Genomic DNA, 123,239 nt, shown 5'->3' with positions numbered 1-123,239 from the left:
TGTTAATATGGTGGAATGTACTGATTGGTTTTTGGGGGTGCTGCAGTGATAATTTCACAGGTTTTAAGGATTCCGGGGCTGTTTTCTTTTCCTGATGTCTTCTCTGATTTGTGATTGATGGTTGAATGTGGACTGAATTACAGCAATGGTGTAATAGCTGCTGTTTAAAAACAAAAAGAGGCTGCTTCTGCTTTCCTGCTAGGATACCAGCTAAGGAGTTAATAGAAATCCTCTGAAGATGTGTTGGTATATCTATAAACATCCGTTAGTTTGTTTTTTCTTTTATAAAAGTAGACTAGAATGTACTTAGTGGAGATCGGAGGAATGTTAGCAGGCCCTTGTCCTCAAATGCCTCAATTGTGAAGCCAGGGTTATGGTGTCATTGGGGTGTCACAGGCTGTAATCTGCACTTAACCAGCACTTAAACAACTAATGCCCCCTTCAAGTCCCCCGTTGTTAAAACGTTTTCTCTTCTGTGCCCCCAGAATTGTCCGTAGCTGTTTGCTGAATGTACCACAGCTGGTTATGTAGGGTTTATTATTTGTTTCTTTTCAAGAATCATCTCAGCAGGTAAAGGAAATTGGCATGCACTCAGTGAAAAATCATGTTTGCGTCTCAGCCTTTTAACAATGTGCCAAAATCATTCCACAGTATTTACAGTTTACAGAGATGATGCAAGAGTTTCCCCAGGAGGACACGGTGTCTCTTAAGGTTCTGAAATAAAGGGGAAATATAAGTGAGGTTTGTCTTTTCTCTGTCATCTCTCTTCTTATGTATTTTTTTTCTCTTTGTTAAACAAAAGATGTCTTATTTTGGAATCTATATTGGATAGATTTTATTTAAGGAAAAACTAATTTTGTAAAGTGGGCCTTATTACTGAAATATATAAAGTATTTGTCCATCTTGATTTAAAGACTTTTTGTTTTTCGAGGTAATGTATCTCCTTTTTCTCTGTCACACTCCTGGAGAGTTCTTCTTCATGTATTTTGTGCTTGGTAGTTTTAATGCAAGACGTTTCTCACAACTTGGAGACATGATGACGCACCGTGGATGAGGAAAAAGAGAAAGAGAGAAGCCAGCGTCGAGCGATGGTCTTTGAAGAGTGAGAGTCACGTGCGTTTTATCAGAGCTGAGCAGGTCTCCGGTGTTGAGCGGTTCAACACGTGTCAACCCCTTTTCCCTTTTTTTGTTTCGTGTTTTCTTTTTAAATCGGGGACCATTCACTGCTCCAGCCTCTCGCTCATAAATTCAGGGTTTGTACATCTTCTGTGCTGTATGTTTGAAGGTGCTGCCAAAGAAAGAAGGGTGCAGGTCCCCAGACATGTGTATATATTGAAAACACACAATCTTAACAGGAACAATCGGATAACGAATTAAAAGAATACATTTTTGTTTAACTGGATGTTCTCACTCTCTTAACGCTGATTCATCCACATCTAAGAATTTCTGAACTGTACAAATGAGGCATTTATTTGTTTGTTTATTTGGGTTTTATTAATAGATGAGTGTATATAAATGTGTGTGCAGAACAAGGAGACTGACAGACAGAGGTGTCAAACACAGACGTATATGTAATTAAAATCAGATCAAAATTGTTTTATGATTGATTACTGCTTCTCTGTGTCAGCAATGCCAGGCGTACTGTGTGGGGAGGCTTTTTTTTTTTTTTTTTTTTCGATTTAAACTTAATACATTGTGCATGTTTTAACCTTTCTGTGGCTGGCGCACTCTGCATGTAGGTCTCTTGAAGCTGTACAGCAGACCATATGTATTCCAATAAAAATAAAAACCGACCTGTTTGTAAAGCGTCTCCGTGTTGGAACCTGTGTAAAAATGCAAACGTGTATGTTAATCTCGTTTTATGTTCTTTGTCCAACAAGCTCAGCAAGTTTTGATTTCATAGCGGTACACCCATTTTCTGCGTGCGTGGTGCGTGTGTGTGTGTGTGTGTGTGTGTGTGTGTGCAAGAGAGAATCCTGGTTTAGACGGAGTGGAGAGAACAGCAGCTGATGGTATGCAAAATAAGCAGGGAGACAAATGAGGCAAAATTGGTCAGGTACAAAGGGGGGAAAAACCGCAGGCTGCTGTGGAATGCAAAGTCAGCACACACATCTTTCTCTTAAACAGCTACGCCTTGCTTTGTGAAAGCCAGCATTTCTTTTCCTGCAGCTGTAGGTTACTTTGAAATAGCCCCGTCTTACTCAGTAAGTCACTCTTTTTATGATGATTACCATAAAAAGACCGAGTCTCAGTTATTTTGGAAATCATGGGTAACACTGGCTGAATCCCAGAGGAGTTGTAATTCCTATTCCTTTTCCAGCTTGAGCTGCATGATGCCAGTTTTGTGCACCTCCAGAGTACAAGCCTCAACACGTTCTGTCGAGCTGCCAGGCTTTCAGGTGCAGGACTGAACTAAAGATGTCTCATATAATGTACCATAGACCAGGGATATCAAACTCCTTTTACATCACAGGACACATATAGCCCACTTCAGATAAATGAAATTCCCATTTCTGTCAATGTAAAGAAGTGTGACTACACATTTAATCCCTGCATAAGAATATATGTTAGCAAAAGAAAAAAAAAGTGTGATTTCAACAATTATCTCAGTTTTTCTACCTGACAATGATATGCTGCTGTATTAAAGAATTAATATTATATATAATTCAATAAAAAAAATACACTTTTATCGTAGATAGTGAAAACTTTTTCTCTCTTATAATTGCTTATTTATTCATTATGCTCATTAGTGTAGTATGAATGTGTATGGGGCATCCCTTTAATTGGGAGGAAAAGCTGTGAAAGTTTATGAAAGTGCAGTTAAGTTCCAAATTTATGCCCTCCTTCACATTTTCCAAAGCCATCGAGTGTGCGGGGCCATTTCTGGCCCCCTGGCCTTATGTTTGACATCCCATAAATTTGTATAGATGGTGATTATGTAATATTGCTTTAAGGTTCAATTGTTCCGTCAGCCACATCATTGGGTTTAGTTGCTTATTAATGCAAGCATCAGCTGACATGGCAGCATCACATGACACAGGAGGGTTGTTAAACATCTTTGAGCTGATGGGAAAGCAACAGTAACTCTACAGACACTCGTTACAACAAGGGCATGCAGAGGACCACACTGGTTACTATTCCTGTCAGCTAACAATAAAAAAACTGAGGTTACAGTTTACATGGAAAAATCGATGATAGGATCGGAATCTGCCCTACCAGCTCTGACCAGAGTGCACACATCTTCTGATGACTGCTTCCAACAGGATAATGTACCATGAAGGTGTTGATGAGTTCACTGTACTCAGATGCACCTTTGGGATGTGGTGACTGCATCCAGTAAATCAAAAAGGGGGACCAGTTAAGTACTGGTGAGATGTACCTTACGTGTCCAATGAGTAGGTGTTAATCGTGAAGATATTTTAAAATGTTTGACATGTCACAGTTGAAAAAATATAGTAACAATTGCTTATTTCCATTCAGTTTTATAGTCCTAGTGTTAAAGAGTCACTGCTATTGTCAGTCACACCTGTGGTTTTGCTTCTGCAATGTAAATAAAGACACAAATAGTCACATCTAGCAAACCCGCAGGAATCAAACTCGTTGAAAGTCATGGGTTAACCTGCTGTTGTGGTTTTAATCTGCCCCACATTCAGATGGATGGGAGGAGGTGCCTGTTTGGACCCTGGTACTTCTGAGCCTCAGCTCTGATGGCTGACCTGAATTAGTGCTGTGAAGTCAGCCGTAGAAATGACTCAGTGGCTCTTCAGGCGAGCGGAGGAGTGAAGCAGGATAGAGATCACACATTACAGCAGGTGTGAAAAGAAAACCGAGTGGGATGTTTACTGAGTGAACATGCAAAGGGTCAGAGGTCAATTGTGCAGAATTATATAAGTTTTAGAAGTGGCACTAGAGTGATTTTTATTTTATTTTTTTTGTACTTAATTTAGACAACCATGAGTGATGGGAAGATAATTCGTTGTATTGGTATTTAGTCATAAAGGTATACTAAAGGAGAGATGTGATGAACAACACATGGGAGGTTTTGTACCTACATTAGCACACATTCCACCCAACGGCTATGGAGCTGTAGTTACTTGCAGACTTTTATAATACTTTCTGCCTCTCTATAAACCAATCAGTTGATGTGGGCTACAGGCTATTATAAAAAATAACCTCACCAGTCAACAGTTACACACTGCTCTGAGTCTATGGTTTACCAGGGAGGTGAAAATATCTGAGTGCAGCAGTCCAAAACCCCAGCTCAAATTACTGTTGTTACATCAAACATCTCCTTTGGTCACGATAATAATAACCACAGCTCTGAGGAGGGGGGAAAAAAGGCCCATGACGCTCAAGAGTGCATGGAAACAGAGGGGCACCGAGCCCTGAAACTTCAGAAAAAAACCTCATAGCTCAAGGCTGACCATTTTAATCTCCCCCTTCATTCATCAGATCCCCCACTATGTGGAGCTGCTGCCAGGGACCCTCATCTCTCTCTCAAAAACACAAACAGTACCACAGACCCTGTGAGGCAGCCAGACCTGCAATGGAGGAGGGTCACTGAAGGGTCAAAGCAGATGCAGCCATGTTACATGCAAATGAATGTAAAAGCGCAATCACGACACAGATGCAGGTAGTAGCAGCTCAAGAAAAGGGGGGATGAATCCTGAAATCTGACAATCTACACATTTAAATCTCAGATTTTCCCAAAAAAGAGGCTTTAATATACGTCTTTTCTTCTTTTAATAAAAGAAACTGACAATACAAAAAAGTGTTGATCACAATAAACAAAAAAGTTAATTCTTTGAATAGCTCTCTTTAACTTGTAATACAAGTCTTTTTCAATACACTTTCCAGCCTAAACAAATGAAATTTAACAGGCACACAGTTACAGTATATAGTAACATGTTAAGCTTTAAGACGACAAGACAAAAACAAAAGTCTTCTGGAGGAACAAAAGAACACATAAATAAGACATTCGGCTCTGATAGCTCCACATCGAATCACTCCAAGTACCGAAAGTAATTCCATGCCGGCAAATCTAAAACAACAACAACAAAAAAGATTTTTCCCTCACGGTTCCCTAGCAACCCAGTCTATGTAGTAGGTCATGTCCTATTCTGGTAGTAGTTTGTAGTTGTACTATCTGCATATTTTCACATTTTTCTGGGACCTCTTAAGAGCCAAACTATGTCTGAAGAAATGCTCTAAGGCAAAAAAATCTTAATTAAAACGCATGTCCAGAAAACTCTAGAAGTCTCATTATTTTATTCTAATAGCAAAAATTATTGGGAGATTTAATTTTTTTTCATGAGCCCCCTTTTATTTTATCCACTACTTTCTATCAATCTGATGGCATCTGCACATGTCTGGTCACTTTTCTGTAAAACTCTGTCATAGTCATCTATCTCACTAAGTCTGAAAGATTATTATGATAGATCCTTACTGGGAAAGTGTCTCCTGCATCTTTGTGATTTTATCAGCTCAGTGGAGACTATCCCACAAAGAAATAGCATGTACATAATGACCATGTACCTAACGCCGTTTCTAATGCAATTGAATGAATTTCACAATTTCCAAATACAGAAGAGACATTTCTGTCTGTGTGGACAGGCACAGACACAAATCACCATCACTCTGATAGGTTTTGCCTGAATGAAGCTGTGAGGAACATTAAGGTTTGCCCTAAGTTTGAATGCCATCGTTATTCATCTATCCATGTCTAAAAGGGACTTTAGACCTTACAGAGCTTTGACCAAGAGATTTATCTAGAGTGTGAAGGGAGAATTCACAGCAGGTGGGTGTCACCTGTCCTGCCTGCTGGATGCTCTACCCAGACACCACCCCTCACCAAAACCAACATTTCCTGTAGTGAGAATGCATCCGTCCCTGCTGTGTGTGACTAGATGCTGTCCAGAGTTTGTGTGTAAAAAGACCAATCCAGAAATGTCACCAGTTTATGGGTTAAACCCTGTTTTGTTTTTACATTTTAATCACCAATTGTCTCAGTAGATCCAGTCCTGAGTAGGGAGGAACTCAAGAGAAGTTTTTCAAACGGTGGCGGTGGGCGGAGTTTGCTGAGGGTTGCTGGTGCCAGTGGGAGTGGCTTGTCTGGGAAGTGTGTACATGGCACCGAGGAACTGATCTGCGATGCGGCCGGCCTCTCGAAGACCACTGAGGAGTGCCCCGTGAACTGTAGCAGGATAGTTTCTGATGGTGTGCTCACCAGCAAAGAAGAGACGAGGGACAGGCTGCAAAAGGAAAAAAAAAAACGCTTTGAGATAAGCTTTAAAATGTTCCACCGTTAGAGTCGGTTAAAAGTAGACGGGACTGGGAGGGTGGGGGTGGTAGTAAATTGTTGTGGCTCATCAGTCAACACATACATGCGACTTGTTCACATCAAATCAGCACGCCAACATCAAAACAGCCCAAAAACATCTGTGCTGGGAATAAACCGCTCCACTTTGGTTTGGTTGAATATTGTGGGCAACTTTTCCTCATTACTTTCTCGCTCTCACTCACACACACACACACACACACACACACACTCCTGAATAATAAGCAGCCGTCTGCTGAGCACTTACCTGGGAGGCTCCTGGTATTGCTGGGCCAGGCGTGATGGGCTGCGCCATCAGGTCATAGTCATTGCCTGAAGAACCTGCTGCTACATACGAGTAGGATCCTCTCGCCCAGGGGTCAGCACGCCAGCGGGTGACCACAGTTTCCTTCGGCTGCCATGACAACACACAACAAAAACAGCACACGCTTTGTAAGAATTTTCCATGATGATATTAGAGGGACCTGTAAACAGCTGGATGGTGCACAGCTCCAACGCTGGCATGCATGCATGTGATTTTATCCCATTTGAAACCATAAGCAAATGATTTATAATGAAGGGTGGTTTGGATGCGACTCCCCCCCATTGCGGGCGCTTTCACATATGCTCGCTCTGTTAAGTTTTGCTGGTTATGGGGGTCAATTCAGGAATGAATTTGACATTCCACTTAAAGTATTGGAAAACTGAGAAAACCCCAATGTTTGAGCTTGAAAATAGCCCCAACCACTACTTCACTGGAGGCTTCAAACATAATATTAAGATGTGTCTGATCAAAACTAGGGGACAGAACACAAGACGACACACAAAACGCTCTACCTGTGGCACAGCGCTACTTCCAAATATTCCTTTAAGGATGGCCAGGCAACGTCCGACTATAACGTCATCACTGATGTTCTCCATAATGCCAGCAGCCTCGCCAGCCATCAGAGCGAGCAGGATCGGGGCTAAAAGAAAGAGTCACAATTCATTATTTAGACCAAAATATGGTTGGGGTTTTTTGGTTTGTTTTTAAAGAAACAAATTACTCATATGTCAGCTCTTAAGTAAAAGTAAAAGCCCTTAAGAAAGTACTGAAGCAGTAATAGCATCAACGGCTAGAAATATGTGATGTGTACACCACCTTTGTAGAGGTTCCAGAAAAGGAATAGTTCGCCCCGACTTGCAGTGGTGGAGCCGACGTGACCGAACAGGTTAACGCTCGGATCCCAGAACACGCGGTCAAAACACAGCACCACCTTCAGAAACAGGGAGGGTGATAAATTAAGAACAGTCACCTAACAATCAGGCAGCTTATTTAAGACAAAACTCAATAATTTGTGAAGTACATCTAATGCTCAGCACATTGACAGCTCAGAATAGGTAGGGCCATGTGAATGGTAGAGCTCCTCCTGCTGGAGTAACTGCGCTAGTAGCAGCTCAGATTGCATAATAATGCAGTACTCTCCTCTGTGATGCAGCAGAATTAGAAAATAAAGTACTCTGCTGCGGATGATGCACGACAACAGAGGGAGAAGAGGAGCTGGTGGGGGTCAGGAGTGACGCAGAATGAGCACTGATCGGATTACTAACACGGGGCAAAAAGCATCTTTGGTGTGCACGCCATCCAGCTTTGTTCCACCTACACATACATGGCTCTCCTCTAGTCACCACTCGTCATCTTCCAAACTAACATGAGGAATAGAACAACAATAGCATAGACATGTATAGAGAAAATTGGAATCCTAGACTGATTTATGAAATAAAAAAATAAATAAAAAATACACAAATGAAATCAGCTCAATACAGCAGAAGTGCAAGCTTAGCAATTTGAGCGCAGAATAGCAAACCCCTCGGGACTACAATCAATAAATCCTGAATAATGATTTTGCTTTAAATGCAATATCCCTCCAGCAGCTGAAGGTCAGGTTCTCAGCATAATTATGCTGCAGCAAAAACAGAGGGTCATCTTCCTGAGAAACAAGCTCCTCAGTCCTGCTGAAAACACGCTACATGATTTAAAATAGCTTGAGCGCTGAAGCTGAACATGACAACATGTGTTAGGAGTCAGGCAAAAGTTGGGCACATCACTTCCATGTGTTACCCCGCTGTGAATAAGTTTAAAATTAAAATCTTTGGACTCCAGCATAAAAATCTGACTCCGTTTTTATGAGTAGAACCTAAACAATGCAGAGTTTATCCTTTTCACTTAAAAAAAAAATGCTTATCCATATATTTCAATCCAACCTTGTTGAGGTTGCCGAAACCCATCCTCTGTATAGCTGATGTCTTCCACTCTGGCAGTGGGGGAACAAATTGGACTGCAGGGGGCTGCTGCTTCAGCACCCCGAGGGGTAGCGTGCACAGCACAGCGTCACACTTGTAGATGAACGTCTGAGTCGTGGAGCGAGTGTTCACAGCTATAACCTCACAGCCTGCAGAATCAACAAGAGGGCTCCTTAAACATTCTGCATTTATATGAACTGCAATACTGAGTTTCGTCAGTTCCACTTTTGCCAAATGACATAAGACACATACCAGATGCTGTATATCGGACCTGCCGCACCGCTGTGTTTAGTTTGATGTCCAGGCCCTCAGCCAAGGCCACAGGAACACACGAGTAACCATTTCTTACTGTTAAGTGACTGCCAGTGAACTCAAAATCATCATCCTGTGGAAACATTAATTTAACATTTTATCTCAGCACAATAATAAACTTCCCCAAAAGTATTTCAAAGCAACAATAGCTTATTGAGCATATGAAAAAGCCAAGAACCTCGACTGTCTTCATTAAAACCAACCGCTGTCTTGCATTGCACAGTTAAGTCTTTTCAAAATGTGTTCGTGTACATACCTGATCCCAGTGCTTGAGAGAAAGGGTGGAGAGGGGTGTAGCGTTGGCAAACTCCAAGTTGGCAAAGTGCCAGTCTAGGATCTGCCGATCCCTGGATGACAGGTAAACATCACTGTGGGAAAGAAGGGGAAGGCAACGAGAAGTGAAGTACACTGACAGCTCCCGCTAACTCAACTCGGGCTGCTCTTTCAAATGAAATTCTGAAAGAAACTAAACACAAAAATATAACTAAAAACACAAACCCGTTATCTGATAAACTGATAACAGATAGAGCCCTTTCTACCACCGTGTCCATTGATTTTTGGGCTTGTCCCATGCGTGCAGACAAGTTTTGGAAACTGCTGAACCTTGTGGTGCTCATTTTTACTTTTCTAACTCTGCCTCTTTAAAAAGCTCTTTTTATACCCAGTCATGTTACTGACCCGTCGCCAGGTAACCCAATTCGTTTTCATTTTAGTAACACTTACTTTTCCTTTTGTTGCCCTTTCTCTTATAAATACTGCTTCATAAAATGCAAATCAGTGTAATCGCTTTTTATTTATGTCTTTGAAAGCATCCCATAATTTTTTGTGACTGGGTTTGTATTTTAAAAATATTTCTTTAAAAACACAGTCAGTGTTGTTTATTTAACCAACAAATTTCACTCAACCCATATTTAGCAAATGATGCTTCAACATAATCAGTCCAGTATTTTTACCTGTGAAAGCCCCTGAAGATTTACATCAGTAAGGACATCACAGGTTAGTGTTGCAAACCCAACTGTGACTTTCATTAAAGGACCAAAAAACAATTGCTTAATAATAAATCACCACTGTAAACCTGGAAACAGGATTTACTTTGCCACTAAACACCAAAGTGGTACAAAGTACAGCCAACTCTGGGTATTTGTTCTAGCTCAGAACTCAAATGTAAAAACAACATCTCAGTGAAAAAGTAAGATTTCTTTAGAATCGTTTTTATAACCCCCCAAAAAAACTAAATCCTGTTGGGGTTCTTTGGGATGGAGGGTGGGGTCTTACCTGGGTGGATTTGCTTCCAGCTCTTGGAGTTTCTCTTCAAGTTTGACCTGCATCTCCACCAACTCATCATACTCCTACAAACAAACAGCACAGTCATGTAATGTAGATTTCATTCAGTGTACATACAGCCTAGACATTTAGCAGTGTCACAAGGGATCACAATCACAGTGTAGGAAACTTCTTATGCTTCCAGATACTGGGAATATTATCACAAATACATGATTTTTAAAAGTGTTTTATAGTCTGGCCTCGATCACTATCTTAATAATTTTTTACTTCAGCTTGCATTTAGTATGCACTTCAGGACCCAAAATTAGCAATACACCAGTACTTATGTCAAACAACAGACTTTTGGAGATTGAGTTTCACATGCATGTACATGTGTGTACATGGTACACACCCTGAGGGTTTCAGGTCATGCAGAAAGGACACGCAGCTTTGACAGAAAGAGCTGACTTAACCTGTTCAGTTCACCACAAGAGAAAAAACTAGGACAGTGCAAAGTCTGGTATTACCACGTAGCAGTCGAAGCTCCAGGCAAAGCTACATTAAGTCTTAAGGATCCCTCGCCTCTAAACTAGCTGACCTGAGGAAACACAAAAAGTGGCAAGACTACCACAGAATCTCTCAACAAAAATAATTTCACTGGCTTTAAAATCTTGTTCTACAGTGCAGTCATAAAAGAATAGAATGTGCATAAACACACACACACACACACACACACACACACTCTCTTAAAAGCCAAGTTTGTCTTGCTAAAAGTGTATGTATACACATGTGCAGACAGAAAGACTGTAAGACAGTGATTCAAACCCTTGAAGTGGTCTCTCAGACAGCGGATGGGTCGCAGACAAATCCAGTTCAGATACCAGCTGTGTTTAAACTAAATCTTCCCCTTTAAATACACACACAGCAGTAGTGGAGGTGATTTATCCTCACCAAAAATAAAACAGCGGCACTCACTCTAATATTACGTCCAACTGAGGCATTAAACCACTTAAACACAGCCTGTCTGGTTTACTTAGACAGCACAGCATTAAAATTCTGCGAGGCATCCACCGTGAACTAGTGGTCCATAAAATATCCCCTTCAGATGATAGTACTTCTTTAGCACTATAATACTCTTAAAATCACTTGTTAAATATTGAAAGTTCCTACACACTGTGGTGGGTCAACTTCCCGACCAATGAATGAACCTTATAATAAACCTAGAATGTCTAATACTGCCTCATAGTAGCTCAACCTACAGCAAATAAAAACAAAACACAGACACTATGTGACACTAACAAAAGTGTAGGATAGTGTAAGGAGTTGTAGCTATAATGCTCTTCTATGACACTGATTAGTGATTTTTGGATCATATCCAACTGTCCATCCTCTTCCCCTTATCCCATGTGAAATACATTTGCTTTTGATCTAAAATAGTGTTAGACCGGCGATCTGTCCAGTGTCTATTTTCCATTTCTCAAAAAATACATCGAACTTACTTTGCAGAGTGCGGTGAGGTCTCTGTGCTTGCTCTTCACCAGGAATTCAGCTGTGATATCTCTGGGGGGTTTTACTTCACTTGCTTCTTTATACTGCTGATGGAGCTCCTTAACACGTTCCTTAGTGGATACCATCTGAAAGGTGGAGAAAAGAGTTGAGGTAGGTAAGCAGAGCGAGGGGAAGAAAGTGGCAGCTAAGAAAATTCATAAAGTAATTTATGCTCACCTTATTAAGAAGATCCCTGAGCTCTTCCTGAGTCTTCACAATCTTCTTCCAGTGTTCTATCTGCTCATCTTTTACATGCTTCTCCTGCAGCCTACACACATACAGACACATTAGAGGTGTATTCAAGTACCTATAAGCATCTTTGATACTGATACCAGATTCTTTTACTCACTGTATGACCACCTCCAAAGCCTGACCCAGAGACACTGGTTTGTTATTGAGGAAGTTAAAGTCCAGCTGGTGGCTGAGGTAAGAGGTGGCCTCCAGCAGTCGGTTGAACTCTTGCTCCACCATCTCATCTTTTTCTTTTGGTACCTGGACACCCAAGCAATCGCATGAGGAAAATTTCTCATTGGTGGCATTTAAAAGACAGCATAATAAAACTACAGGCACACGAGACATGGCACTAGTCAAATAAACAAAACTACACTTAACTCTTTTGATGTTTAGGGATAATGGAATCAATACTGACAAAAAAAACAACTTTGATTCACTAATAAAAGTTATTCATGTCTCCTTAAAAAATACTTAGAAATATTACAGTATTTAATGCCTTGATAAACATGCAGAAAGAGATTTATGACGTGTTTCAAAATCACAGAACACAGACAATGCAAGAAAAGAGTTAGCTCTATGGCTAAGCATTAGTAGAACACATTACGCATTATGATTGGGGTGAAACACATGAGGATGCTGTACATTTATCAAAGAATGGAGCTTTCTTTATTTTTATTTGTCATTGAATATTTTTCACAGCCAGCCTCGTCTACTGCAATTTAGTAGAAATATAGCCAATGATATAACTAGATTTTCTGCATAGCATTGCTATTAAAATGAGCTAAAATATTGTGTTTGTAATGCGTTTTTTGCTTTAACCAAAGTTACTTTTTCACAAATTGAAACCAGAAACATTTAAACTGATTTCTTATCAACTCACTACTTTAAAAAAAAAGCTAAATATAGTGTTTTGTCATTTTTTTATCCAAACACAAAAGTTAATGACACTTTGCTTATTTGCTGTTCTCTTTAACTACTACAGGGATTTAAAAAGGTTACATGATATGAAGTTCAAATGGATGAGCAGCAATATTTAGTTCTAAAACTGGTTAAAAAGGAAGTAAGAGAAATAGTATGCAAATAAACAGATACATACACTTGTGCACCGTTCACCCTTTAGTAGTTCACCAAAAAGATGAACATGGCAGGGGTTGAAAAGACAAAAGGGGAGAGGGGAAGAGAGAGACAACATATTAAGTAAACATTTTCAAAGTCAAACAGTTTTGCACAAAAGTAAACCATGTACACTTAATTTGCCTTTTCCTGCAGGGGGGTGAATTAGTTACACCTAATGTGGCTGCTTCAAAAGATTTCAAAATAGAGCCTTGAAAAGGATCCTAAACATCCTACTAATGTTGCTGCAGTTTAATGGGCAGAACACAAACTAAAGGGGGAAAAAACAATTTAATGACATTAGGCTATATCCGTTTCTAGGCTGTTCAGTTCCTAGAGGAACTAGAGCTGTTGTTGATCAGACGCAACAGTATGTAGTTAAGAACTCTACCACCATGTTTCGGTGAATCTTTGAAAGCCATAAAAAGGACAAGTACCAGCTAGGAACACAAACACAGCACTTTAATGCCAAGAGTTCACCTTTTCTGCAAGCATCAAAAAAAGAAAAGAAAAGAAAATCCTAACAGAATGTTGTGGTTTACACATATGTACATGTTAAAAGCAGACTCTGTGGCGCTTCTGACATTTATGCATGAATGTGTCTAAAAGCATGGCCATACCCTCGTTTAAGTTACAAGCGCAAACACACAATCAATTTCAACAAACTCAGAAACCACTGACTTGTTGTTGGACATAATAAAAAGACTCATTCAAACATTCACAGTAACAGAAAAACCATGTGAACCACCAGACCCACAATCAGGAACAGAAATCAAATAAATAAACCAGCATAGAGGTGGGTTTTGAGCAGTGGTTATCAAACTGTGGGGGATGATGGGGAACAGCCAGGTGAGAAAAAAACATAATAAATTGACCCTGTGATGTTATGGTGAAGCTACTTTGCGATTTGAACCTTTTTGTTAGTAACTGATAAACATGATGGCTTCCCACGTGTTTTCTTTTCACGAGACACATTTGCCAACTTTAACCACTTTTCCACATCAATTACTAAATGATTAAAGCTACAAACGATTACAAAATCATCTCTATCAGAAATCATGTGAAATGACCCCAAGAAAGGCATTCATTGGAAACATCTTCACAAGACAGCTGAGCTGAAGCAGAAAACACAGACTTTAACATGTCTACTGAACATTGTGTGGGTCTGGTCTGGAGCTAGGGCAAACATAAGTTGTGCATGGAGGTTATCTGCGTTATTAAATCAAATGGTTCACATAGTTCTGTTACCATCACTGGGAATGTTTAATGGGTGTGTCAGTATGAACAGCAGCATGGTTGAAGCAAGCAGACATTTTTCACACATCAGCATGCATGCCTCTATTGCTGTTTTGTAACAAAATTTGGATTTTTACAAAAGAAAAAAAACAACAAACACACACAAAAAGTTTGTCATTAAAATTAAATCAAATATATATTTACAAATATCTTAGGAGCCCAATTGAATTTTGCTGCAACAGGATAATAGACAAGAGGCACCTCAGTATTATTAAGATCATTCATTGTACTTACAGCCTGTCCATTGGCTTCATATAGTGGACACTTCTGTTTGATCTTGGCTAGCTCCATGTTAACCTGCTTACTGACAACTGCCATAGGATTTCCTCCTGAACATGTGCACACACAGACCCAAAATACAATGACATTACACAGGCTGTTATCACCCTCTACAGGTTAATCAAAATAAAACTAAACCAATATAAAACTATAATTAAAAAATAGCTCTCTTAACACTGTGATCTCAGATCATGTGACACTAAAAATTATTTGCATCTTGAACACATGACACTTCTGAGTTTTGGAGTATTAGGAATTGTATACTAAAATATATGCACCTCTACAGCACACAGATGCTAAAAACTTACTAAATTCTAAAAATGATTAACTTCAGCATCTCAACAAAACGAATCTGATTCTTACCCAGCCCCGTCACTACCATGGCTCCAAGATCTGCAACATAGTTGCCCTTCCTGAATGTGGCCACTCTGCCTCCAACACGGTCCTGCATGGAAAGATTAACATTTCAAAAAGCAATTTAAAAGTATACATGAATAGAATTTAGAGGCTTATTATAGTGAGCATTTTACAATCTCAAATGACTTATACCAACATCTGATTAACAGAAATACTGTTAGTAATGTACCCTAGCTTCCAGCACAGTAACATCCATCCCAAAGCTCTGCAGCTGCCGGGCTGCGGCCAGGCCAGACACACCTCCACCAATGACTATCACCTTCCCAGTCTTCTTTGCTGCAGGACAAGGCAGTATTTTGTTTTTCAACTCAAAGTCATGTAGAAAACATAAAACGTACCAAATTTAGGTTAATTGCTAGTGCTATTTCAGCAGTAGAATAACTGGATGAACTTACTGGGTAAAGGCTTGACCCTCTTGTAAATACCAAAGTTAATGAGACCATGCCTTTCCAAGTAACTGTGTATCCTGTGGACCAACACAGCATCACCTACAAAGAGAACAAATGGACATCAAATTTCTCTTTCTGTATGAGGACAAAAATAAAAATAATGGGGAAAAAAATGTTTTATTTAATTCCTCACTGTTATATGGAGCTTCAAGCTGCTGCGCTGTGGCCTCAAAGGTCAGCTGTATTTTAGGGTTGTCTAGCCACAGTTGGAGCTGGATGAGAATAACATGAATTACAGTACTGCCCTTTATCTAGAAACTCAATTTAATCCATTTATATGAATACATACCGTGCGGTTGCGAATGTACAGAAAGACCTTCTGAGTCTGTTGGGGACCGCTGATGATATCAGGGAAGCAGGCTGCTTCCTGGGATGTCATACGGTCATGAGGAAGACGGCTCTGGAAAGCAGCACCTTCCAAACCTAAAAATAAACACGCATATTTCTTTTCTGTTGAAATGAAGTCTAAGATCAGTTTAACACGCCACTGAGTTAAGAATTGCAACCAATTAGCAGGTAAATGATTATACACAATGTTCAATAAGAACATGTCTTCTTTTACTGCTCTAACATGCAAGTGTTTCACACACCAGACGGTTCATCTGGTTCACTGTCATTCTCTTCCTCCACTGGTGGGGGTGGAGGAGGGATGACCTGCTTCCTTTCTTTCTCTGCTTTGGCATTCCTCTCCTCCTCTGAGTAGTATTCATCCTCCGAAAGATTAGCCAGGCTTTCGTCCATCTCGCGGTACTCCACCTGCAACAGTAGGCACAATAAAAGCATCATTAAAACCGGCGTTCGCGTAAATCGTTCATTTACTCCCACTTCTCTTAGAAGTGCTGAAACATTTCTCAGGCATAACCAACAACTGCCAGAAATATCACACTGTAAACACTGGGAAACAACTGCCACTTCTAACTTTTCACGGAGGTGCAGACGCAGAAAAATACCTGTGTCTTGGGATAATGAACACTCCTCAGCTAATGAATGCTCCTGAAGCACAGAATATAATCAATTCTCATGATGCCACAATAAACTTATTTCCTTTCCTTCCCTCGTGAGCATCTATAAACCTTAAATATTTACTTTTGCTCGCTTGCGTCGACTCGTCCTACGGACTTCAGCAGAGTCCTGATCTGCCCCTCCGGGGCCTGACTGGTGTGACAAAGAGGCTCCTCCATGTTCCCCACTAGGGGAAGACCTGTCCTTTTTCTTTGAATCCATAGCTCCAGCCACTGAGGCTGCAGATCCCGTCTGGATGTCAGAACCCGGGGCCCTATCACCTCCTGCTGCAGAAGACGAAGAAGAGGAGGAGGAACCCGCATCTGATTTCTTGCTAGACAGCATTATGGAGGATGTTGGAGGCCTCTCCTAAACAAAAAAGGGAACAGGAATGAGATGTACTCCTTAATGATGATGCTTACAACAACAAAAAGTGAAATGGTTGAAATTTAGATGTTCGCAACAGTGTAACCAATAATAATAATAATATTTTTAAAAAAAATATTGGATGAACATGATGATGTGGTTTTGAGCACTGGGTAAATAACTGTGTGCACACATTACTGCACTTTAAGGTGCAAAATATATGAAAATTAAAGATTTACTTTACAGCAACATATAAAAAGTACAAAATCCATAGGGATAAGAAACAATGCAGAAGGGCCTGCAAGCCTTTGCACTGTCAGTCCAAAAGCCCTTGTAAGTGTAATTCTCAGTAATTGAAGGTTTGGTTAACAATTACTTTTCATCATAAACATTTGAACATCCTCCTGCCATTTGAAGCAAGAACTGCAAAATACTGCCTGGTGTTTGAAAATACATCATCCCAAAATAAAGACATTAATTCGTTTTTAAATCTCTATAACTGGATGATTTAAACAATGTTGCGTGTACATGGATGTCATGACTTTATGAAATGAGGGCACCAAGGTACAGTAACCTTGTCTTGTTTTACCCATTTCTCCGTGCACCTGGTAATATCCATTCAAACACTAAGAAATAAAGACAGAACCAGAAATATGGTTACGAACAGGACTGTTTGATATCGGCCTTTTGTGCAATTTTGAATGGATTTTAACTAGCTAAATTACTTCGTAAAATACTGAGACCCTGCGTGGGACGAAGGTCTTTCACAATGTCTGTCGATCAAGTCGAGATATCTTCTGAAGAAAACAGGAAATGGCTTGCCGTTTGCCCATCTGTATCCTACTTTCTGATTAAATATGCCCAATCCCGTTAGTCAGGAACCGTCTTTCTCTGAATTGTTTCAGCTAGCAAGCTAACGACAAAACTAGCTTAGCAATCATTTGCCAACAGCAGGTTTTCTTCTGTCTAGAGCCTTAAATGCACCACATGAATTTCATATCGTAACCATTTAACGCTACTGCTAAACACGCAATGTACTGCAGCCATATAGATTTAACTGAATTGAATATATTCCTTTCTAATTTCTCATTGGCGACCATGCTAGGTTAGCCAATGCTAACAATAAGCTCCGGCTAGCACCAATGGTAGCATAAGAAGCACGTACGCCGGTTTGTTTGGAAATTAATGCGTATTGATACACTGTTCGCGAAATCGTTTGCAAACGTTCTCACACTACTCTGCACTACACTGCTACTGTTTTAAGGTAACCGGAAATTATAAAATACTGGAAATATTAATAATACCTCTCAATCCCCCAGAAGATGTCAACACAAAGACTCCACACTATTAGACCTTGCACAACGAACTTCTCTGTGATTGGTGAATGGAAAACGTTACGCAATTGCCTCCCTGTGTAGTTAATGGTTGAGATAACTGCCAATCTAAAACAATGCCGAGCCTTTGAATAGCTCCTACTGTTACTGCCATTACTCGAGGGCGCTTTTCGTGGTTAAATGGCTCATAACTACTGCAATGGATGAAATATTGTTTACCTTTAGATATGAACACTAGATATGGTGCTCTGGAACAGCTTCTGAATCCAGCACGGAAAGAGCGTTTTAAAGAAAAAAAATAATTTATTACTAAATTACAGCATATGTTATACTGAGTCAAAATTACAAGTCAATTTATCAAATTTTTTAAATTAAGTTTGCCTTGTAAAGCCTGATTCAAAAAAATATATTTATTGACTAAAAGTAAATTCATATCAGTTTGCCCATTTCGGTTTTAATTTGCATAATTTTTGTTACTTCCGGCATTTTTTGTGGAGTTTATTCGGGGGGATAAAATCACAAATCTCAAATATGATACCCTTGGAGTTTCAAATTTGAATAGGCCTAGGTGACATAGTTCAACCCAGTATCACGGCTTTTTATTTATTTTTTTAGTGGCCGAAAAAGCCTGCATGTTCCGCGTTTCCGTCCTACTTTCTGTCCGCAAAACCCCGACCCCGCAAACAACTGACGTCATCCCAAGAAAAGAAAAGAGCAGGTGTGGCAGAGTAGGCGGGGTAAGCAGTAAGCAGGTAAAGGTGTTCCGCTCCGTCGGGCTCACGACTCAGGGAAGCATATCGATGTTCTGTTTTTGAGGCTTTTGTGTCTTCGTTTTAGAGCTGATTGCACGTAAGTGGCTAAACATATAATACCCAAGTGTTAGGCGTGAATATAATGATAAAGCATTTTGTTTGGGGTAAACTATGTATCTGAACAAACCCATTTAAAAGTGAGCGAAAACTCAGTGGTGTACTTTTAACAATCTGTATACCGCTGCGGTCGGGGTTTTAGATTTCGTGTGTACAGTATTACAAAGGTTTTCGCTGTGCTACAGTGTTTTGTGACGCCAGTTGTCAACACACCTGTATAAATCTTTGGTGAACAAATAAACTAGTATACTTTTAGTAGGGGGTTCATACATTGCCGTGGATGTAATAGACACATTTGCAATGCTATAAACTGGATCATACTTGTAAACCTATAATGATTCAATCCAACAGAAGCGAGAAAATGGTGAAACAAGAGTCAGAGTCAGCCAACCGGCCAGACAACACCGCCTTCACCCAGCAAAGGCTTCCGGCATGGCAGCCTATACTTTCTGCTGGAATTGTAATCCCAGGATTTGTCCTCATTGGGCTGGCCTTCATCGGCATTGGAGTCGCTCTCTTTGTCACTTCCAAGAGCATCCAGGAGTTAGAGGTATGACCTCCACACTGAAAGCATATGCCTAGGATGAACAATCAAATGACAACTGCATGCAGCCAGTATTTTCTTTCTTTTTTTTAAATAATTATAATTATTAAACAGGGGCGGATATAGAATGGTGGCATGTGCCACCCTAAAATGATCTCTTGCCACCCCAAGTGTCACCCTAGTTTTGCATATGACAGTGTTGTTTATTAAAATAAGATACCATTAACTTTGAGTGCAGTTATGGTTAACAATGAATATAAATTCTACAAATGAATTTATTGTATAGTGTTAGCTCCCTACACCAGCGGTCCCCAACCTTTTTTGCGCCACGGACCGGTTTATGCCCAACAATATTTTCACGGACCGGCCATTAAGGTGTGAGCAGCATGACATGCAGATAAATACAACAAAATAAAACTAGTACCGGTACAGAAAAAAAGAAGATAACACACGTGAAAAGACCCAGGAAAACTGAGTTAACGTTAAAAAACGATAACAAAATAACGCTGAAAACCCATAAAAACCCTGAAAACCATACATTTCACACCTTAGCCTCAACTCTCGCGGCCTGGTACCAAACAACTCACGGACCGGTACAGGTCCGATGCCCGGGGGTTGGGGACCGCTGCCCTACACCATTAACAAATGGTCCTGCCCATAGCAGGACCAGCTTTTTTTCTTGTTTTCAGCAGCAAGCCATGCCTATGATTGTGCCAGAGCACATTTCGAACAACACCGCTCCATGTTGTGTAGCTTTCTGAATTTTATACATATTGTGCTATATATTTATTTATTAAACTGGCTATAGAGTACATAGAATCAAAATTCACGTGTTTTATGTGGATTTTATGTGAAACTAACATGTTTAATTATGTGGGCTACAGAAAATAATTAAGTTATAGACAATATTTACATGAAAAGCATGTATATTTACTGTATTTGAATCATTTTAACCATATGTCATCACCTGCATATGTGTTTGAAAAAAAAAGGCTTTGATTTTGCCACCCCATTTGATTTCTCTGCCACCCTCATTCCACCCTAAGAAAATTTCTTTAGTACCGCCCCTGTTATTAAACAGTCTTTAAACATTAAAATTTATATATGGGATCATTCTTATAAACAGTTACTGACCATGCTGTCTTTTTACAGACTTGAATACAATGAAAATAGGTGTTTTTGAGAAGTAAGAATTCATACTTTGATGTTCTTTCCCACACAGTTTGACTACACTGGGTATAACAACACATCACCATGTTCTAGCTGCGCCCAGTCAGTTGTAGCAAACTGCAAGTGTTCACTGAACTTCACCCTCGCTACTCTGCTTCAGGTTGGGATGGATCCTTATTTTATATAATTTATGCCAGCATAACTGTACTCCTGCCTCTCAATCCAGTGGGGTTTTTTGGTTATTGCCTTTTTTTATGTGGGTTTTGTTTTCCTTAATCCAGGGCCCTGTGTTCTTTTATTACGGATTGTCAAACTACTTCCAAAACTACAGAAGATATGGGGCATCCAAAGACGATAACCAGCTATATGGAGACCTGAGTTACTTTACAGTGAGTGAAGAACACACAGTATTTCACAGACATGCACAGACTTGGATGTGTAAAAATGTGCAGTTTCTAAAGCTGTGCTGAATTTACTTTTACAGTTCTGTAATTCATGTAAATCTTACAGACCATGAATTTAAAAAAAATGTCTGTATCTCTTGAAGAGCCCCAGTAGTTCCTGTTCCCCCTATGACTACGACAGCAGCAAAAAACCAATTGTGCCATGTGGATCGATAGCAAACAGCATGTTCAATGGTTTGTATGGGATCTCTAGTAATTGTGGAGATTAAAGTATCTTCTATAAAAGGAAGTGTTAATTTTTTTTTCTTTTAAAGACACTTTCACGCTGACTTGGACCGTCAATGGGAAAACAAATAACGTGCCCTTGGATGGAAAAGGAATAGCATGGTGGACAGACTACAACGTCAAATACAGAAATCCAAGCGTTACACCTCTGAAGAATGCCTTCAATGGTAGTACCTTTAGTCTAATTTTATCTTAAGTTGTGTTTAATAGAGGGTAATAAAGTGCACATTCCAGGAACTTAACATACTTTGGTAAATGTTGGCCTTCTTTGACTTGCAGGTACTGTGAAACCCATAAATTGGGCCAAGCCTGCTTATGAGTTGGATGCATCAGACCCTAGTAACAACGGGTTTGTGAATCAAGATTTCCTGGTGTGGATGAGGAGGGCAGCACTGCCAAATTTCAGAAAGCTGTATCGACGAATCGATGCAAGCGGGGATTATAAAAACGGTCTCCCAGCTGGAAACTACACGGTTGACATCACCTACAGTATCCTTGTACTCATTACACAATATACAATGATTTAAAGGATGATGCATATTTATAATATATGTATTTATACACATGTATAAATGATGCTATGAAACCAATGATATTTAACACTTACAAAATAGCCTGCTGTTTAAAAAAAAAAAAAAATTCCACCGATTTAAAGATTTACGAGGCTCCAGTGTCGTGTTACAGCCACAGCAGTGTATTCGTAACCTGTTCAACAGGTTGGGTGTGTCTCTGTTCACCAGAGCACTGGCTTGAGCACAATGACTCAGGAGTTCTTTAAGGTGACCAAAAAACAGGCAAATTTTCTGACATAGGTAAACAAGCTAGGCAAATAGCTTTTGATTGTCGTGTACCAAGGCAGGACTTATGTAACGCTCTCCATATCGCCCACTTTAGAAAACAGGGCTGTAAGTTTGAATACTTTCAATACAACATTTAAATATATTTGTTTGTTTGCAATGCAAGCAAGACAGATTTTTATGGAATGAAAAATGAAAAATGTACTTTTTGATATAACCTATGTCTTTTCTGCTTTAGTGTTATTGTTTTCCACAACTGGTATTCATTTGTATCTATTCTCAGTGTATATCCTTAACACTTGTGCCCCAGACTATCCTGTTCGGGCTTTTAATGGGGCGAAGAAGATTGTGTTCAGCAATGTGTCCTGGATGGGTGGAAGCAATGAATTCCTCGGCATTGCCTACCTCGTGATTGGTTCCCTGTGTGTCGTGATGTCCGTGGTTATGCTCATCGTCTATGCTAAATTCAAGTTCCCCGATGAGGAATGAGCATCCTGTCATGGACTTCAGCGGATGTATCGACTTGATCGACGTTTTCAATTATCTTTTCCGTCTTTTTGGCCTTCGTTCGATGAGGTGATCAAGGTGCGGTTTAATCCTCATGTGAAATGCTCAAATTACATATTTTATCCTGGGTATGAAGATTTATCTCCGGAGGTGCAGACAAAGTCTGTTTTTAACTTTCAAAGGACTTGATGCTGATGTTACTGTATTGATTCCATGCAACTAGTGAGCTAGCATAATTTATTTTCTTGTTTTTAAATGTTGGTATATATAGTTGTCCACCGGCACATCTGCAAACTAATCCTTTACTTGTCTAGCCAACAAATAGTCATTGCCAGCACACTTCTTAAAAACATGCTTTTGTCATCAAAAACTGAGCTGCATTCTCACTTTAACTCAGTAACAATATTAAAGCCATAAATCATTGAAAAGCTATTTAATCTGTGGGGTGTGTAATAGAAGTTGCAAATGTTGCTGTTACTCAGGGATGCGGTGTATAGGCTAAGCCCCTAATTATATTTTCTCTTAACTTGTTCCAGTTTGAACTGTTTACTCTTTGAAACTGATGCTTTACTTTATGTTGGTATTTATTTAAATAAACATGACCAGAACGATTGTGTCCTACTTCTTATTCTGCATATATAATCATACTCAAAAAGCTCAATTTAGTACATGACATTTTATTTTATTATCAAATGTGTAATATCGAGTGCTGGTGGGTCTGCCTTCTTGATGAAATGCAACATCCATTAACACTTTTATTGATCAACCTTTGGCTATATATACTTTTTTTTTTAAATGTAAGTAATAAGTACTATTTGAAAAATTCATGCCTTTATGTATACAAAGCAGCTCTGATCCATTGGGGCATTGACAGATGATTTCTAATAATATCCTGGCAAAGGGAGATTGAGATGTGATCTTTTTTTTGTCCTGTGGTTTTGTGGGTGGGGTCTCTGTAGAAGCGACTTGTTCCGGCTCTTTGTCCTGTTCTTCCAGCAGTTTCTGAAAACTTTTTGGGGCGATACTTCTCACATTGTCCTGCCGGGGTGGGGCCCACTCATGACACTTGATTTAAATGCGATCCCATGGAGTACCGATAGAGCACATGTCCAGAGGCCCCATTCCCACCATGCCACTATTACTGTCTAACAATGGGATGGAAAGGGTACTTTACTCAAACACACTTTTCATATAGTTAAAAATATGCTAGGCTACTTTCTTTTTCTGCTCCATTTTGAATGCACATGCTGTACCTTGTACTCCATAACATTTATTTTAAAGCTTTAGTTATTATTTTACAGAACTTTAGATACAAATCTACACACAAAAGGAAAGAAAGTTTAGCCAACTTGTATCTGCAGTTAAAAAAGTATATAAAGTTATAATCTATCAACAGGGGCACACACACACACACACACACACACACAATTTTAATCACATATATACAGAATTACATAAAAAATTAAGCAGTCATAATGAAATTAATGCTCACAAGACCTCAAAATCATTTTTTAAATATATATCATGACTAAAGATCGAAATCTATACAAGTTTTCAAATTTTGGGGAAATATATTCCAGTCATTAATTGCTTATTAGGAGAGAGCTGACTGCGCAAAAATGATGCATTGCTTAGGCACGCCTACATGGCAGACCTTGTTGCTCTACTCATTTGCCCAGAACAGGCTGGATAAATCTCGTATTGTATTCAGATGTATATCTGAATACAATAGTAGTTAGAATGTGTTTGTAAAGTGATCTGATGAACTTTAAGTTAGTCTTATTCACCTGTGAGCAGCATGACATGCAGAAATGAGAGTAAGAAAGATTCATTGCATTCAGATTTCCTGTCTGTCACCTTATTTATGGAATTACCACAACAACTTTCATGTGCCAGGGAATATATTTTTCTCGCTTTTGAGTTTGATAGTGTTGAGAGAATCTGATTCATTTTCACATCATCTGTGTGCTTAAAAGTCAAAATATTTGTGCTAGTTAAAACCAATCTGGGACTGCATTTCTGGAGGACTAGCACTAAGCTCTAAAAACAAATTAATATGAGGTTATATATACTTTTTTACATTTATAACATTTTGTATTGTCCCATTTATGGGTACACTTTTCAGTTCTCTTTTCCTAAGAGTTAATAGGTCCTTTTATAGGTCTGTTTAATATTTTTGTTCGTCTGTGTTATGATCTCAAGGAACAAATTTGCTTTGGCCTTCCAGAGTGCCAAAGGGAATTAAATAAATGCATAATTAAATTAATATTAAAGTGTGTAATTAAAATAGGAAATAGTTAATCAACTAAATGAGTAAATAATGAATTAATGTCAATTAATTTCTTTAAAACATTCCATAAATTTATTTATTTTGTTTATTTATTTACTTTTTCCAATTATAATTTATTAATGGTACATTTAATTCATTAATTATCTATTTATCAAATTTATTTTGGTACTCGTAGTCCCCAATAGCACATGGGCCTCAACATGCTTAATGCCTTTGATTTCTTAAAATTACATTATTATTAAATTAACAATAGCACAAATCAAAGTTTGTATTTTAATGCAAGCTATTTCAGCTGCATCATTCTAGACAACTCCCTTGCTCCCCCTATTTGTCGCACATGGTACTAACAAAAGGACAGAAAAAAACTGATTAATTCAACTGCATTATGGGTATTGTAGTCTTTGACGACCACAGCTCGGTGAACTCCCCATATAAGGAACGACAAATACCAGAATCATTTGCGCATATAAAACAGATTGCGTCGGTTGCGACGTTTTGACAGCGGCAGTCAGTCAACCTATGACCCGCTGGTAGAAGCTGCAGTCAGCTTGTTACCGTCATCCTTTTTTCTTTGTTCACTTTCACGCAACAACTATTCGTCGTTGACGCTCTTAGAAGGATGTCCGACGGCGGGGGGACGGAGGAAAACTCCGGCACTATGGAGGTGTCGGCCGTTCAGACGGTGGCTGATACCTCGGTGCTGCAGAAGCACATTCGGAAGCTGGTACCGCTGCTCTTGGAAGATGGCGGAGAGGCCCCGGCCTCGCTGGAAACCGCCCTGGAAGAGAAAAGCTCCGTGGAGCAGATGAGAAAATTCCTGGCCGATCCCCAGATTCACACCATCCTGGTCGAGAGAAGCGCTCTGAAAGGTACGTCAGAGAACTCGACTAGCTCATAAATATGATTTTAATAGCAACACTGTTTGTTCACCCAGTTACTTTAGAATAAAGTCGGCGTCTTTGCAAATTAGCTTTTCTTGTTAACCATCTGCCAAATCGTTTGGAAACTCATCGTTAACTGCTGCTTTTACAACGATATTAACCGATGTCGCTAAAGCTGTCCATCTACTTACTAAGATAACTGCGCCACACTGGGTGGGGACGATAAAACAATCTATTACAACAATAAAAAAAATGGAGCTGTATGTTGACGTAACTCCGTTATTTTTGTGTTCCTTCTGCATCTATATAATGCTATTATATATGCATATCACGTTGAGGCCTGGTGCACAAATAACGAGACAGATACACAGTTATAATAAAAACATGAAGCATATTTATAGGAATTCAAAGAGAATGGCTCCTTTGTCATAGCTGCAAGTCATTTTATCATGTGAACCAGATTGTGTCAATAAACACTATCTTAAGTTTCCCTAGGCAAATTAATCCTCAGCTTCTGAGCTGCTTTCCTACTATATCTGTGCTGAATCTTGATCCTTTGATACCACACATGACCAGTCTTAGCCTGGAGGTTTTGGATTCCCAGCCCAAAGAGTCACTTCCCCGGCCTATTCGCGGTTTTGCATTAATAATACTGATACTGCAATGCAGCCCACTCATCACTTGTAAGGGAGGGTGTGGACATGAATAGCTGCACTATCATCTGCTGCAGCATTTCTCATTGTGCACATCTATCTAGAGTCCAAATAGTTTAATTCTTTTTTAGCTGCATTGCAACTTCACTGGCCTTAAGGAGTCAATCATGCATGTCTTTAAATAGTTTGAAATAATGTAAAAATACAAGCAGTCACATGCCCTACCTTATTGTACATGAGGCAAATGGAAATGTAATAAAGCAAGACTATTTGCACTGTGGTGTCCTCATATTGACATTGACAAGGTATTAATGTGCTACTTTGACCTTGTTTAACACCTAGTATAAAGAACCTGATGCACATATTCAATGATGGGTCATCTGTTTAGTTATTAAATTAATATATGTATTTGGTTCCTCACAGAGGAGGTCGGAGATGAAAGTGAGGAGGAGAAAGAGTGCATCACTTATAATGTTAGCATTGACATCCACTATGGGATCAAGTCCAACAGGTAAATAATGCACTAGAAAAAGTAATACTGCATATGATCCTTCAGTTATTTAAATTCTGGCTATTCTGGATGAATACATTCACCTTTTCTTTACCCTGTAGCTTGGCTTTGATCAAGAGGACGGGCGTCATTGATGCAGACAAACCGATATCAACCCAGGTGCGAGTGCTGACTTTGAGCGAGGATTCTCCCTACGAGACGCTTCACTCTTTCATCAGTAATGCTGTCGCGCCTTTCTTCAAGTCCTACATTCGTGAGTCTGGAAAAGCCGACAGGTAATGTTACTTTGCGAAGCCTTCCTTAAATAAACTAAATCCTGAACTTGGCATTGAATTACAAATGTAATGGAAGGAAAAAAAACATTGCAACACTGTTATCTGTTACAACTTTCTAGAGATGGGGATAAAATGGCCCCATCTGTTGAGAAGAAGATTGCTGAGCTGGAGATGGGCCTTCTCCACCTACAGCAAAATATTGAGATTCCTGAAATCAGCCTGCTCATCCACCCCATCATCACAAATATCGCCAAGCAGTGCTATGAGCGTGGGGAGAAGCCCAAAGTCACTGACTTTGGCGACAAGGTGGAAGATCCTACTTTCCTGAACCAGCTGCAATCTGGAGTTAACCGCTGGATCAGGGAGATCCAAAAGGTAAGAGGAATTTCTATATATTTGTCCCAATTTAAAAGTCCACGATGGAAGTATATAACAAAGCAAAACCAGTCTTTGGAAAAAAACCTCTCTAATAAAAAACACTTGATTTATGGTTGCTATCATCATTGCTCGCGCCCTTCTAGGTGACTAAGCTCGATCGTGACCCGGCCTCGGGCACAGCCTTGCAGGAAATTAGTTTCTGGCTGAATCTGGAGAGAGCCCTTAACAGGATCCAAGAGAAGAGAGAGAGCCCAGAGGTTCTTCTCACTCTGGACATCCTGAAACACGGGAAACGTTTCCATGCTACTGTCAGTTTTGATACAGACACCGGTAAGTGACACAAGTTATAACTTTGCTGTTTTTACTTGGCTGGCTCAACACATGTTTGCATTTAGAGAAGCGCGAGTAAATGTTCACTTCTCCTCTACTTCTTCCTGCAGGTTTGAAACAGGCAGTGGAAACCGTCAATGACTACAATCCTCTGATGAAAGACTTCCCTCTTAATGACCTGCTTTCTGCCTCAGAGCTTGATAAGATCCGCCAGGCTCTAATGGCCATATTTACTCACCTGAAAAAGATCAGGAACACAAAGTATCCCATCCAGAGAGCACTACGCCTAGTAGAGGCCATCTCCAGGGACCTGAGCTCCCAGCTGCTCAAGGTGTTGGGTACCAGGAAGCTCATGCATGTAGCCTATGAGGAATTTGAAAAGGTTGGTGTGTTTTTTTTGTTTGTTTGTTTGTTTTTTTGGTCTCCAGCATAAAATAACACCCACAATTACACACAAACACACACACCTTAGCCACTCACAGTATTATACATTTTCCTGAATGCCCTTATGCTTGTCTGTGCAGGTGATGGTGGCTTGCTTCGAGGTGTTCCAGACTTGGGAGGATGAGTATGAGAAACTGCAGGTGCTTCTGAGGGACATTGTGAAGAGGAAGAGGGAGGAGAACCTGAAGATGGTGTGGCGTTTGAGCCCTGCTCATAGGAAACTTCAGTCCCGACTGGACCACATGAGGCGTTTCAGAAGGCAGCATGAGCAGCTGAGGGCTGTCATCGTCCGTGTGCTAAGGCCTCAGGTAAACCTTTAAATGGTGTTTTGTTTTTGTTTTAAATCACATCTTGACTAAGAGATTTAATGTTATTCTTCTGTTGTTGTTTTTTTTGTTTTTTAAGGTATCTGCAGTGCCTCAGCATGCCCCTGGAGAGACAGTTGAGCCTCAAGATATGAAGGTGGCTGGAGTTCTCTTCGATGCTGCTGATGCCAATGCTATTGAGGAGGTCAACCTGGCATATGAGAATGTGAAAGAGGTTGATGGCCTGGATGTGTCCAAGGAGGGCACGGAGGCCTGGGAAGCCGCCATGAAACGTTATGATGAGCGCATTGACCGTGTGGAGACCCGTATCACGGCCCGCCTGCGTGATCAGCTGGGTACTGCCAAGAATGCCAATGAGATGTTCCGCATCTTCTCCCGCTTCAATGCTCTCTTCGTGCGCCCCCACATCCGTGGTGCCATCCGGGAGTATCAGACACAGCTCATCCAGCGTGTGAAAGATGACATCGAATCGCTGCACGACAAGTTCAAAGTGCAGTATCCTCAGAGCCAGGCCTGTAAGATGAGTCATGTCCGGGACCTGCCTCCGGTGTCTGGCTCCATCATCTGGGCCAAGCAGATAGACCGTCAGCTGACTGCGTACATGAAGAGGGTTGAGGATGTTCTGGGAAAAGGCTGGGAGAACCATGTGGAAGGGCTGAAGCTGAAGCAGGATGGAGATAGTTTCCGGGCTAAACTCAACACTCAAGAGATATTTGATGACTGGGCCCGGAAGGTATTTTATTCAACACCGGTTCAGACATTTGGAAGAATATTATAGATTGTAATTCTTACATATTGCTTCCTTTGTTTTGGGCTAATTGCAAATTCAAAATATTTGTTATCCCTTTCTTTTCTAAATCAGGTTCAGCAGCGTAACCTTGGTGTGTCTGGTCGGATCTTCACCATTGAAAGTACCCGGGCCCGTGGAAGGGGAGGAAACATGCTTAAGCTTAAAGTCAACTTTCTTCCTGAGATCATCACCCTCTCCAAAGAGGTCCGCAACCTCAAGTGGCTGAGTTTCCGTGTTCCTTTGGCCATTGTCAACAAGGCCCACCAAGCTAATCAGCTGTACCCATTTGCCATCTCTTTGATCGAGAGTGTTCGCACCTACGAGCGTACTTGTGAGAAAGTAGAGGAGCGGTCCTCCATCTCCCTGCTGGTTGCTGGGCTTAAGAAAGAGGTTCAGGTTCTCATAACTGAGGGCATTACTCTCGTCTGGGAGTCTTACAAGCTGGATCCCTATGTTCAGAGACTAGCTGAGACGGTCTTCAACTTCCAGGAGAAGGTCTGTGTGAAGTAGATGTTACAGATATGCATGAACACAGACTCCAAAATGTCATTTAACTTTTAAATGACAAGTTGTATCAAACAATTTTGTCCTATTGTTTTTCAGGTGGACGACCTCTTACTGATTGAAGAGAAGATTGACTTGGAGGTTCGTTCTCTGGAGACCTGTATGTTTGACCACAAGACCTTCTCCGACATCCTGAACCGTGTGCAGAAAGCCGTGGATGACCTTAACCTCCATTCTTATTCCAATTTGCCCATCTGGGTCAACAAGCTTGACATTGAGGTCTGTACTGAAAGTTACATATTGTTCTGTAACTGATATAAAGTAATAGAAATACTTGGAATGTTTTGGTGTATAGTTGAACCTTTGTTTTGTTTTATAGGGTGCTTGTTGCTATGTTATTAAAATGAATGTTCTTTTAGATTGAGCGTATCCTGGGAGTGCGTCTTCAGGCTGGTCTTAAGGCTTGGACTCAGGTCCTCCGTGGCCAGGTAGAAGACAAAGCTGATGTGGACATGGACACAGAGGCTCCACAAGTCAGCCACAAACCAGGAGGGGAGCCCAAAATCAAGGTGAGAGTTGTGAAGTGGTACTGTGTTGCTTTGTCACGCTTTTCAAATGTTGATACACTTCTTTTAACATCTTGGAAAACCATGAATATCTAAGCACAGCTTGCTGTTTTATTATTATTTCTTTATTCTTAGAATGTGGTCCATGAGCTGAGGATCACTAACCAGGTGATCTACTTGAACCCACCAATTGAAGACTGTCGCTACAAGCTCTACCAGGAGATGTTTGCTTGGAAGATGGTTATACTTTCTCTGCCCAGGATCCAGAGTCAGAGATACCAGGTAGCCATCTTAAAACAGTTGTTGTTTGCACTGGTGAATATCTGGTGTAGGTGATCATGTAATGTAAAACCACTTTTTAGACAAAATGTCTTTATTTTACTCATGCAGGAATGATATTTGATGGTTTGGCCTATTGTACTTTGTACTGTTTTTATTTAAGCCACTCTGTCCCTCCTTGTTAGGTGGGTGTTCACTACGAGCTTTCAGAGGAGGAAAAGTTCTACCGTAATGCCCTCACACGGATGCCTGATGGACCTGCGGCCTTAGAGGAGGCCTACAATGCTGTGGAAGACATCGTCAATGAGGTGGAGCAGTATGTTAAGGTAAGGGGCACCTATTTTAAAATAAAACATTACCTTACAAATTGATTGCTATTGATTATTTATTTTTTATTGTTTGTCTTTAGCTTTTATGACTCTTCGGACATACAGGATATACATGGTTATTTGACTGTTTATATGCTTTATTTTTGTTACTGCTGTTCAGGTTTGGCTGCAGTACCAGTGCTTGTGGGACATGCAAGCTGAAAACATTTACAACCGTCTTGGTGAAGACCTCACAAAGTGGCAAGCCCTGCTGGTCCAGATCCGCAAAGCTAGGGGAACCTTTGACAATGCTGAGACTCGAAAAGAGTTTGGACCAGTGGTCATCGACTATGGCAAGGTAGTAATGACTGATGGTTCGTGGTGTTGTGTTCAAGTAGGAGGAGGAGAAATACATTTCCACATTAAAACTTCCCTTATTTGTTTTGTGCAGTTGTATTTTTGACAATCCAGAACCCCCATGTGTTCGTATACATTAAATTTTCATATTTCTATCTGATAACAGGTCCAGTCTAAGGTGAACTTGAAGTATGACTCCTGGCACAAGGAGGTTCTCAGCAAGTTTGGTCAGATGCTGGGACAGAACATGCAGGACTTCCATGCTCAGATCTCCAAGGTAACGTATGGTTTTACCAACATAGTTGCATGGATCACTTACACACAGGGTAATAGTTATTCAGGACAGATGACTCATGCTTTGCTGTTCCTCATCAGTCCCGTCAAGATCTCGAACAACATTCTGTGGACACGGCTAGTACTTCAGATGCTGTCAACTTCATAACATATGTCCAGACTCTGAAGCGAAAGATCAAACAGTTTGAGAAAAATGTGGATGTAAGTACTCCAAACTATGTTTTTTGTTTTTAAAATCAGTTAAATTAAAATCATTTTCTAATCACAATCTCCCTCCTTTTTACCCGTAGTTATTCCGTAACGGACAGCGTTTGCTGGAGAAGCAGAGATTTCAGTTCCCTCCTTCTTGGCTCTACATTGACAACATTGAAGGCGAATGGGGTGCGTTCAGTGACATAATGAAGCGCAAGGACACCGCTATCCAGCAGCAAGTGGCCAACCTGCAGATGAAGATTGTCCAAGAGGACAAAGCTGTGGAAAACCGCACCACTGACTTGCTTAATGACTGGGAGAAGACCAAACCAGTTGCTGTAAGAAATATTTATCTTAATAAATTTAGTTTTCTATTTATAGCACATTTAATGCTAGATGTGGTTAATATTTTTAGATGCATAACGTTGGGTTACTTAACGTAATCCCTGGTTCTTTGATAACAGAGTGAGGTGTTTCACTATGGGAATCGCCTCGGCGTGACCAACTACGGAAGCTCCAATGACACCACGTCTGTCTATGACAGACCTGTCGAGCCGTGCTCAGGGCTCCGCCCCCTCATACTAACACGGCCGACCAGCTCCTCCTAACTCATTCTAAGCAGATTTCTTTCCGTGCCTAAGCAAGGAGGGAAGTGTTGGTGAAACACCTCACTCTGTTATCAAAGAACCAGGGATTACGTTAAGTAACCCAACGTTCTTTTTCTAACTTCGCTCGGTGTTTCACTATGGGAGATATGGCCCACTCCCGGATTGCGCCAGCTCCCGAAGCTACTCTCCAGTGCTACTCCAGGATCTCAGGTCGAACCTGAGGCACCAGAATCCAGCACTGTCTGAGCCAGGGATGACTGTGCAACGTCCAGCCGATAAAACCGGACAAACGTGTGCGGCGTAGCCCAGCTTGCTGCCGCACAAATATCCTGGACTGATACACCTCTGAACAACGCCCAGGATGTGGCCACACCCCTAGTGGAGTGTGCTCGGAGCCCCGGAGGGGCCTGCAAGCCCTTACAGTTATAAGCCAGAGCTAAGGCCTCTACAATCCAATGAGCTAGCCTCTGGCGTGACACGGGCCTGCCCTTGTGAGGGGAGGCCCAGGAAACAAACAGCTGATCCGACTTCCTGAATCCAGCTGTTCTGTCAACATAAGTCCCCAAGGCCCGGACAGGGCACAAAGTGTTCAACCTCTGCTCCCTCTCTGAAGAGAATGGAGGGGGGTGAAAAGCTAGGAGCTCTACTGTAGAGCACCTGTATGACGTTTCCAATACTTTAGGGACAAAGGCTGGGTTAGGCCTCAGGAGTGCTTTAGTGAGTCCCGGGGCCAGCTGTAGACAAGAGGGGTGAATAGACAGAGCCTGTAATTCACTAACTCGCTTGGCTGTGGTTAGAGCCAACAGCAGAGTGGTTTTAAGAGAGAGAAACTTCAACCCCACTGCCCCAATAGGCTCAAAGGGGTGGTGGGAGAGGGCGTCTAAAACGACTGACAGATCCCATAAAGGGACCAGTGGTCTAGAAACTGGGAGCGTTCGACGCGCCCCTCTCATGAAGCGACATACAAGGGGGTGCTGCCCGGCAGGTTTATCACCAAACCCCACGTGGCAGGCTGAAATAGCTGCTAAATAGACCTTTATAGTGGAAAAAGCCTTCCTTTTGTCCAGCAAGTCTTGAAGAAAGCACAACAGCTCCACCACTGAACACTGAAAAGGGATAATCTGCTTTTCATGGCACCACTCTTCAAAAACACGCCATTTACTGCTGTAAACGGAACGAGTGGAGGAGGCTCTGGCATTCTGAATGGTTTCAATAACCTTCGGAGGCATGCCTGCTGCCTTCAAATTCCACCTTTCACGGGCCAGGCCCAGAGAGCAACCTGGTCTGGATGGGGATGGTATATCTCCCCCCGTGCCTGAGACAGAAGGTCCCTGCGGATGGGGAGTGGCCATGGCTCGTCCACCAGAAGCTGGACGATTTCTGCTATCCAGTGTTTGGATGGCCACCGTGGAGCTATTAAAATCAGTGACAGCCCCTGATCCCTCACTCTGATCAGTGTTGGGGAGATCAGGCTGAGGGGAGGGAAAGCATACAGCAGAGTTTTTGGCCATGGATGGGCCAGCGCATCCACGCCCAGTGGTGCATGTGCGTCTGACAGGGAGAAAAACAGAGGGCACTGTGTGTTTTCTCGCGAGGCGAAGAGATCTACGGCAGCCCGGCCGTATCTCTGCCAAATCTGCTCCACCACCTGTGGGTGAAGCCTCCATTCTCCGAACAGTGGATTTCCTCTGGACAGGAGGTCCGCCCCCCTGTTCAGAATCCCTGGCACGTGAGTTGCCCGAAGGGAGAGGAGCCGAGTGCTGCTCCACATAATTATTTCCCTGGCTAGCCTGTGTAGCTGCCGGGAACGGGTGCCGCCCTGGCGGTTGATATAAGCAACTACAGTGGAGTTGTCTGTTTTCACTAAAACATGTTGACCCCGGAGATACGGCAGAAAATGCCGCAAGGCTAGGAGCACCGCGCGGAGCTCCAGCACATTTATGTGATTCAGAGCGAGTCTCTGTGACCAAACGCCATTCACTGCTCTGCCCATCATAGTTGCACCCCAACCTGACAGGGATGCATCTGTGGTCAGGGTCACCCTGGATGATACTGCCCCGAGAGGTACCCCCGCCGCGAGAGCTGTCGGGCTCCTCCACGGCCGGAGAGCCGCGATACACGGCTGCGTTATTTTTACACCACGATTGAGATGTCGGCGAGGGCACAGCTGCAGAGAAGCGACCCACCGCTGAAAATCTCTCATCATAAGCAGCCCCAAATGTACCACCGATATCACCGAGGCCATGAGGCCGAGGAGGCGGAGACAGAGTCGGAACCGCACGACTTTCCCCAGCTGAAAACGGGAAAGACAGTGAGTGAAGGATGCGATCCTCCGCTCTGAAAGTGCGATACGATAAGAGACTGAGTCTATTCTGAGCCCCAGATACTCTGAAAACTGTGCGGGTTCCAAGTGGCTCTTTTCCAGGTTGATTGTGAACCCAAGCTCCGTGAGGTGCTTCACTACCACCTCGGAGTCTTTGATCGCCTGCTCGCGCGATCGTGAGCATATTAGATAATCGTCTATGTAAGAGAATATTCTGATGCCGCTGTTCCTTAACGGAGACAGCGCTGCCTCCACACATTTGCTGAACACCCTTGGAGCTAAGGATAGCCCGAATGGGATAGTTTGAAACTCGTACGCTACGCTCTGATAAGCGAACCTGAGATATTTCCTGTGTGGAGGATAAATGGCGATGTGGAAATATGCGTCTGATAGGTCGATTGTAACAAACCAATCGCCTGTGTGAATTGAGCGACAAAGCGTCTTGTGTGTGAGCATTCTGAACGTGTACTTTCTCAAATGCTTGTTTAACACACGTAGATCCAGAATAGGACGGAGCGACGTTCCGTCCTTTTTTGGGATGAGGAAATAGCGGGAGTAAAAACCCTGCTGAACTTCTTCGCTCGGAACCGCTCCGATCGCCTGTTTGTGTAACAGGGAGGATATTTCCTCCTCCAGCACATTCGCTGAATCGCGACTGGCCACAGAAGCTAACACTCCGCCGAATCTCGGTGGTTTTGCCGCAAACTGTAGTCTGTAACCATGGGAAATGGTTGACAAGACCCAGGGATGAACTGCGCATGCGCGCCACCGCTCCAGCCGCGCTGCGAGCGGGCCTTTGAAGACGCGGTAGCGTGACGTCACCCCTGTCTCCCGGAAGGAGTTGGGGCTCTCCCCCTCGGGAAGAGCGTGAGCTCCCCCCGCTGGGAACAAAGACAAACTGCAGTAGTTTTCTTTTGTTTTTATTTTGAAACTGGGGGGACATTCTGCCCTTGGCAAACTGCCTGGCTGCAGAAATGCACGTTTTATTTCTTTTGTTACCCCCAAACCACAGTGAAGTGTCTGATGACTCTGGGCAGTGCTTGGTGACACAGACAGAGTGCTTAGAAGTGTTTGGTGACACTGCGCCATTTGTCCACAAGTCTGTCCTCCCTGAACTGGAGGAGGAGACTGAAAGGGTGCTCCTGGTGAACTGGAAACTTCCAGAGACCCTGAACTTTGGAGTGATTTGGTTACCCCTTCTAACACCTTCCTTCTCTTTGGGGAAGAAAAGAGGGGAGACACAGAATGCTGCAGGTGTGCTAGGCTGACCGCTTCTTTTTCCCTTCTCCGGGGTGTGACGGCTTGTTCTTTGCAGCAACTGCTGCAAAGGAATGCTTGCCCCAAGGTCTTCGGTTCTCTACCTTGGCCTGGTGGGCACCCTGCTGGCCTCCTGCTCCTCTCTGCATTCTGACCCCACTCTGTCTCCCTCTCACAGCTGCCGCCGTTGCTGCAAAGCCAGCTCTTGGCACCTGCTGGGGCTGAGAGTTAGGTTTTCTGGGTAAGCAGAGGTTGAATGCTTCTCCCTCCTGCTTTCTGCGGGTGCTTGTTTCTCTCATTCTCTCCAGGGCTGGGCCAAAGAGACCCTTGGTTGGGTCATAGGCTGCATCCATGACCTCAACCTTCTGAGCATCACCTAGGCCTGACAGGTTTAGCCACAAGGCTCTCTCACCCGAGACTGCAAGGCCCATAACGCGGCCACACCCTTGGACTGCTCCCCTGGAGGAGCGAAGAATGAGATCATTAACCACGCAGATTTCATCCCAGAGGGCTGGGTTCGGGGAACCCGAGTCAAGCTGACGGCCCATGTCTTCCAGAATTTCTGCCTGATATGCTGATAGCAGTGTGACTGCATTAAGCGAGCATACTGACTGTGCAGCATATTTGTACGTCCTTTGATAAATAGATGCCGTGAGGCGATCTATCTTGTTGGGCAAAGAAATGCTAGAAGAAGCTGAGATTGCCCTGCGGTTAGGGTGAAGGTGATAAGCCACTGAAGGCTCCACTGCTGGGGGTTCGGTCAGCCCCAGTTCACCCATCCCCTGGATCTCAAGCTTAGAGCAGCCCTTGGTCGGAAGCTTGCTTTTAAAAGGGCTTGACCAATACCGACTCATTTCCTTCATGCAGGCCGGGACTGCTGGCAGAAGCTGCTTCGATGGCGGCAAGGCTGGTGGGAGCCTCTTGCCGTCATACAGGTCGCGTTCTGCCCCTTCGGCATCCTGGGCGGCTGGCCATGGGATGCCTAGCTTGGCAGCAGCCCGTTTGCAGACCTCGTACAAATTGCTGTCCACCAGGGGTGCAACTTCAGCCCCACTCGGTGGCCTGGACTGCTGGGGAGGAAAGGTAGAGTCATCCTCCTGTTCCTCATCCATGTCCTCCAGGTCGAGGAGGTCGGAGTCGGCATCGCCCTCCGCGTCCTCGCCACCCGGCTCGCCCACGTTTTGATCGAGGAGGTCCTCGAACGATGGGGGCATGAGCGGGGACTCTTCTTCCATCATGTCCGCCCAGCTTGTGGAGGCTCGCGGATGACAGATATCGCTCGTAGCAGTAGCCGCCGACAGGCAGGGGTCCTGACTGTTTGTTACTGCTACTCTCAGCCTCCTTTCCAGGACTTTCTCTGGCATCAAAGCACAGTGTGGGCATCCCTGAGGGTCCGCCAGTGAAGCCTGAGCATGCTTGGCACCCATACAGACGATGCACATTGGATGAGGGTCCCTGCCCGAGATGGTGGCACCGCATGATGCGGGGCACGGGCGGGATGCAGCCTCTTTAGCCTTCGGCTCCGACCTTTTGGCGGGAGTAGGAGCCGTAGACATGGTTAGCGGAAAGGGGTGAGACTAGGCTACACCAGGCTCGTCTCGACACGTTAGCCCACAAGTAGCTAGGACTAGCAGCGGGTGTTAAATCCGATCTAGTCGCGGCGGGAGTCAGCTCGTCGTGACACGTTAGCTGTACTCCGCTAGCCAATATCGTTAGCAACTTAATGCTAACCGAACCCTAGGTCGACCAACAAGCTAATGCTAGTGAGACGCTAATGCGGTTCGTGGCCTGCTAACAAGTTAATGCTAGCCGGACACTGAACGAACAGCTCGCCGTAACGCGTTAGCCCGAGTCACACAACGTCGGCTACCTCGCTAACTAAAACCAGGAACCGCTGGGACAGCTCGCCTGACGCGGTTGCTGTTCCACAGTGCAACTCTAAGTACACTTCTTTCGAAGGACTTACTCAGCACGATCCAAACTGGAACCGGAAAACTGCGTTCGGCGACGTACTCCTACACGGGACGCCTGAGAACTGTTAAGCAGCTAATCAAGTTAGCCTGGATGCGCTGAGGGAGCTCAAAGTAGTTTCTCACGGGAAGAAAGCGAGAATGAGTTAGGAGGAGCTGGTCGGCCGTGTTAGTATGAGGGGGCGGAGCCCTGAGCACGGCTCGACAGGTCTGTCATAGACAGACGTGGTGTCATTGGAGCTTCCGTAGTTGGTCACGCCGAGGCGATTCCCATAGTGAAACACCGAGCGAAGTTAGAAAAAGAACTTAATGATACCTTAAGTTATAAAGAAATGGCAGATAAATCTGACTTTATTTTTTTTTATTTTTTTAAAAATGTCTGATCTGTTCCCTTAGGGTAACCTGCGTCCTGAAGAGGCCCTTCAGTCTCTGACCATCTATGAAGGCAACTTTGGTCGTCTGAAGGTTGAAAGGGAGAAGTGTGCCCGTGCCAAAGAGGCCCTGGAGCTTACTGATACTGGTCTGCTCAGTGGCAGTGAGGAGAGAGTGCAGGTAATGCCAGCGCACATTTACATAAATGGTTAAATTACAAAATGATAAATGTAAAATTCATTCATACTGTTTTCTGGCTGTATTTCATTATCCATAAACTAAAAATTAAACCATTAACTGAACATTTTGAACCATTTCTGTCTTTGTGGTGACCTGTAGGTGGCGCTGGAGGAGCTGCATGACCTGAAAGAGGTGTGGTCTGAACTGTCGAAGATCTGGGAGCAGATTGACCAAATGAAAGAGCAGCCATGGGTTTCTGTACAACCACGCAAGGTACCAAAAGCAGCGCAAACATTTAGATTAAATCCCTGTGCCATTCTGTATGATCCTTAAATTCTTCACAGAATATAACATTAGTTTATTTATTTGTACATGTAGCTCCGTCAGAGTCTTGATGCACTTCTGAACCAGCTGAAGAACTTCCAAGCAAGGCTGAGGCAGTATGCTTCATACGAGTACGTACAGAGGATGCTTAAAGGTTACTTGAAGGTCAGTAAACTAGTTTCACTCAAACTAATCAAATGTTCTAACTTACACGACAAATTTGCATTTTACATTTCCTGTGGTTTCCTTTTCACTGCAGGTCAACATGTTGGTGATTGAGCTTAAATCAGAGGCTCTGAAGGACCGCCACTGGAAGCAGCTGATGAAGCGCTTGCATGTGAACTGGGTCCTGTCAGAGCTGACTCTTGGACAGATTTGGGATGTGGATTTGCAGAAGAATGAGATGGTGGTGAAGGATGTTCTTCTGGTAGCCCAGGGAGAAATGGCTTTGGAGGAGTTCCTGAAACAGGTAAAGAAGATTTGCGAGAGATGGGCAGTTATAGCCTACATCATTAGAAATAGCTCTGTGGTTTGTTATGCTATAATTGTACTTATGCTTCTTTTGGTTTTCAGATCCGTGAAGTGTGGAACTCCTACGAGCTTGACCTGGTGAACTACCAGAACAAGTGCCGTCTGATTAGAGGTTGGGATGACCTCTTCAACAAGGTCAAAGAACATATCAACAGTGTGTCCGCCATGAAGTTGTCTCCTTACTACAAGGTAAACAGAACTATACGTTTAGTTTATTAAGGTGGCAGTTGAGCTTTTTTTTTTTTTTTCCTCTATATTTCAGCCAGTCAGGATGGCATACATCAGTACCATGTTTTTCTTTCCGTTTTCTCCCAGGTGTTTGAAGAAGATGCCCTGAGCTGGGAAGACAAGCTGAATCGAATCATGGCTCTGTTTGATGTCTGGATTGATGTGCAGCGACGCTGGGTCTATCTGGAAGGTATCTTTACAGGCAGTGCTGACATCAAACATCTTCTGCCTGTAGAAACCCAGAGATTCCAGAGGTAAGTCCTTCTAAATGCTGCCAAATCGTGTCAGCATTTTAAAAATATTAAAAAAATAAAAAAAAATAAAATATATATATATATATATATATATATATATAAAAATAAATATAAGTAAGCTTTAAGAATCATAACCTGATTTATTTGGCGCACTCATGTTTAGTCCCCATTTCCTTCCTTAAAAATATTTTCTACTAACTTCTTGTGTAATCTGTCTCTGTCTTTTTCCAGTATCAGCACTGAGTTCTTGGCACTGATGAAGAAGGTGACAAAGTCTCCTCTGGTGATGGATGTCCTGAACATACAGGGAGTGCAGAGGTCCCTGGAGCGACTGGCTGATCTTCTTGGAAAAATCCAGAAAGCCCTTGGCGAATACCTGGAGAGAGAAAGATCCTCATTCCCCAGGTATGAAGGGCATACTAAAGCTGAGCTAACAGAAGGAGGAATGTGTAACATGTCTTCAAATGCATTTTAAAAGTGAAAGAGTGTATTGGATATTTTGAATGCATTTATTAATACAATGATTTGATCAATTACTTTCGTGTTGTTGGCAGGTTCTACTTTGTGGGAGACGAGGACCTGCTTGAGATAATTGGCAACAGCAAGAACGTGGCCAAACTCCAGAAGCACTTCAAAAAGATGTTTGCTGGTGTCTCTAGCATCCTCCTCAATGAGGACAACACTGAGGTGCTGGGAATCTCATCACGTGAGGGTGAAGAGATTATCTACAAGACACCAGTCTCCATCACAGAGCACCCGAAGATAAATGAGTGGCTGACACTGGTGGAGAAGGAGATGAGGGTGACCTTGGCCAAACTGCTGGCAGAGTCTGTCACAGAGGTCACTACTTTTAACAAGGGCACAGCCATTGACCTGAGCCAATACATCAACTGGATTGATCGCTACCAGGTTGGGATTTAAATAATTAATTCCATACTGTTTTAATTTCGAAACACTCTTGAAATCTGGAACTGTGTTAATGTCGCCTTATCTTTATTCTCGTTTCACAGGCCCAGCTGGTGGTCCTGTCCGCCCAGATTGCCTGGTCTGAGAACATCGAGTCTGCCTTGACCACCATCTCTGGTGGTGGGGACATGACGCCGCTGCAGGGAGTTCTGTCGAATGTGGAAGCCACACTCAACGTGTTGGCTGACACTGTGCTGATGGAGCAGCCTCCAATCCGCAGGAGGAAACTGGAGCACCTGGTGAGTTTGGACATTTTTTTTTTTTTTTTTTAGATATTTGTGAAAAATTGTTGTTGGATAAAAATTGTCTAAAATCCATTTCACTCTCCATTCTTAGATCACAGAGCTGGTGCACCAGCGTGATGTGACCAGGACTCTGATCAAGAACAAGATCGACAACCCCAAGTCCTTTGAGTGGCTCAGCCAGATGCGCTTCTACTTTGATCCCAAGCAGACAGATGTCCTGCAGCAGCTGTCCATTCAGATGGCTAATGCCAAGTTCAACTATGGCTTTGAGTACCTGGGTGTCCAGGACAAACTTGTTCAGACCCCACTGACTGACCGTTGCTATCTCACCATGACCCAGGCCCTGGAGGCTCGCCTTGGTGGATCTCCATTTGGTATGGAACTACTATTTAACTTTTTGTTTTACAACATGGCAAAGAGGGAAACAACCCCCCAACCTTGACTGAATTTGCCCTTTATCTAGGTCCTGCTGGCACTGGGAAGACTGAATCAGTGAAAGCCCTCGGTCACCAGCTTGGACGTTTTGTCCTGGTCTTCAACTGTGACGAGACTTTTGACTTCCAGGTAAATTTATCATTTTAGCAATTTTATGACAGGACACCAGCATACCATCAGAGATTAAACACTGTGCTCTGTTATTGCTTATTAATTCAGTGATCATTTTTCGTTTTCTTCTTCAGGCCATGGGCCGTATCTTCGTGGGTCTGTGCCAGGTAGGAGCCTGGGGCTGCTTCGATGAGTTCAACCGTCTGGAAGAGAGAATGCTGTCGGCCGTCTCCCAGCAGGTCCAATACATCCAGGTCGCCTTGAGGGAGCACAGCAACCCCAACAGAGACAGAAGTATGCATAATATTTGTGAAAGATGGCTGTCCTTTTAATGAGAAATATCCAGACTTAGACATTTGTGAGAATAAAACGCAGCAAAACAAATATTCTTCAACACTTCATGCTGCTGAGGAAAAATATCACCAGAATATGCCACTATATTCATCACCAGTGATTAGGTTTTTCCAGGGGAGTGTATTATAAGTAAGTCTTTTTTCCTTCTTTTTCCTTTTGGTCACTTTCCTAGGCGTACCTGTCACTACAGAGCTCCTGAACAAGCAGGTCAAGGTGAGCCCAGACATGGCCATCTTCATCACCATGAACCCTGGCTATGCTGGCCGTTCCAACCTGCCTGACAATCTGAAGAAGCTCTTCCGTAGCTTGGCCATGACCAAGCCTGACCGCCAGCTCATTGCACAGGTCATGCTCTACTCTCAAGGTTTCCGAACAGCTGAGACCCTTGCCAAGAAGATTGTGCCCTTCTTCAAGTATGTATTGTTTTAGTTAGTAACTTTGACAGGACTTTAAGTCAGAGGTATGACAACTTAATCTTTTGCTTCTTTAAAGACTGTGCGACGAGCAGCTCTCCTCCCAGAGCCATTACGACTTCGGTCTCCGAGCACTCAAGAGCGTGCTGATCAGTGCTGGCAATGTCAAGCGTGAGCGAATCCAGAAAATCAAGAGAGAGAAGCTTGAGCGTGGAGAGGTTGTTGATGAGAATGAGATTGCAGAGAACCTTCCAGAACAGGAGGTATGTAAAGGAGATTCTTGGACATGGAGGTCACGTTTATTCAGGGCAGAGTTTTTGCAAGTATAACAAACTTATTTTAGAAAATGAGTTGTTTTACTCAGTCTGTCTCTCATTTTTTTTTTTTTTTTTTTTTTTTTTTTAGATCCTGATCCAGAGTGTGTGTGAGACCATGGTTCCCAAGCTGGTGGCAGAAGACATCCCTCTGCTGTTCAGCCTGCTGTCGGACGTCTTCCCTGGAGTTCAGTACCATAGGGGAGAGATGACTGCTCTGAGGGAGGAGCTGAAGAAGGTCTGCGGAGAGATGTACCTCACTTATGGAGATGGGGACGATGTAGGCAGCATGTGGGTAGAGAAGGTATGGAACTGATATACTTTAGTTCAATGGGCTTTAAACATTTTCCTGTTATAAGATTCACATATACTGACATTTAACTTGTCGTTCAACCTTTTCCAGGTGCTCCAGCTGTACCAGATCACACAGATCAACCACGGTTTGATGATGGTGGGACCTTCAGGAAGTGGGAAGACCATGGCATGGAGAGTGCTGCTCAAGGCCCTGGAAAGGTTGGAGGGTGTGGAGGGCGTGGCCCACATTATCGATCCCAAGGCCATCAGCAAAGACCACCTGTACGGAACCCTGGACCCCAACACTCGTGAATGGACTGATGGCTTGTTCACACACATCCTCAGGAAGTGAGTTCTGTAATAATTGAGTAATTACACATCTTCCAAGCCAGTCTAATTGTTGTAATTAATTTCTTTTAATCTTTAAATGAACGATTTCTTTCAATTTCAGGATCATTGACAATGTCCGAGGTGAACTACAGAAGCGTCAGTGGATCATCTTTGATGGCGACGTTGACCCAGAGTGGGTTGAAAATCTGAACTCTGTTCTGGATGACAACAAGCTGCTCACCCTGCCCAATGGAGAGCGTCTCAGCTTGCCACCAAATGTAAGAGCATGGCAGTTTATACACAAATGTCTTTTTCTCTTTTCTTAATGAAGTCTGTCCTGGAGACTTCATTAAGTATTCAACCCAAATTATTCTTTTTCTGTCCAGGTGCGTGTGATGTTCGAAGTGCAGGATCTGAAGTATGCCACCCTAGCCACTGTGTCCCGGTGTGGTATGGTCTGGTTCAGTGAGGATGTTCTCAGCACTGACATGATCTTCAACAACTTCCTGGCTCGCATTCGCAGCATCCCATTGGATGAGGGAGAGGATGAAGCTCAGCGGAAGAGGATAGGCACAGAGGATGAGGACGAGGCTGCTTCACCAATGCTGCAGGTAAATCTAGAGAAGAACACATGCTGTATTTAAAAACAAACAAAAAAAACCCACTCTAATGCTGTCCCCACTTTCTGCTTTAAACTAGATCCAGAGAGATGCTGCATCGGTCCTTCAGCCGTACTTTACCTCCACTGGCCTCGTGATCAAGGCCTTGGAGCATGCCTCGAAGATGGAACACATCATGGATTTCACCCGCATGCGATGTTTGGGCTCACTGTTCTCAATGTTGCACCAGGCCTGCCGTAATGTGGCTCTGTACAACAACAACCACCCTGACTTCCCCATGCCCATTGATCAGCTGGAGAAGTACATGCAGGTAATGTTCTCCTTATTCTTGCTCTGTAATGAAAGAAGTATAAATGCTGAGGTGTTGCATCAACATGATTACTGTGCTTTCCTAAAACTAATTGTTTTCATGGAATTTCTTTGCAGAGGTATTTGATCTACGCTGTGCTCTGGTCCTTCTCTGGTGATGGAAGGTTGAAGATGAGGGCAGAGCTTGGGGAGTATATCCGTCGCATCACTACTGTGCCACTACCCACTGCACCCAATGTTCCCATCATTGATTATGAGGTACATCCTTTCTTTGTCAAAGAGTTGCTGCTGCTATTAATTCCCTATATCCACTTTTTAAAAGATTAATTATTATGTTTTTATTTGTGTTTAGGTGTGCATCTCAGGGGAGTGGCAATCCTGGCAGGGCAAAGTGCCCCAGATTGAAGTGGAAACCCACAAGGTGGCATCCCCAGATGTTGTTGTTCCTACCCTGGACACTGTTCGCCATGAAGCTTTGCTTTACACATGGCTGGCCGAGCACAAACCACTGGTGCTGTGTGGACCACCTGGCTCTGGAAAGACCATGACCCTGTTCAGTGCCCTCAGGGCTTTGCCTGATATGGAGGTACTGGGCTATGAAATCATTTTCACATTAATTGTCTGATCTTTGAAATATTCACAATCGGTTCTAATCAGATATTGGCATTATTGTTGTAACTAAGCTGTTCCCCTCTAATAGCCAAAATGTCTACTGCTGCTTTCTACCAGGTTGTTGGTTTGAACTTCTCCAGTGCCACCACCCCAGAACTGCTGCTGAAGACGTTTGACCACTACTGCGAGTACCGGCGGACTCCAAATGGTGTGGTCCTCGCCCCTGTCCAGCTGGGGAAGTGGCTGGTGTTGTTCTGCGACGAGATCAATCTGCCAGACATGGACAAGTACGGCACACAGAGAGTTATCTCTTTCATCAGACAGGTATGACAAAATGAATTCTGTGTTAAGCCCTTAGTATTTTTAAGTATGTCTAAGCACTTTATTTAAGTCATTGCTGCATCAAATTGGGATCCTATGTCTGTGCAGATGGTGGAACATGGAGGCTTCTACCGCACCTCAGACCAGACTTGGGTCAAACTGGAGAGGATTCAATTTGTTGGAGCCTGTAATCCTCCCACTGACCCTGGCAGAAAGCCTCTCACACACAGGTACAGCACTCAGACTGAACATCTGATTAGAACTGTAGTATAATTAATGTTTAATGCAAAAGGCAGGCTCTAACAGTGGTCATATTACCACATAATCTTTCTAGGTTCCTGCGCCATGTCCCTGTGGTGTATGTGGACTATCCAGGCCCAGCCTCCCTTACCCAGATTTATGGAACCTTTAACCGTGCCATGCTGCGCCTTATCCCCTCTCTGCGAACCTACGCTGAACCTCTTACAGCCGCTATGGTTGAGTTCTACACCATGTCTCAGGTAAAGATAATTACATTTCTCTTAATATGCATGTTTTATTGGAGACTTTTTTTCATATAAATAAAATATTGAATATTATTCTTTTTTCCACTTCAGGAGCGCTTCACCCAGGACACACAACCCCACTACATCTACTCTCCCAGAGAGATGACCCGCTGGGTAAGGGGTATCTTCGAGGCCCTGCGGCCACTTGAGACTCTTCCTGTAGAAGGGCTCATCCGCATCTGGGCCCACGAAGCCCTTCGTCTCTTCCAGGATAGGTGGGTGCTCACTGATGTGAGGCTAATTGTGCTTGCTCTGCATCAGCTATAAAGTGTAACATTTTTGATAGTAACATTTAAAATGTGATCATATCTGATTGTGTCATTCAGGCTTGTAGGTGATGAAGAGAGAAGGTGGACAGATGAAAACATTGACACGGTCGCTCTCAAACACTTCCCCAACATTGATAAGGAGAAGGCTCTCAACAGGCCTATCCTCTACAGTAACTGGCTCTCCAAGGTACATTAGAAATATGATGGCCAAACTCTGATCCTGCTGCTGTTAAATTACTAAAGAGTTGTAAGAATTGACTTCATCATTAATGGCTCTAGTAAGAATTTTACTGAGTTGTTTGTGTTTTTGTGTATGTAGGATTACATCCCAGTGGAACAGGAGGAACTGAGAGACTACGTGAAGGCCCGTCTGAAGGTCTTCTATGAGGAGGAGCTGGATGTTCCTCTGGTGCTCTTTAATGAGGTTCTGGACCACGTCCTCAGAATTGACCGGTGAGTAAAGGCTTCTGAGCGTTGTCATTTCAGTGTTACTTTAATTATAAAAAATGACAAAAATAAATATTAATTTTGGATTACATTTTTAAAATCTTTATCCTTTGTTAGAATCTTCCGTCAGCCTCAGGGACATCTACTGTTAATTGGTGTGAGTGGAGCAGGAAAGACCACGCTGTCCCGCTTTGTAGCCTGGATGAACGGATTGAGCGTCTACCAGATTAAGGTAGATACAAGTAATTTGTAGTCATAGAACATTTCCCTGCCTTTTACATGGATTGTTGAGCGTGTTTTTGTGTTTTCAGGTACACAGGAAATACACTGGGGAGGACTTTGATGAAGACCTGCGTACTGTGCTGCGTCGCTCAGGTTGTAAGAACGAGAAGATCGCCTTCATCATGGATGAGTCCAATGTGCTGGATTCTGGTTTCCTTGAGAGAATGAACACACTTCTGGCCAATGGAGAGGTAACTTATAGCTAGTTTCCTATTTGTGGTGCTTTGCTCATTTGAGTGTAAAAAAGACAACACCGCCTCTAGTTTTCTGAGGGTAATGTATGTCCATTGTTTTCTGGCTTTTATTGTGTTAATGTTGTCCTTCTTTCTTTTTTTTAAATAGGTTCCTGGGCTGTTTGAGGGAGATGAGTATGCCACCTTGATGACTCAGTGTAAGGAAGGAGCCCAGAAAGAGGGTCTGATGCTTGACACACATGAGGAGCTGTACAAGTGGTTCACCAGCCAGGTTATCAGAAACCTTCACGTGGTTTTCACCATGAACCCCTCATCAGAGGGCCTGAAGGACAGAGCTGCCACATCTCCTGCCCTGTTCAACAGGTACAGACACTTAGAGTGGATGATTGTAATAAATGTGAGGAAAAAGAAAACTGCACTGAGTTTCCGTGTTCACTGAAAACATTCCTGTGTCAGGTGTGTGTTGAACTGGTTTGGAGACTGGTCCACAGAGGCCCTATATCAGGTGGGTAAGGAGTTCACCAGCAAAATGGATCTGGAGAAGCCCAACTACAAAGTGCCAGACTACATGCCCATCGTCTACGACAAACTGCCCCAGCCACCATCTCACCGAGAAGCTATCGTCAATGGCTGTGTGTTTGTACATCAGACTCTTCATCAGGTAGAGCTGTTTCCAGCAAATGAGCTACTTTATTGTTATTTTAACAGCAGTTGCAAATTTGCAAACGTTCTTAAATACAAATGATTGTAAAATTTTCTGAGACGTACATAAATAATACTTTTAACTTCTTTCAGGCAAACAACCGTCTGGCCAAGCGTGGCGGTCACACAATGGCCATTACTCCTCGTCACTACCTTGACTTCATCAATCAGTATGCCAACCTGTTCAATGAGAAACGCAGCGAGTTGGAGGAGCAGCAGATGCACCTCAACGTTGGTCTCCGCAAGATCAAGGAGACTGTGGATCAGGTGAAGTAGCCTTTTCGTTTCATGAAATCTTAAAAAGCCATCAGATTAGTTTCCCCAATGAAAATTTTGTCAGCTTGTTAGAAGTGCTTGTGTTTGTCTCCTTTCACAGGTGGAGGAACTTCGTCGTGACCTGAGAATTAAGAGCCAGGAGTTGGAGGCAAAGAATGCTGCTGCCAATGACAAGCTGAAGAAGATGGTGAAAGACCAGCAGGAGGCCGAGAAGAAAAAGGTAGGAAGGCTGAACTTTGAAATGACTAGTTTTTAAAGGCTTTAGACATTGTTGCTTAGGCCTGAAATTACGTGTTTAAGTGTTTAAGATTTTAATTTATTTACTCTGTCATTGTGATTCAAGGTGATGAGCCAGGAGATTCAGGAAGCTGTGTACAAGCAGCAGGAGGTGATTAAGGACAAACAGCTGAGTGTCAAACAGGATTTGGACCAAGTGGAGCCAGCTGTTATTGAGGCTCAGAATGGTACAGTGATTCTTGTTCATTTATTCATCAGTGTCTTTTAAAAAAAAATTACATTTAAGATTATTCTTTCAGTCATTTGATGTCATAAAACCAGCAGAGCCAGTGCAGCAGCACTTGGATTGTTATCTAGACTTTGTTAACATCTTCTGCTTACATCCTCCCATCATCATGCCCCCTTCCCTCATCATAAAACCTCATCCTTGCTCACCTGATGTTGATAGCTGTTAAGTCCATTAAGAAGCAGCACCTGGTGGAGGTGCGTTCCATGGCCAATCCACCCGCAGCGGTGAAGCTTGCTCTGGAGTCTATTTGTTTGCTCCTGGGAGAGAGCACAACGGACTGGAAGCAGATCCGTTCCATCATCATGAGGGAGAACTTCATCCCCACCATTGTTAACTTCTCTGCTGAAGAGATCAGGTGACATGAGAGAATCTTTGTTTGTAATTGTTTACTAAAAATTTCCCCTTCTGTCTCCCTCTCTCCCCCTCCTTCATGTTTTTCTGTCTTTGCCCCCCTGAACCTCTTTCCAAATTCTTCCCCCCAAACACTACTATTTGTATCTTGCAAACACATTCCTCCTTTCACTTAACTAGCCGTGAGTTCTATTAAGCGGCAGCACCTAGTAGAAGTACGGGCTATGACCAACCCCCCAGCTGCAGTCAAACTGGCCCTGGAGTCTATCTGCCTTATGCTGGGCGAGGAAAACCAATTGACTGGAAAAAAATCAGACAAGTTATTATCAGGGATAATTTCATCAGCAGCATAGTCAACTTTTCCTCTGAGGAAATGAGGTATATGTGTCAGTGTGTTTTGTTTTTGTTTTCTAATGGAAGCACAAATGCCATTTAATCAGTACAAGTGGCACCTGTGATTAGCAATCAGTGTTAATCTACTGGAACAACGTGTAATTGGCTGGTTTTAAATCTAAGAATAAGCTGATGGTAAAAACTACTGTGCTTGTGATTTCTTGCAGCCACAAATTGGTAGAAATTGTTCCCATCCCCAACTCCAAACCCAATTCAAAATAATCCTCCACACTGTTCCACAAGTTTGATTTTCTCAATGATTATTGACTGCAGAGTGCTGCTGTATTGTAAACTCCTTGGACTATTTCAACTATTTCCAGCGACTCCATCCGTGAGAAGATGAAGAAGAACTATCTCTCCAACCCAAGCTACAACTATGACCAAGTGAATAGGGCATCATTGGCCTGTGGACCCATGGTGAAATGGGCGATTGCTCAGGTAGAGAAGCCTGAACAATATGAAAATAAGGACTATAACTGGGTAATGAGGGTTTTCGTCTAATGTACACTTCTACCACTCTAGCTTAATTATGCTGACATGCTGAAGCGAGTGGAGCCTCTGCGTAATGAGCTGCAGAAGCTTGAGGATGATGCCACGGACAATAAGACGAAGGCAGAAGAGGTGGAGCAGATGATCAGAGACTTGGAGGCCAGCATTGCTCGGTACAAGGAGGAATACGCTGTCCTCATCTCTGAGGCCCAGGCCATCAAGGCTGATCTGGCAGCAGTCGAGGCAAAGGTAATTGTCCATAAAACATGCCTGGCTCTGTTCAGATCATCTGTTCAGGACTAAACGGAAGTTTCTTGGAGGAAAAAAAAAAACTCATTTATTATGTTCTTTACTCCAAGGTGAACCGCAGCACAAGCCCTGCTGAAGAGTCTGTCAGCAGAGAGAGACCGCTGGGGAGAAGACCAGTGAGACGTTCAAGAACCAGATGTCCACCATCGCAGGTGACTGTCTGCTTCTGCAGCATTCATCACGTATGCCGCTACTTTGAACAACAGATGAGGCAGAAACCTGTTCACTACATGGTCTCATCACCTGCAGCAGGCCAACATTCAGGTATTTCCTACTCCAATCCACATGTCCAGTCATTTTTGATCAACACGTCTCCAAAATGTCAGCCTCATTGTGATTACTAATATAACCATAGTCACCAGCAAGAGTGCTGTCAATAGATCAAATTTCAAGGTGCTCACTGACTTGATTTTCTCCCACAGTTCCGCACAGATATTGCTAGAACTGAGTACCTGTCCAATGCAGATGAGAGGCTCCGCTGGCAAGCAAACTCTCTCCCAGCTGATGACCTCTGTACTGAAAATGCCATCATGCTCAAACGGTTCAACAGGTCCGCAAACCTCACCTATCTCCTTTAGGCTGTGTGTTCAGTTGAACTTACTTCTAAACATCTTTGATCTTTCTTTATCTCTTATTAGGTACCCACTAATAATCGATCCATCAGGCCAAGCCACAGAGTTCATCATGAATGAGTACAAAGACCGCAAGATCACAAGAACCAGCTTCCTGGATGATGCCTTTAGGAAGAACTTGGAGAGTGCTCTGCGTTTTGGAAACCCACTGCTGGTTCAGGTAAGAGCTACCTTCTCTAACTGCCAGTGTTTTCCTTGTGTGCTTGCTGCTTGATAATTTTCTAAAAGCTGCCATAATCAAAGGACTAGTTTGTTTAGAGTTGGGGGGGGGGGGGTAATAAAAAAACAACTTGGAAAATAGATTTTAATCTCAAGGGAGATTAAATTTGAAATATTTATTTCCAAAGGACGTAGAAAGCTACGACCCCATCCTAAACCCAGTGCTGAACAGAGAGGTCCGCAGGACTGGAGGGCGTGTTCTCATCACCCTTGGAGACCAGGACATTGATCTGTCACCTTCGTTTGTCATCTTCCTCTCCACCCGAGACCCAACGGTAAGGGCACTGTTTATTGTATCAGTATTGATCAACTAACATTGTTATTTGCTTTGTTTAAAAAGTACAAAACAAAACAGTTATACAAAAGAGTTTATCTGCATTGTTATGGTCTCTTGTGTCTGCAGGTTGAGTTCCCACCAGACTTGTGCTCTCGTGTTACCTTTGTCAACTTCACTGTGACACGCAGCAGCCTTCAGAGCCAGTGTCTCAACGAGGTCCTAAAGGCTGAGAGACCTGACGTGGATGAGAAACGCTCAGACCTCCTTAAACTACAGGGTGAGACAGAAACATTAAGATTCTGTGATAAAATGATAAGACACAGGTGGTGGGAAAAGAGATTGGTGAAATTTTAATGACTCAACTCTTATATTATGACTGTCTTTCAGGCGAGTTCCAGCTGCGTCTGCGCCAGCTGGAGAAATCTCTGCTGCAGGCCCTCAATGAGGTTAAGGGTCGCATCCTTGACGATGACACCATCATCACCACACTGGAGAATCTGAAGAAGGAGGCAGCTGAGGTGACTAGGAAGGTGGAGGAGACTGATATCATCATGGCTGAGGTGGAGGCCGTGTCACAGCAGTACCTGTCTCTGTCCTCTGCCTGCAGCAGCATCTACTTCACTATGGAGGCTCTGAACCAGGTCTGGGCACATCTCATTTGCTCTTTAAACTAGTACTGTTGGTAGTATTGTCTTCTTTTCTCAAAATTGCTGTCACATCAATGCACACAGAGATAGGAACTCAGAATTAAACTGAGCAAATGTTCTCCCTTCAGATGCACTTCCTCTACCAGTACTCTCTTCACTTCTTCTTGGACACGTATCACACAGTGCTGTATGAGAATGCCAACCTCAAGAACATTAGTGATCATTCACAGAGGCTTGCTGTCATCACCAAGGATCTTTTCCAGGTTTATAACATAACTCCTGTGAATAAGGGTTGTTTTGGGGGGGTGAATGTAAGAGTCATGCACTTTATATGTGATTTGTGTGGCATTAGGTGGCGTTCAACAGGGTTGCCAGAGGTATGCTGCACCAGGACCACATTACATTTGCCATGCTGCTGGCTAAGATCAGCATAAAGGGCATGACCAGGTAAGAGAACACCTGAGTTACACTAATGGAGCACAAGCAGTCATGGCATACTGCATGAAGCACCGTTACTTATTTATTTTCTCCTTTTTTCCAGTGAGCTGCCATATGATCCAGAGTTCCAGCACTTCTTACGTGGTAAGGAGATCGTACTGACAGGCACACTACTTCCCAAGGTGAAGGGTCTGACCGCTGAGCAGAGTGAGGCCATGGTTCGACTCAGCCGCCTGCCAGCTTTCAAAGACTTGGTTGAAAAAGTCGAGGCTGACGAGGTGAGTAATGGTAGGCCGATGGGTAGTTTGTAGTTTGACTCTTAGAAACTCTATTAGTAATCATTTGTTTTGCTTGTTACTTCAGCAATTCTTCATGTGGATTGAGAGCAACACTCCAGAGCTGGCTGTTCCATACCTGTGGTCAGAAGAGAAGCAGTCGAGTGAGTATATACATTGTGTACAAACATTAAGGCCAAGAAAAAACCAAAACAAACAAACTACAGTGTATATTTTTGTATAAATCATATCTGCCCTGAACTGTCCATTATATGTTCAGCTACCATTGGCCAAGCTCTGCACCAGCTCCTGCTGATTCAGGCCTTCCGTCCCGACCGTCTCCTGGCCATGTCACACATTTTTGTATCAAAGGTGCTGGGAGACACATTCATGAGCATCATTGAGCAGCCTCTTGATCTAGCTAATATCATCGACAGTGAGGTAATGATCACTTATTTATTTCAGATCAACGACCTTCCCATTGTCACTCTTGCACATTTTGCTGATAATTCTTATTTTTTTGTGTCTGTAGGTGAAGCCCAGCACTCCAGTGCTGATGTGTTCTGTGCCAGGTTATGATGCCAGTGGGCTTGTCAGAGATCTGGCTGCTGAGCAGAACAAACAAATCACCTCAATTTCTATCGGTAAGAAGGAAATAAACGTAACTTTTGGTTTACCAATAATGTAGATCAAGTGCTTAATGAGAAATTTTGAGGATATTGTAAATAACTGCTTACTGATGTTTTCCACAGGTTCTGCTGAAGGTTTCAATAAGGCTGACAGAGACATCAATACTGCTGTCAAGTCTGGCAGGTGACTAATGTGGTTTCCTTGTGTTTGTGAGGCTGTACAGTTTGTGTTCTTGTACTGATATCCTGACTGTTCCTTGTCCTGCAGGTGGGTGATGCTGGAGAACGTCCATCTGGCCCCTGGGTGGCTGATGCAGCTGGAGAAAAAGCTTCACTCTATGCAGCCTCATTCCAGCTTCAGGCTGTTCCTCACAATGGAGATCAACCCCAAGGTATATCACATCATTCATTAGATTTGTCATTTAGACTTGGATTAATTCATTGTCAGTTTTCACTAGTTCCTGTTTTTCATGCCGCTGTGTTTTACCACCAGGTGCCAGTGAATCTGCTTCGTGCTGGCCGTATCTTTGTGTTTGAGCCTCCTCCCGGCGTCAAGGCTAACATGCTGAGAACTTTCAGCAGCATCCCAGTGGCTCGCATGTGCAAGGTAACATAATGGACACACACAAATGTGAAGAATAAACGATCAGTGCTGTCCAAACATTCTCCATGTAAATCATGTTTTCCCATATCCACGCAGGCCCCCAACGAACGTGCGCGTCTCTACTTCCTGCTTGCTTGGTTCCATGCGGTCATCCAGGAGCGCCTGCGTTACGCACCACTGGGCTGGTCCAAGAAATACGAGTTTGGAGAGTCTGACCTCCGTTCTGCTTGTGACACGGTTGACACCTGGCTGGATGACACTGCTAAGGTTGGAGAATTAACACTTTAAATGTTTTCTAGTTTTTGTATGACTAATCCTTTCTCCTTGTAGCTGTTGCCTAAAACTATTAGATAATGGTCAGTTTAAATAATATGACCTTGCTCCACTCCAATTGTTACCACTCATGCGCACACACAGGGTCGTCAGAACATCGCTCCAGACAAGATCCCCTGGGCAGCTCTGAAAACCTTGATGGCCCAGTCAATCTATGGAGGTCGGATCGACAACGAGTTTGACCAGCGGCTGCTCAACACCTTCCTGGACCGCATCTTCACCAAGGAAGCTTTGACAGCGAGTTCAAACTGGCTCTTAAAGTTGACGGACACAAGGACATCAAGATGCCCGACGGCATTCGGTCAGTATCTGATAAGTTTTAGCTTTTGTTGTTCTCTGAAAAACATTCTCTGTTAAGCGTCTGATCATTTTGATTTGTTACAGACGTGAGGAGTTCATGCACTGGGTAGAGATGCTTCCTGACACTCAGACGCCATCTTGGCTCGGATTACCGAGCAATGCAGAGAAGGTCCTGCTTACCACTCAGGGTATGCTGCTGTTGCTGTTACTGAACGACAGCTTGTTTTTCATCTGTGTTCCAATTATACTTAACCAGTTGAGATTCTCACTGGGTAGCTCATTAACCAACTCTCTCTCTATTCTAGTGTCATAACTCGTACTTTGGCAGGCTGTCGTCGTGCAGTGAGAGGTCGAAATCTTAGATTTTGTTGTTTTTTGCGTCTACTTTGGACAGAACACTGTGTGCCGGGTGTCAAAAAACATGTTAAAAACATTCCTTTTCCTCATCTCTCATCCTTAGTTCTCTCCCCTCTTTACCAGTTAGTTTTCAGAAGCAGCCTTCTGTAGCATAGCTATAATGTGCAGCATAGCTGTAGTCATAGCCATTTTACTTTAAAAAGTTTTCTTCCCAAAGGATGGGTGTGGGTCTCCTCACCCTTCAGCAGCTGTATTTCACAGCCATCATGTTGCTTTGCTTAGATGTTATCTTGTCCCACCTGCTGATTAGGACTTCAAACATCCTACCATGCCTGCTTCTCATCCTTTCACTCCTCCTCTCTGACCTCCACGGTCATGGCTGCCAAAGCATCCATCCCTTGAGCACATGGTCCAGTCTCCCCTTCCTTCATCCCCACTCCACCCCAAACTTTCTCCCTTAAAACCCGCCCCCTTTTTATTTTTTATTTATTTTTTTGGGGTTGTGCTGATTTCTTTTACAGATCCAGTCATTCAGAAATGTGGATCGTTATCCACTTGGCAATTTCGTTTAAGGTTACATGTGTTGGAATTATTGCCTGAAGCCTTGTGTATTTTGTCTGACCCAGTGTAGTCCTATTTTTATTTTTTTATTTTGATAAAACAAACCCTTTATTAACCCATCCTTGAGGTAAGGTGTTTGTTTCTTTTCTGTGATAAATTTCTTCTCCCCTTCCTACATCCCACCATGGCCTTGTCTTCCACCTCCCTCCTTGCCCAATCACTCCCTCTGCCGGGCTGCGCAGGCACTGACATGATGGGTAAGATGCTGAAAATGCAGATGTTGGAGGATGAGGATGACCTTGCCTACGAGACTGAGAAGAAGGAGCGCACTTCATCCACATCTGACACCCAGCCAGCCTGGATGAGGACCCTCCACACCACCGCCTGCAACTGGCTGCAGCTCATGCCGCAAACGGTTAATCCTCTCAAACGCACAGTGGAGAACATCAAGGTAATGACAGAGAATAGAGGGCTGGCAAGCAGGCTTGTGCTGACAATATCCTTCTTTCATTTATAACCAAGGTATTGTTTCACTGTCGGGTGATTTTAAATCTTTGTGCCTGAAATGTGAGGTAATCGGGTATAACTGACTTTAAAAAGTTTGATTTTCAGTAAATGAACATTTTTCTTTTTCAGTTTCACCAAAGCACATCTGTCTGGCTTCTATTTTATGGTTTTGTTTTGGCATTAATATTATCTTTGTCCAAATACCAGGACCCCCTGTTCAGGTTCTTTGAGCGTGAAGTGAAAATGGGAGGTAAGATGCTTCAGGAGGTCCGTCAGGATCTGTCCGACGTGGTGCAAGTGTGTGAGGGCAAGAAGAAGCAGACAAACTACCTGCGAACACTCATCAGTGACCTTGTCAAAGGTTCTTCACTCAGACTTTTTGATGTACTTTAATGAATTTGTTTATTTGTTTGAATACTTTATATACCTGTGGTATACACCTGTCTGTTCAGGAATCCTCCCTCGCAGCTGGTGTCGGTACACAGTCCCCGTTTCCATGACTGTAATCCAGTGGGTGTCAGACTTCAGTGAGCGTATCAAACAGCTGCAGCAGATCTCCCAGGCAGCTGCCAGCGGGGGTGCAAAGGAATTGAAGGTACTGTTTGTGCACACATTCAAACAAGCTTTGGTTCTTAAATAGTTTGGTTAAAAATGAAAACAAAATGTGTTTTCATTTTCTTTTTATTTCTACTTCCTTGTCTCTTCCTCTCATCATTTCCAGAACATCCATGTGTGCTTAGGGGAAGCCTGTTTTGTGCCAGAGGCTTACATTACTGCCACCCGCCAGTATGTGGCACAAGCAAACAGCTGGTCCCTGGAAGAGCTGTGTCTCGAGGTTAACGTCACCACTGCTCAGGGCGCCTCACTGGATGCCTGCAGCTTCGGCATCAAAGGTTAGACTTAACACATATCATCTGATCTAGTTGGCGGCAAAAGCACTGCACAAATCAGATAACAATGTGGCCTTTAGACTGAACAGACAGTGTTGTAATTAAATCATATCCATATGAATTGAACATGTTTGTTTGTTTAATATGGACTGAAATCTAACCTAAAAAAGTGTTCGCAGGACTCTAAAACATGCTACTAACTGTATTTGTGGTCTAATGTAGTGAGTTGTAAAGACATGAATTTCTTTTTCTCATTCCAATCTTGCTTGCTGCACCCTCAGGTCTGAAGCTTCAGGGAGCTACTTGTGCCAACAACAAGCTGTCTCTGTCCACCTCCATCTCCACTGAGCTGCCTCTCACTCAGCTCCGCTGGATCAAGCAGAGTAATGCTGAGAAGAGACACATGGTAAAAAACCCCGCCAACAGCCCCATTGGGATCTAAAAAGCTAGATTTTGAAATATAGCTATGGAGTTGTCCTTTTCACCTTTTGTGTTTTTCTTTCACTGCAGGTCACTCTACCCGTGTACCTGAACTTCACCCGGTCTGACCTAATCTTCACCGTCGACTTCGACATCGCCACCAAGGAAGATCCTCACAGCTTCTACGAGCGTGGAGTTGCCATCCTGTGCACAGAGTAATTGAAACGAGACGTCTTGATTATAATCAAACCACATTTAATCACTTACATTCATTACCCCATAATAGTAGTTGTAGTCTGTTGCATTCCAATATGAAACCTGGTTAGAGATGTTTGTGGAACTGCAGTGAACATGTAACAGTTCTTAGTGTTCTTAGAAAGTGTTTTGGAAGGTTGAGGAGATGTTGTCTGATGGTTAATGAAAAGAAAATGAAATTTGGAAAGGAAATTTGGGAAAAAAGATGTTTTAATGGAAGAACCAGCACGTTGTTGTATTTAGATGGAATAAAGCTCATTGGAATGAACTGCTTGGTCTTTGTGTTTTTAATTAATGTCGTACATGGTTGTTGCTATGGAGCGCTTTTCTTCTTAGGAGCCTGTTCAGACTGGGAAGTATTCTAAAGGAAATGTTTAAGTGAATCACACACATGCCAAAGGAAACATCAGTGACATAATGTTCTTTCTTGTGAAGCTGATATAGATTGTCCCAAATGCAATATCAGCATGGTAACTTTAGACAGTTTTTTCCTGAATGATTTTTTCCAAATTATATAAAGACATCTGGCCCGTGAACATGACACAAAAGCAAAGTTCACCAAGAAATAACAAATGTAAACTTATTTTTTGCCTTCTGTCACAGTCCTTCGTTACTTTTTTTTTTTAATGATCCAAAATGTTAATGAAACCTTCACTGAGCTGCCAGGCAAAACTATATAATTGTCCATTACTGCCACCTGCTGGTTGGAGGGGTAAGTATATTACCAAATATACTAAACACAGCAGAGAATGAGCCATAGAGTTTCATGACAATATGCATAAAATATCTGTTACAGCAATAACTGTTTGGCACAACCATTTTTATACACTCACTCACTTTTAGAAGGTCCAAAGTAGAAGACAATAGACCGACAAGGCCAGGTGAGCCTAGTTTCCCTGTTACTCAAAAACCTAAGGAGTGGCCAAATCAACAGAACCATCTGGTTAAAAAGAAGGAATGCACAGACCAGCACAACACCAAAAGGCCATGTTTTGCTAAAACCCTTTAAGTAAAGCTAAAGGTTTGCACTTAAAATCACATATTAACTGTTTGAGGTAACATTACATTGTTCAAATGCTTACTGACCTAACTGCAGACACTCATTTCCAAAAAGACTTTCCAGTTTCTGAATAGGCTGCACAAAATAAACCTGCAGTCTGCAGACATATGGGGAAAATTAACACATGAACCACTGGAGACTTAAATATTTTACTTTATTCATTCATTTGGATTTGAGCAGCTCATTTGAACAAAAATTAGGTTTTGATGGGTCACCTGTGACTAAATTTTAAGCAAGTGGTAACCAAATGCCATCTTAACAATCAGGAGGTGCTCAAAGTTAACTATTCATGAATAAACAGAGTGCAATTCCAAATAACTATTTACAGTATTTCAGTCCACCTTAAATCTCAACTGTTAAAGAACTCTAACATGGTTCAGATGCAGAATCGTTTCCTTCTTGTTCATCGTCCATGTTGAAGACACACTGCTTCTTCCTGTTTCCCAACTCAATCATGTCTGTTCCAGGGAGACTCAGCTTTCTCTTGTACAGAGATCCAAGGTTACACAAGCAGGGAGATCTCTCAGAGGAGCAACCCAGCATGTGAGATGAACTCCCCTCCACTGAGCTTTGAGGTTTAGGTGGGTGAAGTGTGGAGGATCTCATAATACGCAAGCCTGAATCATCAAGCTGCAATTCCATATCCGAGGTTTGTCTGTGTGTAATTGAGTCAGTTACCCTTTCTTCTGGAAGATTTTTACAAGCATCCCTGTCACTGTTAGAGGGAAGAGTGTCCAGTTCGCAGACCAACCGGTCAGAGTCACTTCCACATTTCATCTGGACATCCAGAAGATTCGGCTGTTCTCTCAGACAGTCTCTCTTGTCATTTTTCGCCCCTTCTCTGAGGGCAATAGAAGCAGAGTGATTAAAGATATATCGCTTGCTTCGGCCCGAGAGTCGACATCCTCCTTGTCCACCACCTTTTGCCTGCTGCCTCGATTGCCTGCTGGAGACATTGACATTTGACTCGTCAGAATCCTCAGAGCTCCCATCGTACGGGTCCAAATCCTACAATCATAACAAGCGCACACATTTTAATTCATGATCAGCAATGTGCTTTTTCAACACAAATGGATGAATGAGAGGAGAGTGCATACCAAAGAATAACAGCCATGCCTTTCTGCAGGCTTAAGCGTTAATGGCAACGCCCTCCTTGAGGCACCACTCTCTGGTGCACTGCTCACACATCCCTAAACACAACCACCAGAGGTTCAACATCAACAAGTTGGCAGTTATTTTTACAAAGATTGGTGCATGTCTGGCTTTATATGTTAAATGATCACTGAAACTGTTTTTTTCCCTACTATTTGAAAAATGCTTAAACTATACTATATACTTCCAAATGTGCTTATTATGTCAGTGTCTGTGTGCATGTATTGCCCAATTGATGAATTCAAGCAGCACCATGGTACTGGTGTCGGACCATCTTGGACTGATTTCAGAGTCAGAATCTGTGCTGGACTCCATGTTGCACATCTCCTAACAAAAAACAAAGGTCATACCAGTCCAAAAGTATGCAAGTGGTCTAAGAAGAATGCAGAGCACCTGCAGATGGGCATTGGGTAAGTATTCTTACCATGTAATTTAAAGTAAGCTGGTCCATACTGCTGGGTGCTTGTCTATCAGTGCTGTCTGAATGTAGAAAACTATATGTAGGTTACAATGCAATAATGATTAAATCAAAAGGCAGACAATAACATATACGGGTGATTTATTTATTTCTTTTTATTGGAAAAGATTGTGCACATGTTACGTTGACACCACAAATGAAAATTAATTAACTAGGAAAATACCACGTCCAAGGAGGAAAAAAAAAAAAGTAATCACTGATACCTGAAACTGGACGTTGTCTTCTTCTTCTTCTGTGTGCCATGACATTTGGCGCGTGAAAGAAATTTTCTTTGGAAATAACGCAAATATGTCGAGATAAGATGGTCAGGAATGCTGACAGCTTAATTAAAGAACAGGTGCCTTGAATAAGAAACAGCCAAGTGTGGCGACAGTCAGGTGAGCAGTCTACACAACTGCACTGTCACAAGTTTTAAACACCACAGACTTGGCTAATTTCAAGATTGTGACAAAATAATACGTCCGGTAGCTGCTTTTTCAAAATAAAACGTGTACCGGTGCTGCGTTTTTTTAAGTTTTAAAGCTTATTCTAACTAAAATGTAAACATATATATTTTTTGTATGAAATATATATTGTAAACTGTACTTTAAGAAAACAAAAACAGCAACTTGATAATAAGCTTAAACGTGGGGTTGATCGAGTAGTAACTTACTATATATTTATATATAAGCAGTGCAAATATCTAAAACTTGTATTTTTTAAAAATGTATTTATTTATTTATTTAAATACAATCAAGCCTAGTTTATGGGAGCTTGTTTCCGTCTCTGAAAAAACTAAAAACAACAAAAATAAATAAATAACATAAATAAATAAACTTATTCCTGAGTATTTGAAATTTCGAGATATGTAAATGTTCACTCACGGGCGAAAAATAAAATCAAAATTAAAATCTGTGGCTGAATCAAACTTCTGTGTTAAGTTGATAATGCGAGGTCTTAGATAAAGCTGTCACAACTTGTTGAAACCAGTCGCATCCCTTCCACTAGTTCCACCGTGAGCCGTTGGGGGGAACGGGAGAGTCGGAACGGCCGCTCACATCCGTGCGTAAGATCCGGCCTGGGGGAAAGGGATGAATGTTAATTTCAAAGATGGCGGCGGAGGGAGGAGGGAAGGAGATGAACGAAATTAAAACTCAGTTCACCACTCGGGAAGGCGTCTACAAACTCCTCACTCACTCCGAATACAGCCGTCCTAATAGGGTGCCTTTCAATTCACAAGGCTCCAACCCCGTCAAGGTCTCTTTCGTGAACGTCAACGACCAGTCAGGCAACGGCGACAGGATCTGTTTCAATGTGGGCCGTGAACTCTACTTCTACATCTACAAAGGCGTTAGAAAGGTAGCATGCTAATGTGGCTTATGCCTGAGGAAATTCGCTATGCTGCAAGTTAAAATGCCACACTGCTGTGTGAGGTGTTGCAGGAGTTTAGGCGTGTCAAGTCACTCTGACAGGTGCTTGACTTTGAAATTAGCTGGCAGCTAGCTACTTAGCTCAAAGCTAGCCTATTAGTTAGCTAGCCAGCGTAACTGGCTAACGTTAGCAAGCCAGTAGCTACCCCGAGGCCAGGGGCTAAAACTCCCGTCTCCTGTCCGTCACTCTGTTTACACTTGAGGCGGGTTTTTGTAGTTTTGCAAATATCATGTTGGTGAAGTTGACCTACTGTAACGGTTCAAATTGACAGAGCTTAAATTGCGTTTATAACGGGCTTGGTTTGTGATAAAACTGTCAGTGTCAGCATTGACAGATTTACGTTGCCACCCTTGGCACCTGTAGAAGACCTTTTGACTGACAGATATCGACAATCACGGTGATGCGCATTCATGTGGCTAACTGCTGCCGTAATGGCACTCTGATTTTGGCTTAAGAATTCTTCTTGAGAGGCTGAGCTAATCAAACTGTGCTGATTTGGTATATTTTTGGTATTTAATAACAATCAATGGGCACATACTGTTATTGTGATCTGCTACCCCATAGTTGAGCATAATGTGGAAATCACATAGCAATTAATATGAATACAGGTCTCCGCTGTCATTCAGTATCAAAATTAACTGTCCACGTTACTGTTGATAAAAAATATGTTGTCGCACCTTAATGTGGTTATTAACGGATACCTGATTTGACATCACAGATTGAATGAGCTCTTTGTTCAATTGAACCTGCGTATAAAAGCATTTTCCATATTTACACACAAACATGTCATGTGTAGCCATTTTTTTTCAGAGGGAAATAGTTGTATCCTGGTTGAAGGTCTGCCATATATTTGAGCTGTTTGAAGCAATTGGGAAAAGGAAAAAACTCGTGTGACCTCAGGGTTTTTAATATGTGCAAGTTAACATAGTTAGAAAATGTTAAATGCCAGGTTACTACACAGTTGGCAATTACTTCAAGCCATATATTTTGGAAGGATTGGTAAGTAAGAAATGTATTCTGATATATTGTAGCAGACATACTTTTTGAAAACAAAAAAACACAAACAAACTAGAAATGTACAGTAGCTAGAGTTGTAAAGTCTTACTTCCGTCACTGTTGGCACATACTGGTTTTTGGAAAACATCTGCATGTCAGCCCTCAAGCCAATGTGTAATACAGCAGGTATGTTTAGTTGTATTGTAACATGATAAAGTTTTCTTTCAGCCTTTGTTTCTGTCATTGTGAGGCAGAAGTCTTGTGATTTTGTACTTTTTAGTGGACTCTTGATCAAGATCTCCATTGACACGTTTGCTCTTTGAGGCAAGACAAAAACAGTCAAAGGTGCATGTCATGGAAATGGAGGAACCCCTAAGTCATCACCTTACCCTGAAAAGAATTTTCCGTTCTACCAGTTGTTTAAACTGTTAATCATTAACAAATTTAACTGTTGTGTTATATTAACTGTCTGCAATGTATGTACTGCAGCTTCTTCACAGTAGTATAATGCTGTTTCCTTAAAATGGCTAAAACAACTGCTTTTTGATCAGTTTCTCTATAGAGAAAAGGCATGCCCTTGCTCTTCATGCTCTTTATGCTCTTCTGTGTGTTTTTCAATGTTTAGTATTTTGCTTCCAGTCACTTGTCTTATACGCTTGGTTCAAGATGCTTGATTTAAAACGCACTGGCTCAGTCTTAAAGGCAGAGGTGATTGGCTTTTTTCAGTTTGATATAAAACTAGCAGCTGCTATGGTTTATTACTGCTAGTGTGACTAAGTATAGACTTTGCCATGCAGTAGAGTAGTTGGGCATTTTAGATATTTGAAGGTTGCTGCAATCTGTATGCATTCATTCCCCCCTTGCAATCTCGGTCTCTGTTTTCAGGCCGCTGACTTGAGCAAGCCCATAGACAAGCGCATTTACAAGGGAACGCAGCCCACGTGTCATGACTTCAACCACCTCACAGCTACAGCAGAGAGCGTGTCCTTGCTGGTGGGTTTCTCAGCAGGACAGGTACAGCTCATTGACCCTATCAAGAAGGAGACAAGCAAGCTCTTCAATGAGGAGGTAAGTCTAAAGGACACAGGTTGGAATAACATCTATGTACTATTTTTGTAGTACTGTTTAAGGTTGCACCTTACCGTCACCGTACATATTTTCTTTAGGAACCAGGAAGTGACAATATGGTGCTTGCATGTCATCCAATCCCACAGAATTGATTATCTTCTACTCCACAATTAATTTACAACTGATAAGATTTTTGTGTGTTGAATGCATTGATATTCTTATGTATTTAATGCATCTTAATGAAAAAAAAATTATTAGTAATTTTTACTTGACATTACCAAATGGCCCAAAGCTTGTTGTATTAAAAACTTAAAGCTTGTTGAGCATACCAATGTCAATTTTACTGTATTAAAATTTTTTTTTTTTTTTGTCTTCCCCTTCTCTTCTGCTCTCTCCTGCCTCTCAAACCTCAACCTAATTTTTCTCCTGACAGAGATTAATAGACAAGTCCAGAGTAACATGTGTGAAATGGGTGCCAGGCTCAGAGAGTCTGTTTCTAGTGTCTCATGCCAGTGGGAATATGTACCTGTACAATGTGGAGCATACCTGCGGCACCACAGCGCCACACTACCAGCTACTCAAACAGGGAGAGAATTACTCTGTGCACACTTGCAAGAGTAAATCCACGAGGAACCCTCTCCTTAAATGGACTGTAGGAGAGGGAGCTCTGAATGAGTTTGCCTTCTCTCCAGATGGGAAGTTCCTCGCCTGTGTAAGCCAAGACGGCTTCCTACGGGTGTTCAACTTTGATGCTGTTGAGCTTCACGGCACCATGAAGAGCTATTTTGGTGGTTTGTTGTGCGTTTGCTGGAGCCCTGATGGAAAATATATAGTTGCGGGTGGAGAGGACGATCTAGTGACTGTGTGGTCGTTCTTGGACTGCAGGGTCATTGCTCGAGGTCACGGCCACAAGTCGTGGGTGAGTGTGGTGGCTTTTGACCATTACACCACAAGTGTGGAGGAGAGCGACCCAATGGAGTTCAGTGGCAGCGATGAGGACTTCCAGGATCAGATGATCCACTTTGGACGAGACCGGGCCAACAGTACACAGTCTCGACTTTCTAAGCGTAACTCCACAGACAGCCGGCCTGTTAGTGTTACATACCGGTTTGGCTCAGTGGGGCAGGACACTCAGCTGTGCCTATGGGACCTCACTGAGGACATCCTTTTCCCGCATCTTCCCCTCTCACGGACACGGACACATACTAATGTGATGAATGCTACCAGCCCTCCTGCAGGTGCTACAATAATCACTAACACCTCTAGTAACACTACTAATGGAAACAACAGTGGTGCCAATACTCCTGGCATTAACTCCATCGCTACTACTTTACCACGTTCCAACAGCCTTCCCCATTCTGCTGGCACCACAACAACGACGGCAAACAATACCAACAAAGCCAGCAGTGGCGGTGGAATCAGTAGTGGTATTATGGACAGCGCCATCGCTACAGGTGTGAGTAAGTTTGCTACACTGTCACTCCATGATCGGAAGGAGCGCCACCACGAGAAGGACCACAAACGCAACCACAGCATGGGTCACATCAGCAGCAAGAGTAGCGACAAGCTCAACCTGCTGACAAAAACCAAAACAGACCCTGCCAAGACTCTGGGCACTCTGCTGTGCCCGCGCATGGAGGACGTGCCCCTCCTCGAGCCCCTCATCTGTAAAAAAATAGCACACGAGAGACTGACTGTACTCATATTTTTAGAGGACTGTTTAGTGACTGCTTGTCAGGAGGGATTTATTTGCACATGGGCGAGGCCAGGCAAAGTGGTAAGTTCTTTTTAATGTAGGAAATGGGAGGAAATTTGAAATGATGGCGCTTATGAGTCGATAAAGCAGTTAAGAAACTAAACTTATTTTGAACGCGTACGTTAAACTGTGGATATTTGGAATACGATTTATAGCTTTTATAGTCAAATTGCCACTGAAGTAATAAACATAAGTTATAAGACTTGGTTTAATGTACACCTGCTTTCCAATGCCCAAGTTTCAGGGGGAGAAAAAAACATCCTATGCTATGACAATACAGTTTGTGGTTATATAATCCAATAAGATAGAATTTTCTGTGGACCTGTCAGATGAAGGAAGACATAAGATGTATTCATTGGTTCGCCATAATGATCTCGCAATGCATAGCCAACAAGTCATTTGCATATGTGGTCACATTCAGAGGGTTATGGTTGGGTTCTTGTCATCAGATGCATTTCCCGTTCAACAAGATGGTCAAATTTCATCAAGCTCAGACACTCAAATCTCGTGCACACTTGTTTTTGTTTTTTTTGTTTTTGTTTTTATCTCTTAGAGTTTTTTATTTCCCATTAGCCAAGCAATGATCAAATCATGCAGGTGATATAAGCAGCTTCTCAGTTATAGCTAGTGCTGACTGTTGATTTCTCCAGTTAAAATGACTTAATTTTCTGCCATTAGTGACACTTACATTGTTAATTCTGTAAAGGCTCCATTTAAGCGGTCTCTTGGTTAATGTGCTTTCTTCAGTCCACTGACTTTTTTGTGATGAAGACATTATCACTCTGCAACCACTATTTATGTTGATTTTTGTTGCCCAGAAGACAATTATCTATCAAATTAACATTTTGAGCAAGTGAATTTTGTGGTGTCGGTATGTTTGAGCTGTGATATCAGTTATCAACATTAGATCTTTTTTTCAGGTTTGAGATGCAGGTTGTGAACAGGTTGGCTTAATCATTGTTAGTCTTCATTAAAGCTGCGACCAGTTTAGGCCAGCTGATCGCAGACCTAAACTGAAACTGTTTGGATTTGATAAACTGCTATTGAATCCCAACCCTGCTCATATTTCACCCTTTATGCTAATGGCTCTGTATTTGCCCAGGCTCTCTGCACTTCCTCACACGCTTACAGCAAAATATGTTTGTGCACACTTGCATATCCAGAATTGCACATATAGTCTGGAATATGCAGCATAACTAAAAGTCTACTTTGTATTGAAAAGACATATGGTTAAAAAATGCCTTAATGCTGAGGCTGTGGAAAAGTTATTTTTTTTAATACAAAACCCATGGCTACAGAGAAGTGTGCTGTGTTAAGGATCCAGGTGCATTAGAAATGTAATAAAATGTCAAATGTTCATAAAGGTCCCATCAGGAGGGTCATAAGGCTAGTTATAAAGTGAAGTGCCTTGATCGCGGATGTTATTACACCAAGCATTTATTTAAACCGCTGTGCACAGGCTCTTCATTTCTTGCATCGGTTGGAATATGGAAAGATGGGACGCATTTTCTAATGAGCTGTTTGTTGTTTGATTATTTTTTTTTTCCTTTCTTTGCTTCAGTATGTGGACTTTCCCAATGCAAATCTCCTTGTTTTCCTTTTTTCAGGGTTTATTGTCATCCCAAAACCAAGCCAGCTCTCCCAGTGGAACAGTAGTATAGCCACAATATTTCTGCTGCTAAAGAACCCTGCAACCCAGAGTCTGATGCTGCTCTTCACCCTGCAAGCATTGCAAGTTTTCCTTTTCTTTTCTACCCCTCCCTCTCCCAGTTTTGTTAATGGCTTTTCTGTTGTTTTTTGTTTTATCACTCACTTGACCTAGAGAAGGAATGGAACAGGAAAAGGTGTGGTGCAATTGTGGACTATTGTGGTTTTGTTCTCGAGTTTTAATACATTTTAGAATTTTTTCAAAATCTTTTTTTGTTTGTTTGTGCGTGTGTGTTTGCGTGCGTGTGCGCGCGTGTCAAATCTCATTAGGCTTTTCTGGAATTAATGCTTGGCTTTGTTAGATGCAAACCAGACAACTGTGGCTTGAGACTAAAGGGATAGTTCATTTAATTTTCATAATCATCTTTTTTTATTTTAATGTTGTCATTTAACCCAACTCAGGGTTACTGACTAAAATATGAACTTTAGAAGAACTATCCTTTTATGACCAAGTGCGTAAGCATCTGAAATTTTTGCATCCATCCACATTCACCCACCACTTCTCTTCTCTTGAATAGAATCTCCCCGTTGATGACTTTGCACTGATTTTTGTTAGCTACTTTGTCGTTTTTTTGTTTTATAACTTCTCTAATGGAACAAAAAAAGAGAGTTGAGGATTGCCTGGTTCCACTTGGCTTTACCATCCTCAGTCTTGAATTCTGAATCTATATAGCTGGATGCTGCAATCATAGTCTTTTTAAAGAAAAAAAAAAAGGTTTGCACTTAAATTAGTTTATAGAAGAATATGGCTTTACATTTTTTGGGTGTGCTCAGAACTCACAGATGGCTAACAGTAGGTCAAGAAAATGATAAAAAAAAATACAATTAAAACCTTTATCTATTGAGCATTTATTTTAATATTATTTCAGATTTAAATCTGCTCTGTATCATAATGTGTATATTGTAATTAATTGATTTGATGGGGGCCTAAGCAAACTACCATTACTCCAGTGGAAGTTTTGTCATTGATAGTTATATTTCTAAAGCCTAAAGTATACATATTAATAATATTAAAATAATCTTGAATACACTGTTTGCCGTTTTCATTCATTCCTGCACTCACGCCTAATTCATTTGGTATAACAAAAAGCTGTAATGTCTGTTGTGTGGAATTTCCACTGAAAGTCTGGCAGATACTTGAATCTTAATGCTGCTCAACTTCAGAACTGCTGTTTTTAATTTATTTTATTATTTTTCTCCAGATTGAAATTTTAACTAATGAAAGACAAAAAACAGACAAACACAACAAAGGAGGAGGCGTTCCCATTTGACAGTTATGCATTTTTAATGCACTGATAATAATGCCATAAGTGACCCCTGCATTAGATGGAAAGCTGATGGAGCTTAAATTACCCACTTTCTCATCAGTTTATTCTGTCAGTACATCAGGAGTTTGTCGATAATATGCCAGCTTTGAGCAGAGGTTAATACAACATTATACAAATGGTGCTTGATGAACTTTTCTTTTTACTCCAGTAATGTTTCACAATGATGTGCAGACTGAGTCACAGTCTGATTTAAAGAGCTCACAGCTCTGAGAGAAATGAAAAGCAACAGTCCCTCGAGCGAAGGGGTATGGAGGTACTGGCCAAGCTACATTTTTGCATCCAACAAACATTCAAATATCTTTTTTAAACCTAATCTGCAGTCAGTTTTTAAGCATAACTGTGCAAAATCTGTTTCCAAACACAACACTGATGCTGAGGACTGTTTTAAGTTCTTGTTCTTGACATTTGTACAGGAAGACTGGGCTTTTTAAAAAATTGTTTATTTCAAGGACTTCCATCACATCTCTAGAAATCTAAAAAAAAAAAAATTAACGCCACCTCTGAATGTTTTCACATTTATTACTTTTTACAACTTTGAATCCCAGCAGATTAATCAAAGCTACTGTGTGGAATGTGAAGATTTCCAGGTAAGGTAGTGCACTCTCCAACTGGACCTCTCCTATCTTACTGGGCGGGGGGGGGGGGGGGGGGGGGGGGGATTCCCTGATTTCAGGTTTTCCTCAAAAATCTTTATGTCAGCTTCTGGGAAATATGAGTCAACAAAGTTAGTGGAGATTTGTTTGAAATGTCCCTTTGTCTTTAAAAAAAAACAAAAAACCCAGCTGTTCAGACTTCCAGAGTATTACAGTGAAGTCAAACTATAATTATATAGAGGCAGTCTCGGTCTCATTCAAGTAACGTTTTAAATTTCTAAAAGTGGTTTTTGTAAAAATAGCTGGGAGGTCAGAGCAGGGTAGCAAATTGAAGACATCTGTGTGCACTTTTCCTTTTTTGGAGGGGGAGGGGGGGGGGTAAAATTGGCGTAATCATTTGATTCGAAGTTGTACAATAATTAAACTCAAGCCCAAGTGGTGTGGCTGCTTTTTGCAGGTGTCGTATTGCTTTACAAGAAGTTCCCACTGTACAGTGTGTTCAATTTTTAAGAGTCATAAACAAATAAAACCTGACAAAGTCAGGTAAAACTAAACCTCCATGCTCTTAATCCGCGGCATTAAAGAATATGCTGTTTATGAATTTCAGTTGTCAGTTTGGGGTAGCAGTTATAAGTGTTGAGATAACAGGTTTTATGGTCTTCCGTGACTTGCGTCTCAAGCACAGTTATGATGTTTTACAGACGTGTCTTCTCAAGTTATCCATTTCAGTACAGGTCTAGCCAGTATTAAAAGGCTTTTTTTCCCCTTCTTCTTAATGTAATACTTCCTGTTTTTTGGCTCTCAGCAGCCTCCATGTTTTCTATCCAGAGGTGGCATATAGTAGGTCTTGAAAGCTGCATGGTGTGAGTCATCCCGGGGCTGTGAAGAGAGTAGATGCAACCAAATGAAAGGCCATATCAAAAAGCATCATCGGGGCACTTGGTTAGTGGTATTAATTTGATTCTTCACATTTTTTTTCTAGTGACCATTAATATGCCTTTTGTTTTTTATTTTACTGCATTTGTGTAATGCTCTTGGTAGATGTTATTCGCAGAAGGTATAATGAAGAATTCAAAAATGTGAAAATCCTGGTGTCTGTGTCATACTGGTGTTTACCTTGGCCAACTGTGACTGGCACTTTTTGGATGTGATAGTTGGCAGTGTGCCTCTGTGAGTGACGGTAAATGCGGGCATAGTGGAGACTGGGAAGGAGATCTGCGGTCCCGGTACAACCACGTTGAGCTTGGGCAGCTCTGCTGGATAATGAGGGATGTTCCGTCGGATGAGGGTGTCTGCTACATGCTTCATGTTGTGCTGGAAATAGAGAAAGTATCGGATGTAATTTGGTGGATTTTATTGGAGCCAACTTTTAGAGCTTGAGCTTACACTCATTAAAGGTGTTTGTCTTGTGTGTCTCCCTCTCAGTTGTTTCCCAACTCGAGCTGGTCGACAGATATGGTCAACTGAGTTTTGTGTCACACAACTTCCGATTACATCCATAGTCCCAGAAACTCTGTGAAGACTCTCGGCCTTCTTATCTGCCATCCTAGGAGAAGAAACACAAGAGCATATTGATTTAAAGCCCTTAAGCAATACACTCAAACTGTGACTTTGATACTAAGGAAGGCTATAATTTAACTTCTGGAAAATATTAGTTATCAGTTAAGATACATAAATACAATTAAGCACTTCACCTTATTTCCCTAAAGTATGTGTGCCTTAGGGCTGTTTCAGCAGTGATTCGTTCATCGGGGTCATAGGCAAGCATCTGATAGAGGAGAGACAGAGCTGGAGCTGGGCATCTGGGGATTAACCGTGAGATGCCAGTGCCTTTTTTTGGAGGGAAGTTGAAATGCATCGCTCTAGACCTGCACAGACATTACAACACCGGGACAAGCATAGCTGAGCACATTAAACTTCTGTGCTGATTTTGTTTTGTGTAATAACCTTAGCATATTTAATGAAGCCATGCAGAATTTTGTGATAATTGGAGTGGGTATAAATTTGTGTGTGTAATTTGGATGAAGTTTGTAACAGAGTTTAAATGTATTTTCAGCCCTAGATCCCACCCTAGTGTACTTGGAGTACTTCATTACATTTCTTAAAAAATAAGCTGAATCTAAAATATTTATACAGTTCAAGTATTAATGGAAGGACCTGTATTCACAATTTATTTGTGCCGCTTTCGGTCACATGTAATTACCATAATGAACTGTAATTAACATAATGACCACCTACTGCTTGAACTTTTGGAGCAGACTTTGATCTGGTGTTCCCAAAATATCATGAATCTTGGCAATCTGGTCCAACTCGTTGGTTCCAGGGAAAAGAGGATTCAAGCTGAAACACAAGTATTATTGACACAGCAAAGCCATTTACACAGGTTTCATTTCACATTTGTTTATGCTGGGGGTGGGAAGACAGGAGGTCGAATTACACAGAAAGCTGAGAATGCAAAGAAGGGCAAAGGCAATGCTGTTGTACAAGGAATGAAGTTTAAATGAAATGCGATGCCCTCTAGCCAAACTTCAAGTATTACAGGTGGAATTCTGTGCTGCACAGGATACCTCATGATTTCAAAGAAGACACAACCGGCGCTCCAAATGTCCATCTTGAGGCTGTAATACCCGTCAGTGAGCAGGCACTCTGGGGCTCTGTACCAGCGTGTGGAGATGTACTCTGTGTGTGGGGGCTTCGAGTACACGCTCCGACACGAGCCAAAATCGCCAAGCTTCAAAATGTTTTGCTGCGAGTTGCACAAATAAATGTTAAAAATGACACTGAAAATAAAAGTGCAACTATTACATTCTTGTAAGCCTGATTACTGCAATGATGCATCTCACCTTTATAAGAATGTTTTCTGGTTTTACATCTCTGTGAAAGATCCCACAGCTATAAAAGAGAACACAGCCTCAGGATACCCAAATAATGCCTTTATTTAATCATTTCATGTGAACTTGAGTGTTTCCTTTTTACCTGTGCATGTGTTCAAGCGACTTGCAGAGCTGGTACATGCAGTGCTTTACTGTATGTTCGGGCAGAGGTGTTTTTCTTCCTGCAAGGAATAAAAACAGTTTTGATCCTTAAACAGCTACAAAGCGAGCCAAAAAGTTAAAGTGACTCCCTGCCAGATTTAAACTTACCTTGTATATACTCATAGATATTCATTTCCATCAGCTCACATATCAAAGATACCCTTCCAATTTCCTTGTCACTGAAACATTTTGTTAAATTAACATGACGTACCATATCATACAGAGGTTTAACTACGTGACAGGCAACACTTACAAAATCAGTTCATGTAGCTGGACAATATTTGCATGAGGGCTCAGTCTCTTCATTGCCTGGACTTCCCGCAGATTGTTGGCCTGCTCCAGACTTAACAGAGTAAACCATTAGCACATTTAATATGACAGAGGATGTACTTTTTTTTTTCTTTTTTTTCTTTTTTTTTAGCTTTTATTGCGATAATACAGGAACTCTGGGAGGGAGTGCAGAGGAAGACACTCAGTAAATGGCCTTGGGGCGACCATAATTGGTGCATTATTGTGAACAGAATACTCAACTGCTGACTTATGTATCAATTGCCCTTACAAAGCAGAGTATGGGGGAACTGCACATTACTAACTGACAGCTAGTTCCAGAGTACATACCTGTTTATTGTCTGCTTCATGGCTTTACATGCATAAAACTTCCCATCTTTTAAGCTCTGAGTTTTCAGGACCTCTGAAAATGTGCCTTCCCCAATTTTCTTGATTATTTTGTAGCCTGCAACAATTCATAAAAAAGACATATAAAAGGTTTTCAATAAACAAGAATACATTATTTCTCATATTAATATTATGAATAATTTAAACTGTGTGTGTAATTGCACAGGAAAAAAACAAGTCTGCCTAATCTAGAGGGGAATCCTGTGCTCCACAGACAGTAAAAACTAGAACACGCCCCATTGGACAATAAAGCCCATGATAATTTTGGTGGGAGACAGGGAGCTGTCATTCTCTAATGTTGGATGTTGAGGGCTAATAATAGCCCTCAACATCCAATTGAAGACATTTTGTCTTCAAACTGTGAGAAAACAATGAAGACTATTAATTTATCAAACATGTAAGTTGGCATAAAATCATTTTTTTCATACATCAAACAGTCAAAAACCCAAAGATAATCAGTGTACAGTCAAAGAATGCAGAGGTCACCTATTACCCATATAGAAACTAGGGTCTTTCAGAATTTGTTACTTACAAATGTAGCTTTAATTGTAATGATTTTAACTAACTGATAATAACTATTTTACTCCTTCTATCACTTCTCTCCACCCACTCCACCCTGCCTGAACTCTCTTGGTCACCTCTTGGTCACTGCTCCTTGCTTTGGACGCTTAATCCCAACTCATCTACCTTCACTGCCTCTACTCCTTGCATCCTCATCTTTTGTACCAACTCATTTTGTATAACAAAAGCTGTAACGTCTGCAGTATGGAAATGTCAAAAGTGGAAGTCTCGCCTTTTGTATCTGTCTTTTTCTAATTCACACACATAATAAATACACGAAAGAACCCACAAGAGCAAAATCACTCACACACACTGTCGTCTATAAAGGAGATTTACTTTTGTGTGACTGCAGCTTTGACAATCTGTATAGCTAAATTCAAACCAGATAACATCATTTTTTAATGCTCTTTCTTGCTAAGAAAGCTGTTTTTTTTAATGTCTTAACTATCCTAAATTAATAAGAAAAGTATTTTTTAATATATAGGCTGTCTATTTTATTTTTTTCTTTTAATTACTGACTACTGTTTATAGTCTCTCTTTCTGTCTCGCTATATATGTCTGGCAATAGAAATGGCAAATACGGGCGGGCGTGTAGGTCAACTCTAACGTTACCAATTATCGGTATAATGCTGGTTTAATGTATGGGGAAAAAACATATAACTAACAATAACATTTACTTAGTCAGTTACAGTTAAACCAGCTCATAGTTAGCAAATACATAAAAGACATTTGTAAAGAAACGTAATCGATGTGTAACCCAGACAGACCTGTCATCACTCCGCTCAGCTCCTAACTAGTTACTTACGATGCATTCCTTTGAGTTTTAGACACCACTTATGCGTCGACTATCCACAACATGCATATGTGGATGCTTCATTTCGCTCATACGTTTTAAAAATATATATGTATATATTTTTTAGCGTACTGTTGCGTCAAAGGGACATTGAAGTCGCATTGAGGGTGCTAGCCTAGCGCCGTTAGCGTGAGTCCTGTTAGCTGACCGTCGCCCTGGTAACGGAGCACGCCTTCGCCCTCCACTTTGACCTGAAGGAGGAAACTGGAAACTCTAGCTGCTTCCCTCACATCAGTCCGAACATGGTTTGAATTAAAAGAAACAACAAAATATGGCCTGTCACGTATGAAAAGTGCCACTCGAGCTGAATTATTCGCAGCAGGCCCAGATATATAGCTGCAAATCGATTTCTTACCTTTTTTCAAGAGATGAATAGCAGCTGCTAGTTCGGATGCTTTTTCGTTAAGATGCGGGTTGTTGTTCTGCATGTCCGCAATATTCCCCCTCTTAATCCAGTCGGTGTTAGGTGGTGATTTGTACTCATTTCGAAGGCTTGCCCTGTTTTTCACGTCAATGAGCCAGCTTGAGTAGTGCATCATTGGTGCACATTTATTGGTAAAATCCAGACCATTAACTTAAAAGCATACACAAACAGGTCCCGTTGGAGCAAAGCAGCCGCTTCACCTACATTCATATAACAAGAATAACGTTACCAGTTAAGAGTCCTATTCACTCACGGCCACTGTGCGCAAAAGGCGTGGACCTGATCATTTTTGTGCCTTACCAGTTTCCGTAAAACTGCCATATGTGCGCATGTTCAGGAATTACCTGCATGTTTCCTTTGCCGATTTTGCTGTAGAAATGTGAATATTTTCTCTATCACTTTGAACAGTTATTTTTTTGTTGTTGCTGTACCCTGAATTAAAATCACGATGAAAATACGATTTACTACTGTGGATATCAGGGCCGTTATTGCCGAGATCAATGCCAAGTAGGTGCTTGTTGTTAAGCTAAGCTAAAATTAACTCTCGTCTGACTGGCTGTCCACTGCATATTCACACACTTTTGGTTATTCATGACGTTTTACCTATTTCTTCCGCAGCTACATTGGCATGAGAGTCTATAATGTGTATGACATCGACAACAAGACGTATCTCATCCGTTTGCAAAAGTAAGAAAACTGTCCTCTGAAAGTTTTTCTCTTTTATAATGAATAAAGCTAGTAAATACAACAGAAATATCACAAAACTAGTCATGCAGCAGAATGACACTGTTAGGTTTTGCATTTAATTTATGCTAATGACAGTTGATGCATTCATACACAAGTAGCCACATTTCAGTGACTCACAAGATATATTTGTAAACTTCAGTATTCTAATCTACGACCGTGCATCGTCTGTTTCAACAGATGTGTCCGAGTCTTTTTAGTATCTTCTGCTGTCAGATAAATGTTTCGAAGTCAAAAGAATTATCTCATGTTTTCCCTCTGAAATCATGCCGAGATCTACAATACTGTGCATAAGTACTGAGCCACCCCTCATTTCTTTCAGTTGCTGTTCATCTGCTGTAGATAGTTTTTTTTTTTTTAGACTTGTCAATTCTTCTTTTAATAATAGTTCCTTAGTAATCACCTTGTTAGTGGAAAAACACAATTTTATGCCCGTCAAACTGTATGTATTTTGCATAGCTTCAGCTACAGAAATGCGAACAAATGTGTGCTTTTGTGGCAGGTTGCTAGTAACAGAGTTAAAAATACAATTTAAAATTGATTTTAGACATATCACTCATTTATCCTTTGAGTTATGTGTTGGCCTGTTAGGTCAGTGTCAAGTGCCTAAAAAACAACAACAAAAACCAACATTCTTGTGAAAATGGTCAGGTACAAGGACTGAACTGAAAATAGATAACAAGGCAACCAGTCTCCAAGGAAAACTTTGAAAGAGCCTTAGGTCAGTCAGTAAAGTCTGATATACTTGGAAAAGTATATAGAAATTAGGGATGGCTCAATACTTTTGCACACTACTGATATTTTCCTTCCTACCAGAGCAGGAAATGGAAGTACTCAAGTAAAGTACTTTAAAATTAAACAGTAAATTTACTGAATTGTTTCCAGCACTTTGAATCAGTGAGAATAACAGAGTGTTGCATCGGCAGGCCCGACAGCAAAGCTGTTCTCCTGATCGAGTCTGGGACTCGTATTCATTCCACAGACTTTGAATGGCCCAAGAACATGATGCCTTCAGGGTTTGCGATGAAAGTAAGACTATTTAAAAAACATAAAATAATATAGTTGTGTTGCTATTTTAGGATATTTATTGTGATGTAATGAGTTTATTGTCCCATTGGCTTCACTGTGGATAAATAATTTAATTAGTATCCTTACTTGCACAAATTCAGTGACTGTATTGATTTGCCTGTCCCTAATAGATGGATCTGTACAGTAAATGTAAATGTCATTACAATGACTTGTGGTTGTTGTGATTTATTTACAAACTACATTTGTGTTTGTTTGTTTTTGGATCACTTGTTGTGATGAAACTGATGTTAAAGAGGTTTTTTTCAGTGTCGAAAACACCTGAAGACACGCCGACTGACCCAGATTAAGCAGCTTGGGATTGACCGGATTGTCGACATCCAGTTTGGCTCAGATGAAGCTGCCTACCACTTGATTATCGAACTATATGACAGGGTCAGAAAACATTTCAGATGCTTTTTACATTTCATGTTCATATTCAAAACCTGTTACTTACGTGCAACTGCATATCTGTTTATGCCTGTTTGTCGGGGTGTTCATCTCCATTTTCAGGGTAACATCATCCTTGCAGATTATGAGTACACCATCCTGAATCTGCTGAGGTTTCGGACAGCAGAGGCAGAAGACGTTAAGATTGCTGTGAGAGAGCGCTACCCTGTGGAAAGCGCCAGACCCACCGAACCTCTCATCAGTTTGGAGCGGCAAGAACCTCTTTACTAGTTTTTGGATAAACTGAACATGGTTCAAAATTCAGTTAAAAAAAAACAAAACAAAACTCAGAACCTTATATCAGTGATTTATTGTTGTTTTTTTATTTAGGCTGACTGAAATCCTTAGCAAAGCACCAAATGGGGAGCAAGTGAAAAGGGTCCTGAATCCTCACCTTCGTAAGTATCCAGGCAAAAGATACACAAGTTTAATCTTTTGTTTCAACATGTATAAAGACTATGAATCTTTTTTTTCCTTTCCTAATGCATCCACAGCATACGGAGCCACTCTGATAGAGCACAGTTTGATAGAAGCAGGACTGTCGGGCTCTATCAAAATTGACAGTCAAGTTGATTCTGCCCAAGGTATAGTAGGGCAGTTAGAGACTATTTTATTTCTCTTATATTTTTCTACAAATCTCCAACTAAATTTGGTCTCCCTGCTTTTCTCTTCAGTTGCTCCTAAAATCCTGGAGGCTCTGCAGATTGCAGAAACTTACATGGAAAAAACTGAGAACTTCAGTGGCAAAGTAAGCAGTTTTTAGATTAAGATTCTGTAGTAGTCTGATTGAATTCACTAACTCTTCTTTATTATAACAAGGGTTACATCATTCAAAAGACTGAGAAGAAACCAAGTTTAACTCCTGGCAAACCCAGTGAAGAGCTGCTCACGTATGACTCTGTTTTTACATCAAGGAGTACCTTTTTTCATCTGGTTGTGAAGTGAAGGATTGTTTAGCTCATGTGTATGATGTCTACTTGCAGATACGATGAATTCCATCCATTCCTTTTTGCCCAGCATGCAAAAAGCCCCTATTTGGAGTTTGATACCTTTGACAAGGTACATGTTAGCGCAGCTGGGGGGATAATAATTAAGTTATTTTTTCAAGAAAAATAAAGACTAATCCACCACAATAATCTGACACAGGCGGTAGATGAGTTTTTTTCCAAGATGGAGAGTCAAAAAATTGACTTGAAGGCCTTGCAGCAGGAGAAACAGGCTCTGAAAAAGCTGGAAAATGTTAAGAAGGACCATGAGCAGAGGTTGGACGCCCTCCACCAAGCACAGGTTAGCAGCAAAGGCTTTACATAATAATTCTTGCTTGTACGCACAAGGAGATGTTGAGGACAATAACCACTCAGCTGATCGTGACTTTGCTGAAATCTCGTTTTGTGTGCTGCAGGAGGTGGACAGAATAAAGGGTGAACTAGTGGAGATGAACCTGCCTGTGGTGGAGAGGGCGCTGCAGGTGGTGCGCAGCGCACTGGCCAATCAGGTGGACTGGACTGAGATCGGTGTTCTTGTCAAAGAAGCACAAGCTGCTGGAGACCCCGTGGCCTGTGCCATCAAAGAGCTCAAGCTGCAGACCAACCACATCACCATGCTTTTAAAGTGAGATCACCCCAAAAAGCAATTAACTTAAATGTCGTAATTTTTATGTGAAGTCAGATTGATATACGCGGTATTGTGTTGTGTCACATCCAGGAATCCGTATATTTCTGAGGATGATCAGGAAGAGGAAGAAAAGAAAGAAATTGTGGAAACGAAAGGGAAGAAAAACAAAAATAAAGACAAAGGACAGAACAAGAAGCTGCAGAGGAACAAACCCATGTTGGTGGATGTCGATCTTGGGCTGTCTGCTTATGCCAATGCCAAAAAGTAGGTTGATGTGTGATGTGCACACAATAATGCATTATGTGGGGAAAGTTGATAGACTTTATTATTGTGTTTTTTTTAGGTACTACGACTCCAAACGCAGCGCTGAAAAAAAGGAACAGAAAACCATTGAAGCAGCAGATAAAGTAAGAAAACTGTCTTTTCATTTTTCCATATGCCATGATGTGATTGTACGATCAGCAGGAAGCAAGATCCGGATCTGTTCTTCTAAGGAACGTTGTTTTCTTATGCATTAAAAAACTCTCCTGTGGAACCAACTCCCAGTTTTTTTTATGCGGGGGAGCCGAGACACTTTCTCTGTTTTTAAGATTAGACTTAAAACTTTCCTGTTTTAGTAAAGCTTATAGTTAGGGCTGGATCAGGTTACCCTGAACCATCAACTAAGCTTTGTCCACACTGGAAGCGACCACTGACTGTACAAAGCGCATGATACCACTGGTGATGGGAGGTAGGCGTGAGATACATTTTTCTCTCTTCTGAGACGGGGCGACTGAAGTGACCACCACTGAATAAAATACTACCATTGTCTGACATATGACCTGGAACTAATTGCAGTGGAGAAATGAATGTACTCAAGCCGACTAGCCGTCACCTTCAGCTCTTCTTCACTCATCTCTTTTTGCTTCCCACGTGTTTGTACACCACTGCTGTATTTAATCACAAGTTATCACTAAACTCTGGGGCTCTCTCTCACAGTTTCTCTCGTGTCCTTTTTCTGTTTGCTCTTTTTATTTTCCCCCCATACCCCCAACTAGTCACGACAGATAGCTGCTCCTCCCTGTACCTGGTTATGTTGGCGGTTTCTTCCTTTTAAAAGGGAGTTTTTCCTTCCCACTGTGAACAGTGCTTGCTCACAAGGGGTCAACTGATTGTATAAGTTTCTTTCTACTACTGCCGGGTCTTTACGCTACAATAAAATGCCTTGAGGCTACATCTGTTAATGTGAAATAACAGAATAACATACTTTATACTCTTATACTTAAATTTAGATTTTACTGATAATTTTTCTAACTTAATGTCACTAAAGGCCATGAAATCAGCTGAGAAAAAAACACAGCAGACCCTGAAAGAAGTCCAGACCGTGACCACCATTCAGAAGGCCAGGAAAGTCTACTGGTAAGACATGGATGCGTATGTGTGGAAACTTTATAATGTGCTTGATCTGTTGAGTCTGTTTTAACTGTCTGTTCCCGTTTGGCAGGTTTGAAAAGTTCTTGTGGTTCATCAGCTCCGAGAACTATCTCGTCATCGCAGGAAGGGACCAGCAGCAGAACGAGATGATCGTTAAGCGCTACCTCCGGGCTGGTAAGGAAGCTTCTACACACTTCTCTTGGAAAATAAATACCGTCAAAATCTGGTTTATCACTTGTTCTATACTTTCTCAGGTGACATCTATGTTCATGCTGACCTCCATGGAGCAACTAGTTGTGTCATCAAAAACCCCTCAGGTAAACTTAAAATGCAGCTTTCAATGCATTCTCCCCCACTAAACTAGTTTAGGTTTCTCTGAGTTAAACTAGTTTCTCCTTACACCCTCCACTTGCTCATCGTCTTGCTCCAGGGAATCCCATCCCTCCCCGTACTCTGACAGAAGCTGGCACCATGGCTGTGTGCTACAGTGCTGCTTGGGATGCCAAGATTGTCACCAGTGCTTGGTGGGTTCATCATCATCAGGTGAGTCTAGAAAACTCTTCATGTTTTTTATGTATGTATTATCATTGAGGAGAGTGATACGATTCATCCCAATGAATCATGACGTTATCATTTTGGAATATACAGGCGCTATCAGAGAAGGAAAAACCTGGTGATTCAGTGCATTTAGATAGTCAGCTGACTTCATTGGTGAATCTAGACCTGACCAACTGAAACAGCCTCAGATCATAACATTTTCCCACAAGCTTCTGTGGTACTGGGCACGATGAGTGGATCACCTCATCCGCCTTCCTTCTTACCCTGACGCACCCGTCACTTCAGGACAGGCCTTATCAGACCACATGACCTTTTCCTCATTGCTCCAGAGTCCAATCTTTATGTTCCCTAGCACTCTGAAGCCTCCTTTCCCTATTAGCCACACTGATAAGTGGTTTTCCTAATTTAATTCTTTACTCTCGAGTTGTCTTTGCATTGTCCGCATGGAAATGTTCTTACTTTCACTATTAATCAAATCTGTGAGCTCTTCTGTTGTATTTTTCTGATTTGATATGCGATCTCTGATTACTCTTCCTAAGAGATGGTTAACCACTATTTCTCCAGGTTGTTGTAGTTTCTGTAGTTTCCTTACTTGTTTCCTTTGCTTGAAGCAGGCCAATAATTACGTCTTTTGATATATTTTGATATGTCTTTGGACATGGCTGTTTAAGAAATGCGAAGCTACTCACAGATATGTTAGTTTTAAAGCAGCCATCCTGTGGCTGCAGTAATTAAATCAGGGATACACGTACAAAATTGCTCCATACTAAAGTCTAAACACTCTCTGGGACCTTTGAACTTACAGGCATGTGGTGTTTTTTATAGTATAATTGTTTATTATTATTGATAAGTGGTATTATGTGTTTTTTCTCCCACAGGTGTCTAAAACCGCTCCCACTGGCGAGTACTTGACAACTGGAAGCTTCATGATCAGAGGTATCAAAAAGCAGAATTCGAATGCACGAAAGACCGACTACAAAGAGATCAGATGGGACTCATTTTTGTAATTTTTTTTCCCTTAGGAAAGAAAAATTTTCTGCCACCTTCTTACTTAATTATGGGCTTTGGGTTCCTCTTCAAGGTGAGTACCATCACTAGCTGTGAGTGTATTTTCAAGCCTTTATCATTTTTAAAGAATTCACTAATGTCTCTTCTGCTTTTTACAGGTGGATGATCAGAGTGTGTTTCGGCACCAAGGGGAGAGGAAGGTGAGAACCGTAGAGGAAGACATGGAGGAGGCCACATGCAGAACTGCCGAGCTATTAGATGAGGGAGAGGAGCTCATAGGTAGGAAGAAGCCATCAATGATGTAATTCTGTCCATATCTATCTATATGCATTTGTTGAGCCATTTCTGCTGCCTTTCTAGGGGATGACAGCAGTAATGAAGATCAGGGTGAAGAAAGAGCAGACGATGGAGAGACCAAGGAGGTGGAAGTGAAAAAGGACGACGACACAGAGGAGGAGGATGATGGCGCGAGTGGAGAAGTAGACTCTGCAGCAGATGCAGGAGAGAAGGTGTCAGAGCGCAGTGATGGTAGAATGGAAAAAGAGAATGAAGAGAGTGAAGAATTCAGCTTTCCAGATACGACCATCACCCTCTCTCATTTACAACCCAGCAGGTAGTACCACTAACCAAGCAAAAGAAAAGCCAAACAGATGTATATTTGCAGAATTAAAAGTACTTTAATAACATTTCTCCTTATTTCTAGGAGCTCCCAGAATGCTGGCTTCAAAAAAGAAACAACTGCTCAGGCAAATATTACCATCTTTGGACATTTAAGTTTTTTCCATCTCATTTAAAGTACAATAAATAGCAGTTTTTTATTCATTAACTTTCAGGATGACGTAGATTCACAGGGGAAAAAACACATGACTGCCAAGCAGAGAAGGTGAGCGTATAACCCAAATGAAAATCCAGTTTTATATTACAAGCGGATGATGACAGCATGAGCAGAGAAAGGTGACCAGTCACTGTGTTTTTGCCTCCTCCCTTAGAGAAGAGAAGAAGAAGAAGCAGCAGCAGAAACAGGAGGGCTGTGAGACTGAGGAGAAGCCTGACAAGTCATCCGGTGGACCGGTGGGGGATCAGGGGTCCAAAAGTGGCAGTGGACCCTCTCAGCAGCCGTTAAAGAGAGGTCAAAAGGTGAGACGGACGGATGAAGTCAGCATTTTTTGTGCTGTGCAAGCATCAGAGGTTTTAAAACCTTTTAGTATTTTTTTTTTAATTGAGAGCTGAAGTTTTACTAAATGAGAAGATTATAAGATTACATTTAGTTTAAAAAATGGGCTAAAGGTACCAGCCACACTCTTTTGTCATTACAGAACAAACTGAAGAAGATCAAAGAAAAGTATAAAGATCAGGACGAAGAGGACAGAGAGCTGATGATGCAGCTGCTTGGGGTGAGAATGAATAGAAAAACCCTTACATGCAGCTGGCACTAGTACTTGCAGCGCATGTGGTTCTCGATGGTGTCGCAGTAAATAACATTTCAGCTGCTTTGCTTCCTTAGTCTGCTGGATCCACGAAGGAGGAGAAAGATAAAGGGAAGAAAGGAAAGAAAGGGAAGGGGAAAGAGGAGCCCGTCAGGAAACCGGCCGCTCAGAAACAACATCAGAAAGCTCGTAATGTGGAGACTGCTGGGAAGAAAGCAGAGCAGGGTGGAGGGGAGGAGGAGGAAGAGGAGAAGAGGCAGCCTGGAGAGGAGGGAGGTGCTGCAGAACAGGAGGATAAGGTAATGTAAGGATTCAGTATGTGTATGTATAATATCTGATTATGTTTACAAAGTTATCTGCATAAAAAAGTAATCAAAGTCTGCCTCCTTAGAAGAAACGTATAAAGAAATTAAGAGTAGCTCAAGACTTTTACACAATACTGAATTTAGAATAAACCTATCTGTGGCTGTTTGATGACTCATGGCCACAGACTGGTAGCTGGAAAGGTTCAACGATGCTTTCTTCTCTTTCAGGAAGATGAGGTGGACCAGGACAATCCTGGAGCAGAGGTAAGTTTGCAGTATAAAGATTTAAATATGGATTATTAATCCTAAAAAGAAATCTGCATGCCCTTTAAAAATACTACTAAAAAGAATAGCTTTATTTTAAAGGATTTTTTTTGTCTGTTACTTTAGGAAGCAGAGAATCTGCTCACCTCTCTAACAGGCCAGCCACATCTGGAGGATGTGTTGCTGTTTGCAGTGCCAGTATGCGCTCCATACACTGCTCTTTCCAACTACAAGTGAGTGTTATCAGCTTTTCCTTGTATTAGTCAAATTGAAGAGACCAAAGCCTAACTGCTTGTTTGTCTTCTGCAGACACAAAGTGAAACTGACACCAGGTTCTCAGAAAAAAGGCAAAGGTAATTCAGAAAGCTTTTGACTGACATTACTGTAAAGATAGTTTCTTTCAAGCTGATGGTAAATTCTTGTTTGTGCTTCTACCAGCTGCACGCACTGCAGTGTTCAGCTTCATGAAAGCCAAAGAGGTGTCACCAAGAGAAAAAGACCTGTTCCGCAGCGTCAAGGTACAAAAAACCCCCAAACCATTCTTGCCTTTAAGAAGAGTGCTTTCTGTTAATTTGTGTTGCTAAATTTATGTAGTTATTATCCATTAGAAAATAACTACAATCCAGTCATTTATCAAGGAATGCTACACCAAATAAGAAGCATTTTAATAAAGTCACCTCACTTGTAGCCATTTCATGAGATTAAAATGAATGAACATCAGCACACTGTCATCTCACCTGCTGCTGAATCTTTATTGGATTATATTTAGGGTCAAACAGATGTTTCAGGGGTTTGTTTTTTTTTACGTCACATTTTCCACCCAACAAACTGTAAAAGTAGAATAATCTTATCTATAACTGAAACTATTATGGCATGGTTGCAGTTTTCCCTTGTGTTACAATTCAAACTGTCCCTTTTCTCACGACGCTGTGCCGCAGGATTCTGACCTATCCAGAAACATGCCGGGAAAAGTCAAGGTGTCTGCTCCAAACCTGCTGGCTGCCAAGAAAAAATGAAGGATAGAAGACACGAGCCAGAGAGACTTTTGAAATTTACAGCATTTCTTCAGTACGGAACTGCACCTCAGTCCGGGTCACTGAGACTCTGCCGACTTCACCTATATTTCAGACATGGGTGGTTATTTGTCAGTGGTGTGCCCTTTTTTCAGAATTCTTGAGATTGTATTTGGTGAACCACACCATGTAACAAAGCTGAATATGTCATGTGTTTATTTTCTGAGTACAAATTATGCATTGTAGTAATAATATGCCTTTTTTATCCCACACTTAAAAAGAAAACTAAATCAATCAAGGGAATTTTGTGCAAACCAGGCAATTCCAAACAAAGCTGCAGCCCCAATAAACTTGCAGTGAGTTATTGATTAAATTAAGTTTGTATGCTACAGTAGCCACTTTCAACAATTTTCTCCAATTTCAGGCTTTAAAAGCCTCTTTGAAAGTACAGAATCACACACACACACACACACACACACACACACACACAATTATATAAATAATCATATATACACATAAAAACTTAAAGTTAGCATTTCTGTGCCTTAAAGTAGATAGTCATGTGTAGCATAAAGCACGAGTTTTAGGTCTGTGAGAACTTAGGAAAATCATTCAACATCAGTAAACACTGTATTCAAGATATTCTCAAAAATTATAGTAATAATTACAGCAAACTTATTTTTAATTTGTTGTTTGATACGGAATCACTGTCTTAATGAATTTAAGTTTTGTTTTTAGTTCACGTTTGTCGTCATAAGACGCATCTAATCTGGACAGAAAACGATGCCGTCATTTAAGCTTTTCATCTCTACTGTCGAAACGACTCATCAAAATTAAGATGGGCAAAGAACGTTTAGAGAGAAAAAAAAAAAGAAGCTAATCCCAAAAGTAGTGAGAGGTTTCTCCTCTGTGCTATCGCATCACCACTACTCAACAATGATGGTTGTCCCGGCAACATCTATAAGGTGATTAACAGTTTTGAGGATGGCCTGTGAACCATCATGCGTCAGGCGGGACGCATTTCTAACAAATCCGAAGCCGTTCAGCATTCCCTGGAGAGGTTTTTATGTATGAAAGTATCCACTGACATGAAAAGGACTACCTGCTTTCAAAAAGCATGCATCCCTTCCACGCATACATATTGTCCTCTAATTGTCCTCTTAAACTAAGAGCCCAGTGTGTTGACACGTGCCATTCTCTGTTTGAGGCTGTGCAGGAGGTGTTTAGGCAAACAGTCCCAGTAGCTAGACAAACGCTCCCTGTGCTGAAGGATGGTCTCCATGCAGAACCTGGAAATTGGAGAGTTAGATGAACACGACGTGATGGCAAAATAAATTGAAATGGATTTCAAATCTGTATGCACTCACCGAACTAATGATTTGGGCTGAACATTGAAAACCAGCAGGTCATTGCTGTGTGCCTGTGAAGTGGAGGAAAAAATCTAATTCACCAAGTGAAAATTTGCATTAACTGCAGGTTAAATTGAGATATGATGACCATCTTACAGCTCTGTGGTGCGACAGCAGGTTGTTGGCACACCCTCCGAACGCAAACACTTCACCATCTGGACCAGCGCACGCTGTGTGCCACAGCCTAAAAATCACAAAGTCAAACATTGTCCACATTTTAGCTCAGGAAAAACTGCCAGCGCACTGCCAGCTGTTCACAGTAACGTGAGATGGTCACCTGGGGCTCTCTGTGTGACTGTGTTTGAAAGGCTTCCATTCATTTTTGCTCACACTGTACAGCCAAGCATCACCTAAAAGACAGAAAAATAATCTCTTTGAGATCAGGTATTATTTTAGGACCTCTGATTATTTGCTCCTTGAGGTCGAGTGTCTGACTCACTCAACGTCTCCCTGTCTGTGGTGAAACCTCCAAATAGGAAGATGTGGTCTGGTGACACAGGAGTGAAGGAGTGCCAGGAACGGCCCACTGGACCCTGCTGGGGAACGCTCCTAGAGCAAGGCAGAGTGGGTCATAGGGGAATAACCGTGCAGAGCAAAGGTGGATAACTCTGTGCACACGATCAGATAGTCTTGCAATTAGAAACGTGATATTAAAAAAAAAGAAAGAAAAAAAGAAAAAGATTCAATTCAAAATCTTGCTATAATCCGTATAATATGTATGATCTGATTAATAAAAACCTTTATAGTGTGGATTACATACCACAGCACATCAAGAAGCACTTACATTTCGTGCCACTCCCACGTGTCCAGGTCAAGATAGTACAGGTCATTTAATCTGTAGTTCTGTGAACAAAACAAAAGTACATTTGTTTATTTTGAAAACATCTTTATCTTTAAATGAGCGCACACACTTATGCACATAATTTAGGAGTGGAAAAAAAGAAGAAAAGTGATGCTTACCTTGTATCGGCCACCAAACACGTAGCCTCTGTTGCCAACTGTTGCGCAGGCATGAGCTGCTCTGGGTGAAGGGGTGTCCCCCTGCATCAGGCCAAACCAAGACAAATTGAAAATACGGTTTAAAGATCACTAAGATCTCTTTTTTTTAAATTAGAAGAAAAAGGGAGAGGCTGTTTGATTACAGAGGATGTTTCCAAGTTTTACTGCAGGGCAATGTGATACACGCATTTGTGTTTTTACCGTGGTAATTGGCTGACTCCACGTTGACGTCTCCAGATCCAGGATGTGGATGTGGTTGTTCCAGCCTCGCCCAGGGCTGTCCCACTGTAGCGGTGAAAACAAAGAGGACAAGGCAGAGGGATACATTTAGATATTAAGCCATAATTATTCAAGAAGCTCTAGCTATTAAAAGTACATTTAATTAGCAAAAACAGCATCTAATGGATTTCAAGACATAATTTTATAATAGTTTTGTTTAAATGCATCATTTGTCGTAAGATTTTTGTTTTTACAGACCACAAGAGAAGACGATTCATCATATTCAAAAGTCCCTCGATGAGCACCCTGTGCAGCGTAGCCATAGCCCCCAAAGTAGATAATTCTGCAATCATTCAGACAAATTACTTACATACATATTTAAAATCTTACAGAAATGATCTCTCTTATGAATTTCTCATTGTGTTGTGATCAGAAATGACCACGGATTCATCATGAGCATGAACTCTGGACTTTTAATGATTTGTTTGGACTGTTTTTCCAGCGTGGAAGGATTGTACATGTGTCTTTAATGACTTAAAAAAACCAAAAATCTCTAATCCACGCAGTGTCAAAAGTATACATACAAGCTCAAACATATATATAACTCACTTAAATCTTTTAATAAGTGGCTCTGTAGGCAAAGGCCTCATTAGTCATCGTGATTGACTACAACGGGTAGTTTCTATGTGCAGCATTGAAAAGGATTTGCCTGACAGCAGTCATTGGATTGACCAATACTCAGAACAATGTGAAAGAAGAAATCAAGAAGATATAAGGAAAATTTTAGATTCACACACAACTGTCACCTTCAGATAAGAGGAAATTGGTTAGGATGTTTACGAACAACCCAGGAACCGCCAAGGCTCAAGCCTGCCGTGAACTGGACACTGCTGGAGCGCTAGTGTCACCGTCCACAATGAAGCAAGTATTGATGACTAGAAACAGCATCTAGTCAAGGGAGAGTTTATCAAATTTTAAGCGGGGGTGTATAAATGAATTTGACCGTGTTTGGATTAGAGGAAATCCAAAAAAAATTCAAACTTGTGCACTCAGTCATTAATGATGTCTGCCGTACAATCATTCCATCCTGGAAAAAGAAATCATTAAAAGCCAAAAATTACCACAACATTCATTTCTACAATTAGAGTATGTAAACTATACAGTAATAAAACTTCTAAAACAACGACCATCATTGTGTCAAAATTAATGCCATTTTACTTTCAAGTAAACTCAAGATCAATCTATTGTTTTTACTCTTTTTTTAATAGGAAAAAAAACATTTCACAGTTGATCTAAAAACATGTTTGTCAAAAGAAATGAAGGATTGGTGAAACTGAGCCTTATTTTCTCAAGCACAATGAGTAACTACATTAAAAAAAAAAAAAACTGCATTAAAGAAAAACTCCAAAACAAACATGCAAACAAAAACCCTTATCCTGTTACCGGTTTTTCTGAACCCAGCAGCCCAGCTTGTCCTTGGATGATGGCGGAAGTCCTTTAAGATCCCTCATTTCCTCCCACACAAGGCTGGGAGTTCTCAAGGGCAGGCGGTAAATCTATACGAGCAAAGACATTTTGTAAAGACTGTCCGCTTGCACAGCTGGCTGATATGTTTTTAAGGTAATGTGATGCAAGCACCTATTTAAAAACACCAGAAGCAGATAGGAAATTTAGTCTAACCCTAGTCACACCCTACCTTGTTTGTGTTTCCCCGGGCGTGATGCCCCCCGAAAAGGTAGAGAACTCCATCAACACACACCCCACAGCTGCCTGACATCGATGTGTGGAGGCTACCTCCAGCTATATGCTTTGTCCTGTAAATAGAAAAAAAATAAATATATAAAATATGTATTTGTTTATATTTATTTTTTTACACAATTACAAAGTAGAGGTATGATTGGCTTGCAAGCCAGATGTCCTCACCAGACTCCTGACTCCATGTTGTAGGTCCAGATCTCATTTCTCGGCAGATACAAGTCAAAGAATCCATGGTTTTCAGCATTCTTGTTCAGGAGGATGAACACAGTGAAATTTAGACAATTACGGAGACGGCAGAAAGATACAGAAACATAATAGCAATGCAGTTTAGGAGCATACCTTGTATCCACCCCACACATACATGATGTTTCTGTCAACTACTGCTATATGACCACTGCGCTCAGCTGGGGCGTCCTGCTCAACTGCTTCAGCATCTAATAACTGCTCATCGTCCACTTCCTCATCTTCCTCGTCCTCATCCATATCTTCATGTAATATCCAACCAACTAATCTGTTATCTTCATCTCTATCCGAGTCGTTGTCATCCTCTCCGTTGGGCAGATCTCCCCTGTCTTCTTCCATCTCTGCCCTTCCCTCTGCCATGCCAGCCTCTTTTGTTTCCTATCAAAGCAAGAAGTAAGGTACTGAGAAATCGACTAGGTTATTGCCAATAGGATTATTCTATTAACGCATTAATCCCGGGCCAAAAATAATATTTAAAACAAGCAAAAACATAAACAATCAAGGAAATGACCCACATTTAAAACAGTGGAGGTGAGCAAAATTAGCCATAAAAATAGAACATGCTCTCTCTGTGTCAAGTAGAGATTTGCTTGTTTCTAGGCCAAAGTCACATCATCATTTACCATGGCAGCGGATTGTATCATGTTAGCAAGTAGCACGACAAATGCTGACCTACTTTTCTACCTTAACCGTTTAGGCAACTAGCCCAACGCTGGCATTTAAGCATATCTCTAATATTACATGGAAGACTTATAGCGAATAACAGCGTAACAAAATGCTGTTAATTCATATATTTGTCTAAAATTCTCTTAATTGCTTTGCTGTAATTCGTGCTAGCAAGCACCAAACAGTTATTTCCCTCTGCAGAAGAAAAACACACCGAAAACTGTGCGCTAAATACCGCTCAGATATATCTACCTCGTTTATGTCTAAACTAACCAGAATTCAAATATCCTACACAAAATCTAGCCAGTCCTGTCATCGCTTTACCTTATCAGACACTAGGGTTCCTTGCAAATTTCAGTAGCAATGCGCCATTTATGTAAGGTCATCACAATCTTCTGGGGGGGCACGACCGGAAATGACAGACTTTTTAAATCCACCATCTTTATAAGGTCGGAATTAACGGGCTAGGCCGTCCCACGTTGTATAAAGGTTTTATTATTTATATTATTATTGTTATAATTACTACTACGAAGAAGTCACTACTGCTAAAGGACAACTCTCATATAAGAAACAGGTACGCACAATTAGGTCAAAATCAAATGGAGAGACGTTTTTCTTTTCAAAATAAAAGTATCCACATTTAATTGTTTTCATTAATAGTAGGGTGGAAAAGTAACCCCAAAATTTAAGACTCCCAAACGCAAAACAAAGCGCAACAACGCTTTTCGTTTCGTTAAAGTTTTAGATGAAATGGATGTTATATAAAGATAAAATTATAAAAAATAATTGCCAAGCTGAATGGGAGAGGCTACAGCAGAACTCAAAGCTCTGACTGTGCTGAATCCAACACCATATATGCCTGTATCAGGGACAGGATGCATCTATCACAAGAGCCACTCTTTGGTATTAGGGTTAGTAAAATTGGTTGCACATATAAAAATGTGTCAGTCCTTTTGAAACAATTTTAGAAAAACATATTTCACAAAGCTACGATATAGTGACTATAGAGAGGGTAAAACAGATAGGAGTTGATAATGTTATTAACTTAATGCTACCAACTACTCAGGATGGTTCAAGTTGCAATTCAATGCATAGACACAAAAAGGTCAGAAAGTTCAGTACAAAGCATAAAAACTTTATTATTCCTCATAGAACAAAGACTCAAAGACCATAAAATTATTTCATTACCAGTCAATTTTCAACATCTAATATCATACAAAAGTAATGTACAGTCAAATTGTAAATCCGGGATTTTCTTCACAGCCCTTGAAGTTTGCTGTGAAGAAGAAATAAGAAAACTGTTTAGTTTGAACACAATCACCATTAAAACCACCATTGTCACTGTTAAATACACCAAAAACAAAGAGAGAGAAAAAACTTTAAGACTACACCCCACCTGTCCTCAACTGTCCTGTTGGATGGATAGTACACCTTGAAACTGAATCCACTTTTTGGGAAGGAACCCTGACAAAGTAAACGGGTTAAAAAAGATATTGCTTACTTATATTAGAAGAAAGCATCCTCTGCGATTTTCTGACAAAGAATCTGTCATTCATTCATACCGGGTTGACACAGAGGCAGTCTGTGTTAGTGATGCTGAAGGGGTCGTATTTGTCTGCGAAGACGATGACGTCAGGTACTGGGTAGACTCGCAGGGAAAAGTCATAGGCCCAGAATACAGGACTGACATACAGAGGCAGTGGAGTCAAGTGACCCTGGGATAAGATTGTCCTAACAAACTGAGAAGAGAAAGAAAAAGAAAAATACTACTATCACTACTAAAAGCTACTTTTTGCTTTAAGAATATTGATTAACAAAGGCTTATAAACCTCTGACAACATGATGAATGCTGAAGTGATGATTCTTCCCGTATGAACAGGTTTGTTAAGAAAAGTTGAAACTCACATGGTTTGGAATGTCAAGATTGTTATTGGGCAATCGGACACAATTCCTACACATCTTGTTGACCAGGTCCTCTCTGATAATGATAATCTCCTGGCTGCAGTACTGAATCCTGTCAGAGAAATATGCATCATTACATTATGTGTCTGCATGGTTTTAACTAAAACTATTCAAAATCACATGTAAAACCTGTACTGCAAGCTTAATTAAACACACTAGCAGATACTTGTGCGTCAAATAAGAGCCACATGTTTGTTTCACCTGCATGGATTAGTTGTGAACACAGAAAATGGCACTCTCTGTCTGAACTCCTCTGTGATGTGGTCTGCCAGGGGAGGTCTGAAACGTAGTTTACCCACATTTGTTCAAACCACTTGAATCAAAATCTCACAGAATAAAGTTTAAATCTAAGTGTCTATTAAGGTTTACCGTGGCAGGATGGTGCCTGGACCAGGGTCTTCAGGACCGGGAACAAACACAAAGCGACTACTGCGGGTTTAAGATGAACACACTGAAACATGAGTAAGTAGAAAACAAAACAATAGCAGAACAGAGTGAAAAATCTATTAGAGCTTACCTGCTATGAATGCTGGGGTATGAGCATATAGCATCAGCAAGGGCTTTCAGTGACTCTAAAAAACAATAAACAAAATTAATAATAATAAAAAATGAATAAAACCTCTGAAAACCTGTCTTTGTCCCTTTATTAAATTGTTCTGATGTTCTACAGATTTTAGCATTGACCGATTATATATGTATAGCTATTCAAAATATCCATCTAATCAGCCAATCACATGGTAGCAACTGAATGCGTTTATGCATGTGGAAGCAGTTAAGACTTAAACCATACAACAGAATAGGGAAGAAAGGCGATTTAAGCAGATGTGATTGTTGGTGCCAGAAAAGCTGGTCAGAAACTGCTGATCCACTGGGATTTTCCCACATAACCAACTCTGGACAAAACTGGCTTGTTTCCTGATGGGCAGTCAACAGTAACTCAAATAACCACTTGTTACAACCTTGTATCCTTAAGAGCATCTCTGAATGCACAACATGTCAAACCTTAAAGCAGACAGGCTACAGCAGCAGAAGATCTCTCTGATTGCTACTCCTGTCACCTAAAAACAGTGAACTGAGGCTACAATGGAACCGGCTCATTAAAATTGTATAACAGAAGATTTGAAAAATGTTGCCTGGTCTGTTGAGTCTCGATTTCTGCTGTGGCATCAACTTTAAATACCACAGCCTACCTGAATATCATTGCTGATCATATCCACAGGGTATCCATATTCTGATGACTGCTTCCAACAAGATATGACTATGAAAGTGAGTTTACTGTACTCACATGACCTCCACAGTCACCAGGCCTCAATTCAATAGAGCACCTTTGGGATGTGGTTGAATGGGAGATCCACATTATGGATGTCCAGTCAACAAATCTACAGCAAGTGTGTGATATTATCATGTCAATATGGACCAGAATCTCTGAGGAGTGTTTCCAGCAGCTTGTTATTCTTCTTATCTTTTTAAACAAATAACACTGGCTTGTGGCTCTTCATTCACTCTCTGTTTCCTATAACAGTTAATGACTTGCACAGCAGCCATATTTGCTCCATAGATAACGTGCACTGAAGTATGAGATGGTCAGAGTATGCAGTATAAATGTCAGGGGCACTAATGTTTTCATTCCACGGAGGAATTTTTTGAGGACGCACACCAGGATTCAGACACCAAAATAATAGCGGACAGCAGAGGACACGTCGTTTCACAGCTGTCTTGTTTAAATAAACATTCCTGGAATTGTCACAGGACATACATGACAGGAAATCTCTGTGCTTATGTTCAGCGTGAGCTCCATATCATGGTCAGTCAATTGATCTGTACAGTGTTTACACAAAAAACTATGTCAATAAAATTTTAGAGCATCTGTCAAAACTCACAAGCAGAGATTTCAAGATGTTCAGTGTGTTATGAGACTTTACCTTTGAGTGATTTGAGCTGTGTCTTCCCATACGGGGCAGAAGAGAAGTTTCCACAGAAAATGAAGCAGGTGGGGGGCATGGTGGCATATCCTGCAATTTAGAAATGACATCAAAAATGTTACTGGTGTCACGCAGAAGTGTACTGTTGACTTGTAAAGTTCACTATCAGACCTGAGAACATGATGTTGAGCTTTTCCATCACTTCCACACTGTCCAGCCAGACATCGGAGACGATAACAAACATGGCGTCTTCATTCTCCTCTTCCAGCTGCTTCAACTTTGCGGACGTTTTCACTGAAGTGGCAGATGGACCTCCAAAAAAGTTAATGTTTCCATAGTATGCTCTGGAAATAATATAACAATTGCACCAAGGAATCAGAATCATTTTCTGGGGACCTCATATAATAGAGCCATAGTTATCAAGGAATTCAAGTAAAACAAGAAGTAATACTGTGGACCCAAGCAGGACAGCCCAAATCCACAATTGCTCATCGTGTTCTCATAAGATGCTGTTTCTTAATAATCCTCTAATGGTAACTGAATTAAAATTATACACTTTAAAAGTTTCCTAAAAAAACATTTTTAAGTTGTGCATTCTGACTACAATAAGGCTGGGGAACTAAGCACTCCTGTAACATACTGTGATTGTATTCAGTCTTTATAGTCTGCTGTTGAGAAGTGTGATCTTGGCATGTCTGTGTAGCTTATAATGACAATGATCTCTGACTTAAAGAGTATTTGCCTTCATATTAATTCAGTGGCATTTTCACTAATTAACAAGGAAGACAAGTTAAACTGACTTCACTTCACTGGAAGCTCCTTAACTTTTAGTCTGAACATGATCTCACACACACAGAAACTCATACTTTATACTAGAATGTAATGTCAAAATGTATATTTTGCAGTACAACTAGTCTTCCTCTGACCTTGTGGCTGATGAAGGCTCTGTTGGTGGGAACCCGAAACCATTGACGTGGAACACAGAGTCCTCGTACCAACCTAGAAGACAAACCGTGAGTTGCAAATTCACAAATAGGCTTGGATGTGTGTATAAAATCCACATTTTGCCATTTTTACTAGAGTGATTATCTTACCTTCTGCCAGTACAAAGCAGGATTCTGTGTAGAGGCCATTATGAAACTGGTGAGAGTGGAGCTAAGGAATTTATCTTTTATATTCCATGTGATTTTACATAATATGAAGGACTTTTATTAACATCAAAGGATATTGCTTTGGACAAGTCCAGCTGTATTGTTCCACTTGGGTCCTCCAGGTAAAATTTACCCTGAAAAGAATGGTTTCAAATGTTAAATGAACCAGATTAAACAACAACAACAACAACAACAACAACAAAATCCTCAAACTGAACAGAAAGTCACAATTTTCATCGCATTCAGTGAAATGGAAAACAAAACAAAACATAATCTCTTATATTTATCTGGATCACTAACCTCTTTCAGTTGTGTGATCATACCAAGTACAATCACCTCTCCCAGTTTAGCTGTGCTACCAAGCAATGCTTCAACCGTCTTAAGCTAGGAAACACAAATAATGCTAAAAATGGTTAGTTAAAATTTTCATATATTTATTTATTTTTTAATTGCTGACATGAGGTAATACACGTTTAACACAGTGTCCATTACAGTAGCTTAGATTTGATACCTGAAATTTGTTTTGACCCTCTTCAACAGCAGCTCCTATCGCTGGCGGGGTGAAGAGTTCATGGCGATGTGTTCGCTGCAGAAATGAATACGACATGCACACTAGACGTATTAAAAATGGCAGCAAAGACAGCAGGTCAGCCTGGAATCATGAGACAGATTTTACTGACTTGCTGAAGGATTGTATAGCGCTCCCTGAAGAGTTCAGCTTTTTCTCTGGCCAGGCCACACAGACTGGGAGCTGGATGACTGGTCATACTGATGCTGGATGGAAGTCAAAAGTCAAAATAAAAGCTTTACAATCTTTACCAAACACACTGCGGTCTGCAAAACAGCAGAAATGTTTTTATTTAAACAATAATTTACATTAACTTTAAAACAAAAGAGAAAAACAAACAAACAACCAAACAGTTGTTTTACTCACGGTACAAATTTCTTCCTCTCCACACTGTAAATGTATCTGGGCACATCAAAGGCTCCAATTATGTTGAAAACATTATCTCTGGAAGGGACGGCTCATATAAGTAAACAAATTAATCCCAACCTTACTCTACAAAGAACCTGCAACTGAATGACTTCTGTCCCAGCATTTAGTTTTTACCGGCATTCATTATATTAAAATGCTTTATGATCAATTAATTAAGCATACTGTGTCAGCTTCTACATGAGTAATAAGTCCAGTGGATATTTAATTTCAGTCGATGTACAAAGGACACCCCGAGTCCTTCCAAAAATATTAGAACAATGCTATTTTTTTTTTAAAACTTACATTGTTTCGTCACAAGTTTGAGTGCAATCCTGCACGGCACTTTCCACCACGGACAGCTCGATCATGCTGGAGGACACTGCGCGAAAAAACAGTACAGTCACAGTCTGAAAAAACTCACATGGGAGCACAAACATAGGAGCACACAACAAGCTGTACTGCACTCACATGGCTGTTTTTCCACTGCATCCAAGACCCTTTCAATAACATCATCAAGTTCAGAATGACTGACGGACTCCAGCACCTCTACAAGGTACCTGCTGGCCTCACTGGAGCGCAGAACAAGAAGAAGCCAATCAACAAATAAATAACAAATAACAACAATAAGATACCAACTACATGACTAAACACGGTCCAACTACATCTAATTATATGTGCACATCCAATAAAAAGGAAGTCTAACAAAAGTGTAAAAAGCTTTCTTTGTTCGTTTTTAAAAACATTTTTTCTGTATTTAATAAGGCAAAATACAGAAGGCTTGCACAGCGAGCTACCTGTTCGTAACTTTAAGATAAAACAAAAGACGTCGTTGTGTTTTCGAAAGTTTTCAAAGCAGAAAAAAAAACATTTTTATCTACACAAGAATACATACGGGCGCAGTATAAGTCCTCTCATCTTGAAGCCAGAAGACACTTTCGTCTTTATTCTGCGTGCAACATCCATGATTATTTCTTCTCCGACTCAAGCTTTGGCGCTAAATGTCAACTTCCGCAAACTTCCGCAAGTGTCGTCACTTCCGTCTTAGGGGCCGCCTCTATTCATTAAAAAAAAAAAGCGAACTTGAAAACAAATCTGCCGAATCATTTTCACAAAATTATGTTTCTTTTTACTGTGAGTTTCTCTTTTAAGTGTATTCTAATTTCCATTATTGTGTTTTTTAATACAGGCTAAAGATGCATAAAACATCACGTAGCTTTTTAAGGATAAATTATTTAAGAAGAACAAAAATAATAGCAATAGTAACAGAAGTTATCAAAACGAAGCGCAAAAGGTGTTACATTGTTTATATTGTATATTTCTTAGCATGTTAATAGTGATTTGACAAAACAGAATACAATTACTCTATCACGTGTCACCTTATATTTTACTGCCATTTATAGACTGTGATAATTATATAAAACATAGTAGTTTCATTATTTCTCAGTAAGCCACCATAGTGAACCATACGTTAGTAATTGTTTATTGCCACAAATTAACTGTATCGATGACACAAACAATTCTGCTCCAAAACTGTAGATTTGTCTCATGGTATTTTTTGATTTCGAAATTGATTTTGGAAAATATTTGTTTGTTTGGCCTTAGTTCAAGTTTATAAAAAAATCATTTTGAATATATTACTGAATATATAGTGTAATTAGTCATAAGTACTGGTTATTAGTGCTTATGAATGGATGGACAGAGAAGTTGTACAAGGTGAACAACGGTGCCTTTCTGGGTCTTCTTTTTTGGGATGTTCCTGACTGACAGATGTGTGTTTAAATCAAAGCTGGCATACTTTGCACTTTCCTGTTAATAGTGGGAGATTTTTGGCTTTGAGTCCTGAAAACCTCCACACATGTTTTCGCTTGCTTTTTTCAGGGTCCTTGTAATTATGCACTAATTTCCCTTTAACAATTATAACTTCTATATATAATATATCTATATTTTTTGGGATTATTTCTCAAGTGATTTTCACCAATTCCAGTCTCCCATTTGGAGATCCAGTGTAAGATTATGTAAAAGGGAGCTTAATATTTAAATATAATTATACAACAGCAAACTTTACCCTATGGAAGCTTTCTGAAACAAACAAAACTAAACAAAAATCTATACAAAAATAAATAAATAAATAAATAAATAAATAAATAAATAAATAAATAAATAACAAGACAAAATGCTGTCCGAGAGTAAAATTCTTGGCTTAATATCTCAAAATTTTGAGTCAATAACTTCAAAATTCCGAGTTAGGTAATGTGGTACATCAAACATTTGAGATAGTCTTAATTATTGTGTTATAACGTTGAAATTGTGAGATAAAAAAAACCAAATAGAAATTTTATGCTGGAAGAGGTTCACCGGAAGTAGTATTTTATTTTGTAGCTGTGTTTACAGTATTTGGCACCGAAGCATTCTTGTCCAAAATATGTAGGTTTAAAAACATGAAGAAATAATATCCGACAGCTAACAGCGTGCTGCGTCCCGTGAGTATGCACTAAGTATGGCTATTTAAACGTTAGTTTTCAGTGTTTTTGTACTGTGGTTATGTATTAACCTGTTCCGAGCTTTTGTCGGTTGAATTAGTAGACTACCTTTTTTTTCTTTTCGCATACCCAAATAATATTTAGCATAAACCGAAGACAGTAGGATGGTTCGAATTTCTGCTCACAGTTAGCTGCTGCCTTTGTTCTCGTAAATACATATAGTTGAGCATAGGTGAGATATTTAGACGAATTTTTTCCTTTTTTGTGTGATTTTTAGGTTCAAGTGCATGCCTTTACGTCTCTGTGTTTAAATAGCAGTCAGTTATGGATTCCGCCTTTGAGAGGCACTGCTCGGAGCTGGTCGCCCGGGAACGAAGCGGACATACTGCTGTGTTGCATGACAATCTCCTGTATGTGTGGGGAGGCTATATGGTGAGAAAACACTGAAACATAAAAGACACAAATGACAAGGAAGAGAAGGGAAATTTCTCCAGTACTGTATTAAACATATGATATTTAAATGGTGGCATTAACTGTATATGCCAATTTATACCTAATAAAATTAAAAATAAAAATACATTCATAAATAAATGAGGACTGCTGTGCATTATTATATGTAACAGGTTCTTGCTTTTTTTTTTTTGCTTTCATTTCCCAAACCGCATGACCTAACTCCACCGCCTGCACCTGCACCTCGTTTTGTTTTTCATTTCTGACTCAAACACCTGACACTTCTCTGGAGACAGACGAAAATATAAAAATGAAATGAGACGTTATGCTAAAGTGCTTAATTTATTTAATTATTTTGTTCTTTCCAGTCTGTTGCTGAGGAAGAAGTCTTCTTACCTAATGATGAAATCTGGGTGTATGAACTAGACACAGGTATTTGGTAAGAAGACTGAACAAATTCCTGCTTGCTTCTGTTTGCAAAACAAAAAATACCAATGCCCGTTAAGCCCTGACTTTTACTCTGTTTTTCAACTCGAGGAAATTGTGTTGGAGCCATATGACATTTCAGCTATGTTTGGACTTACAAGCACTCTCCTGGGGCTGTTTGACTTCTGAGTTGTGAGTCAATATAAGCAGTTTTTCTGCATTTTTCTTTTCTTTTTCCATTTTTCTGAAGGAAGGTGTTTCACATGGATGGGGACGTCCCTCCCCCCATGTCTGGGACCTGCAGCTGCTACATGAATGGACACATGTACATATTTGGAGGTTGTGATGACAATGGACAGACCAATCAGGTTTGACTGATATCTGAGGAAGTGACTGTTAATGACATGTGTTTTTTTGTAAACATAGTTATGTTTACATTGTGTGAATGCTTAAGGTTTAGCAAGCACTCCCGATGCTTTCTTTCCTTATGTAACATTTGCAGAGATAGTGTTTTAAAAATAATGTACATTTTATGTTTGTTGTGTCCATGATCAGTAGCTGGAAGTCTTGATCATTTAAAGATTACTCTGTAGTGCCTCTTGTGGTCAAAAACTCCACATAAACCTTTTAATGTTGTGCGAAACAGAAGTATCTATGGGCCTGAACTTAAGGTGGAAAGACCGGAAAGACGCTGAAAGAAAATGTTAAATGTTGATAAATAAATGCAGCACAGAGATAAAGGAATGAAGATTTGATCAGTGTTTCTCATCCTACAGATGTACGGCGTCAACCTGGAAGATGGGAAATATACATGGAAGAGGATAATGCATGAGTTTGGCTCAGCCCCCTCTCCCCGAGACAAATTGTCCTGCTGGGTTTATAACGGACGGTGAGCACAGTGAAATTTTAATCAAGTTTAATTTTCAGCATTTTGTTACCACATAAATCACTACAGGCAATCAGTAGTTGTAAACTAAAATCTATTTTTAAGATTACTTGTCAAAAACTGGTACTAAAGAAATTTTGAGGACTAGATACTGAATTTTCCCCGCATGACGCTGGTTTGGAAAAGTGAAAGAAAATGGACAGATAAATAGATAAATTAGGTTTCCATGTCTTTTTAATTTTTTTAATTGAATGCTGGGTGTTTGATACATGAAGTGAAGAGGCTATCCATGTGTCTTTGTTTCCTGCACCAATTTCCGAGCAGATTTGGATGTCCACACAATCAACATTTTTTGTCTTTAACTTTATATCCAATGTTTTGTGGTTACTCTCTTTTTATCCCCTGATAATTATAAGTTTATAAGTTAATCTTGTAATCTTGGTTTGACTGTTTTTGGATTTGACGTTAAATCCAGGTTTTGTCAGGCTTTCAACATCTTTTTAGCATTCTTTATCTTACAGTCATCATCCGAACAAAAACACAACCTGTGTTGAGTTTTGAACACTATTCAGCGTTACATCTGTTCTTGATTGGATGTATAATTTTATGTTAATTAAGAATGATCTTTTTGTGTGATATTTTTCCAGGCTCGCCTACTTTGGTGGTTATGGTCACAAACTACTGAGTGATCTCGACCGGAGGAGTGGAAGCTTTATTGTGGATGAAACTTCATGGGTAGTTTTTTTGTTACTCACTACAAGTCTTTTAGCTGTCTCTGTGAGATTTTTTTAAAGGTTTTTGTTACACCTGCTTAGCTCTTTTGTTATTGCCAGGTGGGAGATGTCTTTTGGGGATGGAACAATGAAGTTCACATATTTGACCCCATGCAGTCCAGCTGGAGTGAACCGCGGACCCATGTGAGTCAGTTTGAGATTAATTCATGCTGGTATTGACTGAAGTCAGGAATTTCATGTGTGGGATTTTTCCCCTGATGCTATAAAACTTTAATTATTAACTTCACAAGTGGAAATATAAATAAAAGATTATTATTAAGACCTAAGGCTAGGCTTGTTTGACTGTTGCTCTCAAAATGTTCCAAAATCGAGCACATGCAATCTTTATACAACACTTTGATGAGACAGTGTATAAGAAATGTGGAACATCTTTGACTGCAGCTCCTGCAGGGCATGCTTACACAGCTGAACAGAAACAGCTGATGCAATATTTCATCATCACCTATGCGTGTTGTTCTTATCCAGTGCAATCTGTAAGAAATGCTACCATGTACAGTGTGAAAAAGGGTTTGCCCTTCTGCTGATTTTTTTGCATATTTGATTTACTTTCATATTACATGATCATCATTACAGATCATCAAACAAATTGTAGTTTCAGACAAAGATAACCAATGTAAACGCAAACGGCAGTTTTTAAATTATGATTTCATTTATTAAGGGAAAAAAGCTATCCAAACCTACCTGAAAAACAGAATTTTCCCCTTTTTAAAAAGGAATTAACTGTGATAAACCACAATCTGAGTTCAATTTCACTATCCAACCCCAAGACTGATTACCTTTAGACCTGTTGGCTCAAGAAATCACTGAAATAGAGTCTGTCTAACAAAGTGAAGTAGGCTAAAAGATCTCAAAAAGCTACAGAAACAACTGAAAAATCAAATTATTGACATATGTCAGTCTAGAAAGGGTTGAAAAGCCATTTATAAGGCTTTGGGAATCCAGTGACCCACGATGAGAGCCATTATACACAAACGGAGTAAACTTGGAACAGTGGTGAACCTTCCCAGAAGTGGGCGGCTGACCAAAGTTACTCTAGGAGCTCATTGATGACTCATCCAGGAGGTTAGAACAGAAGCCACAAAAACATCTAGAGATCTAGAGAGAGGCCAGCCTCACTAGCCTCAGTTAGGAGTTCATGATTCAACAATAAGAAAGAAACTGGGCAAAAACAGCATTCATGGGAGACCTCCAAGGAGAAACTTGATGAGCTCAAAGATGTTTGGTAAAATATTCTGTGGACTGATGAGACAAAAGTTTAACTTTTTGGAAGGTTTGAATTCCTTCACATCTGGCATAAAACTAACACAGCATTTTAATAAAGAACATACCAACAGTCAAAAATGGTGGTGGTAGTGTGATGGTCTGGGGACTGGGATGACTTACCGAAATTAATGGAGAGCAGATTGAGTAGAAAATGTCAGATCATCAGTTTTGTGCACCGAAGCTCAAGCATACTTGGGTTATGCAGCAGGGACAATGATCACATTAGAAAGTCTATCTCTGAATGGCTAAAAAATAAGTAAATGAAACAAAATCTGGTGGTACATTTCTGTGTTCATAATGCTATCTATTTTGAAAACACCATTGGTTGAAATGCTCTTAGACACTCAATGTTGTACAGAAAATGTAACTTTGACTTTCAGAAAGTCTGGAGAACTCCTCATCAAGAACTTTAAAAACAATTCCAATAACATCTGGGTCCCTGGAAGCAAAAAAATAAAGAAATGTTGGGGTAGCTTGAGACTTTTGCACAGTACTATACACTGTTTTTGCTTGCAGGGCCGAGCTCCTGCTCCAAGGGCAGCCCATGGCAGTGCTGCGCTCGGTTGCAGAGGATACATTTGTGGAGGTAGAGTTATGGTAAGAGTCCCAGTTGGTTTTCAATGTAGTGTTTATGGATGCATGTTGTGTTGATCAGAGAAAGTTACTTGTGCTGTTTTTTAAATGCAGGAAACCAGGACAAATGACATCCATTGCTTAAACCTTGAATCATGGACATGGTCAGAAATGTATGTAGCCATGTGTCATTGCTATACTGTATCTTGTCACGTGGTGTATGCAGAACCTGAGCTCACAATGAGTTTTTAAGTTAACTGTGTGTATCATGCCAAATCGGTTTTCCAGAATCCCGTTGTCCCCAACTCCGGTGGGGAGATCATGGCACACACTCACAGCAGTATCAGACAACACCTTGTTCCTGTTTGGAGGTCTCAGTGTTGACTGCAAACCAATGAGTAAGAAAATGCATCCTCTTGTTCAAGTTTATTTCCTTTGCTGCTTTGGTCCTTTTATGTCCTCTAGTTGTTTTCTTCTTAGTAAAACAAACCTTGCTCGATTAGGTGATGGGTGGTTGCTTGATGTCGAAACAAAGAAGTGGAAAGAGTTAGAGCATCCCTTTAAGAATAAGCCAAGGTAACAACTTATGAATGTAATATTTATTACTCTGAACAAACGTTATAAAGCGTTGTTGTAAACTGTGATCAGATTTTAAGTGGTACCTTCTCCTGTTTAAGGTTGTGGCACACAGCTAATCCAGGCAAAGATGCTGATGTGATTGTGTTTGGTGGAAGTTGTGACTACATCTTGCTTGTCGACACTGTAAGTATCAGAGGGAGACGCATGTAGAAGCTAAAAACAAAGGTGAAGTTAGTTTAATTTTCCACGTCTTTGGAAATCATGACACAGGTGCAACATGAAAACTATGTTTTTGTTTACATGTATGTTATGTAAAATTTAAACAGGGTTTACTCTATACTGCAGGGGCTTGTACTTCAAAGCAAGTTCAACGTGCACAGTTATCGTTTGCTTATCTGGCTTCACTTCCACTGACACAAACAAAGGTGGTAATTAACTAAGTCAACCCAGCGCTTCCAAGCTATGACATGAAAGACAACAATCGTAGACATGGACAAGTCTGCTGGTAGCACAGTTGCATATTTCAGAAAGAAAGGGTAAACTTTTTCTTCATATTAGGAAAATATGAAAAATCTGAACATATAATATCGGCTAAAGGTGACACAAATGTAGCCGAAGCAGCACTGTGTAACTGGGTTTGAATGGCTGCAGCCAATGCAAATTAGAGCTTGTTTTTGACGATCTATGTTTTTTATTAATGCTTTAATAGTTTAAACAGTCTTTTTAAACTATAGATATGCCTTTACATGGGCTCTTCCAGGAATGGTGACACTGTTTTCCAGAGAATTGATTTGTGATCAGGTGGTATTTTTGTACTGTTTATCTCTTAACTGAAACATAACCTGCAGAGCAGGTCAGAGTGCTATATGAGGAAGCAAGTTCAACACAGCTATATCAGAGGTAATGGGTATGTGAGGTTATCCACCTTCTCTGTTGAGAAGCGGTTTCTGCCTCAGGCACCGTGTGCTTTCACATAAAATGGGGTGTCTCACGCATCACATGACCTTTCTTCTACACAAAATGATCCCTGTGAGTGTACCTACTCCAATCAGAGACAAATGATGACGATATAATGGTGATAAAAAACTATAAAGAACTTAAAAAATACATAACAGCACAATACAACACAACACTGCAAGTAAGACAAGAAATTAATGCTGAATTAAACATTTCGAAGTGCTTTCTTGGTGATAGTTGCACGTTAGAGCTTGGAATCTTTAAACTGGACATATTTAAACATTAAGGGTTAATGTCCCATTGCCAAATAAAGGACAAATGAAAATCACGTTAGTTTGTCTGCAGATCAAAGTGAAGCAGGTTTTATTGACTGAATAAGTGTTCCTGGTTATAAAAAGCCTGAACAGTTTCTGATCTGTGTTCTAGTAGCTGCAATTCCAGATGTGTAAACGAGTGTTAGCAACTGATTAAAATCGAGTATAAAATATTTGTAAAATTTCAGAATCACCAGAATTTACGTTTCATTTAATGCTTTATTACTTTGAGGCTCGTGTATTTTAATTCATTATTATCAGGTCGCCCCAAAAGCTCCCTGAAAAGCCAATTGATCCAAAGTGGTGCAGAGAGTGTACTGACAGGGACTTGAAAGAGAGACCATATTTCTCCCTTATGAGCTGCCCTATATTGGCTCCCTTCTAAATTTCCCCTCTCCCCCTACTGGTCATGGTGGAAGGGTCACCCCTCCCTACGCCTGGGTTCTGTCTGAGATTTCTTCTTCTTAAAAGGGAGTTTTTCTTTTCGACTGTCGCCATGTACTTGCTCATAGAGTATTGTGGGATTGTTTCTAGTACACTTTAGTACTTTATATAAATAAAACTGAAGCAAACTGAATTAATAGAATAGGGAAAAAATTGGAACTTTGTGATGGTTACTAAAAAAGTCAGCCCATTTCGAGCCTTAGCAAATTAACCCATTAATCCTGATTTGTAGTACTCCCCTTAGGTCTGAAGTACAAGTTACCATGGCAGTGTACCCTAACATGAAGTGAACTACCTTTCTAACACTGAAAACTCAGCGTTAACCATGAAGTTAACTGTCTAAGCCCTTAATCTTGCTTTGTAAAGCATCAGATCTCTTTCTCTCTACAGAGCAGTCTACACCTGACAATGAAGCATTAAAAAACCTACGGAGAATGTTTGCTAAAGGAACTGATCTAATGAACATAGTTTTGCGAATATGTCTATGGATGTGAACCTATGTAAACCTTGTGCATTTCTTTTCAGGGTCACTGCAATGATGCACTTGTCTTTCAGACGCAACCGTATCCCCTGTTTAGGTAAAAACAAATTCTATGTGATACCTTTACCAGCAAGATGTCATTTTATTTACAAAAAAAGTAAATACTAACAATTTTGCACTGCAGATATTCTGACTTGAAGAAAAGTGAAATAAATGACTTCAGGAAGGACCACCGAGGTCAAAGGATGTTTGTTTCCATCTGCAGTAATTTGAGTTTGACCCATATGTTTGATGGATGTAGTGAAGGGGGACATGCAGCAACTGAAGAAGAAGGGGGAGCATGGCCCAATTTTGGGAACTTGCATGAAAAAGCTAAGGCAAGAAAAGTAAAAGTGAGATCCCTTGTACGGCACAGAGCATTGCAGCACTTATTAAGTCCGATGCAAAATGAATAGGATGTAAAGTGGGATGGAGGCGGGGTTTTCACAGGCGCCATCAGCCTTGCCTGACCTACCGTTATTCTCACTTTATTGCTACAAACAAGTTTGTCCTGCAGCAGCTCTGTTAGAGACAAGTAAAAATATCTGCTGTCCTAAGTATCTGCTGCTTTGTAGGGCACGTTACTTTAAATATGCATTCGTCTCCCAAAATAGAAATGAGAATTGACAGGCTTTTTTTTCCCGTCCTGACAGGATTTGTGAGGATTACATTGCAAAGAATGTGAGAAACAACGAGGTGCTCCGAAATCAACTTTCTCTCCTGCCTCGCAAGCTACTGAAGCTCTTACAGAGAAGGATCTCTTTCTACAGGCCTTCGAAGAAGCAAATGACTAGCTAAAAAGACCTTGAATGCCATGCTATGTTTAAAGTGCTATATTTCTCCTTTATTGTTTTACAAATTAATATTTTATTTTGTACAGTCTGCCTACAGTCCCTGCGATGACTGCGCTGAATAAATGACAGATTGACACTTTGATTTGCCTGATGCAGATTATTACAATACACAGATAACTCTCAGTCAGCAAAACAGAGCAGCTACAGACACGTTTTCTCCCAGAGTAGTCACATGACCAACAACTCGACATTTTCTTCTTTTTTATTTCAAACACACACAAAAAATTTAAAACTCTGCTTCCAAATTTTCATATTGGAAATTTCCTCTAAAAAGTTTGATAAAATTTCACGTTTGTATTCATGCACACAACTTCTGCATTCTGCCACTAAGTGGCAGCAGGCTTTTATTTTGAAGTGTTTCAATGGCTGAATTGTGTCAGCAGAAACAGAGACTTTGCCCAACTAAAAGTCTCTCTGTAGCCACATTCTCGCAGGGTGGAGAAAGTGCAGGAGCTGTGGTCAGGAAGGAAATGTTAGGTAAACATTCTCTGCTCATACCTTGGCAGGGTTTGCTACATGAGAAACTAAAGCCCTGAACACTTTATGCTCCCACAAAACTGCTGGTGGAAACAAGTCCATCTTTACTGCTAAAAGATCACAAGCATGTACCTCTCCTGCTGACATTTACAGAACTGGCAGAAAGGGTCTGTGTTGTCTCATTAAACAGACATGTTAAACCATGTTAGTAATAGGTAGCAAATGAGTGCTCAGTAGGAGTCGAGCTGGACAGTAACACCCTACCTGCTTCAGAAACCCAACCCTTGTGAGTGTGAGGAGAGCTTCCTGGCAAATATTCAAGCTGGTGTTTTAACTCTGCAATTACTGCTTCATCTTGTTAAATAAGACTTGGCTAAATGCACAGACTGGGAGTGATGCTGTTTTAAGTTCAACACAAACTGTGTTCATTATTTTTTTCCTGGCAACCCTGCATAAATACAGATTGTGCAGCCTTTCCTGCGAGCAGGAAATTTGTCAGAATAAACCCTGGTTCCCTTTCTTTGAATACAAACGGTTTCCTGTCATGAGAGCTTGCTAAAAGAGCTTTCTTAGCTCGGAGGGTCAACTAAACTCTCTTTCAATGGTATCCATCAGCTCCTCTTCTGATCCATCGTACAGGATGACTGGCGTGGTGAGAGAAGAGCCATGGCAGCTACCAAACGTCCTGGGAAATGTAGAGACCCACATCAGGAAGGTGAAGATTACAAACAGAAAATGTATGTGACACATATTTAAACAGTTTAACCCAACGCTCAGCGTGTAGAGGCCCAAACAAAACAAAACTAACAAAACAAAAATGGCGCTGTGAGAAAGTTGGAATAAAGTTGGAAATATGAATGTTTTTCTTTTTGGCATTCTTCAACAATAGACACTTGTCTGTTTCTCCCCGGCTTGCAAACATCTGGCGTATCTGATATGCTCTGAGAATAATGGATTTGGTATTTCGATCCCTTTAAGGTGAATTTGATCTGGCTCTGCGCATTTTTCCTCCACTGAGCTCAGGAATTAATAATTTATTTAAGTTGCCCACTTACGGTTGTTGTTCTGATGTGGGAACGTCTTCTGACAAAGCCTCTGTTGTCAAACAGCCCTGTGAGGAGGACTGACATAAATCAGAGAGGGAAGGATGGATATTATGTGTTTCATTCAATAATAACTCGCGGTTATTGGTACTTTAAACTTTTGTTCTCTTGCTCTAATAAACTGGATTACAGTCTGGCAAAAGTACTTAAAAGTAGAAACTTAAAAGTCCTTACATTGTGCTCGGTGGGACACCCAGATGTGTGCTTTTTAACGTGTGCGAAGGCAGAGTTGCCCTTCTTGTTTACATCTCTTGACACACTGTGTGCGACACGTGGCTCTTGGTCTCTCCCTGACGCTCGGAGCCTCGGAGCAGAGCTGAAGTCGTCTTCAGCGTCCTCCTGGCTGAAATGACACAGTCCGTATGTTTTGGATCTGATGAACGTCTTCTTCGGAGGGGGCTTCTTTACCGAAGTGCTCTCTCTTTCTGTGTAATCTGCCATAACTGTGTCCAGTTCTCCATCAATATCCTCCTCATTCCCAGAAAAGTCCGAATCCTGCCCTTCGCTGTGGCAGTCAGGTTGCGCACGGTTACGCACATTGCGCAAAACTGAGTGAATTTTAAGAGGCTTGAACAGACGGCTGTCCTTTTGAGGTGAAGCGACGTCGGTCCCCGTTTTGGTCACGTTTACCTCGCTGACACAAGCAGGTGCGACTCTTTTTCCTCGGCTTGTACCCGAGCCCATGTCCGTGTGTCTGGGCTGCTAGTGTAGTCTCATTTCCAAATTGCTCCTGAGGCACGCCAAGCGCTTTTGCAGTTGAATATTAACCAACAAAAGCGTGGTCCTTGGCAGTGGTTAAGGTCAGTCTTCAATTAGTTTTACGATAGGAAGGCAGTTCTTTGGCAAAAAACTAAGTTTTTCTTTGAAATGTTTCTACAGACAGGTTGTTAAAATAAACGGCAGTAAACTTTCGAGTAACTCCAAATCAAGATGAGAAACTGTGTATCCCTTACATAACCAAGTTTGGCTCAGGACCCCAGGGAGGAAACTCCGCCTTCTTATAGGGGGGAACACACATCCTCCATTGTGTCTACTGCTAAAAAAACCCCATCTGTATTCTCATGGATTTAAGCAACCAATCCCCAAAAAAGGGAAATATATGTATACGTAATATACGTTCCCTTTAATGATAGGGAGTCATTTTGAAAGGCTAACAGGAACAATTAGTCCAATTTGTTTGTATCAGAAACATGACCGGCCTATTTCCCTTCTTCACCTAATAGATTTTATTGGGGCCAACAGTGAGTGAATTCCTGTCACCCTGATGCAGGAGCCCCCCTCCTCCAGTGAATGATTAAGATTAAAGTGCTGGACCATGAGAGAGGGCATTCCTTTCCAACAGCTCAGGCTTCCCAGAGATTCCTCAATAAGCTTTTGTTTGGTCCACTTGCGCATACAAAAGACATGACAGGAGCACCTCAGTGCCAAAGCCGTCCAACAAAAACCCAGAGTGCACCAAAGCAAAGAAAAAAAACTTGTTTGCCATCTTTCACTAAGTGCCTCATTTTCTCTCTCTTTTTTCTTACTTGTGTGTGTGCACATGCAAGTGTGTGCCAGACAGCTGTGCAACCTGTTCTCTCTGGAGGCTGACCAAGTCAAAGACACCTGTCGTTTAGGAAATTGGCAATGTGAGAGTAGAAAAAAGCAAGTCGGCCTTCAGGTCTCAAATGTCTCATTGAGGAAATTATTGATTATTAGAGAACACACGCAGCATGTTGGCAAATCTTACTTAACCTGCAAACTTTTAAAAGTAAAATGATACTGAAATATAAAAATAGCTCTTCTTCCAAACACTCTCAGCTGCAGTTAGCTACATCTCATCATGACAGAAGAGCCTGTGTGGCATCCTGATCACATTTAGTATGAAAACCTCCTACTACTGACTCTCTCCATTTCAGTGATGCTGTCCAAAGATTGGATAATCTTAGAGATTGCCTTTTAGGGGAAAAAAATGGAGATTCAGAGCTAAGCTGGAAAACTGAGACATCTTCCCAATTGTGCAATAAATTGCATGTATACTGCAGATGTTGCCTCTCTCTCCCAAATGTAAATTAAATCTCCTAAAATGAAAATAAGTCTTGTTTTTCGACAATAGTCAAACATAAAACTTATACAACAAGCTTACTTTCCAGCCCTGCTTCTCGAGCAGTCTCGTTTATGTTATTTTCAACCTCTACTTCTGTTAACTCTCCGCCTGCACTGCACTCTGGTGTATCATTAAAGAGATCGTGCCGCCACATCTGGAGAAAAATTCAACAGCTTCCAGACGAGGGGGAGGATCTGCCACAAAATAGAAGCCACGGCCCAGCTCGCTACATAACTGTGGTTTTTCTTACTTCTTCCAGATTCAAGAATATTCCTCCAGTATGGATGAAGTTTGAAAGACTGGGAAAAGCATTTATGAAACGCTGACCTTGGATTTGGTTTAGCTTTGTTCATCATATCCTATGCAAACTCTGAATCAGCAGACATGTGAGTTGTTTTTGCAGTGCTGTGGATACAAACGTCCTTTGTTCCCTCCCAACAACAGAACAGCATATGTGAAAAATGTTAATTATTATGACTCAGCTGCTCCATTTGGAGGACAACAAATAAAAGCATTGTTGTTGTGTTTGAGTAAAAAAGGAAAGAAACTGCCATATGTTTGTAAAAAAACAACAACCCCAAAACCAAATCTCTGGAGAGTATTTAACAAGCCAGCTGCCCGCTGATAGGCATTCCAGTAAAACTGCCTGGACCTCTTTGCTCAGTAGACAAGCATTAATAGGACAGGGTCAACAGGATCTACACACCATAACATTGTAAAGCAATTTATTCCTTCTTATTTTTTCATAGCCTAAATGATCTCTTAATGGGGACCACATTGAATCAGACCCTTTTCTTTAATAGGAAAAATATGACTATATAAATATTTCCCTACAGCCTCACAAAAGACCACACCCGTCTTTGGCAAGACCACGTCATATAAATTGATTCATCATCACGATATAAAAAAAAAAAATCCTCTTTTTTTTATATAACTTCAGATTTTGCCTCACAATAATCAGATCCAGACTTCCTTCAGTAACAGAAAAATCCACATGTGTACATGTGATCTTATGCCAACATTTCCAACATAAGCAAAATACTGAGAGGCATTGTTATGCTTTTACTGTTTTAGAAGTAAATTTAATAGGTTTAAAGTATAGCCTAAACAAGTGAACCAAACACACTTCTTAGTTGGATGCCTAAGACTTGGTTAAGGGGCTAGAAAATATATCACACTGCTGAATGTTCTCACAAAGATAGACAAGAAAATGTGTGTGTATGTGTGTGGTGAGCAGGTCTTACTCATGTTGTGGGGACCTCATTTTGTTTACATTGTTACATTCTGGGCACATGGCTTCCTTTCATGAACATAAACAAGTTGCTATAACATAAATCCTTAAATTTAAAGGTGACGCCATGCCTTAAGGTTAAGGTTAGGGATGTAGTAGTTCCCTAGATTAGAGTAAGTCTGCAGGAAATGAATCCAAGGCCATATAATGCCTCTGAAGTCATGGATAGATTACAGATTTTCTACAGGGAAAGGAAGCCAAGTTGGATCTTTCACAGTCAGATAAAAGGGCCGTTCAGGGTCACATACTGTAGACGTAATCAGCTGAGCAGATGAGCGGAGCTGAGACAGAGGGATATTGTAACTTTCACATGGTGACATAAGGTTGTCAGGGCAACAGTCAGTGCAACCAAGAGGAGTTGAAGTGCAGTAAAAGAACAAGGAGCGTCTGTATTTATCTTTGAGCTCTTAATCTGCTACATTACCAAGCATAAATTAAAGTGTTTGCTTTTGTGATGGCGGTAAAAGTACGTCACAGACAAGCCTGCAAACCTTTAAAGTTAACAAATTATCCTTAACATAAGAGTCTGACAGGTCGCTGTAAGGGAGGACTGCCTGCTGATATCTAGATGTGGTGAAACTGTAACCAGCAGATGGAGCTAGTATTCAACAAAAGCAAATTAGGGTGTCTTCCATGCCGATCCATGCACAGGACAAGTTGTTACTCTTCATGAGCTAAATGCATTTTTTATTTTAAAAAAGAACAAAAAGAAAAGCTTAGAGCGCCTTCTATGGGATTTCATAAAATGATACCTTTAGTAATAGTATAGTTATTTAAGAAAAACAATGCATTTCACACTATTTTAAACAAAAAAGCAAAATTTTACCACTGAAATGCTGAAGCCGACACAAGGAAATAGACAAAAAAGAAAGGAAAGGACAAAAAAAGAACTCTATAGTTTAAAGTGAAAGTATGTGAGTGTAACAGTGACACAAGTAACCTGTCAGATTATTATAAATACCAAACTATTGGTCATATGAGAGCAAATAATAGCAAAAAGCATGACTTTAATAAATATGAAAAAGTATATAAGTTGCATAAATGCTACTTCATGTTAAAAGCAAAGCATGTTGGCACTTTATACAGCCACGTGTTTTACATGTGGACGTGAAATCAGCTTTGGAGATCCTCTCACTTCCCCACTATTAACTGTTATAACTGTGTCCTGGAAGGTCTTCTCAGGCAAGCCAGTGGTCACTGCTGCAGTGACCCATTTTTCTGTCAAAAGGCCATGTAATCAACAGAAAACAATTACTGCCTCTCTCTCAGGCGCTCGGAGCGCTCAATACTAGCATCTGCTCACTTCCTAATTACCTGCTCGGTAAGAAGCTTCATTTGGAGAGAAACACACGGCAATCAATCCCTGCATTAAACTTGGTTTGTTTGTCAGCATCCTGAAGTGTCACGCTGAAACCTCTGTTCATTTCAGTTTTGTTTGATTAACTTCTGCTTGACCTACATTCTGTTTATTGGATCTTGTATTTATTGCTGTTAATTACCTTTTAAATGTGCCTCTTGTTCATGTTTATATTACGGTCCCCTCCTTTTACTCACTCTTTTGCTCCCAGGCTAGTGCTAACCTTTTCCCCCTAGAGCATGGGTTTTAAAAGTGTATCCTTTGTTTAGTGCTATTTTCCCTCGGTCTTCTCCAAATTTCTACTTTCTACAAAAGATTGCCTATTTTGTGGAAAGAATGTGTCACCCTAAACACCCACTCTTGTTTTTAATGGTCCCATTGCATGTCTTTGTGCATTTGAAAGTATGCTGAAAACAGTCTTCTTCTACTTTCCACTGTTCCTTTTAGGACTCCCCACAGTGGGTCGTCCGCCTTCATCTTACCCTATCGTCCTCTTCTGTCACACCAACCCTCTCTATGTCCTCCTTCACTACATCCATGAGCATTTTCTGTGTCAACTTCCTTTGTATCCACTATTTATTCATCTCAGCCAGACTTCACTCTGATTTACTCGTTTCTAATCTTGTCCATTCTGGTCACTCCCAGTGAAGATCTTAGCATCTTCAACTCGACCTCGTCATTTTGTTAGTGACACCATCTCCAAAGAATACATCATAGCAGGTCTTATCAGCATCTTATAAATCTTCCCTTTCACTCTTGCTACTATCCTTCTGTCACAAATCACCCCTGACACTTGTCTCCACCTGCTCTACTTTGCCTGCACTCTTTTCCTCACCTCTCTTGTGCACTGACTGTTGCTTTATATGGTTGACCCCAGGTATTTAAACTCATCTAACTTCACTACATCTACTCCTTGCAGCTTCACTGTTACACCTTTCTTTCTATTATTCACACGTGTTCTGTCTTGCTCCTACTGACTTTCATTCTTCTTCTCTCCAGAGCATACCTCCACCTTTCCAGGTTCTCTTCCACCTGCTCATTACTCTCACTACAGATTCGCAATTTCATCTGCGTGGAAATTTCCATGGAAATTCATCCCTGAGCTCAGAGATGATCCCTAATGTAACCGTATTACAGATGGAAAGAATTACAGATAGATAGGCTCATTACAGATAGATAGACAGATAGGCTCAAGGTGGGCACCTTGAGCCTATCTGTAACTCATTCCACACACTTCACCACTGCCTCACTGTTGTCATGTTCTAGCATGCTGTAAACAGTCAAGGCTAAAAATCAAGGCCATAATGGTGGGAATTAGGAGGTAAATTCTTAAAAAAAATCTTTGCAATCTTTTATGGACTGCTAATAACTTAACTGCAGACATCTTTCGTGGAAAGACACAGCATCCATCCTCTTCCACTTATCCAAGGTCATGTTGCAGTGACAGCAAACTAATCAAGATATTCCAGACAAATTTCTCATCAGCCAGACTTTCCACTTCCTGCTGGGTGAGGTGTTCCCAGACCAGACCAGATAATATAATCTCTCCAGTGGGTTTTGGATATATCCTGGGGCTTCTTCCCAGCTGGGCATAAAGACTACAGTGATTTTAGGGAATCCCAAAAGGTTGATTCTGTTGATCTGGACGTACCTGGATTTTTGAACATGCATCAAGACATTTTAGTGATATGCTATGCTAATATGCTAAGCTATGAATGATAAAAATGGTATAAACCAACTAACATTCTCACACATTCATAACTTGCTGAAAAGCAGTTTGGAGCAATTTGAGGTATGCATGTGTATGAGCAGATGGGGAACCGAACCACTGAGCCACACCCACCCCTACTAATCAGAAAGTTAGCTAATGTTAGCTAAAAGCACTCCAACTGGAAGGCTCCAGTTGAGAGAAAAGCACAAGTACACAAGTGCCAGTCCATTTACCTTTTCTTGCTATGATTCTATTTCATACAGATCGGGTACTTGGTCCTGAGCAAAGCCATGGGCATGTTTTATACTGTCTTGTAATATTAATGTAATATTTATACATGTAATTATAAATGCTGAAGTTATTATTTATAGGTTGACAAAATCAAATCAGCCTTTGGTTACTCCAAATGTGTTACTACACATTTCTCCACATAGCTGTGGAGAAATAAAGTCTTGAAGGTCCTTGATCATGTAGACTTTTATTCAAGTTTTATTTTCCCAAATAGTTCTATTCATTGAACTGGTACTTAATTCATCCAGCTTTCAGTGAACTACAGATAACAGCGGAATAATGACAGATTCCTAAACATTTCAGTTTTGCTTCATATTTTTGCTTATCTCCTGTGTATTTCATCAGCATTTGCCTGCTTCATCAATGCTTTAAATAATTCTTTAAATGGTAAATGTAACTACATTTTCAATACAGAAAGAGCCTCTATTGCTGTGATACTGTTTCCACCCTGCTGAACAGGACCCTGAAACGTTTCTGTCAGTGATTTCCTGCCTTTTCTCTTTTACTCTCTGACAAAACAACAGAGAGAATGTGAAAGTTGATCTGATTCCATCCCCAGGTATTTCACTTCCAAGAACTTTTTGAAGGTACAGAAAAAGTACAGAATGCCCAGTAGAGGAAGCAACACCAATTTGATGCTGTCCATGGTCCTGAAAGTACCCTTTAATTGATAAAACCCAGACAGCTACGTATGTCACATCTTTCATGCCTTAGGAAAAGCCCACAGGCCTTCTTCACAGACCTTCCTGGATCCCTAAATCCTTTAAAATGTATGTTTGACAGATCGTCTTGCCTTTTGAAAGTTTTTATGAAACAAACTCTTGGTTTTTAACTGATCTGGCATAAAAAAAACATTCACAGGTGGCTGAACACTAAAGTAACATCCATGTTGGGCTTTGCTGCAGAGTTGCCAGACAACATGCGGTGGGTTGCTGAAAGATCGCTTTTAGCACTGTAGTGTGGACGCAGTACACAAACACACAGCTCAGTGTTTACTGTGCATGTGAAGGCTTGTACCTGTCCTCAAACAAACCTGCCAGATATAGAAAAAATATAGTGTGCTTTTGGGGGAAAAAAAAGTGACACGCATGTGCAACCGCCTCTCCCTGTCCATGTTACATAATAGGACTGTTGATGGCTGGCATCATTATCGGCCCTGTCTATGCCAGTCTAAAAATATGGTTCAGGGTTCCAACAGTATGTGGCATTTATGTAAGTGAAGAGAACAGGAGAAGGGTTTGGATCACAAGCCGTTTCTGTGACAGTCCAGAGCCGATGTGACAGAGAGGACGAGCGAGGAGAAAAGATTCAGACTTGAGTATAAAGGGAGCGGGAGGTAGCGTGTGGGAGTGTGTTGAGCAGAAAGCCACAGAGAGAGTAGCGGTGGGGGTGTGGAGGCGGCGGAGGTAACTCAGCTCCATTATCATGCACACTTCAGATATCCCTGCAAGGGCCACCTGCAAAGAAACTTTCACCCATCTGCAGCGAATTTCTTCAAACTGTGATTCATCTATTGCAACACTACGCTGCATAAACAGCCTTGTGCTGTTTAATTTTATAGTCCTTAAAGGTATTATTCCAATAAAGCGTATTAAAAACTAATACTACTCTCACAGATATTGAGAGAGGAATTCAATTAAATTTGAACATCTAAGAAAAGTTTCACAAATTAAAGGAAGAAGAAAATGAAAAATTACAATCTTTGCTTTTAAAGCCCCCAAAAAGCAAATTTTCTTATTCAGCTTCTTTTTCTCTTAGTTTCATCTACGTCTACAACTAATGAAGAAGTCCCCCCCCCCTCCCTTGATTAAACAAGTAAAGCGTTTTTTATTATGCCTAAACCTTTTGAAACTTCCTCCACCTGTCAGAGTTTAGCATCAGCTGAACCATGGTCCTGCAGCTGCGTTGTGTGCCTAGGCCACTTCAGGCATTAATCACATCTGAACAAAGCAATCCAGACAGTTACTGAATTTTCAGCTAGTAATACTGACATTGAACTTTCCAAAACACAAACTGGACAGTGAATTGTGTATGTGTATTGCCATTTCAGCCTTTCTCAAAGTACAAAAAACACAGGAGCAGAGATGTAAGATAGAAAAAGAAAAAAGAAGAAGAATAAGGAGGAGGAGGAGAAGAAGAAAGGTAAACTTGGCAAATCTGATCTGTGATTCAAGCTAGAACCTCATCATTTTACCTTATGGTCATTTCTCTGCAAAGAAAGTAAAAGAGAAAGTAATTTCTCTGCAATGTTTTCTGACATCATCACACATACAGTAAATCGTCACCATCAGGTGGCAGCGTGCAGATATGTCGAGGTAATTCCTTGTTTATCAGAGTGACAGTCTTCTCTGCTCCCTCAGCTGTGTTGTGCTTACAGATCAGACTCCTTGAAGGGAATCTACTTAAGATTAGAGCAGCATTGTTGGCTGAAAGTTTCCCTTAATTAGCATGCAGTTAAAGTCAGTGATAAGACCTTACTGTCACTGCAGCATCCCTAAGCCCTGAAGATGTTTTCCCTACAGTTAGTGTTTTGTGAAGATAATAGGGATGATTTACCTCCTGACTGACTCCCTGATTGGCTCATTCTGCAAAGAATACTTGACAATTCACACACAGTTACGCATATTATCAGCCTTTTATTTGAATCTTGGTATTTGCAGTCCTTTGGAGGGCAGCAGCGCAGGAAGTTATCATAGACTGTCTTGCGCGTGTTGCAATACCACATTTTAGCATACAGTAATCTGCAAAATGCTACTCAAGTAAATATTATCTGCAAAACCGAATTGTTAAAATACAAAAAACCACCCCAAACAAACAAAAAAAACAAAACAACAACAACTTATCACAGCTGAAAATACAGAAGAAAAGCCTGGACTGTCATGTCTTGGTCTCGATGACATCTCTACCATGGCCTGATGTAGTGATGCCACACTGAACATTGAGCCCTATCAGCAGTAGCACGCCACTGAGGTGGAAGGGTGCACATTCTGTGTAGAATAGAGTTACCCATTCTTGACAAATTACACCTGGTAAGCAAGTCTGAAACACGTTACCTCAGTGTTTGTAAGATTTATGAGCACGTCTGCATCCACATCTAATTCACTTGGATCTGGCAGACACGGCAGAAAGTCAGCAATGAAGGAAAAAAAAAGGAGATTTCCTCAACAGTTTTTTGTGAAGACGTGTGCACTTCCCCCATCATTCAAAAGAGGTTGTAAAAGTTAACAACCTCTGCATATAATAGGAGTGCAGTAAACATACTCTGACATATGGCAGGTTATGCTGATCAAAGCCTTACGCTGGGGTGTAGACGAGGGGGACATTTAAGCTTTTTTTTTGCCCTTTGCTCGTTTAAAAATTAGGAGGAAGGATTTTAACACCACTCTAATCAGGCTGTAACATACAGATCTAAGTATTGTCTTTATTTTTGCTCACTTTGAGCCTTTGCACGCACATTTTTTTGATTTGAAAACACAAGTGAAGCTAACTGACTGCACACAGGGTGCAATGCATTGTCCATATGAAGCGATTCACTTCTCCGTCTGCATAGAGCCCGTACACTGCTGTTGTTCTGCTCGTGTTATCAGAGCTCAGTGGACTTGGCTGAATTATTCAACGCTCCCAGCAGCATCTCTCTCGCTCGCGCTCTCTCTCTGCACCGACCTAGTTTACATCAGGAGTTTACACACTGGGCAGGGGGCTGAACACTTGCAGCTCTGTAGTCTGGACTATAAGGAAGAAACTCCTGCATTCACCGCTCTCTTCTGACAGCCTTTTTTCAGCTAGAATGTAGAATTCAATTTTATTGAACGTGTCATATCCGTGGAACACTGAAGATTCCTAAACGTATCCATCATAGTTTATATAATAATAGCGCTCATGGTGACAAAAGGCAAATAGGTTGCAGGACTTAACTTTGAGCTCCATCCAGAGGCACAGTGTTGGTTCAACCACCTGCCAGGCTGACAGAGGATAAATGTTACGCCTGTTAAACAGACCACCAACATCCCAAAAGCTCTGCTCAGTGACAAGTCTGATGGTGCTTACAGCTCTGCTTTGACCTGCCAAGACTGTTGAGCCCAAATGAGCTTAAAACGCAGCGTGAAACACAGGCTGTCGACACTCGTCTGCGAGCGGGAGGCTGCTCTCCGCGAGCTCTGGATTCATGAGTGTTTGAGAAGTGACAGTGCAGATCTGTCACGTAAAAAGTCATATTTTGGAAGTTGTCAGAACTGCACATGTAAATTTAACCTTCTCACATCCCTCTGAGTACTGACAGAGTGCCGTTTGGGAAAACGATGTTGACTTTAGCCGTGTTTTCTTTTTTGCCCCTAACTAAACTGTGGGCAGGACCGCAGATGCCAACCACTGGAAAAAAAAAAAAGAGTTAATGAAATTTTCCCTAGAGAGAGAGAGAGACATGAGAATGCAACAGAGTAAAATTGAATTGGGCAGCTCTGAGTTCAGGGAAGCCAAGGTTAAGGAAATGCAACAAAGTAGTGTAGTGTTTTCATAGAAAATCAATACTGTGCTTCTCATTATTGTCCTCATACTGCTGTGTACAAGGCGGGTCAGATTCACTGAAGGAAAAAGCTCAAACCCAGTGCAGCCAGTTTGTACCAGAGCACCTGGCAGCCACTTCAGGCCAGGAAAGGGAAAAAAAAAAGGTCTGTTGTTACAAAAACAGCAGTTGGGGACATAATTTATATTTTCTCCATTTAATGCGCTTCTTTAACTTCAGACTTTCCACAAACTATGTTTAGTTTTTGGAGACATTTGGAAACGTCATTACTCTCACATCCCATATTTCATGGCATGGCTCACACTTTCTTTTAACCTCTGGCTGACCTCCCGTTACCAGCAGCTCTCACAGTGTGACACGGATATCACGCTTCAGGTTAATATTCAAATCACATCTTGAATGTGGTGAAGCGGTCTATCCTGCCAAGTGTCTGCTAATCTATTCTGGGCAAAAATGAAGTCTTTTCCTCTATTTGCCAAAACACACACACACACACACACACATAACAATAACTACATAAAGACACATAAACGTTATTATGTAAGTATATAGATATTATAGATTATACACTATTCAACAACATATTATTATTGTTGTTATTACTAATAATATCATTAGTAATAATACCACCACCACAGATACTATTACTACTTCTTAATAATCAGAAGAACAGAAAATAAAATAAATAAATGACGATAAATGACAATATTATTGAAAATAAAAATAGAAATAATGATAAAAGGGATAGCAGGAAGCTAGGAAAACTATGACCTTGGACTGTGGGGATGGCACAGTGTGATCCTTATCAGGGTTATTGTTTCATAGAGTTTATATGAAAGATAATTTTCAAAGATAAGGGATGTTCACCAAGTAAAGTTTTATAAATGTGAATTTAAATCATACACGTAATGTCCTGATTTATTTTAGAGATTTTAATTTAGATATTATATCTACATAATGTTGCTGAATTATGCTTTTGTAAAATGCCTTCTTAGAACCAAACTAAAGGATATTCATTTTGTGTTAGTCAAAGGTTTTATTAAAATGAGCTCGGCAGCTTGTACAGTTTGGTGAAGGCTTAACTGGTTAGTTTCCCGTATTGTGATTACATTTCCTGTACTGCTTTTGGACAGGATGTGGTATTCACAGTCAGTATTAGGTTACATCAAAGGTAGCAGACAACCAAATGTTAAGATGATGGTGTTGATTAGATTCACATAACCAAATGTTACCTTTTATACCAGCTTTATAAAGCAGGGCCTCATGAGCCTTCTGACTTTTGGGGTTTTTCCCTGAGAGATCAAACCTACTGTAACGTAAGAAGACGCTAGCAAATAGAAAAAAGCTGCTAAAGCACAAAAACACAACAGAAGTTCAATAAAACAGAATGAAAAAAAAAAACTAAACTAAAAACACAACAATTCACAAAACAGAAGTGTTTTTGGTGACACAATAATGTGATGGAACAACTGCAGAAGTGACAGGTTAACAGTAACAAGCTAACATTAATGATGTGATTGAAACACACAGTTCCTGCATCTTTTTGGCCCTCACAACACCGATGAATCATCGGCTTCTTTCAAGGGTGTCCCAGCTGTTCTGTTACGTTATTGTTGCCCCAAAAATAATTTTGTTTTTATTCTACTACTTTTATTCAACCTTTGTGTGCTTTTGCAGCATTTTTGATTCATTGGTGTTTTCTTAAGTTGCAGTGTGTTTGACCTCTCAGGGCTAACCTAGCTTTAAGTAGGAGGTGTCAGAAAAGTTATCACAAGGATAATCGACTAGCAAACCCAGTTTTTGATGTCACCTCTTGCTGTGAAGCAGAAATTACCAAGCATTAGTGTTACGGCCCAATGGCCACCAGGAGTATGGACTCAAATGCAGACAGCACACGGAAGCATGGAGAATGGGTGAAAGCAACACTTTATTTACAATTAGTGATTGAGCAACAGTGTAACTTAAACTACACAAAGGAGTCTTAAACATGAGCGATGATGGCCTAAACTAACTGAGGTTAGCAGACACTCTGGTGAAGAATGATTGTGAGCGCTGGTCTTAAAAGCCGGCAGCCAAATTACTTCCAGGTGCAGCCTGTCAGTGATGATGCGGCGACTCCGCCCAGAGGTGGAAATCACTGGTGCTGTGCCAAGCCAACACTCACCATGACAGTTAGATTGTTCACCCACTAAAAGGGAATGTGAGTGACCTGGGTTTAGACTGTCATGAGGCCCATTAGTTTTACTCTAGTGATGTATGTTTATTTATATAAGACCAACAAGACTCAACCCAATGTGCTTTCCAAAACAAAACCATTAAAGTATATGTAGACAAAATTTATAATGTAAGTGCACAAAGGCATGGCTTGACACACAGTTTAAATTGAGAATTAAAGAAGAACAACATTTTAGGAGAGGACTGATTAGTTGGCTGCCATTGCAACTAGCATGTTTTGCTAATACCATCCATGTGTATTGTTATTCTGCAATTGCCAATGCAGGTTGACGGCATAATGAACAGCAACACCTCTGCTGCTAATAAACACAGCTGAAGGTCAAACTACCCCTTGTGCTCACGTCTCAAAACAAAGGACGACATGTTACCTCTTTAAGTGCAACCAACAATATGTCACACTAAATTAAATTTCCGATCCACGAAGGCCGGAGCTGCTGCTTGAGCCCCCTCAGACACTGACCCCTCTTTGCCGGTCAGTGCAGCCAGCTGGGGGAATGAAGTGAACGAGCCCCAGCCGCAAAAGGCCAGCCCTGCTTAGCTCTGATCTGTGCTGCCAGAGCTCACATCAAAAGGTGTTATTACCATATAAATGAGATAAGGTCTGTGGTAATTGCTGGCTGAAATTAAAGCGAAATGACTGGCTGTGGAGACAGTTTGTCTGCATGGGAGGAAATCGTGATGCTTTACAGTAAAGTGACTCCTAGATTACCGCTCTTTATTCTGCAGCTATTTGTTGAAACATGTAGAAATCTACTGTACTACGCAAAGCATCTTGTCAGAATATTTACATAAATATGTTTCTATTCTAAAATATTAACCATTAAATGACAACATTAACGCTGGTAAACTGTCAATCCCACTGAAAGACCAGTCACATTCAACTTAGTCCCCATATTAGCAGTCAGTAAATTAGAGCTTTTTTTAAGTGCTAAGTGCTTGATAAGTAATTACATCTCCTCTGAGGTGTGTGTCATTCACTGATTTGTTGTGTCAGAGTATGTTCTGGTGCTTTGGTGCTGAGAGAGGGGCATTGGCATTTATTGGTTGATGGAATAGCCCACCTGGGATAAAAGCAGCCATGACATTTCAGCAGTGGAGCAGGGCAATTACCCCGGTGTCAGCAGCAATAGAGCAAGCAACAGCCTTCTGTTGTAGTTCAGCTCATCTAGTCTTTGATTTGTACATAGATTTCTCTTGTTGGACATAAAAGAAAATAATTTTTTGTTGTATTTGTAGGCTAAAAAAATGAACAATTTAGCTGTATCTACTGCTTTTTCAGCATCATACCAAAAAAAAAATATACATGTCTTCTTTTTTTGTATATGTACTTTGCTAGCATGTGCAAAAAGGGGCGAGCTGTTTGCACAAATTTCTATTCTTCATGGGAAGAAAAAAACAAAAAACTCCAACATTAAACATAATTAAAATAAATAAATGTATAAGAAAACACAACATTAATATGTAAAAAATAAAAAAAATTACAAAAAGTTTAAATAATTTAGTTTTTCATGGTTTTATGTTTGCCCTTCTCAGACGTGAGAAACGTTTTTTATTCCAGCTAAAAAAATAGACTCACTGTAGAATAACCTTACTTAACCCTGACTTAAGGCTATGCCTCCGGAGGAGTGAATACATTAAAAAACATTAGGAGCCCAGGCAATTCAGGCATTTGACTATCTCTTGATAAGAAGCAAGCTGTG

The 123,239-nt window shown here is 41.0% G+C and overlaps 12 protein-coding genes across 33 annotated transcripts; 5 read left to right on the top strand and 7 right to left on the bottom strand.

Annotated features, from left to right (window-relative positions):
* Nucleotides 1–4,719: 4,719 nt before the first annotated feature.
* Nucleotides 4,720–18,314, bottom strand: kdm1a (lysine (K)-specific demethylase 1a). Of its 7 annotated transcripts, none has more exons than XM_085142827.1 (22): nucleotides 18,183–18,274; nucleotides 17,453–17,504; nucleotides 16,597–16,881; nucleotides 16,101–16,266; nucleotides 15,800–15,933; nucleotides 15,644–15,722; nucleotides 15,457–15,549; nucleotides 15,231–15,337; nucleotides 15,008–15,089; nucleotides 14,600–14,694; nucleotides 13,053–13,070; nucleotides 12,072–12,214; nucleotides 11,900–11,990; nucleotides 11,674–11,808; nucleotides 10,187–10,260; nucleotides 9,168–9,279; nucleotides 8,852–8,984; nucleotides 8,561–8,748; nucleotides 7,458–7,572; nucleotides 7,154–7,281; nucleotides 6,585–6,731; nucleotides 4,720–6,251 (listed from the first exon to the last, which is right to left on the bottom strand). In XM_085142827.1, the coding sequence occupies exons 2-22, from the start codon at nucleotides 17,495–17,497 to the stop codon at nucleotides 6,051–6,053; spliced, it is 2,571 nt and encodes an 856-aa protein (XP_084998953.1). In that variant the 5' UTR covers nucleotides 17,498–17,504; nucleotides 18,183–18,274; the 3' UTR covers nucleotides 4,720–6,050. The 7 variants fall into 7 exon arrangements, with proteins under 7 accessions (XP_084998953.1, XP_084998956.1, XP_084998954.1 ...); XM_085142830.1 differs by having other exon boundaries at nucleotides 17,468–17,504; nucleotides 18,183–18,263; XM_085142828.1 differs by lacking the exon at nucleotides 18,183–18,274 and adding an exon at nucleotides 17,604–18,176.
* Nucleotides 18,315–18,924: 610 nt separating this feature from the next.
* On the top strand, nucleotides 18,925–23,396 carry tmem30b (transmembrane protein 30B). 2 transcript variants are annotated; one of them, XM_085142840.1, is made up of 8 exons: nucleotides 18,925–18,949; nucleotides 19,433–19,631; nucleotides 20,848–20,955; nucleotides 21,077–21,184; nucleotides 21,343–21,433; nucleotides 21,514–21,651; nucleotides 21,764–21,973; nucleotides 22,592–23,396. In XM_085142840.1, exons 2-8 carry the CDS (start codon nucleotides 19,443–19,445, stop codon nucleotides 22,768–22,770), a joined length of 1,023 nt encoding a protein of 340 aa, XP_084998966.1. In that variant the 5' UTR covers nucleotides 18,925–18,949; nucleotides 19,433–19,442; the 3' UTR covers nucleotides 22,771–23,396. The 2 variants fall into 2 exon arrangements, with proteins under 2 accessions (XP_084998966.1, XP_084998965.1); XM_085142839.1 differs by having other exon boundaries at nucleotides 18,945–19,061.
* Nucleotides 23,397–25,559: 2,163 nt separating this feature from the next.
* Nucleotides 25,560–57,932, top strand: dync1h1 (dynein, cytoplasmic 1, heavy chain 1). The gene is given in 82 exon segments (XM_085142930.1): nucleotides 25,560–25,947; nucleotides 27,036–27,123; nucleotides 27,225–27,398; nucleotides 27,518–27,773; nucleotides 27,920–28,106; nucleotides 28,217–28,488; nucleotides 28,631–28,858; nucleotides 28,956–29,609; nucleotides 29,739–30,161; nucleotides 30,270–30,449; nucleotides 30,590–30,739; nucleotides 30,872–31,018; nucleotides 31,201–31,341; nucleotides 31,505–31,681; nucleotides 31,847–31,957; nucleotides 32,056–32,175; nucleotides 32,265–32,504; nucleotides 38,721–38,876; nucleotides 39,036–39,149; nucleotides 39,255–39,365; nucleotides 39,460–39,669; nucleotides 39,774–39,920; nucleotides 40,047–40,213; nucleotides 40,445–40,618; nucleotides 40,768–41,122; nucleotides 41,224–41,418; nucleotides 41,516–41,798; nucleotides 41,888–41,988; nucleotides 42,105–42,264; nucleotides 42,497–42,737; nucleotides 42,817–43,000; nucleotides 43,143–43,355; nucleotides 43,455–43,693; nucleotides 43,797–43,953; nucleotides 44,062–44,286; nucleotides 44,375–44,605; nucleotides 44,722–44,862; nucleotides 44,957–45,190; nucleotides 45,334–45,540; nucleotides 45,646–45,767; nucleotides 45,872–46,037; nucleotides 46,134–46,297; nucleotides 46,409–46,538; nucleotides 46,671–46,804; nucleotides 46,916–47,030; nucleotides 47,110–47,271; nucleotides 47,423–47,637; nucleotides 47,731–47,935; nucleotides 48,070–48,243; nucleotides 48,353–48,472; nucleotides 48,596–48,716; nucleotides 48,938–49,133; nucleotides 49,843–49,960; nucleotides 50,045–50,260; nucleotides 50,371–50,385; nucleotides 50,387–50,425; nucleotides 50,427–50,481; nucleotides 50,484–50,584; nucleotides 50,743–50,870; nucleotides 50,959–51,112; nucleotides 51,300–51,446; nucleotides 51,575–51,725; nucleotides 51,836–52,089; nucleotides 52,224–52,358; nucleotides 52,448–52,542; nucleotides 52,637–52,811; nucleotides 52,897–52,972; nucleotides 53,089–53,249; nucleotides 53,341–53,452; nucleotides 53,561–53,621; nucleotides 53,706–53,829; nucleotides 53,931–54,044; nucleotides 54,138–54,308; nucleotides 54,459–54,597; nucleotides 54,600–54,675; nucleotides 54,759–54,862; nucleotides 55,835–56,043; nucleotides 56,307–56,460; nucleotides 56,552–56,694; nucleotides 56,821–56,992; nucleotides 57,271–57,395; nucleotides 57,500–57,932. Coding segments are annotated over 82 exon segments (13,920 nt in total). The 5' UTR covers nucleotides 25,560–25,697; the 3' UTR covers nucleotides 57,629–57,932.
* LOC146496244 (uncharacterized) lies at nucleotides 36,183–38,648 on the bottom strand. The gene has a single exon (XM_085142935.1). The coding sequence runs from the start codon at nucleotides 37,908–37,910 to the stop codon at nucleotides 36,357–36,359; it is 1,554 nt and encodes a 517-aa protein (XP_084999061.1). The 5' UTR covers nucleotides 37,911–38,648; the 3' UTR covers nucleotides 36,183–36,356.
* On the bottom strand, nucleotides 57,118–60,822 carry LOC146496242 (uncharacterized). 6 transcript variants are annotated; one of them, XM_085142953.1, is made up of 6 exons: nucleotides 60,558–60,822; nucleotides 60,301–60,356; nucleotides 60,129–60,203; nucleotides 59,822–59,914; nucleotides 59,645–59,670; nucleotides 57,118–59,565 (listed from the first exon to the last, which is right to left on the bottom strand). In XM_085142953.1, exons 1-6 carry the CDS (start codon nucleotides 60,595–60,597, stop codon nucleotides 59,091–59,093), a joined length of 765 nt encoding a protein of 254 aa, XP_084999079.1. In that variant the 5' UTR covers nucleotides 60,598–60,822; the 3' UTR covers nucleotides 57,118–59,090. The 6 variants fall into 6 exon arrangements, with proteins under 6 accessions (XP_084999079.1, XP_084999077.1, XP_084999075.1 ...); XM_085142951.1 differs by having other exon boundaries at nucleotides 57,118–59,732; nucleotides 60,129–60,200; nucleotides 60,301–60,370; nucleotides 60,558–60,820; XM_085142949.1 differs by having other exon boundaries at nucleotides 57,118–59,732; nucleotides 60,129–60,200; nucleotides 60,558–60,820.
* Nucleotides 60,823–61,363: 541 nt separating this feature from the next.
* wdr20a (WD repeat domain 20a) lies at nucleotides 61,364–68,322 on the top strand. The gene is made up of 4 exons (XM_085142932.1): nucleotides 61,364–61,692; nucleotides 63,646–63,828; nucleotides 64,262–65,605; nucleotides 67,192–68,322. The coding sequence occupies exons 1-4, from the start codon at nucleotides 61,429–61,431 to the stop codon at nucleotides 67,243–67,245; spliced, it is 1,845 nt and encodes a 614-aa protein (XP_084999058.1). The 5' UTR covers nucleotides 61,364–61,428; the 3' UTR covers nucleotides 67,246–68,322.
* A 1,259-nt stretch (nucleotides 68,323–69,581) lies between these two features.
* Nucleotides 69,582–74,988, bottom strand: mok (MOK protein kinase). 4 transcript variants are annotated; one of them, XM_085142936.1, is made up of 12 exons: nucleotides 74,692–74,988; nucleotides 72,866–72,980; nucleotides 72,501–72,590; nucleotides 72,356–72,426; nucleotides 72,189–72,267; nucleotides 72,056–72,104; nucleotides 71,780–71,958; nucleotides 71,451–71,552; nucleotides 70,907–71,080; nucleotides 70,599–70,758; nucleotides 70,329–70,526; nucleotides 69,582–70,091 (listed from the first exon to the last, which is right to left on the bottom strand). In XM_085142936.1, exons 1-12 carry the CDS (start codon nucleotides 74,873–74,875, stop codon nucleotides 70,014–70,016), a joined length of 1,479 nt encoding a protein of 492 aa, XP_084999062.1. In that variant the 5' UTR covers nucleotides 74,876–74,988; the 3' UTR covers nucleotides 69,582–70,013. The 4 variants fall into 4 exon arrangements, with proteins under 4 accessions (XP_084999062.1, XP_084999065.1, XP_084999064.1 ...); XM_085142939.1 differs by lacking the exon at nucleotides 74,692–74,988 and adding an exon at nucleotides 74,251–74,472; XM_085142938.1 differs by lacking the exon at nucleotides 74,692–74,988 and adding an exon at nucleotides 74,289–74,472.
* Nucleotides 74,989–75,070: 82 nt separating this feature from the next.
* nemf (nuclear export mediator factor) lies at nucleotides 75,071–85,496 on the top strand. Its single transcript, XM_085142931.1, has 32 exons — nucleotides 75,071–75,267; nucleotides 75,379–75,447; nucleotides 76,431–76,533; nucleotides 76,840–76,965; nucleotides 77,083–77,231; nucleotides 77,350–77,417; nucleotides 77,514–77,603; nucleotides 77,694–77,767; nucleotides 77,839–77,909; nucleotides 78,003–78,078; nucleotides 78,166–78,306; nucleotides 78,422–78,630; nucleotides 78,724–78,897; nucleotides 78,977–79,040; nucleotides 79,943–80,031; nucleotides 80,117–80,220; nucleotides 80,301–80,363; nucleotides 80,477–80,589; nucleotides 81,483–81,540; nucleotides 81,627–81,685; nucleotides 81,771–81,891; nucleotides 81,973–82,225; nucleotides 82,316–82,358; nucleotides 82,446–82,495; nucleotides 82,602–82,749; nucleotides 82,929–83,006; nucleotides 83,117–83,338; nucleotides 83,573–83,608; nucleotides 83,735–83,841; nucleotides 83,918–83,961; nucleotides 84,047–84,126; nucleotides 84,547–85,496. Exons 1-32 carry the CDS (start codon nucleotides 75,209–75,211, stop codon nucleotides 84,622–84,624), a joined length of 3,219 nt encoding a protein of 1,072 aa, XP_084999057.1. The 5' UTR covers nucleotides 75,071–75,208; the 3' UTR covers nucleotides 84,625–85,496.
* klhdc2 (kelch domain containing 2) lies at nucleotides 84,340–90,404 on the bottom strand. Of its 2 annotated transcripts, none has more exons than XM_085142940.1 (14): nucleotides 90,240–90,404; nucleotides 89,346–89,627; nucleotides 89,172–89,251; nucleotides 88,945–89,062; nucleotides 88,692–88,804; nucleotides 87,507–87,591; nucleotides 87,231–87,314; nucleotides 86,991–87,071; nucleotides 86,815–86,873; nucleotides 86,470–86,579; nucleotides 86,308–86,380; nucleotides 86,127–86,214; nucleotides 85,989–86,041; nucleotides 84,340–85,910 (listed from the first exon to the last, which is right to left on the bottom strand). In XM_085142940.1, exons 2-14 carry the CDS (start codon nucleotides 89,607–89,609, stop codon nucleotides 85,787–85,789), a joined length of 1,332 nt encoding a protein of 443 aa, XP_084999066.1. In that variant the 5' UTR covers nucleotides 89,610–89,627; nucleotides 90,240–90,404; the 3' UTR covers nucleotides 84,340–85,786. The 2 variants fall into 2 exon arrangements, with proteins under 2 accessions (XP_084999066.1, XP_084999067.1); XM_085142941.1 differs by lacking the exon at nucleotides 90,240–90,404 and adding an exon at nucleotides 89,765–89,841.
* Nucleotides 90,405–90,958: 554 nt separating this feature from the next.
* On the bottom strand, nucleotides 90,959–97,071 carry pole2 (polymerase (DNA directed), epsilon 2). The gene is made up of 19 exons (XM_085142933.1): nucleotides 96,819–97,071; nucleotides 96,395–96,495; nucleotides 96,230–96,305; nucleotides 95,885–95,962; nucleotides 95,631–95,724; nucleotides 95,462–95,536; nucleotides 95,251–95,334; nucleotides 95,028–95,084; nucleotides 94,894–94,942; nucleotides 94,726–94,798; nucleotides 93,971–94,143; nucleotides 93,800–93,889; nucleotides 92,395–92,449; nucleotides 92,247–92,306; nucleotides 92,079–92,156; nucleotides 91,821–91,929; nucleotides 91,478–91,654; nucleotides 91,312–91,379; nucleotides 90,959–91,191 (listed from the first exon to the last, which is right to left on the bottom strand). The coding sequence occupies exons 1-19, from the start codon at nucleotides 96,887–96,889 to the stop codon at nucleotides 91,173–91,175; spliced, it is 1,587 nt and encodes a 528-aa protein (XP_084999059.1). The 5' UTR covers nucleotides 96,890–97,071; the 3' UTR covers nucleotides 90,959–91,172.
* A 1,202-nt stretch (nucleotides 97,072–98,273) lies between these two features.
* Nucleotides 98,274–106,548, top strand: LOC146496236 (kelch domain-containing protein 1). Of its 5 annotated transcripts, XM_085142945.1 has the most exons (15): nucleotides 98,275–98,406; nucleotides 98,684–98,838; nucleotides 99,225–99,295; nucleotides 99,533–99,650; nucleotides 100,059–100,171; nucleotides 100,816–100,903; nucleotides 101,002–101,085; nucleotides 102,742–102,822; nucleotides 102,913–102,971; nucleotides 103,087–103,196; nucleotides 103,302–103,374; nucleotides 103,476–103,560; nucleotides 105,618–105,670; nucleotides 105,758–105,950; nucleotides 106,266–106,402. In XM_085142945.1, exons 2-15 carry the CDS (start codon nucleotides 98,731–98,733, stop codon nucleotides 106,272–106,274), a joined length of 1,245 nt encoding a protein of 414 aa, XP_084999071.1. In that variant the 5' UTR covers nucleotides 98,275–98,406; nucleotides 98,684–98,730; the 3' UTR covers nucleotides 106,275–106,402. The 5 variants fall into 5 exon arrangements, with proteins under 5 accessions (XP_084999069.1, XP_084999071.1, XP_084999072.1 ...); XM_085142943.1 differs by having other exon boundaries at nucleotides 98,274–98,406; nucleotides 98,722–98,838; nucleotides 105,758–106,368; XM_085142946.1 differs by lacking the exon at nucleotides 105,758–105,950 and having other exon boundaries at nucleotides 106,266–106,548.
* LOC146496235 (uncharacterized) lies at nucleotides 106,256–109,075 on the bottom strand. Of its 2 annotated transcripts, none has more exons than XM_085142955.1 (3): nucleotides 108,221–109,075; nucleotides 107,999–108,054; nucleotides 106,256–107,628 (listed from the first exon to the last, which is right to left on the bottom strand). In XM_085142955.1, exons 1-3 carry the CDS (start codon nucleotides 108,728–108,730, stop codon nucleotides 107,526–107,528), a joined length of 669 nt encoding a protein of 222 aa, XP_084999081.1. In that variant the 5' UTR covers nucleotides 108,731–109,075; the 3' UTR covers nucleotides 106,256–107,525. The 2 variants fall into 2 exon arrangements, with proteins under 2 accessions (XP_084999081.1, XP_084999080.1); XM_085142954.1 differs by having other exon boundaries at nucleotides 107,999–108,066; nucleotides 108,221–109,070.
* Nucleotides 109,076–123,239: the final 14,164 nt, after the last annotated feature.

The sequence above is a fragment of the Neolamprologus multifasciatus genome, chromosome 19, assembly GCF_963576455.1.
Source record: "Neolamprologus multifasciatus chromosome 19, fNeoMul1.2, whole genome shotgun sequence".
Classification (NCBI taxonomy): Eukaryota; Metazoa; Chordata; class Actinopteri; order Cichliformes; family Cichlidae; genus Neolamprologus; species Neolamprologus multifasciatus.
The sequence above is the reverse complement of the archived record's forward strand: the minus strand, read 5'-3'. Positions and strand labels throughout refer to the sequence as shown.

Bases quoted from the DNA above. Each gene is read 5' to 3' on its own strand.
- mok (XM_085142936.1), bottom strand. From the start codon at position 74,875: ATGATGCACTACTCAAGCTGGCTCATTGACGTGAAAAACAGGGCAAGC. The intron at 71,959-72,055 runs GTGAGATGCATC...TGCAACTCGCAG, and splicing joins CAGAAAACATTCTTATAAAG to CAAAACATTTTGAAGCTTGG. The intron at 71,553-71,779 runs GTATCCTGTGCA...CTTGTGTTTCAG, and splicing joins GTCTTCTTTGAAATCATGAG to CTTGAATCCTCTTTTCCCTG.
- kdm1a (XM_085142827.1), bottom strand. From the start codon at position 17,497: ATGGATATTACCAGGTGCACGGAGAAATGGGTAAAACAAGACAAG. The intron at 15,723-15,799 runs GTATGTATTCAT...ATTCTCATCCAG, and splicing joins TGTACATTCGCAACCGCACG to CTCCAACTGTGGCTAGACAA. The intron at 10,261-11,673 runs GTAAGTTCGATG...GTTTGTTTGTAG, and splicing joins ACCTCACCGCACTCTGCAAA to GAGTATGATGAGTTGGTGGA.
- LOC146496242 (XM_085142947.1), bottom strand. From the start codon at position 60,597: ATGGCACACAGAAGAAGAAGAAGACAACGTCCAGTTTCAG. The intron at 60,357-60,557 runs GTATCAGTGATT...TTCTACATTCAG, and splicing joins AAGACAACGTCCAGTTTCAG to ACAGCACTGATAGACAAGCA. The intron at 59,733-59,821 runs GTATGCACTCTC...TTATGATTGTAG, and splicing joins GGCATGGCTGTTATTCTTTG to GATTTGGACCCGTACGATGG.
- LOC146496235 (XM_085142954.1), bottom strand. From the start codon at position 108,730: ATGGGCTCGGGTACAAGCCGAGGAAAAAGAGTCGCACCTGCTTGTGTC. The intron at 108,067-108,220 runs GTAAGGACTTTT...GATTTATGTCAG, and splicing joins GGTGTCCCACCGAGCACAAT to TCCTCCTCACAGGGCTGTTT. The intron at 107,629-107,998 runs GTAAGTGGGCAA...TACATTTCCCAG, and splicing joins CCCACATCAGAACAACAACC to GACGTTTGGTAGCTGCCATG.
- LOC146496236 (XM_085142942.1), top strand. From the start codon at position 98,731: ATGGATTCCGCCTTTGAGAGGCACTGCTCGGAGCTGGTCGCCCGGGAA. The intron at 100,904-101,001 runs GTAGTTTTTTTG...TGTTATTGCCAG, and splicing joins TTGTGGATGAAACTTCATGG to GTGGGAGATGTCTTTTGGGG. The intron at 105,671-105,757 runs GTAAAAACAAAT...TTTGCACTGCAG, and splicing joins CAACCGTATCCCCTGTTTAG to ATATTCTGACTTGAAGAAAA.
- tmem30b (XM_085142840.1), top strand. From the start codon at position 19,443: ATGGTGAAACAAGAGTCAGAGTCAGCCAACCGGCCAGACAACACCGCC. The intron at 19,632-20,847 runs GTATGACCTCCA...TTTCCCACACAG, and splicing joins AGAGCATCCAGGAGTTAGAG to TTTGACTACACTGGGTATAA. The intron at 21,652-21,763 runs GTAGTACCTTTA...TTTGACTTGCAG, and splicing joins TCTGAAGAATGCCTTCAATG to GTACTGTGAAACCCATAAAT.
- nemf (XM_085142931.1), top strand. From the start codon at position 75,209: ATGAAAATACGATTTACTACTGTGGATATCAGGGCCGTTATTGCCGAG. The intron at 80,590-81,482 runs GTGAGTCTAGAA...TTTCTCCCACAG, and splicing joins GGTGGGTTCATCATCATCAG to GTGTCTAAAACCGCTCCCAC. The intron at 83,609-83,734 runs GTAAGTTTGCAG...CTGTTACTTTAG, and splicing joins AGGACAATCCTGGAGCAGAG to GAAGCAGAGAATCTGCTCAC.
- pole2 (XM_085142933.1), bottom strand. From the start codon at position 96,889: ATGGATGTTGCACGCAGAATAAAGACGAAAGTGTCTTCTGGCTTCAAG. The intron at 95,335-95,461 runs GTATCAAATCTA...TGTGTTTCCTAG, and splicing joins AGGGTCAAAACAAATTTCAG to CTTAAGACGGTTGAAGCATT. The intron at 94,144-94,725 runs GTCAGAGGAAGA...TATTATTTCCAG, and splicing joins GAGCCTTCATCAGCCACAAG to AGCATACTATGGAAACATTA.
- wdr20a (XM_085142932.1), top strand. From the start codon at position 61,429: ATGTTAATTTCAAAGATGGCGGCGGAGGGAGGAGGGAAGGAGATGAAC. The intron at 63,829-64,261 runs GTAAGTCTAAAG...TTCTCCTGACAG, and splicing joins GCAAGCTCTTCAATGAGGAG to AGATTAATAGACAAGTCCAG. The intron at 65,606-67,191 runs GTAAGTTCTTTT...TCCTTTTTTCAG, and splicing joins GGGCGAGGCCAGGCAAAGTG to GGTTTATTGTCATCCCAAAA.
- klhdc2 (XM_085142940.1), bottom strand. From the start codon at position 89,609: ATGGCAGAGGGAAGGGCAGAGATGGAAGAAGACAGGGGAGATCTGCCC. The intron at 87,315-87,506 runs GTCTGTAAAAAC...TCACCGCTACAG, and splicing joins ATGAATCGTCTTCTCTTGTG to TGGGACAGCCCTGGGCGAGG. The intron at 86,580-86,814 runs GTAAGTGCTTCT...GCCTTGCTCTAG, and splicing joins ACGTGGGAGTGGCACGAAAT to GAGCGTTCCCCAGCAGGGTC.
- LOC146496244 (XM_085142935.1), bottom strand. From the start codon at position 37,910: ATGTCTACGGCTCCTACTCCCGCCAAAAGGTCGGAGCCGAAGGCTAAA.